This window comes from Saimiri boliviensis, chromosome 5 (genome assembly GCF_048565385.1).
Source record: "Saimiri boliviensis isolate mSaiBol1 chromosome 5, mSaiBol1.pri, whole genome shotgun sequence".
Classification (NCBI taxonomy): domain Eukaryota; kingdom Metazoa; phylum Chordata; class Mammalia; order Primates; family Cebidae; genus Saimiri; species Saimiri boliviensis.
This window is the reverse complement of record NC_133453.1, coordinates 49,624,623-49,768,801: the sequence shown is the minus strand read 5'-3', so window position 1 is coordinate 49,768,801 and position 144,179 is coordinate 49,624,623. Positions and strand designations below refer to the sequence as shown.

At 38.0% G+C, this 144,179-nt stretch overlaps 1 protein-coding gene and 1 pseudogene across 6 annotated transcripts; one reads left to right on the top strand and one right to left on the bottom strand.

The window, feature by feature from the left end:
• Nucleotides 1–45,633: 45,633 nt before the first annotated feature.
• On the bottom strand, nucleotides 45,634–45,748 carry LOC120364366 (U4 spliceosomal RNA; annotated as a pseudogene).
• Nucleotides 45,749–55,368: 9,620 nt separating this feature from the next.
• GLS (glutaminase) lies at nucleotides 55,369–138,358 on the top strand. Of its 6 annotated transcripts, XM_010351559.3 has the most exons (18): nucleotides 55,369–56,045; nucleotides 71,352–71,448; nucleotides 71,806–71,927; nucleotides 77,366–77,495; nucleotides 79,264–79,343; nucleotides 83,148–83,311; nucleotides 88,217–88,275; nucleotides 99,373–99,405; nucleotides 99,491–99,549; nucleotides 102,496–102,562; nucleotides 103,274–103,324; nucleotides 106,070–106,246; nucleotides 108,874–109,005; nucleotides 109,955–110,047; nucleotides 132,737–132,798; nucleotides 133,732–133,808; nucleotides 133,905–133,968; nucleotides 138,004–138,358. In XM_010351559.3, exons 1-18 carry the CDS (start codon nucleotides 55,660–55,662, stop codon nucleotides 138,158–138,160), a joined length of 2,010 nt encoding a protein of 669 aa, XP_010349861.2. In that variant the 5' UTR covers nucleotides 55,369–55,659; the 3' UTR covers nucleotides 138,161–138,358. The 6 variants fall into 6 exon arrangements, with proteins under 6 accessions (XP_010349861.2, XP_074255450.1, XP_039326013.1 ...); XM_074399349.1 differs by lacking the exon at nucleotides 133,905–133,968; XM_039470079.2 differs by lacking the exons at nucleotides 132,737–132,798; nucleotides 133,732–133,808; nucleotides 133,905–133,968; nucleotides 138,004–138,358 and adding an exon at nucleotides 111,128–128,030 and having other exon boundaries at nucleotides 55,370–56,045.
• Nucleotides 138,359–144,179: the final 5,821 nt, after the last annotated feature.

Genomic DNA, 144,179 nt, shown 5'->3' with positions numbered 1-144,179 from the left:
ATAGATAGTAAAAATACTATGGTGAAGCAAATGAATATATTCATCTCATGTAGTCACCTTTTTTTTAAATTTTTTGGTGGCAAGAACAGATAAGAGGCCTGGTGCGGTGGCTCAAGCCTGTAATCCCAGCACTTTGGGAGGCCGAGGCGGGTGGATCACGAGGTCGAGAGATCGAGACCATCCTGTTCAACATGGTGAAACCCCGTCTCTACTAAAAATACAAACAATTAGCTGGGCATGGTGGCGCGTGCCTGTAATCCCAGCTACTCAGGAGGCTGAGGCAGGAGAATTGCCTGAACCCAGGAGGCGGAGGTTGCGGTGAGCCGAGATCGCGCCATTGCACTCCAGCCTGGGTAACAAGAGCGAAACTCCGTCTCAAAAAAAAAAAAAAAAAGAACAGATAAGAGCTACTCATTTAGCATGAATCCCAAATACAGCACAATTGTATGACCTGTAATCCTCATGCTGTGCATTAGAGCCCTAGACTTGTTCATTCTACAGATCTGCTACTTTGTCCTCTGAGCTGCATCTCCCCACTTCCTTCTCCTGCTATTTTGTTCTCTGTCTTTGTATATTTCAACATATTTATTTTTGGATTCCACATATAAGTGAGACCATGCAATATTTTTTTTTGTGTCTGATTACTTGGGATAATATTCTCTAGGTCCATTCATATTATGGCAAATGATAAGATCTCATTCTTTATTGGGGCTAATCTATCTATCTATCTATCTATCTATCTGCCCAGTTTATCTATTTTTTCCTTTGGTTGCTTGTGCTTTGGGTGGTGTCATAATTTTTTCCCCTGAGATGGAATCTTGCTCTGTTGCCCAGGCTGAAGTACAGTGGCACAATCTCAGCTCACTGCAACCTCCACCTCCTGGGTTCATACATATGTATAAAATATATAAATACACATTCACACACACCTCAGTTGTTGTTGCTCTATCCATTCACTCATCAAGGGGCACTTACGTTGTTTCCATATCTTGACTGTTGTGAATAATGCTGCAGTGAACACGGGGAGTTGAACCCATTTATTTACACCATAGGTTGGTGAGGCCTTGGGAAACTCAAGCTATGTAGCTAAAGAAATAGACTTTTGGGGCCGGGCGCGGTGGCGCACGCCTGTAATCCCAGCACTTTGGGAGGCTGAGGCGGGTGGATCAAGGGATCGAGATCATCATGGTCAACATGGTGAAACCCCGTCTCTACTAAAAATACAAAAAATTAGCTGGGCATGGTGGCGCCTGCCTGTAATCCCAGCTACTCAGGAGGCTGAGGCAGGAGAATTGCCTGAACCCAGGAGGCCAAGGTTGTGGCGAGCCGAGATCGTGCCATTGCACTCCAGTCTGGGTAACAAGAGCGAAACTCTGTCTCAAAAAAAAAAAAAAAAAAAAAAAAAAGAAATAGACTTTTTAAAATTTACATGTTAGTCAACAAATTTAAGAATTTCCATATAACTTATAATTTATTATAAAATGTTTTTATTTATAATACCAAAAAAATCATCAAAGTTTATTAATCTTCCTGAGTTCTTCCATGTCTCCGTAACCTCCGTCTCTGCACCTGGAACACAGGCTCTCAAAGCTGGAGCGGTTCGTAGAGGGATTATGGTATTAACAATGCCAGGATCAACACAGGAGCTAACCGTTAGCCCAGTCCGATTTTATTTGCATGGCCACAGATCTCCTTCTTTTGAAATAAACAAAAAGCAAGGAAGATCCACTTTCTCCAGTTTTCTCAATTGCCTCTCCCAGGGATGTTTAAGCTTCCATCATCCAAACTATACTTGGAGCTGAGAGTTTTAGTCACTACTTCCTATAGCCTGTGCCCTTACAAACATGATGGCTTCAAGGTTTAGAGGGTAAATCTGGCTTCCTCTGCCTGTGCTTGAAAAGGGTAACTTCTGTGAACAGTGCCAGAGACAAACTAGAATCTGATCCTGAGAACAACTGCTTTCTTTTGAGTAAAGAACAGGTCAAGGAAGAGAAGGCACAGACTCTTAAAGAGGGGCCAAAAAAACAAGAAAACAAAAAGAACATGAGTTGGGCACCTGAAAATAGAAAAGAGACAAAGGGAAGGATGAACAGTAGCGGGGAACGGAAGGAGCAAAAAGGAGAAGTAAAAAAAATACTTAAACAAAAATCTAGAGACAAACAGGAAAATCTTCATGGCATACTAAGAGATCCATACTATTTCCACTTTCAAACCCAGCCTTTGGAACTTCCTCCTTGTAGCCATTATTTAAGGAGTAAGTCTTACGTGGTGGTTTTCAGTCTTCCTGAATTGTTTTTACTAGTTCTCTAAATTAGCTAAATGGCCTTAAGGAAATGCTTATAATACACTTTCGTATTATTAGAGAGGCAGGGTTATGTGCTTGGAAGAAAAGAATAAAATACTAATAAATAAAACAATTAAAATGTTATATTCTTTCTAAGAGTACATTCCTCTTAGGGTATTCTCACATACACTTGAAATGCTACCACAGTCTGCCTTTTATGTTACGTTAGTGTCTTTTTACAAAGAGCAGTCCAGTAGTCCTACAAATTGGTCCACCTTCCGGGTTTGTCTGGTTGCTTTCACCTGGTATCATTTAGCTTGTTTCCCTATTGCTTGAATCAACTAAAAATGGAAGGCATGCCTAAAACTGTGTCTTCTTTAAAAAAAAAAAAAAAACTTTTTTATTGAGATAAAATCTACATAACAAAAAAATCACTATTTTAATTGTTAAAACCACAATTCAGTGGTTTTTAGTGTTTTCACAATGCTGTGTAACCATCACCACTATCTAATTCCAGAATGCTTCCATCACTGCAAAAAGAAACCCTGGATCTCCCAATTCTTCCTTCTTTCATCCTTTGGCAACACTAATATACTTTCTGTTTGCATGGATGTACCTTGGTTTCTTTGCTTGACCCATAACTTATATGAACATTTCATATATATGAAATCATATGTGGTCTTTTGTGTCTGGCTTCTTTCACTTAGCATAGTGTTTTCAGGGTTTATTCAGTACTTTATTACTTTTTATGGTTGAATAATATTCCATTGTACCACATTGTGTTGATTCATTCATCAGTTAAATATCAGCTGCAAGGAAGACTCAGTGGAAGTTGGGTTGCTTCCACTCTTTGGTCATTATGAATAATGCTGTGAAGAATATTCCCAATTCTTGTACATTTTATTATTTGGACATAGGTTTCCACTTCTCTAGGATACATACCTGGGAGTGGAATTGCAAGGTCATATGAAAACTCTCTTTTTGAGAGTTCTGCCAAATTTTTCTCCACAGTAGCTGCACTATTTTACATTCCTACCAGCCAGGCATGAGGGTTCCAATTTCTCCACATCCTCACCCATACTTGTTATTTTTCTTTCTTAAATTATGTTTCTCTATATCCTCACTCATACTTATTTTTCTTTTTTAAAAATTATATTCATTCTAGTAAGTACAAAATGATATTTCATTGTGATTTTGATTTCCATTTCCCTAGTGATTAAAAATGTTGAACATCTTTTTATGTGCTCATTGGCCATTTGTATATCGTCTTTGGAGGAATGTCTATTCAAGCTCTTTGCTTATTTTTAAATTGAGTCACTTCTTTATGTATTCTGAATGCGAGGTCTTTATCAGATATATGATTTGCAAACGTTTCCTCTCATTCTGTAGGTTATCTTCTCACTTTATTTATAGTGACCTTTCATGAAAAAAAATTTTTTTATGAAGCCCAATTTATCTATTTTTTCCCTTGGTTGTTTGTGTTTTGGGTGGTGTCATATTTTTTTTCCCCTGAAATGGAGTCTTGCTCTGTTGCCCAGGCTGAAGTGCAGTGGCACAATCTCAGCTCACTGCAACCTCCACCTCCCGGGATCAAACAATTCTACTGCCTCAGCCTCCCAAGTAGCTGGGATTACAGGCATGAGCCACCACGCCTGGCTTTTTTTTTTTTTTTTTTTTTTTTTGTATTTTTAGTAGAGACAGGGTTTCACCATGCTGTCTCGAACTCCTGACCTTGTGATCCACACATCTCAGCCTCCCAAAGTGCAGGGATTACAAGTGTGAGCCACCGCACCTGGCCTGGTGGTGTCATATTTAAGAAACCATTGCCTAGTCCAAAGTCAGGAAGATTTACACCTATGCTCCTTCTAAGAGTTTTATAGTTTTGGCTCTTATATTTAAGTCTTTGACCTACTTTGAGTTAATGTTTGTATATGGTGTCAGGAAGAGGTTCAAGTTCATTTTCATTTTTCTGCATGTAAGTATCCATTTGTTTCAGCACTATTTGTCAAACTTTGTGTATTCTAATTAGATATTTCTGACCAGTTTACATCATAGGTGATGTTAGACACTTCACTTTGAATCCCATCAGAAGACACTACCTTGGTGAAGGACCATTAGAGATAACTTAGCTGTTTATTCAAGCTATGACCATTGGATCCCTCCATTGTTCAGTGATGTTTTCCTTTGTGACTAGAAAGTAGTCTGTGTGGTGTTAATCTGGTGCCAAAAGAATGTCAAGTTATTCATTAACTATTCTGTTAATGGCTTTAAAAAGTAATTTACTACTTGTTATCATCATCAAGTAATCATCTGGGTTTTGTTGTGTAAAATGAAGGGATTAGATAAGATTATCTCAAACTTTACTTTTAGCTTTAATATTATTTTATTAGTCTCTATGTCGGGTTTATTTGCATTGAGCTATATTTTTTTCTACAGTAACAAAATGAGACAGTTACTTCAAATGACTAAGGGAGTGGACGTTTAACTATAGGAAGAGGTGGAAATCTCCTGGTGAATGATATTTTTTTCCTTTTTTTTTTTTTTTCCTTTGAGATGTACTCTCGTACTGTCACCCAGGCTGGAGTGCAATGGCACAACCTCGACTCACTGCAACCTCTTCCTCTCGGGTTCAAGCAATTCTCCTGCCTCAGCCTCCCGAGTAGCTGGGATTACAGGCACCTGCCACAATGCCCAGCTAATTTTTATATTTTTAGTAGAGACGGGGTTTCACCGTTTTGTCCAGGCTGGTCTGGAACTTCTAACCTTGGCCTACCAGAGTGCCAGGATTATAGGCATGAGCCTTCCTTCCTCCCCTCCCCTCTCCTCCTCCCCCCTCCCCTCTCCTCCCCTCCTCTCCCCTCCCCTCCCCTCTCCTCCTCCTCTTCCTCCTCCTTCTCTTTCTTTCCTTTCTTTCTTTCTTCTCTTCCCTTTCCTCCCTTCCCCTCTTCTCCCTTCCCTTCAATTCTTCCTTTTTTCCTTCCTTCCTTCCTTCTTTCTTCCTTTTTCTTTCTTCTTTTTTTTGAGACGGAGTTCCGCCCTTGTTACCCAGGCTGGAGTGCAATGGCGCGATCTCGGCTCACCGCAACCTCCGCCTCCTGGGCTCAGGCAATTCTCCTGCCTCAGCCTCCTGAGTAGCTGGGATTACAGGCACGCGCCACCATGCCCAGCTAATTTTTTTGTATTTTTAGTAGAGACGGGGTTTCACCATGTTGACCAGGATGGTCTCGATCTCTTGACCTCGTGATCCACCCGCCTCGGCCTCCCAAAGTGCTGGGATGACAGGCTTGAGCCACCGCGCCCGGCCTCTTTCTTTCCTTCTTTCTGCTGCTCCTGTGGAGCAGAGCTAACTCACAAGCAGTGTACCCAGAGTTAGCTGAGACATGCTATTCTCTCTCCCACATTTCTTTTGTCCTTTTATTTTATTGCGGCTACTCAAGAGGCTAACGTGATAACAGCATCAGTCATAGAGTTTCTTTTCTTTTCTTTTCTTTTTTGAGACAGAGTTTTGCTCTTGTTGCCCAGGCTGGAGTGCAGTGATGCAATCTCAGCTCACTGCAACCTCCACCTCCCAGGTTTAAGTGATTCTCCTGCTTCAGCCTCCCAAGTAGCTGGGATTAAAGGAATGAGCCATCACACTTGGCTACTTTTATGTGTGTGTGTGTGTGTGTGTGTACTTTTGTATTTTTATTAGAGGTGGGATTTCTCCATGCTGGTCAAGCTGGTCTTGAACTCCAAACCTCAGGTGACCCACCCGCCTCAGCCTCCCAAAGTGCTGGGATTACAGGTATGAGCTACCGTGCCTGATGAGTTTCATATTTTAAGGTAACGACACTAAACAACTGTGATACCAAATCCAATCTCTGGAGACATGTGAATAGCTGAGATAGGTAGATAGATGATAGATAGATAGATAGATAGATAGATAGATAGATAGATAGATAGATACTGTTAGAAATTTCCTGGATCCTTGGGAATGTTTTGAGTAAAGATGACTGGAAAAGACCAAGGAGAGACAAAATAACTATTTTCAAGTATCTTGATCTCTCAGACCTGCATCTAAGAAAACAGACCTAGTCTTTGTTGAATAAAGAAATAAGATGGAGTGGAATTTAAAGGCAGGCAGATATCAGGTCAATATATGGAAGCTCTCTCCAAAATCCAGGCTTTCTGGATTAGAACAGCCTGCTGTCCTGTGAGGCAGACATCTACTACTCCTGGAAGAGTCCCAACAGAGGCTGGTGAGCCACCATTCAGGAATGCAGGGTCCAGACTTCTGCATCAGGACAGAAGTGGGGCAAAATAGCATCTTCTCCCTCTTCATTCATATTATTAAACTCTAACTCTCATTTTACCTTCTCAACATTTCACACATTTATCCACTAGCATTTTTAGCTCCGCTGCCTAGGGCTAAAATCTCCTACCAATTCTCTACATGAACTTGATGCTCAAGGCAAATTTTACTAGTTATTCCTCCTGCTTCTCCCATCATTGTAAATTATTTCTCAACACTCAGCTCAAAATCTCCTCAGCTGTGATGCCAAATCAAGGCATCCATTCCATTCTCTGGGTCTTATTTTCTCCTAACCATGGTAGCCATGACACCATGCTTTTTCTCTCTGGAAAATACACTTGACCAGCCTGAGATAAATTGTTGGTGACTGACAATGGCCTTGATTCCTAGGGTTATTCTTCCTACACTTGCATTCTGCCTGGGACTTTCAATGGCTTAGTCAAAAGGTAGAGAAAATATTAAATACTTAAAAAAAGGAAACCATTTGAAAAGGTAACCCAAGCTTTGCCTTCTTTTAAAATAGAGGTCTTGACCTTAAGAAGCTTTGAGATTCTTAAGAAATAGGTTTCATATTTCATTAAAATAAACAGAACATATAGTACTTGAGATTTTTTTTTCACTCTACTGATTTTGATAGCAGCTGTTATTTAGGGAGGAGTGTATTTGTCAAAGCAGCTAGTCATCTTTGTATTAAAAAAAAAAAAAAAAAAAAAAAAAAAAACGGAATGTAATGGGAATTTGGAAATCTGCCCAGTATGCTTTTTGAGAAATGGATAGTGATTGTTGACATTTCTTTTCGTGTGTGTGTGTGTGCCTTTTCCTCACACTCCCTCACAGGGACACACCCTGCCCATTGTCAGGGTGAATCTAGAGACAGATTGTTGCTTCATACTTTATTAGAGACGAAATGTATTGCCTCCAAACGACACTGAAAGAAAATCAAGTGGGGCAACCACAAGTTTTTAACTGCTGCTCTGATGAGCCTGCTCTTCAAGAATGTAATACTGGTTTTCAGTGGTGCCTGGAAATTTTTTCCTCTGGGTTGAGAAAGGAAAAAAAAGGAAAGAATGAGGAAGATAAACAAGGAAGGAAAAAAAATGATGGAAGGAATATTCCAACTCCTTAACTGCTAAGCAGTTCTGTATTTTGAGATACCAACATTTTGAAATGAAAGCTTCTTAGAATATTTTTTTTTTTTCAAATTTGGCCCAGGGCCTTGACTGGCAGTACTTGTGCACTTCATTACTTACATACTTTTTAAATAATTATGCACATTTTTCCATATTTTGTTTTATCCCTCTAGCTCCATGTCGGGGCATCTAAAACAACTATTTCAGGCATTTGGTTTTCTTGCCTTTAAGGAAAGGTACTTCCAATTCTGTTTTTGCTCGTGCCTACATTTCTTTGACATTGTTACAAAAGCAGACATGATAATGAGCTTTGATGTGATGAGTTGCTGAAATGACTTAGGATTCAGGATTCAGCATACTATGACCCACAAACCAAATCCAGACTGCTGTCTGCTTCTTAGTTTTATTGAAACACAGCCATGCCTATTCATTCACTTTTTGTCTATGGCTGCTTCTGTGCTATAATCACAAAGCTGATAGGGACTATATGGTATACAAAGCCTAAAACTGTGACAAAGACTGTATGGCCTGAAAAGCCCAAATTTTTACTATCTGAATATTTTCAGATTGCACAAAAATATAAACCAAATATGTCAAGTATGCACATTATTTAATTCAACTGACATCCTTTTTGCAGGAAGACTTTGTCATGAAGGAAGCAGTGTACAGATTTACATTCTGGTGCAAGCTCTTCCTTTCTCTGTAGATCAGCACTTTTAGTAGTACTGTTTTAAGTGACTCTATAAAAATTTTACTTTAAGGAAAGTACTTACTTTATAACATTTCTAGGTTGTGTGACTCATAGACATAGAGCTATCAGCTTTTGCTGTTTCATAAAGTTGCCCCCAGACTTTGTGACTCAGAACAAATTGCAGTTTGGCATTTTGGACTAGGCTCAGCTTGGTGGTTTGGCTTTGTGCAGGCTACGATGATCTTTCAGCTGGACTTGCTCATGTATCTGTGGGCAGCTGGTGCATTAGCTGGGGCTGGTTAGTCTAAGACAGTTCAACTAATACAGCTTTCTGTTTCACCTGGTCTCCCTTGATGCTCAAAATATGCTGGGCAGGAGTCTGAGACCAGAAGGAGGGAAAGCTGTGAGGTCTCTTGACGCCTGGGTTCAAAACACACAAAGTGTCACTTCCATCACATTCTTGGCCCAAGCAAGTTTTAAGAGCAGCCACCTGATATTGGGGGTGGGGAAATAGACTCCACTTCTTGATGGGCAGCCATTTCTGCAGTCAGCCACAGGAAGGGAGACTTCTCTTCAGTCTCTTCTTTTCCAAACTCTGGTCAAATTTCACTATTCCGGTGCCAATCATAATACTGCCCAACTGGCCTGATCCAATTTCAGAGTTTTAGGTAACCTTTAGGAAAGACTCTGACATCAAAAACAATACATTTGAATTATAGTGAAAGCAACAGAAATTATAGCAATTATAGTAAGAGCATTAGAAACGGAGCTGAAATCTAGGAGTCCAGGTCCCTCTGCTGCAGAATTTCGGCTTTATAGTATGTTAAATTATAGCATTGTAAATTCCGTGCTAAACATTTCAATAGTTGTATCACCTTCAGCAGTTCAGCAGTGCTTATTGATTTGTACGGACTCTAATATAGCACAAAGCTTCAATGAGATAAACATAAAATGCTAAATAATAATTAACACACCTTAGAAGGTTCTGATCATTTCCTACTCCTATCACCTGGGTGATACACTTTATTTAATGTATGTGACTACACATGTTTGGTATATTTGTTTCTGTGGTAATACATATGTGGATATGTTAGTATTCTCACAAACCGTTACTTGGGAGGTAAGAAAGAATGGATGAAGGTCAGAGACTGCATAACTTAGCAATGATCACTTTTTTCATACCTGCAAATTTCTCTTAAGTCAGTGCATTTCCTTAGAGAAATTAGCTTTTCAGGGCATATGTTGTTTCATGCCATCTTATTCTTAATGTGATCTGAAATGTTAGATGCTTTTAGTATAAAGTTTCAGAAAAAAAATAGTAGAAATACTGAGTAACACACAGATCAGTTATTAACAAAAATATGTATAGATGCATTTAGACACAAAATTATTCTTGAGTGGCCTCAATGTAAAACCCTACTTACCATATCCATGTTGAAAACTCTGATTCACATTTTACTCCATGATTCAGGCTCTGACCTTAGAACTTAGAACCTGCACACAAATCCTATCTTTCTTGCTTCCTAAAGCACTTAGGTGCTATGTAACCCAGAAGTCCTAGCCTTTCCAGCCTAGAATTAACACTTGGTTTTAGGGTTTCAACAACAGTCCAAGCCTGTGTCTTGCTGAACTTCAGGAAGTCCAATTTTTACCTGGATCTGCGTCCCAAGTATCTCAGGAAATTCCCAGGAAGGGCTCCCTTGTTTTACAAAGGCACCATGACTTGCCACCTCAGCCCACCAGCTGGTTCTGGACTGCTGCTCTGTTTTGAGGTCAAATTTCATTACTGCCAGACGCTGAAGCTGCCTTTCTTACCACTTCACCACCGTGAAGGTCAAAGGCATTCAAATCCCAACAGTGGTAGCTAAGACCAGGCTGTATTCCTTAACAAGACTTCCCTGGAGGGTTTGTAGGTAACAGAAGGGAACTTCCCTTATAGCTTAAAACTTTATGCCAGATGTAGTAGTTCTCAGAGTCCACAAGCCAAGGACCCACCACAGGAATCTCAGCTGGGTATCTCTCACTGTGGCTGCCAGCCAGCCAACATGTTACAGAGCTGTTGCACTTCTTCACTGAGCGCTTTCTTCAGCACATTGTCCTTTCCCAGAACTGAGGCCCTAATGCCCAAGGCTAAGATAGAAGAAACTACTCCTTGTCCCATTTCCAGCTCTGAGCCTACCTTTTCTAGTGATAGAATATCTGAGGGATAAGAAATAAGCTCCACCGGGCAGGGGCTTTTTGTGTTTGTCACTGACATATTCCAAGTGACTAAAATAGTACCTCGGCCTAAAGGGGCTTCAATAATAATTGAGCAATTGAATAAAATGGTTTATTTTTCTAAAACAAACCAATCAAGACTCAGTAAGTGTTTAGTTACATAATTCAGAACAATATCAGAAAAGCTTGGTCCAACATGAGAATTTGCAAACCCAATCCACTCCCTTCAGAGTCTTTTCTCCAGCAAAAGATAAATGAATACCTCCATATCCCTTCTGCCGGAGTGACTCTCCACTCCTGACCTCCTCTTTCTGAAGGCTCACCCAGGATAACACAAAAGCACCACTCAAGGAGAGTTTCAGACACAATGAAATCTAACTTCTTGTTCAGAAAAGAAACATTCTCCTAAAAGATACAATCCACAGAAATGTATCTCCATCCTCAACGGAGACAACTTTTCATAATTTTCATAGTTAACTCCTCAGTCTTAATTGTCTAAATTCCATAAGTGTCCAACACAGTGATTATTTCTCAAAATAGTGATTTTCTCCAAAACTAAACCACAAACTCTACATTTAGAGACACAAAAACACTCTTCTCACTTCAAATTGGCAGTTTTCCCTCTTCCTGGGCATCAAAGTTTCCAAAAATATCTTGGGGCCCAATTTCAGCAGAGCACCAACTTTCTAGCATATGTTGCTCAGTCACTGTCTAGATTCTAGAACATAAGCCAAACCTTTGTGATGGGTGGAAAATTCCCACTGGTCTGAATCAGCAGAGCAGAGCTTCTCTCTGGGCCTCCGCCCCCTTCTCACTCAAGGACTTTGCAATGATCTACATTTGCTCTTTCTGGGTATTCATACTGTGTGTAGACCTTTGCTGCTTAATCAGTTTTCAACCAATGGATCCACGTCAGTGAACTGACAGGTCAACCAAAGGAGGAGAGAATGTGCCCTGTTTCTTGAAAGATGATCTTTGCTTCCTGTGTACCAGTTATCTATTATTATTTACCTACACAAAGAATTATCACTGTTTTTCGTGATCCTCCAACTGTTCTGATCTGTGGCAACTATGAAAATGCACCTTTCAGATTTCTGCCTGTGGCCACCCTTGGCTGCTGTGCTCTGAAATCATCATTGTATTTGAGCCAAAGTTGTGCTTCCTACGGGATGCTTTTAGCCAATGACTGAGCAAGACAGCTATACTAACTAAGGCAGACCTTCTCCTAAGAGTCACAGAACTCCTCTGACAGGCAACTTTGACTCTAGGATTTCCCAATACTTGCCAAACTTTCTTAGAGTTAAACTGAAGTCTATGGTGATTCTCCCAACTCTATTCCTTTTCTTCATTCAACCCAGGTCAGACCTGGGTTGTGCAGTCTGATGGTTCTCCTGGCCTTCATTTTCTACTTCCTACCTACCTTAGCTTTCTCCTACAGGCATTGCCCCTAATAAACCTTTTTTCCTTCTAATTCCATCTTGAAGCCTGACTTTTGGAGGACCCAAATCAATACCGATGGTACTGATGTTAAGAAATGGGCTGAGAAGCCGGGTGCGGTGGCTCAAGCCTGTAATCCCAGCACTTTGGGAGGCCGAGGCAGGTGGATCACGAGGTCAAGAGATCGAGACCATCCTGGTCAACATAGTGAAACCCCGTCTCTACTAAAAATACAAAAAATTAGCTGGGCATGGTGGTGCGTGCCTGTAATCCCAGCTACTCAGGAGGCTGAGGCAGGACAATTGCCTGAGCCCAGGAGGCGGAGGTGGCGGTGAGCCGAGATCGCGCCATTGCACTCCAGCCTGGGTAACAAGAGCGAAACTCCGTCTCAAAAAAAAAAAAAGAAAGAAATGGGCTGAGAAAACAGGTGACCAAGTAGGAGTTTGGACTGGCCCACTTACCATCTGGAAGATGAAGGGTTGTCATCCTGGTTGGCAGGCAGGGCACAGACAGTATCTGGTACAAGTTAGTAGCAGCTCAATGGCTCAAGATGACCTGGAAAAATATCCTGGTGAAGTAAAATGCTGTAGCAAATATGATGATGCAGGCATTTAAAATGCATGGAGAGGGTGGATGGTGCCTACAGATAAACATTTTTAGGATTATTAGTCAGAAGCAGAAATAATACTGATATCTAAAGATTCAAAGCATGGTTATGGTCCCCCTAACTCCCACTAGTGTGGTGGTCTACTGGGCCAGGTAATAAATGAGTTGGCTAAAATTTCACCTACTGGATTCAGGAATCTACTCAGTGATCATTTCCCCAGTTCCTGAGAGTATCACTGGAATTGGCTTAGCATTTGGAATAACCCCCACATTAGGTCCTTGAGCTATTATAGGGGAAGGGGCTAAGTGGAAATATCTGAAACTGTTCCCAAACCCCAGCCAAGATAATAAATTAAAAAAACAGTATCGCCAGACATGGTGGCTCATGGCTGTAATCTCAGCACTTTGGGAGGCTGAGGCAGGTGGATCATGAGGTCAGGAGTTCAAGACCAGCCTGACCAAAGTGGGGAAACCCACCTCTACTAAAAATGCAAAAATTAGCTGGGCCTGGTGGCATGCCACCTGTAATCCCAGCTACTCAGGAGGCTAAGGCAGGAGAACTGCTTGAACCTAAGAGGTGGAGGTTGCAGTGAGTCAAGATTGCACCACAGCACTCCAGCCTGGGCGACAGAGTGAGACTCCGTCTCAAAAACAAAAACAAAATGAAACGAAAAACCAGTATCATATCCCATGAAATGGTAGAAATGATTGCTACAATTAAAAACCTAAATGATGTAGGGGTACTGTTTAACTCACCAATGTGGCCCCTGAAGAAACCAGATGGGTCCTGGAGAATAACTGTGTACGATTAGAGACTTAATCAAGTAGTAAACCTAATGATTATAGTTATTGTGCCAGATGTGATATTGTGTTAAGCAGATTAATAAGGTTTCAGGTACCTAGTTTTCAGCCATTGACAACATATTCTTTTCCACTCTAATTAGAAAAGAAGATCAGAAACGGTTTGAATTCAGATGAAATAGACAATAATATTGATCTCCAATTTTGTCTTGGGCTCTGGTGACACTCTTACCCTTTGCCATAATTTTGTCTGAAAAGTCTGAATCACCTATGAGTCCCTCAGAACACTGCACTGATTGAAATCATGAAATCAACACCACACATCAATGAAATCATGATGACTGGACAAGGGAGGAAGAGGTGGCCAGTATGCTGGAGGCCTTGATTAGATACGTGCTCCAAAGGGTAGAAGATGAGCCCTACAAAGACTCGGGACTTGCCCTACAGTGAAATATTTAGGAATCCACTTGCCTTTCCCTCCAAAGTAAAAGATAAGTTGCTGAATCTGTGGACAAACACATGGGAAGGGGCATGACGTGTGAAGATTTTTTGTATTGTCCATTAATGCTCAGCAAATAGCAACTACGATGAAAGAAGCACTCAGCAGGTAAGCAGACAAAATGACTCACCCAGCTGATTTTAGTCATCCCAGAACTGACACAATGGATATGTGAATGAAGCAGCCACAGTGTCAGATATGGAGGCTATATATGGGCCCAGTAGCATGGTCTACCACATAAGAGGCAGACATAGCTGCTGCTGTCTCTAAGTAGCCAGCTTGTCAGAACCAAAATCAGTGCTGAGCCCCAAATAAGATACTTCTGCCCTGTTTACTCTTTGCCTTCTGTGAAATATCTGTCACGTCCATTGTGGGATGGGAGCAGAACAGAGGTGAGCTCATGGAAAGGTACCTACTTCTCCCGTGACTCCTCTACTAGCTGTCTCAAGCTACCAGACAAATGGATGATTCAACATGCTGATGAGAAAAGAAAAATACCAAATTTTCAATGCAAGGTTATTTACTTCAAGAAAATAATGACATAAAATGTGAACATTGTCCATGAGAAAGTGAAAAAATTAGAATAGACCATACCACAGGGGAGGAAAAAAAAGCTAATAGAAAGATCAAATCAGTTTCAAAAAAAGAAAAAAAAAGCCTGAATGAGACTAGTAATACAAAAAAAAAAATGCTATATGAGGAAAGGCAATTTTCAAAAAGCAAGAAGGTATGTTTTAAATGTATCAACTAAAATTTAGACATGTCAAAAAAGAACTCAAGAAGTACACTAGAGTATCTTAAGGGACTCAAAAATGAATACTAGAAGACTGTAAAATTACTAAATGGTAGAGTCCAGTTATAATAAACACAATTTAATATCTTTTTTTTTTTTTTGAGACAGAGTTTCGCTCTTGTTACCCAGGCTGGAGTGCAATGGCACGATCTCGGCTCACCGCAACCTCCGCCTCCTGGGTTCAGGCAATTCTCCTGCCTCAGCCTCCTGAATAGCTGGGATTACAGGCACGCGCCACCATGCCCAGCTAATTTTTTTGTATTTTTAGTAGAGACGGGGTTTCACCATGTTGACCAGGATGGTCTCGATCTCTCGACCTCGTGATCCACCCACCTCGGCCTCCCAAAGTGCTGGGATTACAGGCTTGAGCCACCGCGCCCGGCCCACAATTTAATATCTTGCTTTAGGAGGATCAGGGGATTTCCAAGCCCCATTTTTTATTTGCAAAAACAAATTAGAGAAATTAGATCAAATTGTGGTCATGCTTAGGTCTTCTGCAATGAATTAGCTAACTATTTATAGAGTAACTCCTTAGAAACAGATATTTTTCCAATATTTCACCACTTTTATTAATATTAAAGCTCTCACCAAATGCTGTAGCTACTCCTTATGGTGTCTTTGTAAGAATTAGAAAAAGATGTTTCCTTGGGAATTTCAGCTTCCACTCTCCCTTGTGAAGCAGCAACCTTATTCCACTCACATATGCACTCAGCAAATAAAACTACCACCTGCATCACAAAGGAAACTGAGACCAAGAGTGGTGAACTCCTTTCCTGGTATAGCATTTTTTTTTTTTTCAACTTCTGTCTTCTCCCCCTCCGACTGACCTCTATCTTTGTGTGTTTTCTGCTGTGCAGTTATTTTCAGATATACCCCATCCTCCTGGCCTCTTCCTCCTCTCCTTCTCTATCCTCCAGGTTCCAGCTTACCCCGTTTACATGCTCACCCCTTTAGTCCTGCACTTTCTATGTTTTGTTTTCCTCAGCCTCCAAGGAGATCTAAGTTTCCTTACTTAAAAAACACACAAGATTTCTCTCTATAAACTTCTTGAAAAAGCACTGTTCCTCTTTATCCTCCCTGGCTCACTTGTCATTTACTCCTCCACTCCCTGCACTATTGTATTACATCTCACCTGTGGTTCAAAGACACAGAAAGGTCACTTCGACTCACTAAATCACAGTAATTTCTGTTTCTATCCTTCTTGACATCTCTGCATCATTTGACTCTATTGACCTTCTTTCTTTAAACTTCCACTAGCTTTTTGGAGAGTTCTACCTCTCACTTCTCCTCCTTGGCTTATTATCTTGTCTTTTATTGATCTTTTAAAGGCAGGGGGAGTGGCACAGTCTCATCTCTTTCTAAGCTTTAATGATGGCATCTGCTGTGGAATAAAAGATCCTTGAAAGCTTGCACACACTTAACATGTTGGTAGAAAAGTGTATTTTATTTTATCAGGGGAAACAATCTAAATGACGTTTTAGACTTCTTAGAGAACAAAAATACTAAATGTTTTGCTGAGCATAGCAATAAATATAATGTTTTTGGAAGTGTCTGATAAAATTCTGTACTAAAACAACTTAATAAAACAGAAATAACCATGAAAAATACTTAATGGATAAAAACTGCCCTGAAAACACTAAACATAAGATCATAGTATAAATGGCACCTGCATGTGTAGTCAGTGCATTGAACAAGCACTAACATGTGGAATGTAATCAGAAAAACAACTTTCTTTTTTTCTCTCCCATTGCTAACTTAAATTTATTCGGTGGGTCTTGCCTTCCCCTTCCTCTCTGTAGAAACTTGACTTTTGTTCTTACCCTTATATACTAAGAGTTCACTCTGTTGGTTCACTTTAAGATTCTCCCTTGCCGGGCGCGGTGGCTCAAGCCTGTAATCCCAGCACTTTGGGAGGCCGAGGCGGGTGGATCACGAGGTCAAGAGATCGAGACCATCCGGGTCAACATGGTGAAACCCGGTCTCTACTAAAAATACAAAAAAAAAATTAGCTGGGCATGGTGTCGCATGCCTGTAATCCCAGCTACTCAGGAGGCTGAGGCAGGAGAATTGCCTGAACCCAGGAGGCGGAGGTTGTGGTGAGCCGAGATCGCGCCATTGCACTCCAGCCTGGGTTCCAAGAGGGAAACTCTGTCTCAAAAAAAAAAAAAAAAAAAAAAAAAAGGGCCGGGTGCGGTGGCTCAAGCCTGTAATCCCAGCACTTTGGGAGGCCGAGGCGGGTGGATCACGAGGTCAAGAGATCGAGACCATCCTGGTCAACATGGTGAAACCCCATCTCTACTAAAAATACAAAACATTAGCTGGGCATGGTGGCGCATGCCTGTAATCCCAGCTACTCAGGAGGCTGAGGCAGGAGAATTGCCTGAGCCCAGGAGGCGGAGGTTGCGGTGAGCCGAGATCGCGCCATTGCACTCCAGCCTGGGTAACAAGAGCGAAACTCCGTCTCAAAAAAAAAAAAAAAAAAAAAAAAAAACCAAAAAACAAGATTCTCCCTTGACTTGAGATAAAAGTGGAGGTGATATTCTCTTCACAGTGAGTTCAAGATTCTGTGAAGTAGGTATCACCTTTTAAAAAAATATCACTTTTACAAATGCTCAGTGAAACCATCCTTTCATGCTGTTGATGTGAATAAAAACTCCAAGAGTATTGTAACTTTCATTCATAGCTCCTCTAAAATTCATAAATTCACAATTTTCTTGGGTACCTGATGCCTTTCACATTAGGACATCAGCCAGAACTTCCACTTGAACATTCCATTATGCCTAAATGAAGAGATTTAAACAGCGAGGCACACCAGCGATTGGCTCTAAACCATCCTTATGAAACAGGTTGGTAAATAATTTAGAGGTGAACATATGCGTGAAATCTCCAAAGTGGCATAAGACATGAAACTTCCAATTAGTAAAATGCCAAGTCAATAGGATAAACTGCAGGAAGATTGCACCAGGCTGGGTGAGTGGGCAGAAGTGGCAGATGAGTGTTCAAGGACAAGAGACTAGATGCTTTCAGGACAAATAATCCAAACGCAGTTCTCAGGGAAATGGTCTCCAGGGTTATCAATCATGATTCTCTGGAAAGATGGGCTTCAGAAAGGTACAAACTTGCATGCAAAATAAGGTTCCTATTTACAGTTCATATGTTACTGGAATTTTTTAAATTAATGCATATTTGAACTAAAGTTCTTTATCTTCCTTAAAGTCATTCTGTCTTTCAGTGAAGGACAGGGTATGTGAATTTCAAACCAAATTTCAGGACCATGTTTTATAGCAGGAATTTGCCTTTAGCCAATATTTTCATGTCTATTTATAGCTAACATAAATTTTTAAGCCTAAATTTATTATTCTTCATATAGAACTACTTAGAAGGTCTTTAGTATGAATATGCAAATATATTTTCCTTTTTGTTTCTATTAAGATGTGTGTATATCTTTATCCATGTATTTTCTCTCAGTTGTGTGTGTGTACAGTTGATAATACAAATATGTAATTACTTGAGATGTAATTAAAAGTCCTCAAAAGACTTTCTCAAGATCTTCTTTCTCCATTGAAGAGGTGAGGCATTGGATAGCTGGTACAATTTCTGCTAATAAAAATAAATGTCCTTCAGACAGGAATTAGATAAACAGCTTGTTTCTGTAAAACTTGAACTACAGCCAGTCTTGTACAAACTCATTTCATAAATATTTCTCTCTTCAAAAAAAAAATTGAGAAGATGGATGAATTCAAAATTTTCCAGGAAGGTACTAAGAATTCTGCTCATGATTATCTCGGGGGGAAGCTTCCATCTGTTCTCTCCAATAGTTTAACTTGCTCTACTTTGTTCCATATCTCTCAATCAGGACTTTGGAGTTTCTGCATAAGATCAAATATTTTTCTCATTTCCCTGTTTTATTAAAATGCCACGTTTATATGAAGGACAAGTCTCCTGCTATATTGCTTACAGTGCTATCTCAGGATAGAGAAAATATTTTGTCATAAAGAAAGATTTCCTGACATCTCTTTGGCTATATAAATATTTATATATTTTTTAAATGCTAGGATTTGTTGATTTTGAAGAGTGTCAGTCTCCATCTGATTTCTCTACTTCCTTGATAAACCTTCTTCAATCCTTACATTCATTTATATAATGATCAGACCCAAAGCTTAACCATGACTCAAATAATTTAGATATGAAGCATGACTATAAATCAATGTGAGTAATTTTCCAAATGAACAGGATTTGAAGATAGTTCAAAGAAATAAACTCCAAAAGTCTTTTGAACCATGGCAATAGCATTGGAACAAGTACATACTTTTTCTGCTGAATCCTTTGAATATATAAGCTGTAGTATTCACTTAGACAATCATGCACACTTTTCATCATCTTCTTCACGCTTGGTATTTATATGCTATACTGCATTTCTCTGAAATAAAACTTTCTCACTTTAATATTCATATTAATAACTCTCATAACAAAAGTAAGTATATTTTAACTTTCAGCAGCTTTTTCTTCATTACGTTCTCACATTTAAAAATGAAAAATAGGCTGGGCGCGGTGGCTCAAGCCTGTAATCCCAGCACTTTGGGAGGCCGAGGCGGGTGGATCACGAGGTCAAGAGATCGAGACCATCCTGGTCAACGTGGTGAAACCCCGTCTCTATTAAAAATACAAAAAATTAGCTGGGCATGGTGGCATGTGCCTGTAATGCCAGCTACTCAGGAGTCTGAGGCAGGAGAATTGCTTGAACCCAGGAGGCGGAGGTTGCGGTGAGCCGAGATCGTGCCATTGCACACTCCAGCCTGGGTAACAAGAGTGAAACTCCGACTCAAAAATAAATAAATAAATAAATAAATAAATAAATAAATAAAATAAAAACGAGAAATATGAAAGTGAACATCTAGCCGGGCGCGGTGGCTCAAGCCTGTAATCCCAGCACTTTGGGAGGCCGAGGCGGGTGGATCACGAGGTCAAGAGATCGAGACCATCCTGGTCAACATGGTGAAACCCCGTCTCTACTAAAAATACAAAAAATTAGCTGGGCATGGTGGCACGTGCCTGTAATCCCAGCTACTCAGGAGGCTGAAGCAGGAGAATTGCCTGAACCCAGGAGGCAGAGGTTGCGGTGAGCCAAGATTGTGCCATTGCACACTCCAGCCTGGGTAACAAGAGCGAAACTCCATCTCAAAAAAAAAAAAAAAAAGACTTTTTTTAGTTAGGGGACATTCTGGTATTATATTTTTTTAAAAAAAATAACCTCCTGGTCCCATTAATTCATAGCTTTAAGTTATTTGCTTGGAAACTTAGAGGCTTTTCTGCTGCTTCAGTGTTCCAATTTTTAAAAAATGCAAACGAAGTCCATATGAAGGCATTCACAACTCCCATGTGAAAGGTGGTATTTATAATAATTCCCTTCTGATGGACTCCTGTAATTTTCCATCACAATTAGTATTCAAGTTACTTTCAGGCAGACACATCTTTCATATGCTCTAAATACAGGGTTGACCTTGGGATGAGAGTGGAAGCCAGTCCAAATCATACTGTAGTCTCCCATTTTCTGCTTCAAACATTTTTATATGGAAACAACAATTTAAAAGAAATCAGGCCGGACGAGGTGGCTCAAGCCTGTAATCCCAGTACTTTGGGAGGCCGAGGCGGGTGGATCACAAGGTCGAGAGATCGAGACCAACCTGGTCAACAAGGTGAAACCCCGTCTCTACTAAAAATACAAAAAATTAGCTGGACATGGTGGTGCGTGCCTATAATCCCAGCTACTCAGGAGGCTGAGGCAGGAGAATTGCCTGAACCCAGGAGGCGGAGGTTGCGGTGAGCCGAGATCGCGCCATTGCACTCCAGCCTGGGTAACAAGAGCGAAACTCCATCTCAAAAAAAAAAAAAAAAAAAAAAAAAAAAAAAAAAGCCGGGCGCGGTGGCTCAAGCCTGTAATCCCAGCACTTTGGGAGGCCGAGGTGGGTGGTTCACGAGGTCGAGAGATCGAGACCATCTTGGTCAACATGGTGAAATCCCGTCTCTACTAAAAGTGCAAAAAATTAGCTGGGCATGGTGGCACGTGCCTGTAATCCCAGCTACTCAGGAGGCTGAGGCAGGAGAATTGCCTGACCTCAGGAGGCGGAGGTTGCGGTGAGCCGAGATCGTGCCATTGCACTCCAGCCTGGGCAACAAGAGCAAAACTCCGTCTCAAAAAAAAAAAAAAAAAAAAAAAAAGAAAAGAAAAAAGAAAAGAAATCAACCTTACAGGATAGAATGAGGAAGTCTCAAAAGAACCACACCCAGTATAGGCCAAGGGTGTGCATAGAAGACAAGCAGTCCTACCTGCCTGTCCTGATGACCAAGGGTAGCAGGTTGTACTTACTGCATATATTAATATTTCTGTAGGAATTTTCCCACAACACATATTGATGACAGTGAAGTCTTATAACCCCATGAGCCAGGTAGGATTATTATCCTCATATTTTACAGATGAGAAAAGTACATTTCAGGTCTCTTTTAGCACCAGTTGGGGAATTGGCCAACTGCCTGAATGAGTCACAGTCCAGATGCTCAGTCCTGCAGCCACAGAGCCCAAGACAATGATCCAATGTTTTTTGGCACTCCTCACTTTAACTGTGCCCAGCAAACATCCTGAATATATGATAAAATATGCTTTTTAAAAACTCCACATTGGGGCCATGTGCTGTGGCTCATGCCTGTAATCCCAGCACTTTGGGAGGCTGATGCAAGTGGACCACAAGGTCAGGAGATCAAGACCATCCTGGCCAACATGTGAAACCCCATATCTACTAAAACTAGAAAAACTAGCTGGGCATAGTGGCACGTGCCTGTAATTGCAGCTTCCTGGGAGGCTGAAACAAGAGAATAGCTTGAACCAGGGAGGTGGAGTTTGCAGTGAGCCAAGATCGTGTCACTGTACTCCAGCCTGGTGACAGAATGAGACATCATCAAAACAAAACAAAACAAAACAAGAAAAAGAAAAAACTCTCTATATTGTACTTACTATTATGCAGTATCTGTATTAGTGAATATTTCTTTTTTGGTATTGGAATATGAACTATCACTTGAAAGCCGATTTTCACTTTGGCCCTTTATGCCAATCTACAGAAGCATTGGCACCGATATTGGAAGTGGGAAACTTGCCCACCCAGCAGGACTATGCACAAATTAGTCACACATCAAAATTCTCTGTCACATCTCTTAAAATTAAAGCTAGAATTAAGGAAAACTACCACCAGGGGGCAATGAATATCTTATCACATGATCAGACTGGAAAGAAATGAGTGGCCAGCAGCCATATTTGGTCTGATTCAAATGATTTGTTGGCTTGTTCATTTTAAGTTTAAGCCAACAGCTAATAATCAGGAGTGCCCACATAACAATATGGATTTTCAGTTTTTCTTGAAAAATCAGAAGATCTAGCAATTACTGGCTCTTCATTCCTTCAAGATAACAATTAGCTATAGCTGAACCCAGCTGCCCCACTTGGATAGCCAGGCCCTTTCCAGCACTCCATGGCCATATAATCTATGCATGTTGCTTACATCCAGCCTGCTGCAGGTTACGTACCTGGCCTCTGTGGCATTTTGAGTTGATGAAGCTCTTAGCCAGTCGGGCTATGGTGAGAAGTATGGTTACAAGAAAGGCTATAATCATTGAACTTCTAGACTTCTTTAAAAATGCTAACTTGGTTATTAAAAAATGACATTGCACCATCAAGGAATACAAACATTAAACATTAAGATGAGATTAGGGTATTTTTAAATAACCAAACTTTTGATATTGACCTATATTTTCACCAATGCTTTTTTTTTTTTTTTTTTTTTTTTTGAGACGGAGTTTCACTCTTGTTACCCAGGCTGGAGTGCAATGGCGCGATCTCAGCTCACCGCAACCTCCGCCTCCTAGGCTCAGGCAATTCTCCTGCCTCAGCCTCCTGAGTAGCTGGGATTACAGGCACGCGCCACCACGCCCAGCTAGTTTTTTGTATTTTTAGTAGAGACGGGGTTTCACCATGTTGACCAGGATGGTTTCGATCTCTCGACCTCGTGATCCACCCGCCTCGGCCTCCCAAAGTGCTGGGATTACAGGCTTGAGCCACCGCGCCCGGCCTCACTAATGCTTTAATCAACTTATTCTACCTCTGTTCTTATCCTCTGACTGAAATAGAAATTTGTGTATTCATCCTGAATCCACATTCTGGAGGCATCAGGACCCTCCTAGAGATGCTATATATTTTGTTACCTCAAACTAATTAGACATCTGGTCATTGTTTTAGTTGTAGGTAAAAGCAGGAATGGCACAGTTGCCATAACAAATTTACTTAGATGCAGTTTCTCAGCTGTACCTATTTTATTCTCTCTCTAGTGTGTGGAAGAAACTGCTGGAGGAGATAAGAAAGAAAACACCTCTTCTTGCCTTCTCCTCACTCCTATAAGTTTACTCATAATAAGAAGCAAACAGAGAGCAAATGATAGTCACCAAGGTCAAGGATGGCCTTGACAGTGAGGATATTTCTTTTGCCAGCCTCCTAGACTGTCCTTACCATTCAAGGTCAAACAACTTTCTATTTTCATGGAGAAGTTACTGTTCTGTAAAGGTAGTTTGGGGTGGAAGACAGCGCCAGCTCTGAGTCAGAAAAGTTTGCTTTATTACTCTATTATTGACTGAGTTTTCTAAGACAAATAATTTACTCCATTTTCTTAACTACAAAATGGGGATAACTCTATTTACCCTTAGTACCTTCTCATGTAAAGAATTATATTACTGGCCGGGCACAGTGGCTCAAGCTTGTAATCCCAGCACTTTGGGAGGCCGAGGCGGGTGGATCACGAGGTCGAGAGATTGAGACCATCCTGGTCAACATGGTGAAACCCTGTCTCTACTAAAAATACAAAAAATTAGCTGGGCATGGTGGCACGTGCCTGTAATCCCAGCTACTCAGGAGGCTGAGGCAGGAGAATTGCCTGAACCCAGGAGGCGGAGGTTGCGGTGAGCCGAGATCGCGCCATTGCACTCCAGCCTGGGTAACAAGAGCACAACTCCGTCTCAAAAAAACAAACAAACAAACAAAAAAACACAAAAGAATTATATTACTGTAAACAAAATAATACATATAACAAAAAGTGTAGAACATTGTGTAATACAAGGTCTTATAATTTGAGAAATGCCTCTGAAGCAAACTGGCCTCAGATGGCTTCTAAATCCTGAGGATTTAATAATTGGGATGCAGATAAATAAGATCTTCATCCTCATAAGTGAAAGAATTTTAGTCTAGAGTTAATTTTCTTGTGTTAACATTATACAGAGACATAGACTCTGAAATGCGCCAGATCACAGGACTCCCTTGTCATATGGAATTTTTCATTGCTCAGTAATTGAATAAGCAAATTGAAACTTAGAAAACATTGCTTTTTGAATACAATCTTTATCAGCTCAACCATAATGAGACTAAAAACTTGGGTGTTAGAAAGTGAGAGAGAATGGTTCAGGATTATAGAAATAGCATAATCAGTCTTTCAGATTAAGAATATTTCGGCCGGGCGCGGTGGCTCAAGCTTGTAATCCCAGCACTTTGGGAGGCCGAGGCAGGTGGATCACGAGGTCGAGAGATTGAGACCATCCTGGTCAACATGGTGAAACCCCGTCTCTACTAAAAATACAAAAAATTAGCTGGGCATGGTGGCATGTGCCTGTAATCCCAGCTACTCGGGAGGCTGAGGCAGGAGAATTGCCTGAACCCAGGAGGCGGAAGTTGCGGTGAGCCGAGATCGCGCCATTGCACTCCAGCCTGGGTAACAACAGCAAAAACTCCGTCTCAAAAAAAAAAAAAAAAAAAAAAAAAAAGAATATTTCTTAAAATATCAACTAAAATAGACCCAATATAATTTTTCTTTCATTGTATTTAACATGTAATCATAAATCTAGAGATTTCAAAATAAAACCATAGCAAAACGTATTTTGTTGCATTGCTGGGAAGCACTAAACACAAGTATCTATGTGTTTAAATCTATCAGAGCAATAGCATAGAAATTATTTTGTTCCAGGGTTTTGATATCGTATTTGCCACTAATCAAATGACATAAACTTGAATGGCTTAAATAGTGAAATAATCACATGTAGTTCTAAAATGTACTCATTCATTTACATAGTTCCTCTACATGCCGGATACTGACTAGATGCTGGAAAGACCACCATGATGCCGTGATTCCTGCCATCAAGTGCCTGTCAGTCCCATCTGGCTCTAAGCAGGTCTCTCTCTAAGAAAGCAGGATGGGGTGGAGATGACAGTGTAGAAAGTGAGAAAAAGCGGGCAGGACAAGAACACTAGTGAGTCAAGAGTTTAACAAACATAAAAATAAGTAGAAATTGCAGGTCCACATTAGAGGTGAGAAAATTTCGACTAGGAGATGCCAATGGGGCTGTCACTATATAGTGAGAACATTACATAGGCACCTACTGGAGCAGACAAAATGCTGAAGCCCAGACTCAACTTTACTTCTCAAACCTCATGCCCTGGAGCAGGAGGGAGGCTTTATCTGCCTCTACAAATGGCCACCTTCTTTGCATAGGATATCTGTGTCCCTGGATCCAAAAGTACACCTTTAAAACCAGAAAAATTAAGGAAAGGGATGGTTGATAGCATTTATATTCTGCATTCAATCAAGGACCTTCTTGACAAATGTTCACATGTTCAGAATTCAAGTATATTTTCCAGACTTCCAGGTGCATATTTCGTGTTTTACAAGATATAGCAATAGGTTTCTAATATGGAGCTTAAATTCTTCATCTACTTTAAGTGTTCAATATTTGAGATGTAATATGTTAAATAAAACGCTCAGGTCTCATTGACTTTTGTATGATAACATTTTAAGAATCATCTCGGCCGGGCGCGGTGGCTCAAGCCTGTAATCCCAGCACTTTGGGAAGCCGAGGTGGGTGGATCACGAGGTCAGGAGATCGAGACCATCCTGGTCAACATGGTGAAACCCTGTCTCTACTAAAAATACAAAAAAAATTAGCTGGGCATGGTGGCACATGCCTGTAATCCCAGCTACTCAGGAGGCTGAGGCAGGAGAATTGCCTGAGCCCAGGAGGCAGAGGTTGCAGTGAGCCGAGATCGCGCCATTGCACTCCAGCCTGGGTAACAAGAGCGAAACTCTGTCTCAAAAAAAAAAAAAGAATAATCTCATTATACTGTTATCATATTATTCAAGAAAAACATCAAGTTTTAGTGTGATCCAGGGTCATTTATTATTTGAACAAGATTATTCTCATTTATTTGGTTTCAAGTCTTAAAATTTATGGTTCTACATCAAACAGAAGCTGCCTAATCTTTTCTAATACAGAGTGCTGATGTGGCGTTTAAAGTCCACTTCATTTTTACCCCAGTTAAATTTCCTGTAAAACGCCTGGAAGAATCCTTCATACTAAAAGAAAGCCACTTGTTCCTGTATATCATATGGGGCAGAGAAAAAAAAATGAAATAAAATAATTGGTGTGTTCATGTTCATAAAAACTGTACTGTGAACCTAGAACACAAAACAAACCGTTGTATGGGTGTATCTTTTATTGAACCTAGAGTTTGACAGCTTTCCAGCAAGGCAATCTAAGATACAGTATTTTTGTGATTCCGTAACTGTCAAAATTTGAGTATTCATTGTGCAAAACATTATGGAATTAAGCAGATAAAAGAAAAGATACTGTTTCTGCCTTCATAAGGATAAGGTTATTTTGGTATTGAAATATTTCTTTTCAGAAAGCTTACAGCAGTGACAAAATGGGTAGAATATGAGCAAATTTGTGTAGCTGCTTTCTCCTATTTTCGTCTGTTTTGGCACCCAGTAGTCTCTCCTGGTCTCTCAGAGTCTCTCATGACTCACTTCCAAAAGTCCTCCTCCTTTCACTTCCTTCTTTTATTATGCTGATATCAAAATTGCTTTCTTAACATCTGTTTTCTTAAAGACCAGTTGCCAAAGTGATAGCTAACTATTCTGGTAAACTAATCTATGCTAAGGTACATTCCTTAGTTTTATCCCTTTAAGTAACATATTACAGTTTAACTGTCTTTTTAGAGACAATGTCTTAATGCATAGGAGTCTAATGGTGGGGATTTCTCCATACATGATGGGTCTCTTGGTGTTCCCCAAATATATCGTCTGAAGGGCTGCCAACATTGTCTCCCTGTCCTGAGGGTGAGAAAGAAAAGAAATGGGCTAAATCTGCATTGCTTGGAGGAATCTCTAATATCATGCTTGCCAAAACCCATGAGGGGTAGGTAGATCTGTCCACACTTTGCAGGGTCTTTTGCTTCAACAAGCCCAGCCTAGTTTTTCTCATCTCCTATCAGGGAAAAAAAATACATTTCTCAAAAAAGATGTGCAAGCGACATTTTGGGCAGGACAGTTCTTTGTTTCTCATAATGGTATTATGCATGGCAGGACATTTCAGCATCCCTACTTGCAACCCACTAAATTCCAATAGCATCTCCCTTCCCTCATCGCTGCCTGTCTGGTCACTGTGACAACCAACATGACTCCCACACATTTCCAATTATGTAGAACAACCCTGGTGAGAACTATTGGACATTCCTTTTAGAGCCAGTTAGAACCTTCTCTACAGGAAGCACAATATGCTCCATCAGCCTCACCTTGAAAGGCCTTGAGTGACCTTGGACTTTCACTGACCAGGTTCAGGAATACAGTGTATGCCTGGAGAAAGGCAGACATAAACTCTCCCCCTTAGCACCCATAAACCAATTCTAGCCTACAATCTTATCCTGATTCAGAAATGCAGACTAAAAGAATGGGAAATTTTTCTGAAAGTAAAGGCTTTCTTCAGATGGCAGCTGAGTGAGAAAGTTTGGTGGTTTGACATTGATCTTCCTAATATTGTGACAGCATCCCTTAAAGAAGCTGTTCTCTCGGGATTAGCACAAATTCAGATTTTCATCTAACTAAAGCTAGCGTCATATTCTATTGCATGATCAAAGATCACTTTAAAAGAATCACACATAAGGAAAAATTGGAATGGTAGTACTACCAGTTATGTATTCAGTGCCTATTATGAGTGAGGCACAGTTGCCTGTGATCTCAGCTACTTGGGAGGCTGAGGCACATGAAACACTTGAATCCTGGAGGCAGAGGTTGCAGTGAGCCGAGATGGTGCCACTGCACTCCACCCTGGGCAACAGAGAAAGACTCTGTCTCAAACAAACAAACAGATAAATAAATAAATAAAGGAAGTAGGGTTTGAGATTTTCATAACTTTCTGCCCTCTGGTGAGAGAGAGGATCGTGTAAACACTCCATTCCATTCATTGTTAAGTAGTCTATAATAGAGGAAGTAACAAGGCAGCCACTAGTAGAACTTAAAGAGGAAGAAACAATTACCTGAATCTGGAGATCGTGTTGATCCTACGATGACAGGAAGATGACAGAATTTATATGTTGCCTTCTCTGGATTCCCAGTGGCAGACGAATCGCACAAGGTAGCCGGGCGCGGTGGCTCACGCCTGTAATCCCAGCACTTTGGGAGGCCAAGGCGGGTGGATCACGAGGTCAAGAGATCGAGACCATCCTGGTCAACATGGTGAAAGCCCGTCTCTACTAAAAATACAAAAAATTAGCTGGGCATGGTGGCACGTGCCTGTAATCCCAGCTACTCAGGAGGCTGAGGCAGGAGAATTGCCTGAACCCAGGAGACGGAGGTGGCGGTGAGCCGAGATCACGCCATTGCACTCCAGCCTGGGTAACAAGAGCGAAACTCCGTCTCAAAACAAAAACAAAAACAAAAACAAAAAACAAACAAACAAAAAAAGAAAATCACACAAGGTGAGCAAAACAATCCCATCTAGGTGTCAAACAATCTTGTCTCCTCACATGCCATGGTAACACGCTAAATTATTATTATTATTATTATTATTATTTTTTTTTTTGAGACGGAGTTTTGCTCTTGTTACCTAGGCTGGAGTGCAATGGCGCGGTCTCGGCTCACTGCAACCTCTGCTTCCTGGGTTCAGGCAATTCTCCTGCCTCAGCCTCCTGAGTAGCTGGGATTACAGGCATGCGCCACCATGCCCAGCTAATTTTTTGTATTTTTAGTAGAGACGGGGTTTCACCATGTTGACCAGGTTGGTCTCGATCTCTCGACCTTGTGATCCACCTGCCTCTGCCTCCCAAAGTGCTGGGATTACAGGTTTGAGCCACCGCACCCGGCTAAATTATTTTTTTTTTTTAAATTTCTTGCTTAGGCCGGGCGCGGTGGCTCAAGCTTGTAATCCCAGAATTTTGGGAGGCCGAGGTGGGTGGATCATGAGGTTAAGAGATCCAGACCATCCTGGTCAACATGGTGAAACCCCATCTCTACTAAAAATACAAAAATTAGCTGGGCATGGTGGCGCGTGCCTGTAATCCCAGCTACTCAGGAGGCTGAGGCAGGAGAATTGCCTGAGCCTGGGAGGCGGAGGTTGCGGTGAGCCGAGATCGCGCCATTGCACTCCAGCCTGGGTAACAAGAGCGAAACTCCGTCTCAAAAAAAAAAAAAAAAAAATCTTGCTTGACACAAATGTTAGTCCTTTTGCATTAATTACATGAATTTTTCATGAACCTGAGATTAAATGTGTCTAAGATACTGGCAAGAATGAAAACCACATGTCATCATAACAGAAAGCATGAGTTTATGATGAGTAAATCACAGTTTCAGGGGCCATAAAGAGTTTCATTCGGGGAGTAAAGTCCTTTTGTTTTCCTTTAGATAAGATATTTGTATAGAAGAATGAATGCCAACAGTGCTAGTCTATTAAATAATGCTCAAAGAACCTGATTAGCAGAAAAATAATGTGGAGAATAATTTTTAAAGCAATGTTTTAGAAAGTAAAATGTGCCGGACGTGGTGGCTTATGCCTGTAATCCCAGCAGTTTGGGAGGCCGAGGCGGGTGGATCACAAGGTCAAGAGATCGAGACCATCCTGGTCAACACGGTGAAACCCCGTCTCTACTAAAAATACAAAAAAAAATAAAATAAAATAAACTGGGCATGGTGGTGCGTGCCTGTAATCCCAGCTACTCAGGGGGCTGCTGAGGCAGGAGAATTGCCTGAACCCAGGAGGCGGAGGTTGCGGTGAGACGAGATCGTGCCATTGCACTCAAGCCTGGATAACAAGAGCAAAACTCCATCTCAAAAAAAAAAAAAAAAAAAAAGAAAGAAAGTAAAATGTACAATATTTGTAGAAGCTTTGAGTAAATGAAAGGCAGAGTCACGGCTTTTGAGAGTATCAATATGTTTTAGCAATATCAAAGGTTTATTCCTGAATTAAGAATTAAGATCTGCTTTCATTTTAAATATTGAACATTTGGCACATAATGATGCTGATTTGCTATGCTGTAGGTGGTTAAATTATTATGGTGGTAAGAAAGTCAATTATTTCTTCCCAATGATCTGTGAGTTGGTCAGATGTCAATTCAGATGAAATACTCACTCTACTGGGAGTTCCAGGAATGCAGGAGCCATATAGAAATGGTTCTCTCTAGCCCCCATTTCTGAGCATGTAGAAGGTCCTTGAAGGGGTAGATAAGTTGAAAAGCATTCACTCCTTTCTTCTAATGCAGCAACCAAAGTCCTTAATGATTCTCTCCCTGAACCATGTTTGACACAACACACTGTGATCGTTAACAATAACAACTCTCATTATTATGCATTTATTTCGTGTAAGGCACATGATGGCCATTATTTCATTTACTTATTAAAAATTAACTTCATAAATATTATTTGTAACTTCACAAGTATTAGTATCCACATTTTCAGATGAAGAAACTGAGATTAAGAGGGGTCAGTAATTTGCTACAGATGACACAGTACCAAAATACAAATCCAGGTCTCAAAGAACTGGGTCTGTTTGTTGAATGCCTATTGTGAGTGAGACACTGTGCTAGGAGGAAGGGTTAGAGACTTCCATAAGATAAGCTTCTGTCCTCTAGTGAGGGAGAGGGCTGTGCATACACTCTATTCCAATCACTATTAAATGGGCTATAGTAGAGGGAGTACCAAGGCAGCCACTAACAGAACTTAAGGAAGGAGGAACAATTACCTGAATTTGGAGATCTCGTTAATCCTATGATGATAGGAAAATGATAGAATTTATATATCATTTTTTTTTTATTCCCAGAGGCAGACAAGTTATACAAGGTGAGCAAAACCATCCCATCTGGATGTCAAACAATCATGTCCCAGGTCCTAGTTATTTTTGGTCAACTCCACACTGCTCGTGACTGTTTAGGGGGTAAGCAAGAGTATATTGAGCAGTGCTGCTGAGCCTATACATTTTTTACCATGACTGTCCCAAATACAATTCTTGTATGATAAGTGTACTTTACACAGCATTCCTGCTGATAAGCTTGGAAGCTTCTCCCTGTTATTTCTGAGAGTGACAGGAGGGGTGTGTCTTGCATGTAGAGACCAATTAAATTTTTCCTCTCTTACGTGGATTCCCTCTTGCTACTGTCTAATCCAATTGAAATGGAAGCTCCCTCAAATAACCTACTGCCACCACTGTTAAGGATAAGTCTGGCAAGCAGTTCATTCATTCATGGCAAGAATGTCCACTCCTAGGCCAGACGTGGTGGCTCAAGCCTGTAATCCGAGCACTTGGGGAGGCTGAGGTGGGTGGATCACAAGGTCAAGAGATGGAGACCATCCTGGTCAACACTGTGAAACCCCGCCTCTACTAAAAATACAAAAAATTAGCTGGGCATGGTGGTGCATGCCTGTAATCCCAGCTACTCAGGAGGCTGAGGCAGGAGAATTGCCTGAACGCAGGAGGCGGAGGTTGCGGTGAGCCGAGATCGCACCATTGCACTCCAGCCTGGGTAACAAGAGTGAAACTCTGTCTCAAAAAAAAAAAAGTCATTCTGCCTAAGTTGCCTTCCCCTTGCTGAGTTTCTGGAGGTGAGTAGAAAGCCCCTTTCTGCAGCCACCTTGGCTCCACTCCAAGACCCCACTGCTACCACTCAGTGCTCTCACTAGATTTTCCTTTTCTCTTTGCCGTCTATAAGCAAAAACTTGTCCCAACAGTAATAAAAACAACAGTTCTCTTTATGTTCTACCTCCTGTTATATACATCTAAGAAAAAAATGTTTTCTTTCTTTAATGTTAAAATACAAGCAAGCACACACACACACACACACACACACACACACACACACACACAGACACACACGGAACTTGGAGATAGTTGGTCTGGCCGAAAGCTACACAGATATTCATTTCCACTTCTAATCCAAAAAGAAGCACCATTTATATTAATAGTACTTGCCTCATATTTGTGTAAATAACAGAAACTAATCTGGTGGGTTTTTTTTTTTTTTCTAAAACAAAATAACGGTTAACACAGATAAATAGGCCAGGCATTGTGGCTCATGCCTGTAATCCAGCACCTTGGGAAGCAGAGGCAAGTGGATCACTTGAGGTCAGGAGTTCAAGAACAGCCTGGCCAACATGGTGAAACCTTGTCTCTACCAAAAATAAAATAAAATACAAATACAAAATTAGCCAGGCACTGTGGCAGGCGCCTATGATCCCAGCTTTCAGGAGGCTGAGGCATGAGAATCACTTGAACCCTGGAGGCGGAGGTCACAGTGAGCCAACTGCACTCCAGCCTGAGCAACAGAGTGATACTCCATCTCAAACAAACAAACAATACATACAAATGAATAAAGATTCACTTATAGAGGCCAAAGATAAAAAAAAAAATTCACAAGTTTTAAAGTTCAACCTCAGCCAAGATACCTTATTACATATAGGTGAAGACATCTAGTCAGAATATTAAGTTTGTTTGGTGATTAAAATCATATAGGGAGTAGCAGAGCTGGGGTTAGAATCTAGATTTTCTGATTTCCCAGTCTAAAGCTCTTTCTTGGAGGGAAAGTTGGGGAAGGAGATTGAGAGAGGTGTACTGTAGTTGGATACGTTTTCCCCTGTAGGAGAAAGAAGAATGGATTTCTCTGTCCTGCCTTGGTTAGTTTTTGGTCATTTTCTAGGTATGTGTCATTTCTGGCTCTTGCATTTTCAACACAGCCGACTCTTGCACACTGAGCTCAGTGTCTCTGTGGTTTTCTGGAACGCTCAACATGAGCCTCTTTTAAAAGGAGAGTTACACAGGCTGCCTAAACATTGCACAGACCTCCTGATTCTAAAAATATGCGGTGTGTTTGGTTAACATGGTTAAATTATTATTAAGGCTCATTTTATTTTAGCTTGAATTGTACTTGAATTCCTTTCGTTGTTTTCCTTTTCAACTTCCTATGTTCTGGTCCATCTTTCCACTGTCATGCTTTTATCTTTGAACAAACTGACTATCGTGTGCTCCCCATAGCCTAGAATTATTTACTTAAGCTTCCAAATAAATCAGTTTCTCCAGATTTTCATTAATGTTCAAACCTTTTCCCTTAGTGTAGTTGCCCAGATATACTGCCTGAGGGTCTGGATCGTGATTTCCCCAGTATTAAGTGCAGTAATAATATTCAGCTGGTTTTCTTTCTCCTGATGCAGGAAGGCACTTCTTTTCCTTATCTTCATCAGGAAGCAGAGACCTATGCCAGCTTCAGTAATGCTGTTGGCTGCTCTGAGCATTGTATGGCAAAAAAAAAAAAAAAAAAAAAAAAAAAAAAAAAAAAAAAAAGTTGGGGGTTGGTTTGTAGCAGCTGTTTTACCACATTCCTGTAAAAATTCCGGCAAGCACAGACTGCTCCTCTCAAGGCATGGATGGCCTTCTCCTGCCCCGGTAAGTATGGGGAGGAAATCTGTCCACTTAACAGCTGCGGCTGATCCCTGTTAGAACACAGGGTCCCAGACTTGAGTGTATGTAAGCACTACCTGGAGGTGCAGAATCTTGGACTGCACCCCTAGGCTCTATGATTCTGTCTGTCTAGGGTAGAGCCTAGTAATCCTTTGGGAGCATCCCAGGTAATTCTGATGCTGGCCGTCTGCAGAGGATTCTTTGAGAAATACTGATTAAACCTTTAGAATTAGGCTCATTATTCTTTAAACAATCTTTTTAACACACACACACACACACACACACAGAGTGGCTGGATGACCAGTTTTGAGGAATATTATAGAGGAGATTAATAAATAGATGAGAAAGCAGACTGGATTTCTCAAGTCCATTCCTTTCCACCTCTGCAACTCTATGATTCGGCACTTTTAAAGATTATATATAGTATATCTGAATCCATGCAATTTAGGAGAGATTTCTTGGCATTTTTCCATCTCTACTGAAGATCCTCCAAGATGAAAGTTTATGCTAAAATGTAGCAAATGTGAGTATAGTAGCTTTGGTACCTTCCTGGAGTTATTCTTCGCTAACTAAAACCTACACTCTAGTGTATGGTCCCTCCCCATTGTTACCTTCTGGGCACAGTTTGCTTGGTTTTACAAGATCAGGACTGAAGTGGGTAGTTTCTGAAAATAGAAGAGAAGGAATGTGCCCTGAGGATTGAGGTGAACCTTAGAAACGGAATGGGAAGATTTGGAACATCAGAATGGGATGGGGCTCACTATGGGTAGAGTCGGCAAATTTTATGTGAACAAGACATTTCTGTATGAAACTCTTGTACAGAGGTTAAGGGACAGAGGAGTAGTGACGAAGCCTTAAATTCTGTAAAGAAAACACATAAGGTGCCTGGAAGATGGTTCCTTAAATTCACAATATCATATATACAGGATTTCCATAAAAATTTCCAGAAAGCTGTTTTTAACGTGGACAGGAAAAACTGCCATAGAAAGTTGGAGGGGGGAATGCAAATGAACTAGGGGATACAAAAATAGATCCCTGGCACCATGACTGTCTTATTCTATTTACTGTATTCAAGAGGCAACACACACAATAGCATTCTGGAGAAAAAGACCTGATTATGTGGCAACTTCAACTATGGGAAGGATAGAAATTCTGAATAAACCTAAAGCACAACAGCCCCTGACAAAGCAAATGCCACTTCGTTCTCCTACTTCAGAAGGAGGACCACAGATCTCTCCTCCTGCCCCTCCGAAGCAGCTTCTGTTTGGCTGTCAAATAGCAAATAAATGTTTAAACACACATGGAAATTTCTCTGAGAACCTCCCTGTGAGTTATATTTCACATGCAAATAGAAGCTGTGAATTTCTGAACAAGGATATACTAAAGGAAGATGAGAGGCCCAGCTGGGGAGAGGACCCTTTAAGAAAAACCAAAGCCAAGTAGAGAGGAAGAGTCAAAGTAGACAAAAAAATTCAAGAGAAGCTCTCAATCAAGGCGATCTTATCTACCGAAGCAGAGAATGCAGAAGAGGTGGAAACTAGCACAGTTCAGGGTACCTACGAACATTCCATACATGTGGAAGACGGACTGGGATTCCTAGTAAAACTTCCTAAATAGTTGAAAGGTGATTAAAAAGTGAGCCCTGTTACGACTAAAAGACAAATGGGACTAAACTGAGGATCCAAACAGAAAAGGATCTTTTATCAGAGATCAGTGCAGAAACATGATTCAAGACAGGAAAGTAAAGCAGGCAGCTTAGCCACTGGTAAATGATCCAAAAGAATGTAAGACAGACTAGCAGTGTGATAAAAAGATATGCCTGGCAGGGACTTCTCTGCTGATAGCCCAGGAAAGTGAATGCCTTGAGGCTGTACTTGCATTTTATTTCTTCTGTTCATAGTCCTGCCATCCCTTTTTCCCTTTCTCAAGCCCCTCTTTCTATGTAAAATTTAGGTCTGCTTCCGAATGATTTGCGTATATTGAAATGCAGTGGTCAGGGTAGAAAAAAGGAAGTTAAAGAGGTAGGAAAAAGCCAGTATACAAAGGCACAGTCTTTGATGGAGGTGTTTTCTTTTTCTTTGATTCCTAAATGTTGACTTATGACAGACTCAAAATTTGTCATCAGATTTAGCTAGGATAATATTCTAAATGTTAGAAAATTCTAAATACTAAAAATCTGCAGTGGCAGATCTTTCTATATATGTATGTATATATTCAGGTAAACTTTTTTTTTTTTTTTTTTTTGAGACGGAGTTTCACTCTTGTTACCCAGGCTGGAGTGCAATGGCGCGATCTCGGCTCACCGCAACCTCCGCCTCCTGGGTTCAAGCAATTCTCCTGCCTCAGCCTCCTGAGTAACTGGGATTACAGGCAGGCGCCACCATGCCCAGCTAATTTTTTGTATTTTTAGTAGAGACGGGGTTTCACCATGTTGACCAGGATGGTCTCGATCCCTCAACCTCGTGATCCACCCACCTCGGCCTCCCAAAGTGCTGGGATTACAGGTTTGAGCCACCGCGCCCGGCCATATTCAGGTAAACTTTTATTGGTTAGTGATACGGTTTGGCTGTGTCCCCAATCCAAATCTCATTTTGAATTGTAGTTCCCATAATCCACAAGTGTTGTGGGAGAGACTCAGTGGGATGTAATCTAGTCATAGGAGTGGTTACCCTCATGTGGTTCTCATGACAGTGAGTGAGTTCTCACAAGATCTGATTTTTTTTTTTTTTTTTTTTTGAGACGGAGTTTCGCTCTTGTTACCCAGGCTGGAGTGCAATGGCGCAATCTTGGCTCACCGCAACCTCCGCCTCCTGGGTTCAAGCAATTCTCCTGCCTCAGCCTCATAAGTAGCTGGGATTACAGGCACGTGCCACCATGCCCAACTAATTTTTTTGTATTTTTAGTAGAGACGGGTTTTCACCATGTTGACCAGGATGGTCTCCATCTCTCGACCTCGTGATCCACCTGCCTCAGCCTCCCAAAGTGCTGGGATTACAGGCTTGAGCCACCGCGCACGGCTGTTGTTCTTTTTGAGATGGAGTCTCGCTGTCACCTGGGTTGGAGTGCAGTGGCATGATCTCAGCTCACTGCAGCCTCCACCTCCTGGGTTCAAGTGATTCTTCTGCCTCAGCAACACGAGTAGATGGGATTACAAGCGTATGTGACTACACCCGGCTGATTTTTTGTATTTTTTGCAGAGACAGGGTTTCACTATGTTGGTCAGGCTGGTCTCAAACTCCTGACCTGGTGATCCGCCTGCCTCAGCCTCCCAAAGTGCTGGAATTACAGGCGTGAGCCATGGCGCCTGGGAGATTTGATGGTTTTATAAGAGGCTTTTTCATCTTTTCTTGACACTTTCTCCTTGCTGCTGCCATGTGAAGAAGGACATGTTTGCTTCCCTTCCACCATAATTGTAAGTTTCCAGAGGTCTCACCAGTCATGCTGAACAGTGAGTCAATTAAATCTCTTTCCTTTATAAATTATCCAGTCTAGAGTATGTCTTTATTAGCAGGGTGAGAACAGATGAATATAGTTAGTAAACTTTGAGCTCTGAACCTGGGAGGCAGATGTTGCAGTGAGCTGAGATCACACCACTGCACTGACCCTGTCTCAAAAAAAAGAAAAAAAAAATCTAGTAATCCTTGAGCTTCAGCAACAAGCATTTCCTGCCTCCCTTCTTTGTTAGACCATGGTATTAAGAGAAGTAGCCACACGGTCCTTTCCCTTCTCAACCTTAATAGTCACTCAGGATTACTCATTTGCTTGAAAGAAAAGGAGAGGGTGCTCTGAGAGTTCTTAACATGGAAATATATCTGAGGAGGTGATATTTAAGCTGTGACTTGAAGAGTCAGTAAGATTTCACCAGTAGCAAAGAGGAAAGATGAGGGTTTTTTTTTAAAGCAGAATGAATGGCGTGTGCAAAAACAGTGACAGTTTCCAAATGACAATTTAGGAGGGCCTTAGAGGTAGCAATTTGACTCAGTGGTAGGCTAGAAGCTGTTTTTACATAGCATTCTATGTAAGATTCATAAAATATCAATTTTGCCTATCAGATAAGGGATGGGCTTGATGCATATTATGAGATAAGGAATAAAGACCCCCAAATCTCCCCTAGTGCTGCTGCCATGAAGGGGCCATGATTTAGGTCTGATATGTTTAAAGATCCAAAGAAGGCAGTTTTAGCTGGAGCACAGAATTTAGTGGTAAACTGGCTGAAGATGTAGCTAAAATTTAGGCAGAGCCAGAGAGGCATTGTAGGGAATGTTATACATTTTTAATTTTATCCCAAATGTAATGGGAAGCCATTATGGGTTTTAAGCTGGAGAGCAGCATGATCCGATTTATGTGTAAGAAGATCACTGTAGCTCCTGGATAGAAATGGATTGCAAGGGACAAGGAGCTGACATCTGCTGAGTTTCTGTGTGTGTCTATCCCTGAACAATACGCACGCATGACTTCATTTAATTCTCACAGTACTTGTGAAAAGTGTGAACCATTACCTTTACTTTGTAAGTAAGGAAACGAAGACCTTTTGAGATTACGTAACTTGCCCAGGAAAACACAAGGAAAAGCAAGAAAATGAGTGTAAAATTCCTTTTATTGCCGGGCGCGGTGGCTCAAGCCTGTAATCCCAGCACTTTGGGAGGCCGAGGTGGGTGGATCACGAGGTCGAGAGATCGAGACCATCCTGGTCAACATGGTGAAACCCCGTCTCTACTAAAAATACAAAAAAATTAGCTGGGCATGGTGGCGCGTGCCTGTAATCCCAGCTACTCAGGAGGCTGAGGCAGGAGAATCGCCTGAACCCGGGAGGCGGAGGTTGCGGTGAGCCGAGATCACGCCATTGCACTCCAGCCTGGGTAACAAGAGAGAAACTCCGTCTCAAAAAAAAAAAAAAAAAAAAAAAAAAAAAAAAATTCCTTTTATTAATGTGAAATTAATGCGTTGGGCATACTATATACCCAGTAAAATCTCAGTGATGATTTTGCTGTAAAATTCTGTAGGTAGATGATGGTCATATCCAGAATGCAGTGATCAGGGAAAGGTTAATACATGATTTTGCAACAAGGAAGTTCATTATCCTGGCTGCTCATCTGAAAGAGATACTGGAGATAGCCATGTATGATTAAAGCTATTATGGGATTTCACTCTCAACCTCTCTTATAATCGTTCAATGTGTGAAAGACCTGTTTTCACCTTTTTATCAGGTTGTTTTCTAGGAAGTGGTTGCTAGGAGTGAAAGAGTTTTATTATTTAGAGATAAGTGGAGCCTAGATATTCCATCTCCTTAAAAAAGAACATAAAAAGAGAACCTTATAGTAATTGACCTGAAAATTATGTTTGCAACACTATTTGTACAGTCCACCTGCTTTCTGTTTACTCGTGGTTATCTCCTTTCTCTAATGACTCTGAAAGCACACACTCAGGTTTGTACCAAAACACTCTCCTGGAGGCTGTTGGAGGAGTCTGACTGCCAGGGCTCTTCAGAGCCAACAGCTGTCTCTAATGACAGTGAGCACGTGCACTTGTAGTGGCTGAAGAGTCTCTTGCCATTCATGCACTGTGCAGCCAGCTAGCATTCAGGCTGGCTGAGTGCTAGCTGGCTGCACAGTGCATGAACTACTCCTGGATACAGTGGTCTTTATATTCTGATAATGTCTACCACTGGGGGAAAACCCACTGAGATTAAAGTTTTGCCAGCCAGGCTACAGAGACGCTGTTCCACACCCTGGGACAAATTCCTGCCCAGTACCTCAGGTTATCAAGATAGCGTTGGGTCCTTGGGTTGGGTATTCCCTTGCCCTTTCACATACATCCCTTAACATTATCTATGATTATTAATCTAAAAATGTGTATTCTTTATTGCTCTTGCAAAATTGCCATGTGCTAAGCTGTTTATAGCTTTTGTCTAGTCACTGCATTTGAAACATTCTTTAACCTTGTTTGGTATTTCCAGTGTGTCGCTTGCAATTCCCGTGGTATCTGTTGGGAAAAAAATGGACACAAGATTTCATCAGTAAGTGTTTAATAACCTCCAAATAAAAGCCACAACAGCATGTAGTCAGTGCTTGGAATCACAGTTGAGACCCAGGAGGCACCTTTGAGGCCATTTAGACCAAACTTACATTTTAAAAATGTGGAAATGGAGACATTGACAAGTCAGGATTTGCCCACATCAACCAGTTAGGTAATAGCCAGGCCAGAGCTAGAACTTCAGTCTCTTGACTCTCTATTCAGAAAAGTATTTTCTGAGACAGTCTTGCTCTGGTCATCCAGGCTGGAGTGCAGTGGCACAATCTTGGCTCACTGCAACCTCCACCTCATGGGTTCAATTCTCCTGCCTCAGCCTCCTGAATAGCTGGGACTGCAGGTGCATGCCACCATGCCCTGCTAATGTTTTTGTATCTTTAGTAGAGACAGGGCTACACTGTGCTAGCCAGGATGGTCTCAATCTTCTGACCTCATGATCCGCCCACCTTGGCCTCCCAAAGTGCTGGGATTACAGGCATGAGCCACCATACCTAGCCCATTCAGAAAAGTTTTAAAGAACTACATACAGTATTAAACTTTTAAATAAATAAACATAAGCTTACTCTTTGGAATTGAACTTAAAAGTTATTTATTGAATTTCTCCTTATACAAGGACTTGATTTTCTGCTTGACATTTGGACAGATCCTAGCAAGTGTACACATTTAAGGCACTTCTCGTGGCCTGCTGCACAAATTATTGAGGAAAAACTACAGTTATGAAGGAAACCACATTTTCTTCAGAATCTCCCTCTTTGCTACCATTCTCACTTCTTCCTTTGGTGTTCCTCTAAAGGTTTCTGGTATCTTTTTTTTTTTTTTTTCTTTTTTTGAGACAGAGTTTCGCTCTTGTTACCCAGGCTGGAGTGCAATGGCGCGATCTCGGCTCACCGCCACCTCCGCCTCCTGGGTTCAGGCAATTCTCCTGTCTCAGCCTCCTGAGTAGCTGGGATTACAGGCATGCACCACCATGCCCAGCTAATTTTTTGTATTTTTAGTAGAGACGGGGTTTCACCTTGTTGACCAAGATGGTCTCGATCTCTTGACCTTGTGATCCACCCACCTTGGCCTCCCAAAGTGCTGGGATTACAGGCTTGAGCCACCGCGCCCGGCGGGTTTCTGGTATCTTAAGATATGCATCCAAATCTGTTCATGGGCCCCTTGGCCTTACATGCTTATAATTTATGACAACCCTTCATGTCTAGGCTTCCCTTGCCTCATTTCCTCCTCTGCCTACGTGAATTTACCTACACTTTCTATACTATTCCCTTAGGTCTTTCTCTTGGGAGAATATTAGCACAGCTCAGGTGCTAATCAACACAAATGTCTCCTGTTTTTGTCTAGTACCAGATATCAAGTCCTCCCTATTTCAGTCACTTGCTTGGATTAAGACTTTTTTTTTTCTTGAAAACCCTGTTAAAATGCAATCAATAGGCCGGGCGCGGTGGCTCAAGCTTGTAATTCCCAGCACTTTGGGAGGCCGAGGTGGGTGGATCACGAGGTCGAGAGATCGAGACCATCCTGGTCAACATGGTGAAACCCCATCTCTACTAAAAATACAAAAAATTAGCTGGGCATGGTGGCACGTGCCTGTAATCCCAGCTACTCAGGAGGCTGAGGCAGGAGAATTGCCTGAACCCAGGAGGCGGAGGTTGCGGTGAGCCGAGATCGCACCATTGCACTCCAGCCTGGGTAACGAGAGCGAAACTCCGTCTCAAAAAAAAAAAAAAAAAAAAAAAAAAAAAAAAAAAGCCGGGCGCGGTGGCTCAAGCCTGTAATCCCAGCACTTTGGGAGGCCGAGGTGGGTGGATCACGAGGTCGAGAGATCGAGACCATCCTGGTCAACATGGTGAAACCCCGTCTCTACTAAAAATACAAAAAAACTAGCTGGGCATGGTGGCGCGTGCCTGTAATCCCAGCTACTTAGGAGGCTGAGGCAGGAGAATTGCCTGAGCCCAGGAGGCGGAGGTTGCGGTGAGCCGAGATCGCGCCATTGCACTCCAGCCTGGGTAACAAGAGCGAAACTCCGTCTCAAAAAAAAAAAAAAAAAAAAAAAAAATGCAATCAATATTAGCTGGGAGGTAAAATTCAGGAAGGAACTACTTTCTGCTGCAATTCACATCTAAACCTGCCTGACTCCAAATTGTATTTTCGTTTGTATCATGCCTCTTGCATGAGAAATATCATAGTATCTGGTACTCAATACTAAGTGTAGCCAATATTTACTGAGGCTCCAGATGCCTCTGGACACTTTTCTTTTTCCCATCTGGAACACATGAGTCAGTGACTGTGCCACTGTCAGATTAAAGAAAGGATGAGTTGTGAAGATGTCTTCTCTTTCTTGACTCAAATTACATTTCTTAACTTTGGAGTTAGTTGTGGAAATAAAAAACAGCTAGTCAGAAATGACATTCAATAGAAAAAGCATAGAATGTTTACTTGAGTTCACTGATTGTGAAATAGAAGGTACATCCAGATAAGAATGGTAAGAGGGTGATGGTAAAGGCATAAGCTGGAGTCAAGAAATGTGTGATACTTTTAAGGCAAGTCACTGAAATATTGAGCAGATATATGTTTCTGTCAATTTTTTCATCTAAAAAATGAAATTGTACCTACATGCTCAATGGCTACATGCTCAAATGGCTGTTATGAAAGTAATATGAAATGGGAGAGCACCATGAAGATAGAAGATGGAGATCTTGAAGAATCAGCAGAATTTTGAAGGGTGGAGAAAGAGGCTTAGGTCACACAAGGTGATTAAAATGACATAAGCAAAGAAGAAAGTTGGAAAGAAGGAATGTTTGATAGGTGAAGGAAAATTGATCATTCTGGCAAGAACAAAGGACAGCAAATTAAGGTTCAAAGACAAATCTATTAGGCACAAGTATAGAAGTCTACTGTAGAGCAGAAGGACAAAGCTGGTTGTCCAGTACGGATTGATCTATCTGTCTATCTATCTATCTGTCTATATTTTATGAGACTGGGTCTCACCTTGTTGCCCACATTGGAGTGCAATGAAGCAATCACAGCTCGCTACAGCCTCAAACTCCTGGGCTTAAGCTATTTTCCTGCCTCACCCTCCTAAAGTTCTAGGATGACAGGTATAAGCCACTGTGCCTGGCCAATAGGAGAGAAAGGAAGCAGTATGGAGTTATAGAGATCATTCAGAGTCCAAACTGAAGGTTAGAGGTAGACTTCTTAGTGCTTACTGTCTCCAACTCTAACTCCAACTCCATCCTTTTATTTTTAAATGATGCAAAGCTATCATACATGGCCCTACAATTGAGAAGTCATATAATGCATAAATAGGTTAAAACATAGATATCTAATTTAGTGATGTTAAAAAATGAGAAAAAGAATACAATAATTTGTACTCAGGGCAAATAAAAAGATACAGACACAGAAAGAAACTTCTAGAGTGTGACTTTGAATCAGTTAGGATGTCTTAATGGAACCTAAAACTTGAAATGATTTAAATAATAAGGTAAGTCTAATATATAACAAGGAGCCCCATAGGAGAGCAGGCATAAGAATTTATTGAGTCAGTAGTTCAAGAATGTCATGGAGTATCCAGGGTTTTTTTGTTTGTTTGTTTCTCTCCCCACTCTGTTGGCTGTGGTGTGATAGGTTTGCCTTAAGCCTGGCTCCCCTCCTAGCAGCAAGAGGGTTGAAGCAGTTTCAAGAAGAATGAGCTTTTCATAGCTGGCTAGGACTATTTATCTGGAGTAGAATCAGCTCTGGGGAATAAGTTTCAGATAATATTACATTGCTATCATCATCTGACTGTTCAGGGGAGAGTAGGAACTGTAAATGTTCTTGCAGATGTTTTGATTGGTGTAGTATTTTTTAAAAATTGAATGAGATGCTTACATTGAAAGGTCATAAAGTTTATTTTTTAAAATCACATTTCTGGGTCATCTTGAAGAATTCAAAAGTCTAGCAAACTGCCTGCATTCTCACTTAGCTAAAATTGGCTGAAATGGATTAGTTACTGCCCCTTCAGATGGTGCTTTACAATTCTAATGTGCTGGAGTCTCATAATTCCCTACTGTATTACACCTGGTCTGCTTTACTCAGGTTATCTACCTAGTCCCCCATTTGAGGAAATTACTCTAAAATAATAATTTTTGTTTGTTTCTTTTTGAGACGGAGTCTTGCTCTGTCACCCAGGCTGGAGTGCAATCGCATAATCTCTGCTCACCACAACCTCCACCTCCTAGCTTCAAGTGATTCTCTTGCCTCAGCCTCCAGAGTAGCTGGGATCACAGACATGCACCACCATGCCTGGCTAATTTTTTGTATTCTAAGTAGAGACGGAGTTTCACCATGTTGGCCAGGCTGGTCTTGAACTCCTGACCTCATGATCCACTCACCTCAGCTTCTCAAAGTGCTGGGATTACAGGTGTGAGCCACCACACTTGGCTTGAAATAATAATTTTTTTTTTTTTTTGAGATGGAGTTTCGCTTTCGTTACCCAGGCTGGAGTGCAATGGCACGATCTTGGCTCACCGCAACCTCCGCCTCCTGGGTTCAGGCAATTCTCCTGCCTCAACCTCCTGAGTAGCTGGGATTAAAGGCACGCACCACCATGCCCAGCTAATTTTTTGTATTTTTAGTAGAGACGGGGTTTCACCATGTTGACCAGGATGGTCTCGATCTCTTGAACTCGTGATCCACCCGCCTTTGCCTCCTGAAATAATTTTTTTTTTTTTTTTTTTTTTTTTTTTTTGAGACGGAGTTTCGCCCTTGTGACCCAGGCTGGAGTGCAATGGCGCGATCTCGGCTCACCGCAACCTCCGCCTCCTGGGCTCAGGCAATTCTCCTGCCTCAGCCTCCTGAGTAGCTGGGATTACAGGCACGTGCCACCATGCCCAGCTAATTTTTTGTATTTTTAGTAGAGACGGGGTTTCACCATGTTGACCAGGATGGTCTCGATCTCTCGACCTCGTGATCCACCCGCCTCGGCCTCCCAAAGTGCTGGGATTACAGGCTTGAGCCACCGCGCCCGGCTCTGAAATAATTTTTAAGAGCCTGTGTTAGCAGTTTACTGTTGCTATAACAGAATGCCACAGACAGGGTAATTAATAAAGAAAAGAGATTTATTTGGCTTATGGTTCTGGATGCTGGGAAGTCCAAAAGCATGGCACTGGCATCTGGTGGTGGTCTTCTCATGGTTGAAGGCATCACATGGAAAATGACTGCAAGACAGAGTGAACAAATGGGGGCTGAATTTATCTTTTTATCAGAAACCCACTCTTGTGATAACTAACCCATTCCTGTGATAGTGGTATTAATCCATTTATGAAGCCAGAGTACTCATGATCTAATCACCTCTTAAGGGCCCCACCTATTAATACTGTTATAGTGGCAATTAAATTTCAGCATGAATTTTGGTGGGGACACTCAAACTATAGCATTCTGCCCCTGGCCTCCCCAAAACTTTTACTCTTCTCACATAAAACATACATTCATTCCATTCCAGTAGCTCCAAAAATCTTAACTTGTTCCAGCAACAACTCAAAAGCCTAAAGTCCAGAGTCTCATCTGAATCAGATATGGATGAGACTGAAGGCATGATTGATCCTGAGGCAAATTCCCTAAACCCATGAGACTGTAAAATCAAGCAAGTCGGCTGGGCATGGTGGCTCACGCCTATAATCCCAGCACTTTGGGAGGCTGAGGCAGGTGGATCACAAGGACAAGAGATCGAGACCATCCTGGTCAACATGGTGAAACCCTGTCTCTACTAAAAATAACAAAAATTAGCTGGGCATGGTGGCGAGTGCCTGTAATCCCAGCTACTCAGGAGGTTGAGGCAGGAGAATTGCCTGAACCCAGGAGGCGGAGGTTGCGGTGAGGGGAGATCGTGCCATTGCACTCAAGCCTGGGTAACAAGAGCAAAAACTTCATCTCAAAAAAAAAAAAAAAATCAAACAAGTCGTCTACTTCCAATATATAATGGCAGGACTGGCAGAGGATAGACATTCCCATTCCAAAAGGGAAAAATAGGCAAGAAGAAAGGGGTAACTGGTCCCAAGTAAGAAAAAAGAAAAAAAAAAACCCAACAGGCTAATCAACATTAAATCTTTTTTAAAAAAATCTAATTTGTTCAATTAGCAGTAACCGTGCCTCCGATAAACCTCATTGGCTACGATACTGCCGCTGCGCAAAGATAACATTAAATCTTAAAGCTGAAGAATAATCTCCTTTGACTCCATGTCCCCCATTTTGGGCACAATGGGGTGGAACTTGGGCTCCTAAAAACCCAAGCAGCCCTCGCCCTGTGGCTCTGCTGAAGACAGTCTACCCAGAAGCTCTCACGAGTTGGGATCACATGACTGTAGCTCTCCTAGGCTGAAGTTGCATGCTGGTGGCCCTACACTTCTTGGGTTTTGGGATTAGCCCCATTCCCAGGCATTGCCCTAGTGAGGACTCTTTATGGTGGTTCTGACCCCACATTTCTGCTTGGCATTGCCCTAGCAGAGGTTCTCTGCAGTGGCTCCACCCCCGAGATTAAATCTCTGCCTGGGTACCCAAGCTGTCTGTGACATCCTTCAAAATCTAGATGGTGGAAGCCACACCAACATAGCTCTTTGCATTCTGTATACCTGCAGAATTAGCACCACATAGACACTACCAAGTTTATGGCTTGAACCATGTGAACTGGCAGGTTGAGCCACGCCTGAGCCAGCTTGAGCCACAGCTAGGATAGCTGAGGAGCACTTCATCAGAACGCAGGAAACACAGTCCCAAGGTGGTCCTGGGCAATAAGCCTGTGGTGGATACCCTGAGCCCATCCCCTGAAACCGTTCTTTCCCCTTAGAGCTCTGGGGCCTTTGATGGGAGGGGCAACCTCAGAAGACCTCTGAAATGCCTTTAGAATCTTTCATTGTCTTGATGAAAAGCATCTGGCTCTCTTTTATCTATACTAATATCTGTAGCATATGACCACTTTGTTCTCCTAAACATGACTTTTCACTCTTTATATGGCCAGGCTGAAAATTTTTGAAATCTTTCCATTTAGTCTTTCTTTTAATTTTAATGTTGACAAAAAAAGACCAAACTCTGTAAAATATTTGAAGAAGTTTATTTTGAGCCAAATATGAGGACCATGGCCCATGACACAGCCCCAGGAGGTCCTGAGAACAAATGTTCATGGTGGTTAGGTTACAGTTGATTTTACACATTTTTAGGGAGATATAAGTTACAGACAAAGACATAAATCAAACATGTAAGGTATACGTTAGTTTGTACCAGAAAGGTGGGACATCTTGAAGTGGGGGCTTCCAAGTCATAGGTGGATTCGAATATTTTCTGATTGGCAATTGGTTAAAAATGTTAAGCTTTGCCTAAAGTGAAGTCAGCAGGAATAAATTAGCAGTTTCTTGGAGTTAAGATCGGGGGTTGTGGAAGCCCAGGTTCTTGTTATGTAGAGGAAGCCCCAGGTAGCAAGCTTCAGAGAGAATAGATGATAAATGTCTCTTATGAGATCTTTAGAGGTGTCAGACTCTTAGTTAACTGGCTTCTGAATCAGGAAAGCAAAGAGGATTCTCTACAGAGTGTGAATCTTCCCTACAAGAGACAGCTTTGTAGGATCATTCCAAAATATGTCGAAGAAATATATTTTGGGTAAAATACTTTGGTTTCCTTTAGGGCCTGTTGTCTGTCATATGATGTTATATCAGAGTCAGTTTGAAGTTGGTATCTTATTGCTACAAAAAGTCTGTTTTGGCCAGGTGCGGTGGCTCAGGCCTGTAATTCCAGCACTTTGGGAGGCTGAGGTGGGTAGATCATGAGGTCAGGAGATTGAGACCAGCCTGACTAACACAATTAGCTGGGTGTGGTGGCATGCACCTGTAATCCCAGCTACTCAGGAGGCCGAGGCAGGAGAATCACTTGAACCCCGGAGGCAGTTGCAGTGAGCTGAGATCTAGCCACTGTACTCCAGCCTGGTAACAGAGCAAGACTCTGTTTCAACAAAACAAAGTAAAAAATATTTTAAATGTTTTTCTGTTAAATATGTCATTCTTTAATAAAACCTTTATTTCAAGAGTAGTAACTATTGATTGTCCTTTTGAAAAATAATTTACATGGTAGCTGTATTGCTTACTAGTTATATCACTGAGTATTGGTTAGGCTAAATTAAGTTTAAAAGGAGCCATTAAAATTTATCATAGAATTTGTAATATTTTCTACACATATAATAATTGTTAGAGGGCTATAATGGGTTTCACCATTGAAATAAAGCTTATTTGCTTTTATCACAAAATATTTCAAACATAGAAAAAAAGGGGACTATGACAAACCATATTTGCCTGTTTGCTTCAGATTTTAAAAATTATTATTTTAAGAAATTTTTTTTTTTTTTTGAGACGGAGTTTCGCTCTTGTTGCCCAGGCTGGAGTGCAATGGCAGCGATCTCGGCTCACCGCAACCTCCGCCTCCGGGGTTCAGGCAATTCTCCTGCCTCAGCCTCCTGTGTAGCTGGGATTACAGGCACGCACCACCATGCCCAGCTACTTTTTTGTATTTTTAGTAGAGACGGGGTTTCACCATGTTGACCAGGATGGTCTCGATCTCTTGACCTCGTGATCCACCCCCCTTGGCCTCCCAAAGTGCTGGGATTACAGGCTCGAGCCACCGTGCCCGGCCTATTTTAAGAAATTAATCATAACAGATACAGTTTTCACTCTGTGTGTACAACTCTTCAATCCCATTCACCATTACACATTTAGAGACAATAATCACTATATTGAAGTTGACGTATGTCATTCCTGTGCATATTTTAAACATTTAAACCAAATCTATATAAATCTATAAATAATATGTTGTTTTTGCATGTTTTAAAATAATGGTATTATAATCTATATACCTATGTGTAACTTTTACCCCTTCAACATTGTTTTTGAGACTTATTCACTTAATATAGGAAACTAGGGATCATTAGTTTTAAATAATGTGCATTAAATAATGTGTGCCATGTTATTTTAATCCATTCTCCTACTGATAAACATTTACGTTTTTTCTACAGAGTTTTTAAAATATATTGTATTATTTGTTGTACTATCTAGGGTACATGTGAATAAAGGTCTACCTCAGAACACACATTGGTGTTATCTCTATAAGAAACAGCTTGGGCCGGGCGCGGTGGCTCAAGCCTGTAATCCCAGCACTTTGGGAGGCCGAGGCGGGTGGATCACAAGGTCGAGAGATCAAGACAATCCTGGTCAACGTGGTGAAACTCCGTCTCTACTAAAAATACAAAAAATTAGCTGGGCATGGTGGCGCGTGCCTGTAGTCCCAGCTACTCAGGAGGCTGAGGCAGGAGAATTGCTTGAACCCAGGAGGCGGAGGTTGCGGTGAGACAAGATCGCGCCATTGCACTCCAGCCTGGGTAACAAGAGCAACACTCTGTCTCAAAAAAAAAAAAAAAAAAAAAAAAAAAGAAACAGCTTGGTCACAAACCAACCCTTGGATTTACAGCATTGTTTCTAATACCTTCTAAATAGATAGAGGGAACCAGATGCTTACTGTAAATGTCAGATGCCTGAAAAGTGAAGATATAGTTTGAAGGAACCCATGCTTTCCAGAGGATGAATACTGAGTCCTCTTTACCCTGGTACATCAAAATACATTATTGTAGACTCTGAATTTTATATTTAGCTCCATAAATAATGATTTCAGTGGAGTTCAGTAATGGGTTTCTGAATTGGTACTATGATTTTACCGTTGGATGAGCATAAATAGATAAAAGCCCCGGCTCATTTTTCTTTTCAGGGCTTGTAAAATGTGACAAATGTTAGATGCTGAACCACCATTAGATTTTATAGCATAAAACCAACCATAGCAGAATTGATATAGGGCTCACATTTCAAATCACGCTAATTTTCTCCACTTAACATGTCCAAATGCATACGACATATTGAACTAATTGAACTATCAATTAAATGTCTCCGGCCGGGCGCGGTGGCTCAAGCCTGTAATCCCAGCACTTTGGGAGGCCAAGGCGGGTGGATCACGAGGTCAAGAGATCGAGACCATCCTGGTCAACATGGTGAAACCCCGTCTCTACTAAAAATACAAAAAAATTAGCTGGGCATGGTGGCACGTGCCTGTAATCCCAGCTACTCAGGAGGCTGAGGCAGGAGAATTGCCTGAACCCAGGAGGCGGAGGTTGCGGTGAGATCGCGCCATTGCATTCCAGCCTGGGTAACAAGAGTGAAACTCCTCCTCAAAAAAAAAAAAAAAAAAAATGTCTCCTACCTGAACTTTGGTTTTAATTGTACCTGAAAAAGAATGCCTATTATGACAGGCAGTTCCACTCAGTGGTACTGTTTCAACTGCTCTGTAGGTTGACTATCTTTTTTTTTTTTTTCCTGTTTTTGGGGATAGTCTTGCTCTGTCCCCCAGGCTGGAGTACAATGGTGCGATCTCAGCTCACTGCAACCTCCGCCTCCCGGGTTCAAGCAATTTTCTTGCCTCAGCCTCCTGAGTAGATAGGACTACAGGCACACGCTACCATGTCCAGCTAATTTTTATGTTTTTAGTAGAGATGGGGTTTCACCATGTTGGTCAGGATGGTCTCGATCTCTTGACCTCGTGATCTGCCCGCCTCAGCCTCCCAGAGTGCTGGGATTACAGGTGTGAGCCACTGTGCCTGCCAACTGACTATCTTTTAGAGTTCTCAAATGTTCTTCTTCATAATCCAGATTGGTATCCTGGCTACCAACTCTTCTTCAAATTGGATGATCTATCAGTCAGCTTAAACTAAGTCATTCTATGGTAATAATCCTTAAGTCTAAATGACTTAAAATAAGGCTTATTTCTCTTGATATTTTTTGTCAGCCAAAGTCATTGTCAGCTTTGTTCCATAATTCTGGGACCCAGGAAAAGAAGCATCCACTCATAGACTGGACTAGAACCAATTAACTGCAGAGGTTGGGGGGAAAGAAGCATCCCTGCCATTCTTGTTGAAAAAGGAAAAGAGAGATGACAGAATCAAGTGATGACTTTTAAAGTTTATGCTTGGCAGTGGCATATCACTTCCTGTCACATATCATTGAACAAATCAAGGCCTAGACTGCCATCCAAGGTGAGGAGGTAAAGTCTGCCCAGAGGGAGGGACAAAAATACTTGGGAGTAGTAATATAATCTATCACAGGTTGTTTTCATCCTCAAGCAGGTATCCTTTTGACTACTTTTGGACTATATACAAAATCAGGGTTTCTTTTAGGTTTTGCTAATATGCAAGTAAGACTTCCTTGTCTCTGGGCTAAGGTTTGCCTGATTTATTTTTTCTATGAATCCACAGAAAAATAAGGATTAAAATCACTTTAAAAAATTAATGAGTATTTGGAGGCCCCAGAAATATAATGGTGGTGTAAATATAAACAATATTGCCTTACAAACTCAACTAATTGAAATCTTTACGATATTACTCTAAGTGGAGAAAAATAACTGATTGCTACTCAACCCCCACTCTAGCCATCAAGAAACTCTCAAAAATAACTTCATATAGTTAGTATTTTAAGACAGACCATTCAGATATGCTGCTCAAATTTGATGAGAATCTCTTGTTATTTTATATGATGTCACAATGAACAGAGGTATATTTTCATTTACATGGACAGCAAATGATGTATTTTTAGATTTAATTGCTGTATGTTTAGGTATTTGTATATGACATGTATATTCAAGGCCCACCTTTTTCCCCTTAGTGATTCTTCCTTCTCTAGAATTTTTTTTTTTTTTTAGTTGTTTGCAAATAGCTGTTACTTTGAGCACTGAGCCCAGCTTTCCTTAATCTCACTGCTTTTGTCTTTTTCTACTTTAAGATACTTTGAAAATTAGTGGTTTATTTTCTTTTTTTTTTCTTTTTTTTTTTTTTTTTCTTGAGACGGAGTTTCGCTCTTGTTACCCAGGCTGGAGTGCAATGGCGCGATCTCGGCTCACCGCAACCTCCGCCTCCTGGGTTCAGACAATTCTCCTGCCTCAGCCTCCTGAGTAGCTGGGATTACAGGCACACACCACCATGCCCAGCTAATTTTTTGTATTTTTAGTAGAGACGGGGTTTCACCGTGTTGACCAGGATGGTCTCGATCTCTTGACCTCGTGATCCACCCGCCTCGGCCTCCCAAAGTGCTGGGATTACAGGCTTGAGCCACCGCGCCCGGCGTGGTTTATTTTCTAAAAATGAAGTAAATTATCTCTACATTCCCCTTAAATGATATTTTATTATTAGATGGCTTAAAGCATGGCTTAAAGCAATACTGTTTGGCTTTTCAATAATATATGTGAAAACTGATCACATTGCATGTCAAATTTTATTCACTCATGGTTTGATAATAATACCTACAACACTTACAGGGTGCTACTGTCACAATTCTAGGTGCTTTATATGTATTGTTCATTTATTCAACACAACAACCCTACAAGTACCAATGTTATCCCTTTTTTTATTTTTTGAGATGCAGTCTTGCTCTCATCATCCAGGCTGGAGTGCAATGGCTCTATCTCAGCTCACTGCAGCCTCTGCCTCCTGGGATTCTCCTGCCTCATCCTCCTGAGTAGCTGGGATTACAAGCATGTACCACCATGCCAGGCTAATTTTTTGTATTTTTAGTAGAGATAGGTTTTTGCCTTGTGGGCCAGGCTGGTCTTGAACGCCTGACTTCAGGTGATTTGCCCGGCTTAGCCTCCCAAAGTGCTGAGACTGAGCCTGGCCATATTATCCCTTTCATAAATGAGAGATATACCATACTTGCTTTAGTACAGATCTATATTCAGTATTGGAAAAATAAACCATGTTTGGCAGGGCTTATCAGTGAAGCTAGGAAGTTGGCCAGTTAAAGCAGGAAACCAATAGAAGAAAGGGAAGTAGTAGTAGAAGCTTGTTTAGAGGTTTCCTGAACCTTACTCTATTCTCCAAACAGAATTTCAAACAAAAAAGGCTTAGGCAATTCTTTTAAGTCGTTAGTCAAAGGAGAATTACTTTCTTTTTAGCCCTAGGTCAACAAATAATTTACTAGTTTTTGTGAAGGCACGATCTGGAATTTATATATGGATTTTTTTACGATCTTGAAACATTAGCCTTTTGTAATCTTCAAAAGAACAGAGAAGCTCAGGAACATGGAAGTACAGGAACCCTTCTTCAAGTTAGAACAGAAACAAAGTGCACAAATTCCAATTATTCCTTTTGATGGTTGATTATCTCATGGGACAGCAACTCTTTGTGGAGTAGCTGCACTTAGCCAGGAGCAAGTAGAAGTCTAAAAGTAGATCTGACCACCCAACCATATGTTGGTCTGGAGAGCCTTTTTCTATTTGAAGATATTTTGGTGGACTATTTATTGTATGTATATAAATGTTTTTATATGTTTTATATGATGATTATATGAGTTTATGTGATGATATGATTCAATTTAACATCATTGAAACTCCAAAGTTGTATAATGGTTCCAAAGTTGTAGAATAAAAATATCTTTAAAGATTAAAAAATTATATAAGATGAAAAGAATCATGTGAAAGCACCGAGTCCCACTTTAATTCTATTTATGATAGTTTCAGTTTGTTGTCTATAACCTTTTCATTAGCCTTCTCAAACAAGTGGTTAAATTTCAGTGTACTCAATTCTTCCAAATGTTAGGAGGAATATCTGTCCATTCTCTCCAAAAGTAGAAAGTCTAGAAACTAAAGTAGAAACTACCAGAAAACTCTAGAAACTAGAAACTCTAGTAAATAATCTATTACTAGGTTAACATTCCATATTTGTTAACTGTACTATAAAGCTTTTAAACCTTTAAATATCTGAAATACTTTTCATAAGAAACTCAGAGAAGTTAAGGGAAAAACTGGAAGGGAAACAGTAACTGGATTGCCAGTTGCCTTGTGTTGAGAAAAAGAGGCAGCTAAAATTGATAACTAATTGTAGCTAAGACATTGGACAATATTAAAGTTTGCAAGTTATTAACAAGTCAGGGTTAGGCAGGGGTAATTTTCCAAGGGTTACCTTTCCTCCAAAATGTGATGTTTCTTTTCCTAAATATATCATTACTTTGACTCACCAATATTTTTGGACAAGTAACATTAGCAATAAAAGCCCTCTAAGCAATTTGCCATTGTCTTAACCACCTTTTTTTAAAAAATAAAAATAAAAAAGGTGACTGTATGCGTTACACATGATAGTTTTTTCTATGTTCTTCTGGTTAAAGAGCAGATAGAAAAAAAACTTAAAACACAGCAAGGCTGTAGCATGCCAAAGGTCACAGAACCTGTAGGTACAGACAGATTTCCTGATTATTAATCTACTGAAATATTTTACAGTTCATTACATTACTAAATCCAGTGATCAATTAATGACACACCTGACATACACCCTTCTAGTTTCATAAAAATCATCTCATTAGGCTGGGCGTGGTGGCTCACACCTGTAATTCCAGCAATTTGGGAGGCCCAGGGGATGCGGATCCCTCAAGCTCAGGAGATCCAGACCAGCCTGGGCAACCTGGTGAAATCCCGTCTCTACCAAAAAAAAGAAAAAATTAGCAGCAATGGCTGAGGTGGGAGGATCACAGGAGCCCCTGAGTTCGAGGCTGCAGTGAGCCCTGATCCTGTTACCGCACTCCAGCAGAATGAAGCAGACTGAGACCCCTTCTCAAAACACACACCCACACACACGACAACAATAACGCAATAACACATCAACACCCCCAAGATAACTTATTACACTCTGTGGATCTATGCTATTTAAACCTAATTGCTTCAGGTAATCGTCTACAAACTTTTTTTTTTTTTTGGTCCTGGAATGGAATGTGTATGTAGGCTAGGCTCAGGGAATAACTCAGTTTATCAGGTTCTTGGCTCTTTTTTCCACAGGTCCAAAAGGATAAATGGATAAAGTGATGCTGAAGTAACTTACAGAACCAGTATTCCAATGCTTCTATTTTAAAACAGTGAAGCAGTTTTTAAAATAGAAAAGTATCTATAATTTTGCTTTCAAGCAAACTAGCGTTAACGGAATCATTGCTATTCAAAACTATTTTTGAAGTATCGGTGTATATTTAAAATTTTTTTTTTAAAAGGAAAGCTGTCGTACTCTGGATTCCGCCACTCCCCCATCCCCCCGCCCCGCCATTCTTCGCCCTCCCCCCATCTCCTCCCTCCGATGGCTTAAGTCGCATAGCTGAAAGGATTTTGCTCATTTTTTCCAAAACACTTCGCGTCTGGGTAGTAGCCAGTCATGGAAAGTTTCAGGCAAATGCTACATTTGGGAGAGGGATGAAGCTCGTCCGGGGCTGCTCTCAGAGGAGTCGCCAGACGACCTGACCTGGGGGCCAGATGCGGAGCCGGGGCCGACCGAGCTCCGACAGCCCGGCCACACTCAGCCCGGCCAACCCTGCTGACCTCACAGCCCTCGGCTGCGGGGGCTCTCGCCCACGAGTCTCCCCAACAGCTCGAGGCCCCGGAGTTGAGGAGCCCACCGCTTCATAAATGCGAGAACCCTGAGCCCCCAGCACCCAACTAGGCTAGCCTCGGGGTTGGCGCGGCGTGAAGAAAGTGCTACTGTGGAGCCGGGCCTGGCTCATCCGCCTCACACGTCAGTTTGACTCCCCTCCCCGCCCCCCACCGGTCCCCCGCCCTCCTCTCCGCGCACCGAGAGCCGACAGAAATTTGACTGCTCCAATCGCCAATCAAAAGAGAGGTCGAGGATTTGAGCCAATCGAAGCGGCGAAGGGGGCGTGCCGCCGGCGTTCCCCGCCCCCGGGTGTGTGAGCGCCGAAGGTCTCGAGCCCTCCCCTGCGCTTTAGCCTCAGTGCGGAGCCCTGGGCGGTGCGAGGAGGATCGATCGCGAGGATCCTCGGGAGCGGCAGCAGCAGTAGCAGCAGCAGCCCAGCAGTACCTGCAGCAGCAGCAGCAGCAGCACCTGCATCCGCTGCGGGAGTGGGAGCTGGAAACACACCCACGTCGCTGCCCTTTCCTCTTCTGTCATCTCACCGCCCCGCCACAGTCCGCGTTCCCGGAGGAAAGCGGCCGCCCACGCCCGGAGCATCCTCCCCTGTCCAGGGGGCGCTGACTGACCCGGAGGCATGATGCGGCTGCGAGGCTCGGCGATGCTGCGGGACCTGCTCCTGCGGTCGCCCGCCGGCGTTTGCGGGACTCTGAGGCGGGCACAGCCCCTGGTCACCCTGTGCCGGCGTCCCCGGGGCGGGGGACGGCCGGCCGCGGGCCCGGCGGCCGCCGCACGACTCCACCCGTGGTGGGGCGGGGGCGGCTGGCCGGCGGGGCCCCTGGCGCGGGGCCTGGCCAGCTCTCCCTCGGAGATCTTGCAGGAGCTGGGCAAGGGGAGCACGCAGCCGCAGCCCGGGGTGTCGCCACCCGCTGCCCCGGCGGCGCCCGGCCCCAAGGACGGCCCCGGGGAGACTGACGCGTTTGGCAACAGCGAGAGCAAAGAGCTGGTGGCCTCAGGTGAAAAGTGAGTGTCTCCGCGAGGCGCGGGAGGCCTCGTTCCGCTCTGGGCCGGGCTCTGGGGAGTAGGGGGCCTGCGGCGGGGCGGGATGGGAGCCGAGGTTTTAGAAAAGAGAAAGAAAGAGATGCCGGGCGGCTGCGCCATGTGATTAGGCCCGGCCCCGCCCGCGCCTTCCCCGCCCGCGCCCCTCTGCCAGGCCCCCACTTCCCTTCTCCGCCCCCGGCGGGGGTTGCCCGGGTGGAGCAGTGGCGGGGCCTGAGGGGCTCGCCGGGCGTCCCCGGCGCAGGAGAGGCCGCTGCCCTGCCTGCGCCGCGTGCTCTGCGCCCTGGCTCGCGGCTGCAACGCCTGGCTGCCTGCCCCAGCCATTCGTGGGCGACGCCGCACGAACATCTCCACCGTGTGGCATTTGGGAGTCTGGCGTTCACCAGAGCCTTTACCTTCCTGACTTGTCGCCTTTCCTGGCTCGTTTCCGCTCTGCCCGCCCTCCCCGGGTCTCTGCCATCATCCTGTTGGAAGCCAGATGTGACAGAGAGATCTTTATGTTTCTGGAGTGGCCACCTCAGGCACGTGTAGAGCCATCTGGGGCGCCGGAAGCAGTGTTTCAGAAGTGAGATTAGGAGGAATAGGGTCATGTGGCCGAGAAGATGGGGCACGCAGTATATAGACCACCTGTTTGCATTGAGGATCGGCTTTGGCCTCTCATGTCTTCCGTGAGATGGAGGGATTTTTAGAAATAAAAGTTAAAGGGCCAAGATGAAATGTGACATAATACATTAGCTCAGTGAAAAATTTGAGTTAAGTAGGTTTTGTGACTTCATTGTGATAGGATGTTGACTCATCCTGGATATGTACAGCACAGTAGTTTATTCTTAAAGCAGAATTGGTTTTTCTTAAACAATATGCAAAACAGTCTCCTAAATATTTTTGTCTTCTGTAATACAAATGGACAACTTTGTTTTCCAAAGATGGGTAAAATTTACCTGTTTGCGTTCATTATACCTTACTATTTTTCGGGCTTTGTATGCTGACACTCTGTAACCTGTTCTGCTTCCCTTTTATTTCTGCTGCTATTTCCAGCTCTAGAGTTCCTTAAGTCAAACCGAAAGTGAGAACGTTCTTACAATTTCAATCTCACGCCTGCTTGATATTTTCCTGTAACTGAAGTTGAGACCTTCCAAAAACTTTACTAAAGTTCTTCTCCCAGACTGAAATAGATTATTTGAAAAAAATCACTTGATGGGCGAAATTTGTGATATTGTGTGATATTGGTCGTACCACAAAATAACGTCCTGACCATGGGCAGGTTATTTAATAACTTGGGTTAGATAGCTTAAATCCTTTCAAGTTCTAAAAAACTAAAATCTTGTTAAATATGTACTTTTCTCCTGTTTTAGGGACTAGAATGATAATTTAGTCTCATCTGGGACTCACTTTACTTTAACATTTTCTGGTGTACCAAGCAAGTGACAGGAGTTTACATACAAGTGCCCAAGTTACCGAATTACAAAATGCAGTCACTACCATTTAAAAGATAACGTTATGGGAACTGCTTTCTAGTAAAATTATGTCTTCAGGTCTGTGTTTCTGCAGTGGCTCTAGTGCCTGTCTTTTTTTCCTCTTTTGTCAGATAGGAAATTGAGCTTCTTTTGTGATTCACTTGTCCAGAAGTTTCTGGTTTCATTGCCTTCTTAGTAAGAAGTCACCTTTTAGCAATGGCCTCAAGGTTGTGAAGAAAGTTTGTTAATTTGGTTAAAGTTTCTATTTCCTGAATGATCTCTTTCCAAATGTAGCTTTTCTCCTTTGGCTCCTTCCATTTTGCCTTTTTGTGACAAACATTTCTCTTATCCTGGGAGATAAGCTCCCAGTTGATCCTGTTATCCTTTCTAATGCTTAGCCTGCAAAGCATAGGTCATCCCTCAATCAGCAGTCCACGTGGTATGCTAGCACTCACTCAGGACTGTGCTAGATTTTATGTAGTATTATTAAAATAAATAACCATGTGAAAATTAAATTGACATTTTATAAAAGGCTTAGCACAATATTTGGCGTTTATTAAATGCCACGTAACTGTTCATTAGATACATGAGAAAAAATTGCTTTTTCATTATTTTGAAGTCTGTTAAGGAGATTGGCCTTTGAATTTCAGGCTTGCACATAAAGGTTTTAAATTTTTTTTAGTTTCCACAAAAATGTTTATCTTGAGAAATTGCTATGCATCTGTCTTACATGAAACTATGTGATTTGCACTGTTTACCTTTTGCTCTGCTGATAAATAAGTTCAGAGTAAATTTAGTGCTTAACCACACCAATTTCATTAGTTCACATGGCTGGGGTATTTGCTTTTTCTTCATTCCTTGGTCCTGACTTTATATTTTATTTAATTTATATTCTGGAAAGAGGTAGCATGTAAGCAAATTACCTTACCTTTTTTCCACAAACTCCTTGAACTAATGTTACCCTAGACTATACTGTCTCCATTACACAACTTTAGTGTGGTTTAGGATACAAACATCTTAATATCATATAGAAAAATGTAATTATCTTTGCTCAGTTTTCCCTATAGTGATCTTATTTAATTTTGTTATGGTTTATTCTGTTATCTTGAAAACCAACTTTGCTTGCCTCTCTTCATTTTCAAAATTGTTCTTTCTCCTTTCCTACTTCTTTTTGGGTTTCCTCACTGGGTAAACCCTGAGGCTGAGGCCTTTGCTCCTTTCCCACTTGTCTACCTTCTCAACAGCGTATCCCTTCTTTCAGCTTTGACTTTCATCTTTGTGTAGGTAATACTTCATCTCTTAATCTAAGCTCCATTCTCACATTTGTCTCCCCATATCCGATGACTTCAAATTTAAAATTTATACCCCAATATTCATTATTTTCTCTAATTCAATCTATTTTGTATACTGTTATGAGATTAATTTTAGAGTTTTAATTTGAAAATATCACTCTCCTTCCAGAAAACCAACAGGAACTGGAATGAGCATTATATATGTGTGTGCGTGTCTGTGTGTGTGTGTGTGTGTGTGTGTGTGTGTGTGTGTATTTTTTTTTTTTTAAGATGGAGTCTTACCTTCTTGCACAGGCTGGAGTTGCCATGACACAATGTTGGCTCATTACCAACATCGATTCTCCTGCCTCAGCCTCCTGAGTAGCCAGGATTACAGGTTCACACCACCACACCCGGCTAATGTATATCCTATCTTAGTGAAGGGTCCCTTGGAAGAGTCAAAGGGATAGAGGTACAAGGGCATTATTAAGTTTTTTAATTTGGACATTTATTTTTTAATGAGAAAGGAAATGAGATAACAGAAATTGAGCTGAAAAAATACCAGCAAATGTATGTTGTTTAGAAAATAGATAATTCATGCAGGATGCAATATTGAAAGTATTCTCTCTCTTTTTTTTTTTTTTTTTTAATTGAGACGGAGTTTCCCTCTTGTTGCCCAGGCTGGAGTGCAATAGCACGATCTTGGCTCATCGCAACCTCCGCCTCCTGGGTTCAGGCAATTCTCCTGTCTCAGCCTCCTGAGTAGCTGGGATTACAGGCACGTGCCACCATGCCCAGCTAATTTTTTGTATTTTTAGTAGAGACGGGGTTTCACCATGTTGACCAGGATGGTCTCGATCTCTTGACCTTGTGATCCACCCGCCTCGGCCTCCCAAAGTGCTGGGATTACAGGCTTGAGCCACCGTGCCCGGCGAAAGTATTCTCTTAAGGCAACAATGAGGTCAGTTTCTCCTTGTCAGATTGGCAAATGTTAAATCAAGTGATTGGAAATAGGAACTCTTGCATTGTTAGTAGAAGTATAAATTAGTTCACTTACTTTCGAGGGCAGTTTGGTAGTTTCGGTTAAAAACTGCTTACTGTGAGGTAGTAGTTGGATGTTTGCACATGTACTTGAAGTCTTGGCATTCAAAAATATTTGTAATTACACAAATAAGCATAATTAAAAGTATATTTATATTTAAAAGTTCAAGAAAAAATGATTTCAGCTAGTTTTAGATAGTATGGATTTATGTTTTGATAGTTCAGCTTTATGTTTTGATAGTTCATATACTTAGTAAATGGAAAATGAAGGGCAAAGAAAATTGTCGTGGTATATACTCTGAAAACTGAGTATCAAAGTAAGATTAAATGGTTATACATTTCAGCAAACATTGAATTGGGTAGGTTGAACAATACTAGTAAGAAAGTTGAGTCAGTATTTGGCAGATATAAATATTATGTTTTAGAATTGAATGATAGAACTGCTTTTAAAATAGGTAGTACGTGTTTTTATGATCCTTCAGTATTGCATTTGTTCTTAGTTTTAAAAGTTAACATATTTACAATTCACTAAAATTGAATTCACAGTGGAAAGTATGTTTAATTTTTTTGTTTGGGCTTCTCAAGCAGCCCCTTAGTTATTTTTGATTTCTTCAGTATTTTTTTTTTTTTTTTTTGAGACGGAGTTTCGCTTTTGTTACCCAGGCTGGAGTGCAATGGCACGATCTCAGCTCGCCGCAACCTCCGCTTCCTGGGCTCAGGCAATTCTCCTGCCTCAGCCTCCTGAGTAGCTGGGATTACAGGCACGCGCCACCATGCCCAGCTAGTTTTTTTTTTTTTTGTATTTTTAGTAGAGACGGGGTTTCACCATGTTGACCAAGATGGTCTCGATCTCTCGACCTCGTGATCCACCTGCCTCGGCCTCCCAAAGTGCTGCTTGAGCCACAGTGCCCGGCCGATTTCTTCAATATTAACAGTTTTTTCCAGGTGATGATTATCAGTGAGTTTTAGATTTCTATTTTTTTAAAAGCACGTGACAAAAGTAGCAATAACTATATGTTATAACATTTTTGTGGCGTAATATTTATATTAAAATGTGCATTAATTGCTTCTCGGCCTTTTGGCTAAGATTAAGTGTAAAATGTGTATTAATTAGTCATTGACAAATTTGTCCATGATTTGTAATTAATAAACTGCATGCTGTTAATTTTATTAATATTTGGATGAAGTTCACTGAAAAGGCAAGAAAGAATTAGATTCTGAGGGCTTTAGTCTCCTTGAGTTTTAGCTGCATGTTTCCAGATCTTACTCTTTTATAGAGAAGTCTGCCTACCTCAAAGTCAGCTAATTGATAAAATGACTACCAAATAGAATTCAACCTTTTTTATGAGGCAATAGGTAGGCCAGCTAAAAGGGAGGAGGGCACTATTTTAGTCCAGAGATAAATGTCACCTTGAAAGAAATTTGCTGAAGATATTTGTGGGTTTCTTTGAATTTTAAAAAGTTACATAAAAGAAATCAGGCCAGGCGTGGTGGCTCATGCTTGTAATCCCAGCACTTTGGGAGGCTGAGGCGGGTGGATCATTTGAGGTCAGGAGCTTGAGACCAGCCTAGCCAACCTGGTGAAACCCCATTTCTACTAAAAATACAAAAATTAGCCAGTCGTGGTGGCGGGTGCCTGTAATCCCAGCTACTCGGGAGGCTGAGGCAGGAGAATTGCTTGAACACGGGAAGTGGAGGTTGCAGTGAGCCTAGATGGTGCTACTATACTCCAGCCTGGAAGACAGAGAGAGACACTTCCATAAAGGAAAGAAAGAAATCAGTAAAATGCTGTACTACTTCTTTCTTGTGATATTTGAAATGAAGAAAAATTATGACTATAGAAACTAAAAGCCTAATTATAGAATTTGTGTTAGGGAGCTGAATCATGTTAAATCCTATATAAATCAAGGTTAGATTATGTAGTTGCGTGTCTGTGCCTTTTCACCTTTAAGTCCTTTGCTAGTAAGAGAAATGCTTAAGAAAGCAAAGTGAACAGATGTATTTATAAAAATATTACTAGTTACTGATATCTCTAAGTGAGGTATATACAGCTTTCACAGAGATACGGTTAACTTCAGTTTTACCCTGTAATCTACTCAGGTGTGAAATTGCTTAGGTTATGAAACACGTTACTTATGATTGATCACTGTATTTAGTGATTTTCTGACCCCCTACAACGCAGTAGAAGCAAAATATTAAGGTACCTTGACTTCCATTTGGAAGTATCCTCTGCTTGGTATGTAACATTCATTATAAAGAAATATTTATAGTGAAAGCATTACTTTCAAAACATGGAACTGTACATGCTGCATAATGAATAAAACATTGATAACTTTCAGAATTAAGAAATATATTTTTGTCTATTAATTTCTGGTATAGGCTTCTAAAAAAGATTTTTAAAATTGTCCTCTTGAGGATATTTTGAGTGACATACACACTTCCTTTAATTTTTGATGGGATTGTAAACTTTCTGAAGAGCAATTTTTAACCTCTATGAGGAACTTCTAAATTATTCATACCTTTTTAGGAATCTAAGCTTACAAAATAAACTGAAGTGTTAGATCTATTCCCTAATATTTTTGGTACAGTGTTATGCATACTAGAGAAAAATGGAGAAAAACTCATTTTCAACATTAGTAGGATAGTTAAGTAAATTATGGTACATTCAATATGAGAGTCTCTTATTTAGTCATTTAAAATGTTTGGAGATACTTTTTGGGACATAAGAAAATGTAATGTTAGACCAAAAGTTAGAATACAGAATTTTCTATGCAGTATAATCTCAAGTGATCTTAAGCTATTTTAAAAAGCTCAGAAAAAGTAATAGAAGGAAGTAAGTCAAAATGATATTACCAGTTGTGGTTTATGAGAATGGGCATTGTTTTTCCTGCCTCCTTTTGGTACTTTTAAGATTTCCTATTTTTAGTGGGAAACTTCTAAAACAGTAAAAAACATTACACAATTTTGAAAATCAAAGGAACCACGTCTGCTAAATTTTGAACATGTAAATCTCTACTGCTTAGTCTTCTACCCTATTATCTTGATTCTGGTTGTGTAAAAATAGTAAACACCATTACGTTGAAAGAAAAGTATGAAAATAGATTATGTATGAATTTGTACAGGTCCTGTTCATTAGTATTCATATTCACTGGTACCCTCAAACATCAAACTTTAAAAATTTAAAACTATTCTTGGTAAGTATTACATATTTCTCTACCATATTAAAACATTGCAATGAAAGGAGGTTAACGTTCCTTGTTCAACTTATGTGTATTTTAAGGAAGCATTATTATATTGCACTGTAATACAGTGATGCTGTAAGACAAGTGCTGGCATGCTTGCCTTGACAGGTCCAATGGTAAATATTTTCAGCCTTTGGGGTACTCTAGTCTCTATTACATCTACTCAGTTCTGTGGTGGTAGCAAAATAACCACAAACAATAGGTAAATGGATGTGGCAGTCTTCCGATAAAACTTTATTTACAAAAAGAAGAGGCCCCTGCTATGGTTTGCCTACCTCTGCACTAAAATATATTTATTGGTAAGTTCTCTCATGCCTTGATTGGTTCTGCTTTAACCAGTACTCTTAAGGGTGAGTTTGTTCTTAGGTGAATTTTTGTATCTTTTCGTCTACATGTTCCTGTTATTCATGTCTCCCCTTTAGCAATTCTCCTTCACTCTCACCTTCTATAACCAGTTCTGCTTAGCAGCTTTCAAAAAATTGTGGTAAAACATACATAACATAAAATTTATCATTTTAACCATTTTTAAATTCCCTAGTTCAGTGACATTTAGTACTTCCCTTAGTTTTTGTGTTAAGAACCCAGATGAATTTGCTTATTTGTAAATAAAAGTACGTAAGTCCTGAGTGAATAAAATTTATGATCTCACTTGAGTGTAGAGATTTAAAGGACATCTATTTTTAGCAACTCAAAAACTGAGAATTAGGCATGGAAGTGGCTTTAAAAAACATTTAGTTCCAGCTCATTTTACATATTATATAAGCTGCCCACAGATATTAAACGACCTAAACAAGTTCAGACAGTTTCGGGGTTTGTTTTGCTTTTTCTTTTTTCATCTATTAGCAGCAAATTAATTCAATTTATAGAATTAAATATTTTTAGGTTCAGGATTATAAGAGATCTTACAAACCCTTCTCCCCAGCTGCTGCTTTCCTCTCTTATGTTATATACTTCCCATAGGTTGTTACTCATCTCTACTTGAATACTTCCTTTGCATGGGAGTTCACTCCCATTTCATTTTCATAGCTGTTTCATTTTTCTTTATATGTGACTGAAGTCTTTTATTACCTTCTACCTGTATATTTTAGTTATTCTGAACAAGTCATCTATACTGGTATCAAAGTGATTCCAGTGACAGAATTCATAGAATATCTGTATTATTCCATCTAGACTTAGGTATTAAAGGACTTGGCTGAAGAAATGGATTATTGGAAAAACTAACAGAGTTGGACATTATAAACTTGATCTCCCCAGATCCTAGTCTTCCCACCTGAGACAGCCAGACTGCCTTTTGGATTAAACTTCTGAAGTTGTACAAACACATGGACAAATTGTCATCAACTGACAGGGAAAACCTGACCATTTCTTCATATAAAGCTGGCTTTTGTGCTTTTTACTTTGGTCTGCTTTTAAATGAATTTCTTCTATAAAGTCCAGTCAAAATAACAGCCCTAATTTAATGTAATCTCATCTTTGCTTTGACAAGATGCAGTTTTGTCAAGGCAGAACAATTTAGTTTTCTTATTTGCATTTTGGTTAGAAATTTTTCAATTGGTAAGGAGCTTCATCTTTTATTATGCTTCAAAAATTACAGATATTCATCCTAAAATAGAGTGCTAACCACTGAGAGCATGAGGTAGCAAAGCAGGAAGAGTCGGGAGCGAGGAACAAAGGACTGATTCTGGTCCAGCCACTTAAGATTTATGTGACATTGGGCATGCTATTTGACTTTGATACCCTTAAAACAAAATTTTTAAAAAAAATTAAAAGTGAAATTTATTTTTTTTTAGAATTGGAATCTTGCTGTGTCACCCCGGCTGGAGTGCATTAGTACCATTATAGTTCACCGTAGCCTTGAACTCCTGGGCCCAAGCAGTCTTCTTGTCTCAGTCTCCCAAGTAGCTGGGACTGTAGGTGCATGCTGCCACACTCTTCTAAGACTCTCTTTATCTGTACATTGGGGACAATTAACTCCCTTAATTTACCTCATAGGGTTTTAATATGATAGAAAGTGAGAGTCCTTTATTTTTTATTTTTTATTTTTTATTTTTAGCAGTAAAACCTTAAAAGATGCAAGTTTTTATTTTTAAATTCTACCAGTGATCAGCCTTGGGGCAAAATCACTTGAATGATATGTAGAATTTGTCACTTTTTTAGACTTACATTCATTCTGATGAGCTATTTTATTATATGGCCAGCCACCATCAATTCAACTTTCAATTTAACAGGTTTATTAATCTGCTAATTTGCTGGTGTTGATAGACAGTTGTTACCAATCAGCTCACTATAAATTCAAAATGATACACTGATTTTAAAACAACCGTGATTATCATCTTAAGGATCATTATTCTTAAGTGAAGGCATAAGTAAAGACTAGCAAATCCTTTTGTATTCTGTTATTAGGCCTCATTTTTTTTTTTCTAATCCCACTTGAAAAAAAAGTGATAGTTTTTCATTATCTCATAGGTGTATCATACTATACTATGTGTTTTAAGAGTTAGGCAGGGTTGTGAAAAAAAAAATTTTTAAAGACTTGATCCCAGCCTTGAAACTTTATAGTTTGGGGAGGTTGGGTTATAGGAAATGCTGTTTAACAAAGTAAGACAGTACAGTTGGTTTCCATTATTTTCCTCCGTTCCCTTCATGGATTCTTGAATTTTCTTCCTTTTATTTGATAGTTTTTTATTTATAAGATTTTTGAACTGATGAAGGTGAGTTTGCATTATTGGTCCTAATTACACATTAGAAACCATCTTGGGCCGGGCGCGGTGGCTCAAGCCTGTAATCCCAGCACTTTGGGAGGCCGAGGCGGGTGGATCACAAGGTCAAGAGATCGAGACCATCTTGGTCAACATGGTGAAACCCCGTCTCTACTAAAAATACAAAAAAAAAATAGGTGGGCATGGTGGCACGTGCCTGTAATCCCAGCTACTCAGGAGGCTGAGGCAGGAGAATTGCCTGAACCCAGGAGGCGGAGGTTGCGGTGAGCCGAGATCGCGCCATTGCACTCCAGCCTGGGTAACAAGAGCGAAACTCCGTCTCAAAAAAAAAAAAAAAGAAACCATCTTGATTTCCCCTACCCATTAAGGCAAAATTAAATACTTTCTCTGTACTTGCTAATACAATAATTTTTGAAAAACATTTTTACCACAGTATTTGCCACATGGCTTTAGTCTTATTTCTCCTAGACCACAACTTTACTTTAGGGATCTTTATCTTTTTTTTTTTTTTTTTTTTTTTTTTTTGAGATGGAATTTCGCTCTTGTTACCCAGGCTGGAGTGCAATGGCGCGATCTCGGCTCACCGCAACCTCCGCCTCCTGGGTTCAGGCAATTCTCCTGCCTCAGCCTCCTGAGTAGCTGGGATTATAGGCACGTGCCACCACGCCCAGCTAATTTTTTGTATTTTTAGTAGAGACGGGGTTTTACCATGTTGACCAGGTTGGTCTCGATCTCTCGACCTTGTGATCCATCTGCCTCAGCCTCCCAAAGTGCTGGGATTACAGGCTTGAGCCACCGCGCCTGGCCAGGGATCTTTATCTCTTTTGCTTAATAAGCTGTACAAGAAAAGGACAAAACTTAGTGATGCTAGATAATGCTGAAGAGTATAAAGAATCTGCTGGGGCAAAGTCCTATGAAACAATTGAAATGATCATTGATAAGCTTAAAGGTTTAGGGAGAGGAAGGTTATAAACACAAGGCAAGATAGGTAAAAAAAATAAAATAAAATAAAGGTGAGATAGCAGTACTTATTTACAGGTCATTGAGTCTAGTCAATTACATTATAAGGAATAAGTTAGGAGTAAATAGTCTAAAGCTAATTTATAGAGAACTGCCTACCAGACTGCCTACCAGACTGAGGAGTATGAATTCCCCCTCTGGTATGGGGAAACTAATTTGGTCAGTGGGTAAGCAAAGATACTTCCTCTTTTCATGTTGCAGAAGTTGGTCCTGCATTTAAACTTAATGTATTTTTTGTAGGGTAGTTTCCTCATTTAGCAGTTGACATATCTCTCTCAACACTGGAAAGTATCTATATAATAGCTTATAGGTAGAAACAGGCACCCTAATTCACACATTCTGTGCTCTAGCTGTTCTTTGTAAACACTAAGTGAATGCTTACTTTCATCCCTTTGGTCTGTTTGTCAGAAATCCTTTTCTGTTGCCATGCTTCCAGCTCCTATCCATCTTTCAGGTTTAGCTTAAATTCCACCTCATCTAAAAAAAGCTTGACCTTATTAGACTACAGTGAAGTAGTTTTCCAAAGTCTGGATGTCATAGATCTATTCTCGTAATTCCTCATTTTATATACATATCTTCTATGTCTTCTAGACTGTAAATGATAATCTAACCTGATGTTGAATATGGCATAAATACATAGGATTTTTCTTCTTTTTCAATACAAAATTATTTTTAAGATGGTTATTTTGTGAGGCTAAAGTAGGGGAAGGAATGGGTAGAAGAAGGAACAATAAGATAGTAAAATGATCTTAAAGGCAGAATTTAGAAAGGAAATGAGAGAGAGTATCAGTTGGAGAAAGAAAAAGGTGAGAAATAAGGAATTTCTTATTCAGATTATCTTCTGTTATATCCTATTTGAATTGCTGAATATCATAGCCATTTTATGTTTTTCTCTCCAGGGACTCTAGAGGACTCACTTGGGTTATTAAAATTGTTGATGATAAAATTTGAGAGCCTACTATAATCCTATTTGTCATTAAAACTTAAGTACTTTTCTCAAGGATTTCCTAGTTACTATATAGTTACTGAAAGCTGTAGTTTTTAGCTTTTGAATTTTAATAGAAAAATACATTATTGTGACGAATTACCAAAAAGAATTAATTTAGGGAGAGAAAAAGGGGGTTAAGGCATGAAAGATCTTTAGAGTAATTTCTGCCTTGTAGAAAGTTTGAGGAGAATATTTGAGTATGTTTGTTCACCAGACTGTTGAAGCTAATTCATTCTCAGATCGAAGTCTGAGCTTTCAAATGCTGAGAAAGGTAGTAATTTGTTTTTATCAGTTCTGACAGCTTATTTTGCGAGTTTATTCATTAGGGCTGGCTTAAATTCTTTCTCCTGTAGATAAAAATTAGTTTCTTGTTTAAAAGCAAGTAAACATTTACCTTTTTTGCTAGCTATGGCAATAACGTGGCCATTTTAATTTTTTTGCACTATGTGCCATAAGCTAAAAAAGTGTATATTTTACATTATTTACATAGCTTTTAGGCAAAGCAAATACCATTTACTGGTGTGATAAATACATAGAAAGCTTATTCTGCAGTTTTTTAAAGTGACAAACTACCATTATCTGGACCAACCATTTGCTGTAAATAATTGATATGTTATTATCCACTGGTTTTTTGACAGCTGATTCAGTTTTTCTTTAAATATTAGGTGGTGAGTATTGTTAAACTGTGTTTAATGGTATTAGATCAGGATAAGACCTAGAAAACTTGTTTGTACCTTATAAAGGTAATAAGCTAGCAAGTTAGAAAGCCAGTATAATATAGTAGTAGTTTGGATTCAGAAAAACAGAGATCTAAATTTATCTTTGCCACTGTGTGACCTTGGAAAGCTTCTTAACTGCTGAACCTCTGTTTCCTAATCTGTGAAAGGGGATAGAGGTACTCATTTTTTTCAACAAATAAAAAATTTGTTGATCTTCTACTGTGTGCCAGAAATCGTAATATATTTTGGTACTATATATTATAGTACCTCTGTCATAAGATCCTTGGAGGATTGTTAGAATGCATGTGAAACACTTAGCACAGTGTGTAGAACATAAGTAAGTGATCAATATATTTTAGCTATTGTTATGAAAACATCTCAAATGCAATTTTTTTGGGGGTAGAGGGGAGACAGAGTCTTGCTCTGTCACCCAGGCTGGAGTTCAGTGGTGTGATCTTGGCTCACTGCAACCTCCACCTCCAGTGTTCAAGCCATTCTCCTACCTCAGCCTCCTGAGTAGCTGGGAGGCTGTTGAAGTAGCTGGGAGGCCCCCCACAACACCTGCCTAATTTTTGTATTTTTAGTAGAGTCAGGGTTTCACTATCTTGGCTAGGCTGGTCTCGCACTCCTGACCTCAAGTGATCTGCTTGCCTCAGCCTCCCAAAGTGCTGGGATTACAGGTGTGAGCCACCACACCAGCTTCAAATGCATTTTTAAAAGTTATGTAAGAGTAAAAATAGTTGCATGGAATAATTATACATCCAGGATATGTCATTAAATACTTTAATGATAAAGCTATGTGTTAGTTTTTAAAAAAACATTTGTGTGACATTCATTGTTTAAAAGTTTGATTAATTGGTTAATCACCAAGCATAGTGGCTCACACCTGTAATCCCAGCACTTTGGGAGACCGAGGTGGGCGAATCACTAGGTCAGAAGATGGAGACTATCCTGGCTAACATGGTGAAACCCTGTTTCTACTAAAAATATAAAAATTAGCTGGGTGTGGAGGCATGTACCTGTAGTCCTAGCTACTTGGGAGGCTGAGGCAGGAGAATCGCTTGAACCTATGTGCCTGTAGTCCTAGCTACTTGGGAAGCAGAGGTTGCAGTGAGCCAAGATCGCACCACTGTATTCCAACCTGAGTGATGGAGCTATGATTTGTAGAGTTAAATGTATACAGCCTTGCCTTGTCCCTCTGTGTGTGTTAAGAGATTGGTTCCAGGACCCCCACAGCTCAAGTCTTTTATGTAAAATGGCTTGGCATTTGCCTGTAGCCTACTTACATCCTCTCGTATGTTTTAAATCATCTCTAGATTACTTACAATACCAAATATAATGTAAATACTATGTAAATAGTTCTTACACTGTCCTTTTATTGTATGCTTATTTTTTTTCTGAAATTTTTTATCTGTTTATTTGAATCGGTGGTTGCAAAGGACTGACTACGTTAGGTAAAAACTAGATCACGGCCGGGCGCAGTGACTCAAGCCTGTAATCCCAGCACTTTGGGAGGCCGAGGCAGGTGGATCACAAGGTCAAGAGATCGAGACCATCCTGGTCAACACGATGAAACCCCCCCTCTACTAAAAATACAGAAAATTAGCTGGGCATGGTGGCGCGTGCCTGTAATCCCAGCTACTCAGGAGGCTGAGGCAGGAGAATTGACTGAACCCAGGAGGCGGAGGTTGTGGTGAGCCGAGATCGCGCCATTGCACTCCAGCCTGGGTACAAGAGTGAAACTCCGTCTCAAAAAAAAAAAAAAACCTAGATCACTTTAGAAATAATAACTACAACTACTGTCAGTTGAGTCTTACTCTCTGCCAGGCTTATTCTAAAGATATTGAATGTATTGAGTCAACTGATCCTCACAACAACCCTATGAGGGAGACACTATTATCCCTTTCTCAAATGAGGAAACTGGATCACAGAAAGGTTAATTAATTTACCCAAGGTTATACAACTATAGTATTACAGCCAGGATTCAAGAACTTGTGCACTTGCTCTTAACTACTGTCCAGTAGTTAATTGCTGTCTCTCCCAGATTTCATAATCAGGTTAACTCTTTGAATAAAAGGTAAATATAGTAATCATATTTGGGAGAAAACTCCCAAAACAACTAAACAGAATATTGAGTCTTAGCACTTTTTTAAAAATTTGAGACAGAGTCTTGCTCTGTTATCCAGGCTGGAGTGCAGTGGCACTTTCTTGGCTCACTGCAGCCTCCAACTCCCTGGTTCAAGTGATTCTTCTGCCTCAGCCTCCCCAGTAGCTGGGATTACAGGCACATGCCACCACACCCAGCTAATTTTTTTGTATTTTTAGTAGAGACGGGGTTTCACCATGTTGGCTGGTATGGTCTCGATCTCCGATCTCCTAACCTCGTGATCCGCCTGCCTCGGCCTCACAAAGTGCTGGGATTGCAGGTGTGAGCCACCGTGCCTGGTCAGAATATTAAGTCTTATTGGAACATATGTTGAGCTCTATAATTTGTATTGGGTGATTGTACTGGACTATATAGGAAGGCATCACCATAATGGATAGCTAGGTATTAGCACAGCTAGAGTTGATGATCAGGGTTTCAAAACCTAGGATTAAAAAATATCTATGTGTTAGTGATTTTTTTAAACTTGTTTTTCAGTGTGGTTTGTAGTGTTACTGATTTGATTTTGGCAAATCAGCATTTATTATGACTAGCCTTGAGTGTATAAGCTCAGCTATAGTCTGGTTCAGTGGTTATTTAATAATGGATTTAGCTAAAATCCATTAGATTGTTCATACAAGGATTAATTTTGTATTCTTTCTACCTCTTTAGTAAAATAAAACAGGGTCTGTTACCTAGCTTGGAAGATTTGCTGTTCTATACAATTGCGGAAGGACAAGAGAAAATACCTGTTCATAAATTTATTACAGTAAGTTTTTATATTTTTATATCTTAAATTAAAAAATAGTAATACTTAATAAATAAATATATATAGTATTGTTGAAATACAGTCTTAAAGGTCATCTGACATGTAGATTCTGACTGATACTATTTCTCTTATTATGTTTTCAAATTTTTATCATGCTCATTTCAAGGTAATCAATGAAAGAAAAAGAAACAATGAGAAACTTGTCCAGAAAGTGGGTAATAGTGACACTAAGATGCCATATTCATGTTCAGGTGTTGGGTAGAAGTTTTTATATACAGGAATAAAATCTTGTAGTTGGAATAAGCATATACATTATTTGCACCATATATTTACAAACTCTTATTTTTTTAAAAACAGGCACTCAAATCTACAGGATTGCGAACGTCTGATCCCAGGTTGAAAGAGTGTATGGATATGTTAAGATTAACTCTTCAAACAACATCAGATGGTGTCATGCTAGACAAAGATCTTTTTAAAAAGTAAAAGTTTCTGCCAAACCTTTAATGGTGATTTGCTATGCTATATGGTGATTCTGCTTTTTAAAAAAAAAAAAAAAATTCTATCTTTGAAGGCCACTGCTTCCTGTGTAATGGAAAAAGGAGATTTATAAACATCATTTGTTTGAAGAACTTGGTACACATTAGGTTCTATAATACATCGGGCTAAGAGTATACTTTCTTTAAATCTGTTCTAAGGAAATTTAGACACTAGTGTTTCCAGTTTACAGTCTCTGGAGATTGCATTCAGTTTGAGTAGAGTACATCTTTCGTCCTGTCATTGCTTATATTGATCCCCAATTCATCTGCATGACTTGCAGGCTTTCTCAGCATGGTCTCTAGTTCTTTTCCACAAGGTGATTTAGGTGACATCATAAAATTGAGAGGGCTTCAGACAAACCTGTGTTCCTCACATTGCATATCTGCATTGTCTGCTCCTCTCCTCTCTTCAGACGTATTAATACGTAGGCTTTTGGCTATTTTCATTTTCCTCAAAACAGTAAAGAACTAAAGGCAACTTTGGAGATTAAAGCCTTGATTTGATTGAATGAGAATTTTTACTTTGATGTTCCTTTATTTGCATATATTTATTATTTATCTTTATTAATGTGTTTCTATTAGTTTGATTACTTTTTAAATTTTTTAAAATTTTTTATTTATTTATTTATTTTAGTTTGATTACTTAAAGATTTAATGGACATGTGTGTAATGGATCCCAAAGAATCAAATAGTATTTTGAACTACTACTATTTAAGTGGAAACTAGTATAAAACTGTAAATACCGCTATAGGACATTGGCTTTTCCCAGACGTGGATCCATAAAATTTCTGCCATCTACTTTGAAAGTTTGTTATGTGTGGATGTATTTACTTTTATTTTATTTTGGGGGTTGGGTGATTTGTTCTAGATATCGTCCGGACTATTAAATCATCTGAAGGTATATGTATTTAACTGAGGTTCTCTGAAGTTTCCTGGCATGCTCTGAAGCACTGCTGACAGCTTGGGATTCTTACCTTTTCACCAGGAGATTATTAGTTCTGTTAACTTAGCTGACCTTCAAGTGTAGACTTTAGGTCCATGTTGCAATTGGTGTTAGGAATTTTAACTCTCCAGAACCTGTTTTTTTTAGGAGACAGAAAAACATCATTTCTAAATTTATTTGTGTCTTTGCAATAAGGATTATTTTTCATGTTCATGAACCATCTGCAAAATATTCTGATTAAAGTGCTTTCTACAGGCATTATTTTATTGTATCTGTGAATGAAGTTGTTAGAGTAATGGTAGGTAGATCTGTTGATAATCAGTAGGGGAACCGTTTGGGAATTTTAAGTGGAAGCATTATTTTATACACTTTAATACTTGAAAAAGTATTTGTGCTTTATAAACATGTTGCTATGTTTAAATATGAAATTTAAAACAATTTAAATCCTCTGATTATTAAGGCAGGGAACCATAAGCGTTACGTTTTCTACCTACAATTATATTAAGAGATAGTAATTACCACTGTTTTAAACACGAATCCAATTTTTAAAAAATCTATACTTGTAATACAGGCAGTTTCCAACTTGACAAATGTTTTATGGTCTATATGAGCAACCAGTAGAAAAGTACAGGTCTATAGGCATAATTATTTCTCTTTTTAGTTTTAGAATGAGGTGGTTCAAAACCTCCAACTGTTAACCTCTTAATAGTTTTCAATCACCTGGAAAGGTGATTACTTCACAGATGTTCTTTTCTCTGTTTTCAGAAGTTATCTAATTAGTGTTGCCAGAAATAAACTTCTCCCTTCCATGAGGCTGGGGAGGAAATTTTATAATGTGGGATTCATTTTTCTCCAGAGAAATAATTTATAAAGGTGTGTAGGTTTGGTTGAAGCAATGTGTTAGTATTTTACCTAAAATACATTGTAGATTAATATTTCTAGACTTTAATGATAATCTGAGAAACAACTCTTTTTTTTGAGACGGAGTTTCGCTCTTGTTACCCAGGCTGGAGTGCAATGGCACGATCTCGGCTCACCGCAACCTCCACCTCCTGGATTCAGGCAATTCTTCCTGTCTCAGCCTCCTGAGTAGCTGGGATTACAGGCATGCACCACCATGCCCAGCTAATTTTTTGTATTTTTAGTAGAAACGGGGTTTCACCTTGTTGACCAAGGTTGATCTCGATCTCTTGACCTTGTGATCCACCCGCCTCGGCCTCCCAAAGTGCTGGGATTACAGGCTTGAGCCACCGCGCCCGGCGAGAAACAACTCTTATGTGTGACTTTTGTTTAAACTTGAGAAAATATGTTCTAAGCATACTCTTTGGAGTATAACCTATTTGAAAGTTGGAGACTGCCTGTACCCAGCTTGATAGTCAATTGTTTTTAATGTTAGTAATTCTTAAAATGAATAGAAGTAAGAGTATTTGTGTTGAAAACTAATCCTTTATTTATTCATGCATTTTTAACCTTATAAGTATTAGAACTGTTTCTTTGTATGATCATAATTTTTTTGACCTTTTTGTTTTGGAAGAAAGTGGATGGTAGCCTTTCATTTGTATGTTTGATTTTCTTAAAATTTTCATATTTATTATGTTATTTTACTAATGAAAAATTATTTGTGAGAAATGTTTTATAAACTATTATGCATACTTTTTTTTTGTTTGTTTATTTGTTTTTGCGATGGAGTCTCGCCCTTTCACCCATGCTGGAGTGCAATGGTGTGATCTTGGCTCACTGCAACCTCTACCTCCTGGGTTCAAATGATTCTCCTCTCTCAGCCTCCCGAGTAGCTGGGATTACAGGTGGCCACTGCCACCTCCAGCTAATTTCTGTATTTTTTTTTTTTTTTTTTTTTTTTTGAGACAGAGTTTCGCCCTTGTTACCCAGGCTGGAGTGCAATGGCGTGATCTCGGCTCACCGCAACCTCCGCCTCCTGGGCTCAGGCAATTCTCCTGCCTCAGCCTCCTGAGTAGCTGGGATTACAGGCACGTGCCACCATGCCCAGCTAATTTTTTGCACTTTTAGTAGAGACGGGGTTTCACCATGTTGACCAGGATGGTCTCGATCTCTCGACCTTGTGATCCACCCGCCTCGGCCTCCCAAAGTGCTGGGATTACAGGCTTGAGCCACCGCACCCGGCTAATTTTTGTATTTTTAGTAGAGATGGAGTTTCACCATGTTGGCCAGGCTGGTCCTGAACTCCTGACCTCGTGATCTGCCCACCTTTGACTCCCAAAGTACTGGGATTACTGGTGTGAGCCACTGTGCCCAGCCATGCATTAGTGTTTAGTAATAAACACTTAAGGAAAGAAAATGATTATTTCCAGCTTACAGATAAGAAAACTGAACAAAGGACAGAGAAAGATATAACTTGCTGAAAAGCATAAGCACCTCCTTTTCAGAGTTCATTTTTTATATGACTTCTCATTTCCTATTAGAATCATGGCATCTATATTAAAATAACTCTTGATACTTGCAAGTTGTTTTAGAAGCTATGTGAAACATTAGAAATATTAAAACAATGGTAATATTTTGAGGTTAACATTGAAACTATCTAAAAATGATTAAGGTTTATTGAGTAAATATTTCTTAGCTCTAGGATGTCAATATTGTATAAGTTATGGAAATTGGGACTATACTTTTTTAATGTTGTAATAGGGTGATCCTTATGAGTGAAACAGTAGTCATTTCTATTAGGATTTTATTTTTAAACTACATGTTAATTTTATATTGAACAAGTGAGTATATATTTTTCTGAATTTTTGTTAATAGTTAAAATGTGAAATTTGGTTTTTAACTTTAATTTGGTTTTATGGAGAACAACTTGAATAAAAATATTGAGATTTAAAAATTTCTCATTTACCACAGACTAAACAAGCAATACTGAGAGTATCTACTTTTTTATATCTTCATTTATGATTAGTACAAGTTACTAAGACTCTTAGAGTCTCATTTTCTTACCTGTAAAGTGGGGAAATCTTTAGAGGTGATGTTTTGAGGATTAAACAAGATAGCTATTACTACTGAAACATAGTAGTGACTGGAAAAAAAATGCCAATGTGTTTTTTTTTTCTCTTCTACAAAGAAGCTGCTAATATAGTATCACATCACTAACTGGTGAGGAATCCAGGTACATCATCAGTAAATTCCTATAGTAATGGTTTGACTTTTTTTTTGAGAGGGAGTCTCACACTGTCGTCCAGTCTGGAGTACAGTGGTGCTATCTTGGCTCACTGCAACCTCTGCCTCCCAGGTTCAAGCGATTTTCCTGCCTCAGCCTCCCTAGTAGCAGAGACAAGGTTTCACCATGTTGGCCAGGCTGGTCTTGAACTCCTGACCTCAGATGATCTATCCTCCTTGGCCTCCCAAAACGCTGAGATTATAGGCATGAGCCACCACGCCCAGCCTGGTTTGACTTTAATACTTTGGCTATCAGCATTTGATTTTTTTGTCTGTTGAGGGCTTTTGAGATTTGTTGTAGTTGATATTATGGCTTAATACCTGTGTTTAGCAAGTCTTCCTTTATTAATTAAATATTCTATTACTGAGTTATAGAGGCTTAAGAAGCTCAGAATATATGACTGGTTGTAATCTTATTTGCAAAACTTTTTAAAGGCTGCATTAATATACTGATTTTCTGACTTAAATTCCTTTTAAGAAAAAGCAGAATAGTGGTTCAATTTATTAGAGAAGGTCATGCCCTCTCATCCACTTGGTTTACTATGTTTTTTAAGTACTTGTTCACAGTGAAGCCTTTTTATTCTGCATTGTATTTACATATTTTATATTAAATGGAATATTGTAACATGACGTTTTTGGTGACTAAAATTAATTATTACACTACTTCAAAAGAAATTTTATTTCAAAGTATACATTATTTTTACAAGCATTTTAGCAGACATTTCATTTAAGAGGTAAATTAATCTAACTAAACAAAGTTGATATAATTTAGGAAAACATGTTACAATGCAAAATGTATAATTTTTAAACAAAATGCTAGTAATAGCTATATAAGAACTAAGAGATGTATTTCTGAGATTACTTGATAAATAAACAAGATCTCAACCATGGGAGGCAGTTTGAATTTTTTAACCAGATGTCATCATGCTGAATGTTTATCAACTCTGAGTAAGAAACTTGTTTCAGATGGTCTTAATACTTAAACCTGGTGGAATGCTTTTCCATTTTAATTTTTGACACAATTTTAGGCACATCCAGATTATTTCTCCTACGTGTTCAACAGCTTACAATCAACTACTTGAAAGACTGCTAGAAGGAAAGAAAATAATATACAAAGTATAATTTGTGGAATTTAGTTGTATAAAATGATAAATATGTCTATTATTTAAACAGTGTCTGAATTATTGCCATTGTTACCAAGTTCTAATATTTGAAAGGTACCCAGTTTATTAATTATTTTTCTTACATTCCACAGATGTGTTCAGAGCAACATTGTTTTGTTGACACAAGCCTTTAGAAGAAAGTTTGTCATTCCTGACTTTATGTCTTTTACCTCACACATTGATGAGTTATATGAAAGTGCTAAAAAGCAGTCTGGAGGAAAGGTAATGCTTTTGATATACATATTTTCATATCCCAATCACTTAATAAATTCAGCTCATTTTGAGGTCTAGAGAGTAAATTGTGTAGTTGTGTTTTGGTAAAGAAAATACTTTAGCTTTGTTTAAGAAATTTAAGTTAAGTGAAGCCCCTGGATTTAGTGTTTTTAAAATATTTTAAATATTTAACTTTGTTATTCTGGCTAAAGAGAAATCTAAGGATAAGAATATTTTCATTTTTAGATGATGGTGTATTTAAATTTTTTTTTTTTTTTTTTTTGAGATGGAGTTTCACTCTTGTTACCCAGGCTGGAGTGCAATAGCGCGATCTCAGCTCACCGCAACCTCCCCCTCCTGGGTTCAGGCAATTCTCCTGCCTCAGCCTCCTGAGTAGCTGGGATTACAGGCATGCGCCACCATGCCCAGCTAATTTTTTGTATTTTTAGTAGAGACAGGGTTTCACCATGTTGACCAGGATGGTCTCGATCTCTTGACCTCGTGATCCCGTTGCCTCGGCCTCCCCAAGTGCTGGGATTACAGGCGTGAGCCACCGTGCCCGGCTTCATTTTCTTTTGTTTTAACTTTGCGTAGCCTTAGTATAATATGATTGGCCCTTGAACAAAGCAGGGGTTATGGCCCACACAAAAATCTGAGTATAACTTCTGACTGCCTTAAAACTTAACTACTTATAACTACTGTTATAAGCCTTACCAATAACAGAAATAGTCTATTACCTCATATTTTGTATATTTATTATATACTGTATTCTTATAATAAAGTAAGAGGATAGAAAATGGTATTGAGAAGATCATAAGGAAAATATATTTACTATTAAGTGGAAGTGGATCGCCATGAAAGCTTTCATTGTCATCATCTTCATGTTTAAACTGAAGAAGAGGAGGAGGGATTGGTCTTGTGTCTTGGGGGTGGCAGAGAAAGAAAAAATCTGCATATAAGCGTACTCTTTGAGGCTTAAATCCATGTTGTTCAAGATTCAACTGTATAACAACTTCAGTGTAAATACTTATTACTTATTTTTAGATACTTGATTCCTAATTTCTTTTCTTTTTTTTTTTTTTTTGAGACGGAGTTTCACTCTTGTTACCCAGGCTGGAGTGCAATGACACGATCTCGGCTCACCGCAACCTCCGCCTCCTGGGTTCAGGCAATTCTCCTGTCTCAGCCTCCTGAGTAGCTGGGATTACAGGCACGAGCCACCATGCCCAGCTAATTTTTTGTATTTTTAGTAGAGACGGGGTTTCACCTTGTTGACCAAGATGGTCTCGATCTCTTGACCTTGTGATCCACCCGCCTTGGCCTCCCAAAGTGCTGGGATTACAGGCTTGAGCCACCGCGCCCGGCTTGATTCCTAATTTCTTAGTGAAATCCTATAGCACCCATGACCCTGATTAAATAAATGTTTTACTTTTTTCCTGCTTAAAAAAACAAAAAAAAAATTCAAGTCCAAGTTCCTCTACTAGACTCTCCTGCTAAACATAGGAAAGAATGCATTAGAAAGAAAGAATGCACTGGAAAACAAGAAATTAATAGAGACTGAAAGAAGTCACTTCAGATCTCACCCGTAATTCTCAAGTCTGTTTTGTCTTTAGTTTTCATGAACATTGTTATAGAAGATAGACTACAAAACCACTGAGTGTTCTAAAATAACCAGTCATTAGGAGAAGGCAAAATGAGATAAGAAATTTGTTGGTGGAAGAAAATATATTATTTGCCTATATTGTATCCATTCATTTCTTTCCACTCTTTTGGATAGGTTGCAGATTATATTCCTCAACTGGCCAAATTCAGTCCTGATTTGTGGGGTGTGTCTGTTTGTACAGTAGATGGACAGAGGTAAGTTTATTTCAAATTCATGAACACCAACTCTAAGCCTTAAATTTTGTATAATGGTTAGAATGACATGGAGAAGATCATCTTTTATGATGGAAATTAGTCCTAACAGGACATAATTTCAAAAGGTAAATAAATTTAGATTTTAATATAATTTTGAAATAACTGAAAGTTACATTATATTAAGTTTTATGAGACATCTATTTTATTCACTGTTGTAGTCTTGTTTTTTGAGTATTATTCAATACCTGCAGTTAACCAATTTGTTTAGGAAAAGCAGACTTGTCAAAACATGACACTATTCTCTAACGAACTGACCACTAATAAAATTAAGTCCCGTTTCTCAGCTTAACATTGGTAACCCATCTATTGTCTTTGTTCCTCATGTTTCTGTTATAATTAGCATGAGAATTAAGATAGTGCAGCATAACATATCCCATTATTCATCGATTCATTTGCAAAGTGAAAAGTCAGTTGCAAAACATGTAGGATTTCATGAAGTCCATGAAAGCAGTATTTGGAAATTGCTTACATTGGAGGCACAGCTGCTGACAGTAGAGGAACTTGCAGAATTATAAAAAGGATAGTGATGTGAGGGCACTTTAAAGAGAATGATTTGATTTAAAAATCAAAGAATTAAGAGAGGCCCTTGGAAAATGGTAAAGTTCTAGAATATTTTTTCAAGAATGATTCTTTTCATTGTGCTGGGTATTAGGCATAAAGATTATTATCATCTTGTAACTGATTTTATCGGAAAATTATGCTTTTTTCATTCATTTCAAGACTTAGCTCAGAGATGTATTCTTTTGGTTTTTGTTTTTTTTATTAAAGTATTTCTTTTTTATTAAAATATAACTTACCTAAGATGTATAACTGTAAGTGAATACAGCTTGAAAAGTTTATATGAGAGTTGTAATTTTACCTAAATTTTGTTAAAACTACTAAAAGAATTTAACTTAGTAATTTTAGATTTTACTCTTTTTTTCTTTCTTTTATGAAAATTTGAACTTTTATGTTACCCAGGCTGGTTTTGAACTCCCGGCCTCAAGCAGTCTTCCTGCCTTGGCCTCCCAAAGTGCTGGGATTATAGGCATGAGCCACTGCCCCCAGCCAAAAATTTGTGACTCTTAAGGACCTTCATTTTAGGTGATTTTAATTAAAATTTTTTTTTTTTTTTTTTTTTTTTGAGATGGAGTTTCACTCTTGTTATCCAGGCTGGAGTGCAATGGCGCAATCTCGGCTCACCGCAACCTCCGTCTCCTGGGTTCAAGCAATTCTTCTGCCTCAGCCTCCCGAGTAGCTGAGACTACAGGCATACACCACCATGCCCAGCTAATTTTTGTATTTTTAGTAGAGATGGGGTTTCACCATGTTGACCAGGATGGTCTCGATCTCTTGACCTCGTAATCCACCCGCCTCGGCTTCCCAAAGTGCTGGGATTACAGGCTTGAGCCACCACGCCCGGCAATTTTTTTTTTTTTTTTTGAGGCAGAGTCTCGCTCTGTTGCCCAGGCTAGAGTGCAGTGGCATGATCTCAGCTCACTGCAACCTCTGCTTCCTGAGTTAAAGCTATTCTCCTGTCTCAGCCTCCCCAGTAGCTGGGACTGCAGGTGTGTGCCACCACACCCAGCTAATTTTTGTATTCTTAGTAGAGATGGGGTATCACCATGTTGGCCAGGATGGTCTTGATCTCTTGACCTTGTAATCTGCCTGCCTCAGCCTCCCTAAAGTGCTGGGATTACAGGCGTGAGCCACTGCGCTTGGTGATTTTAATTTTTTTACTAAAAAAAAAATCTCAAGTTCTTAAATAATATATAGGTTATATATATATTATTAGATATGTGTTATATATAATAATATATGTATATAATATATATAATATATATTATTATGTCTATTATATATAACCTATATATTAATGTATATTATATATATATTGTATACAATAAAAAATATATAGGTTAGCCCATTCATTTTGAAGATAAGGAATCTGAGTCCCATAGTTGACATGATACTGGCAAAGGTGAAATTAATACCTAAATCTCTTCTAGTCCATTTTTTTCTTTCATTATTGTATGCCTTTTTCTCATTTGGGCCTGTGAAATGTACTGAACAGTCACCATATGTTGAATTAAATGTGTGCTATGAAGGGACACAATGAAATGAAAAGACATGGTGACTTTATCCCATGAAGCAAATCCCAGTAGGGAATGGTATTACTGTTTTTGCATTTTATGAAAGGGTTTATTAAGTAATGGAATTCTTTGAATTTGAAGGAAATTATTATCATGCGATACTTGGGTATTATTTTTCTCTTCTTAAATATTTTCTATGTCTCTTAGTTTCTTATCTAGAGAATTCAGAAAGTTGACTTTAGAACTAAAACATAAGTATTATCCAAAGGTAATAAGACAAGGCTTTTAATCATTTTTTAGAATGATTGTCAAGTTTGAAGTTTTTTTTTGAAGTTATAATCTTATATAGTATAACTATATAGTGTAAGGTTATAGTTATACGTTATGAGAAAAGTTGATAGGAAAAATATGCTTTTGGCATTTATACATATGTATTTATATTCTATAATACACTCAGAAGTGAGGTGGGTAAGCATTCTTGTTTGACCTTTGATGTCTCTGTCACCCTCTGCTTGGGGTGGTTAATAGTGCCCAGTTTCACTATGAATGAATGCCTGTGATGTGTTGGGACATTGTTCAGGGAACTTGGGATATTCCAGTAAGTATATCAAAGATCTTTACCTTTGTGAAGCTTACATTTTAATTTGGTTGGCCAGAACTTTTTCATTCCGAAATCTTTTCTCTACTTCATGTACTTCTCAGTTTGATGGTAACATAAAGCTTTCCTTTTGTTCTTTTATTTATATCCATGGTAATGATGATTGCCTACTGGAACTTAGTGCCAGCTCTGTCAGGTTTATAAAACTGGACGTTTTTTCTTTTAATGGGGCCAGGATTGTGAGTGGATGTGGTTCATAAGAAGCAGCATTTATAGACAGGGTCTCACAGAAGAGTATTGAATCTAAACTGAGCTCTGTTTAGCTCCTTAATGGTGGTTTAGTCACAGCTTACAGCTATGAGTAAAAAAGGTGATAATTTCTGAAAGGGCTAGTTTATTTTACGTGATTAAATACAGGTGGGAGTAAGGAGGCGCATGCTCTTACATTCTTCCCCAAAGAGGAAACTTTCCACATTACATATTTATTATCTACTTTAAAACCATAGTTCTGTTACGTGAATACTTTTATGCTTTTGCTTTTTTTCTTCTTCGCAGTATTCCTCTTAAACATATGGTCATTTCTGTATCCATGGAGTCTGCACCTGTGGATTCAAGCAATCGCAGATCAAAAATATTTGAGTAAAAAAAGAGAGATTAGTTGTGTCTGTAGTGAACATGTACAGACATATTTTTTCTTGTCATTATTCCCTAAATAACACAGTACAACAACTATTTACATGGCATTGACATTGCATTTGGTATTACACATAATCTGGAGATGATTTAAAACACATGGGAAGATGTGTGTAGGTTATATGCAAATGCTATACCATTTTATATAAGGAACTTGAGTGTCTGTGGAGTTTGGTATCATAGGGACTCCTGGAGTTAACCTCTCATGGATATCAAAGAATGACTGTACTTATATTTATTCTTTAATTTTGACATAAACTTGTGGTTGAATTATGGGAAATTTTTGTAAATTGGAATTAACATGTAAAAAGAATAATTCCAACTATGCAATTACACCTTTTTCCCAGTTGATGTTATTTTAAAAAATCTCCTTTTAAATAGGCATTCTACTGGAGATACCAAAGTTCCCTTCTGTCTGCAGTCCTGTGTAAAACCTTTGAAATATGCCATTGCTGTTAATGATCTTGGAACTGAGTATGTGCATCGATATGTTGGAAAAGAGCCGAGTGGACTAAGATTCAACAAACTATTTTTGAATGAAGATGGTAAGAATTACATAAACATTGGTTGAAAAAATATCTCATTTTCCTATGTAAATCTAAATCATTTTAAGCATTTTTTGATTAAAATTAAGTGTTTATTATGTGATTTCTATGCAATCCATAGAGAGAACTTCATCACCTACTTTTAAAAATGGTTATTTTATGCATTGTATACCACTGGGAAGTGGGCTAGGGAGAATGTGAACTTTCCTGGGATTACAGGCGTGTGCCACCACATCTGGCTAATTTTGTATTTTTAGTAGAGACGGGTTTTTTCCATGTTGGTCTGGCTGGTCTCGAACTTCCAACCTCAGGTGATCCAACCGCCTCGGACTCCCATAGTGCTGGGATTGTGAACCACCGTGCCTGGCCCCTGAGGATTTTTATTTTTTAGTGAGTGTTTTTACTTTTTCTCATTATAACATTAAAAAATTTGAAAGAGCCGGGCGCGGTGGCTCAAGCCTGTAATCCCAGCACTTTGGGAGGCCAAGGCGGGTGGATCACGAGGTCGAGAGATCGAGACCATCCTGGTCAACATGGTGAAACCCCGTCTCTACTAGAAATACAAAAAATTAGCTGGGCATGGTGGCACGTGCCTGTAATCCCAGCTACTCAGGAGGCTGAGGCAGGAGAATTGCCTGAACCCAGGAGGCGGAGGTTGCGGTGAGCCGAGATCACGCCATTGCACTCCAGCCTGGGTAACAAGAGCGAAACTCCGTCTCAAAAAAATTTAAAAAAAAGGCCGGGCACGGTGGCTCAAGCCTGTAATCCCAGCACTTTGGGAGGCTGAGGCGGGTGGATCACGAGGTCGAGAGATCGAGACCATCCTGGTCAACATGGTGAAACCGCGTCTCTACTAAAAATACAAAAAACTAGCTGGGCGTGGTGGCGCATGCCTGTAATCCCAGCTACTCAGGAGGCTGAGGCAGGAGAATTGCCTGAGCCCAGGAGGCGGAGGTTGCGGTGAGCCGAGATCGCGCCATTGCACTCCAGCCTGGGTAACAAGCGCAAAACTCTGTCTCAAAAAAAAAAAAAATTAAAAAAAAAAAAAATTTGAAAGAAACGCATTGTGTTTTATGCTTGGATAGTAAGTCATTACAGGAACTCAAAAGAAAAGGGAAGGACAAAAGTAGTTAGTTTAATATGATAGAGATTTTAAGTCTAAACAGCATTTAGCTGAGTGCAAACTAGGCTAAACTGTTCCTATGGTTTGGTTTCTGTTTTTTGATCTTTTAAGCATCTGCTGTGTTTCTGATTGATGAGTTAAGATACAGAATTGAAGAGTGAAAGTGAAGGTTGTAGTAAGGGCTGTGAGAGATACACTTTTATACCTTTTTTTCTTTCTACTGTATAAAAAAATGAAATGTGCCTTATACTCATTATTGTCGTATTAGTTTGTAAGATAAAGTCATAAGACTGGTATTTTCTTATGCTTCTCATTCTATTTATTTTGAAAACAATTATATTTTCTTTCCTATTTTACCATAACCTTTTTATTCTGATGCTATATTTGCTTTTATAGATATTACCATAAATTAACAACTTCGATAATGACATCATGTGTTGAAGCACTCTATTTACTAAGCTCATTGACATCTAGATTTAATATTGAAAGAATTAATACTGTTATTCTAAAAATAATCAAATATTTTAAAAGAAAAATTTAATACTTTTCCATGGAAAGCAAAGGAGAATAGATGTGTCTAGTAAATTGACTGATTTTGAGAGAGATATTTAAAGAAAAGAAAACAAATATAGTAATTTATAGAAGATTTCAGAAACAAAAAAATGAAATGGACTTGGAGCAAATGAACTTAACAGTGTAAGTAATGAATTTTTGCCATGGACATTTACGGTTTTAGAAATCATGAATTATTGATACTGTATTCTACATAAGAAAAAACAGGAAATCAGGAGTTTAGAATTGCTTATAATAAGAATGAAATATGGAGTTTAACAAGAGGTTTTGCCTTCATATTTTAGACATTTTTCTAAGCCTGAGCCAACACCACGAGTCTTGAAAGTAATGGTAAATAAAGGCTTTACTGTATTACACCTTCCTGAGTTCTGATTAGAGTCTGAGCTCTTGAGCCCAGTTTAGTTTAGCCCCAGCAAAAACAATTTGAGTATCTTCTTCATATTTAAAATTGCAAGGGTAGATTTTTGGTGAAACCATATAATTTTTTGGTGTGTATGTATATATGTACATCTAGAATTATAAAATTTAAAAATATATCAGTGTTATGCTAGCTTTATAAGATTGTGATGATTTATTAAGACTAATATGGAAAGAGTGACTAGATAGAGAAATTGTAGTAGTTTTTAATAACAGCGGTTTAAAAATGTTTGCAGCATAGAAAGTATTGGTCCTGTGGTAGGAGGTGGCTGATATTTTTTGTCATATAAAGTGAGCAAACAAGTTACTTTATGGAGATGTCAGTTTTGCCAACTATCATCTCCCAGGGAAGTCTTCTTTTTCTACCTTGTAGTGATCAGTTTAACCAACAAATTATTTATATAGCTTTCCTTGTCTGTACTGTTAACAGCTCTGGAGGGTACATGGGCCTTGGTTCTTGGAATAACTTTTCTGACTGCAGGTTACAGAAGACAATTTAGCAAAAGTTTGACTCGGCCTTTCCTGTGAACAAAACCCTTGTAAGGTTTATATGCTAAGCAGCTTGAAAGCTTTTTTTGATATAATATGAAAGAAGGCTGTGTATTTTATTGCCTTTGGGGGAAATAAATACTTGTTAAAATTGATCAGTTTTTTGCATTATAGTTTAAAATATGTCCATAAATTTCAGATGTCACCCATGTCCATTTTGTCAGTACATGCTCTGATTTGTCATTACATGCTCTGATTTGTCATTACTTCAAATGTTAGCCTTTATTAGTATTTTGTATGTTATTTCTGCCATTCACAGATATTTTTAAATTAAAAATTCTAAACCCATCAACTCTGTCTTGTGACAACAGGAAAAAAGAAAATTTCACAGTCATAGGTCTTAGATCAAGGTTTTATACTGCAGTTAGGCTGGTGTTGTGTTACATTCTCTCTGGCGGATTTCCAGATGTTCAGATGTCTGGATTTTGAGCTAGAGGCAGAGTGAGGAATTACACTCTTCTGAAAATTGGGCTGTCATGCCGTGAAATGATTTAGTGTTCTTTAAGACATCTTGAGTATAGTTTATGTAGCATTTACAGAGTATGTATCATTTGGAAAATATTTAATACTCACATTTTTGTGATACCATTTGGAATACGTACATTAGCAGCCTTCTAGGACTGTAGATTCTAAGCCTGATGATGTCAAAACTCTGCAATGGCAGTTAATGAACATCCATACAAATATAGGTATAAAGTAATTTAGCACAATCTGATTTCTGAATTCTGCTTTCTCTCTGCATAGGCTTTTCTTTCAGGTGGATAATATTTGGAAAATTTTTAGGTTTTGGCTCCCTCTTGCCACATAGTATTCTTCTGAGACAGCAAGTGTTCTCATTTTGTGTGGTCTCAGAGAAACCAAACTTCTCTTAGTATAATTTGGAGTAGGCAAATCTTCATTGTAATAATCAGATATAAAACAAATATTTGAACTTTTAGAACTAGGCATTATGAATAACCCAAAATGTATAATTATTTATTTATTTATTTTTAATTGACAGATAATTGTGTACAACATAGTGTACAACATATGGTGTACAACAGTGATTTGAAATATATATTCATTGTGGAATGGCTAAATCAAAGTAATACATTACTTCATATTTATTTATAATGAGAAAACTTAAAGTATGCTTTCTTAACAATTTTCAAGTACATATAATACTTGTTATTAACCATATCATGTTATAAAATAGATCTCTTGAACTTATTCCTCCTATCTAACTGAAATTATGAATCCTTTGACCAACATCTGGCAATTCCTTCTTTCCCCTCCCCCATTTCTGGTAACCGCCAGGTAGATAAATTAAAAGTTTGCTTGTAAATAGATGTTTCACTCTCCCCAAGAGTTTCAAGAGTTTTGTTTTTAGTGTTTGTGTTGTGTAGTGAATGAGAATATAATCAGTTGAGTTTTGAAATTTTTTTTTTTTTTTTTTTTTTTTTTTGAGATGGAGTTTCGCTCTTGTTACCCAGGCTGGAGTGCAATGGTGCGATCTCGGCTCACCGCAACCTCCGCCTCCTGGGTTCAGGCAATTCTCCTGCCTCAGCTTCCTGAGTAGCTGGGATTACAGGCACGAGCCACCATGCCCAGCTGATTTTTTGTATTTTTAGTAGAGACGGGGTTTCACCATGTTGACCTGGATGGTCTCGATCTCTTGACCTTGTGATCCACCCGCCTCGGCCTCCCAAAGTGCTGGGATTACAGGCTTGAGCCACCGTGCCCGGCTGAAATTCTTATTTATTGTAAGAATTAAGGAGTTTGGATGAATGTAAAATTTTAAGTAACTTTAAAATTATATAAGGATACACCTTTACTGTGAGGAAATACAAAAATCCTAAAAATATCCCTTATAAAACATTAGCCAGGTGTGGTATGTGCCTGTGGTCCCAGCTTCTTGGGAGTCGGAGGCCAGAGGATTACTTGAGCTTGAGAGGTCAAGGCTGCAGTGAGCCATGATTTTGCCACAGCACTTCAGCATGGGTGACAGTGCAAAACTCTGTCTCTTTAAAAAAAAAAAAAAAAAAAAAAAAAACTCTTATAATTTTATTCTATGTAAAACACTTGTTTGTGTTTTGAAATCCTTCTGTGTAAGTGCTTGTATATAAAGATAAAAATAAAGCACTTAGAAAAAAGCAAAATTGAGTTTACGTTAGCTGTGCTTTTTTCCAAGGTTATTTTAATGTAGTAATATTAGTCAAGCGTTTAAGTATTTGAAATAATGGTATTGCTTTTATATTTTTCAGATAAACCACATAATCCTATGGTAAATGCTGGAGCAATTGTTGTGACTTCATTAATAAAGGTAAAATGTTGATGTTTCATTTTAGCCTAGTAAACTTTTTTTTTTTTAATAGCTAAGGCATAAAGATGAATCTGGGATTATTTATGTAGAATTATGAAAAATTTTCTCTTGGTGTTCAAAAATTTGTCTTATGGTGTAGAGTTAGAATCTATATTTCAAAATAAATGATGTAGTCATTTCAAGGCCAAAATTAAAAACAGATGACTCACTGTAAATTCCAACAGTTATTTACTCTTGACTTGAAGATCTGGAAAATAATTAAAGTCTGCTGAAGAAAGGCATAGAGGCTTTTCTTTTTAAAGTTTTGATATTTTCCTTTCTTTTCCTTTTGGCTCTTCTAGAATGAACAGTTATAAATAGAATTAAAGGCATTTTACTGTATATTTGTTATTGTATATGTAGGAACAAATGATCTAGAATGTGTTTAAGACAAAGTACATTTACCCTCGAATATTCTCATGTCTTTGATGCTCTGATGAGCTGTTCAATTTTTATTTGAACTTGTTTCATATGTTTTACTTAAATCATGCCATAATTAAAATAATTAAATAAGGCTCATTCCAATTATTAAGTTATATTTTCTTATGCTTTGACGTTTGCATTGTAAGGAGTTTTTTTGTTTTTTTTTTTTTAATTGTTTGTTTTGCCTTAATAATTGGAAGATCTAGTGTTTTGGCATAAGTATTTGAAAATGGTTCTCTTGTAATAGATTTTTAAATCTATCACACGATTTTAGATTTCTCAGATTTTTTAATTTCTAATTATAAATTTTATTTATTTAAATAAATTTTGTGTTTGGAAACATTTATATACTTCTTTGATAAATCTGTGCCTGTTTATTCTAAGCTAAAGTAAAGCATAACTACATGGCTTTGTAAATACATTACTGTGGATGAGGTACCCTGGTTACATGAAGGATGTTTGAGTGTAAATGATACCCATGCCCCAGTTCACAAAACTGCATCTAATTTGTATACTATAAATCCTTTCTCAACTTTCAAGGGTTTTATATCTATGAGAAAAAGATTTTTTAATTATTATTATTTTTGAGACAGAATCTCGTTCTGTCGCCCAGGCTGGAGTGCAGTGGTACAATCTCGACTCACTGCAGCCTGTACGAGTAGCCAGGTTCAAGCAGTTCTCTGTCACAGCATCTTGGGTAGCTGGGATAATAGGTACCTGCCACCACACCCAGATAATTTTTTGTATTTTTAGTAGAGATGGGGTTTCATCATCTTGGCCAGGCTGGTCTTGAACTCCTGAGCTTGTGATCTACCCGCCTCAGCCTCCCAAAGTGCTGGGATTATAGATGTGAGCCACCACTCCCAGGCGAAAAAGCTTTTTAATAGAAGGCTAGTTTCTTAAGAATCTATATGTTTACTTTGGCCCATTTAATTCTTATAACTCTAATGAAGTAGATGTTATAGCCAAGTGTTTTTAAAATGTAACTAATTGTAATAGGCTGTGGAGAAAATTGTCAGTTTGAGGTGAAAGAAACTTGAAAAATGTGATTATTTGCAAGGCATACAGTCCTGCCTTTAGATAGCTTACTTTGTAGTATGAGAAATGGGTCCTTATGATAAAATTCAGTAAATACTGTGATGAGAGAAAAGCTTCATTAATAATTGCTCAGATTTGAACAAGTAACTTAAAATTAGAAATAAGGAAAGTTACTGTAATGTATATGTTAATGCTTGATGAGACAAACACCAAAATTGTTTCTTCCCAGAAAAATATCCACATACCATAATTTTACATAAATTTCCAGACCCTTCAAGGCTGATCCATGGATCCCAGTTTAAGAATTCTTAAACTGGAGAGAGATCAACATGGTACACTAAGCATAGTTTCAAAAAAGGGCTTACATAAATAATTAACAGAAGACTTCCTTAACTGCACACAGTTAAAAATCTTTCATTAAATGATTCATGGGCTTAACAGACTACACTGAAATGCTGCATGTGGGAATTGCATGTCTGGTCATATCACACCATCATTTATTAGTTTCACTTGCCATGTTTAGTCATGAGTCATAAACTATACATTGAGCTATGTTTTAGTGAACAGAAATGAGTGAATAGAAACAGTTAAAACATAAACACAACATATGTAGAGTTCAACAGTGTAAAAATTTGAGTCATCTTGGACCTACAAATTTGATCACTGAGTTTTGTAAAAACTTAACTGGTAAACTTGGAAATGAGGCTTTAGGGTATGGTTTATATTTAAGGTCACTTTCTCCTGAGTTTTTGTTTTTTAGCATGTGTTTCACAAGTGCTTTTTATTTTTTTAATGAAGTTCGTACAAATCTTGGAGAAGAAAGCCTGTAATAACCCTATGTAAAATTGAAGGCTCCAGAATATGTAATATGTTTCTTAGGATCTTTTAAGGAAAGAATCAATTCATATGTGTGATCTCTGCAAATTGTATGATGACATAATATTTATAAATTGGTATTGGTTTGAAATTTAGGTAATAAAACCATAGCCAAAAGGGCTTAAACATTGTCAAGCTCTCTTATTTTATATAGATGGGGAAACTGAGAGCCTGGCAAAGTTATTAACAGCAGTAGAATTGGGCATTAGCGAAATCTCCTGATACTCTGCTGTTCATTACAATTCACGCTGCCATTTTAATGTAGGTGTTTGCCATTTCTCTTGATGACATCTTTAACTTTAATTGGCATAGTTATATTGCCCAAAATGCAGAAGTACTATTTTCTTAATTTGAACTGGTTCAAACGATGATAATTAATTGGTTTAAAAGTTATATCTCATTTGGTACCAAATGTCTGTAGTCATTCTTTGGACATTAGTCAGTAAAGAAACAGGCCCTTTTCCAAGGTGCTTGCATCTGAGTACCCAAAGCTACGGATATTTCACCAGGGCTAGTAGAGGTGAATTCTGTTTTTTAGCTCTTTTAATTGATGACCTTAAGGCTATTTGTGATTTTTTTTTCTTTAAAATTCAGGAATTTATCATGGTGCCATTAAAATCATTTCTTCATGTTACTCCCCTCACCCCAAAATTAAGTAGAGTCTTTAGTAAGACTCTTGATTTCATAATTTTGTAGTGTTGATATTTTTTCCTTGTAGGATTGGTGGTGATCCTCAGGAAATGGGGGAAGAGGCAGAGCAAATGTTCAAAAGGATTAGCAGATTGTGGAAAAAAGGAGGATTTGGACAGAAGGAGCCTGTTGCATAAATTCTTAACTACTAAGCTTATAGGAAAACTCCAATATTTAAAAATTTAAACAAAGCTATATAGGTAAATACCTTTTTAAAAACAAATGTCATTTTATACTTAAAATGCACATAATTTAAAAAAAACATAAGGATACTATACTTCCTCTCTTTTTCTCTGTGGTAGCTACTAACTTTACATGAATACTTTCTGTTATAATCTGTTTTATTTGGGATGGTGATAAGGTGTGATTGCTTGATTGAAAGGAAAGAATAAAAATAAATTTGAAAGGAACAGTTATTTTTATATGACATAGGAGTATACTTAATATACTTTTCTTTTCAGTGGCAAAAATTTCACCGAGTTTTAGTTTAAAAGTTAAGATCTGGTGATAACTTAAGGATTAAGGTAGGAAAATGAGGACAACATACTGCAAAATAATTGCCACATTTAATGCTTTTTCATGTCAGAAATAGAAGTTTCGCTGTCTTATGTGTTTTTATCTCTCAGTTTTGTTTTTGTTTTTTAGAGACAAAGTTTCTGTTGCCCAGTCTAAGTGAAGTGGTATAGTCAAAGCCCACTGCACCCTCAAACTCCTGTGCTCAAATGATCCTGCCACCTCAGGCTCCAGAGTAGCTGGGACCACAGGCACATGCCACCATGCAGGGCTAACTTTTTGTAAAGATAGGGTCTTGTCATGTTACCCAGGCTGGTCCCCACCTCCTGGCCTAAAGTGATCCTCCCAGTTTGGCCTCCCAAAACACTGGGTTAACAGGCATGAGCCACTCTACTTGGCATGCCTCATTCTAGTGGTAGTTTCCAGTTTTTGTCATTTAAAGAAGCTCTATTTTTTCTTTAGTCAAAAGTATTCTTGAATTGTATAAACTAGGGTTTTTTTTCCTCTTTAAACAATTTAAGCATACTCATTGAAAATCAAGACAAGCTTAGTTAATGTATATGCAGTGTTCAATTTGGTTGTGTTAGCAATAAACTGCTAGGTTTGCTTATACGGCAAGTTTTTTAAGTGGTTCGTGACTCTGAGAGTAATGAATGATGTCCTGGACTGGCAGCATTCAGAAGACAGGATTGGCCGGGCGCGGTGGCTCACGCCTATAGTCCCAGCACTTTGGGAGGCCGAGGCAGGTGAATCACGAGGTCAAGAGATTAAGACCATCTTGGTCAACAAGGTGAAACCCCGTCTCTACTAAAAATACAAAAATTAGCCGGGCGTGGTGGTGCACGCCTGTAGTCCCAGCTACTTGGGAGGCTGAGGCAGGAGAATTGCTTGAACCCAGGAGGCGGAGGTTGTGGTGAGCCGAGATTGTGCCATTGCACTCCAGCCTGGGTAACAACAGCGAAACTCCGTCTCAAAAAAAAAAAAAAAGAAGACAAGATTATGTTGGTTTATTTACTGCATGTTTATATCAGTTTATGCTTTCCTTTTTTTTTTTTTTAATGAAAGGTAGAGCATTTATTGCCAACTGAAAATTGTTATTTTCTTTTTAGGGTTAATCTGTGAAAATACTAGATCTAGAACAACATTTTTTTTTTACCCTGAGTGTCTTATTTTTTATTTACCTAATACTCTTTGGCTTTAAAGCATTTTCTATCATAAAACTAAATTAAGACTATTTCATAAAATCATTTTTAGTTACCTCTTTTTGCATTTTTCCTCTAGGGTCTTTAATTTTTTAATTGGCTTGCACTTCCATATTTTATGAATGGAATCAAGTGAGATACTTCTAAAATAACTCTGATTAATGCATTGACTTTAAGTGAGCCATTTTAGTATTAATTTTATTGGCAGATATCCTTTTTGACAGTGTTTTTCACCTGTGTTATAGAGTATAATACATAAACCAATTCATAAATAACATTGTAAAAAAATATAAAACACTGCAATATAGTTATATTAATTATTTAATAGACAATGTTAAAACTCAGTGCCTCTTTATCAAATTTTTATTCATACAGTATTCTTCAAAGAACTGTAAATTTTGTAACTTGATAGGCATAGTTGTAGAAAAATTTGTGTAATTTTCTGGTATCAGGATCTGGTTACCCTTTTCAAACAACCCATATGGGTTTGTTTTTAAAAATCATTTGGTGAGTGGATTAGAAATTTTGATTAGTATATTTCTTCTAATTTAGTTTCTTTTAAAAATGTTTCCACTGTATTTACTACAAATTATTATAACTTTTTCAAAATTAAAATAATACAATATCTAATAATGCTTGTACAGTAATCTTCAAACTGGGATAAACATATCTTTGGATTCCATACTTGGAATTCTTTCCAAGGAATAAAGGGGTGTTGATAGTTTTAAGATAAGTCAATTTCAAAATCTGTTTCTTTATGCGCCTTTTAAAGAATTAATCTGCCTTTAGTCCAGGTGTCCTCTTATTTTCCAAAAGGAAGACATAGGTCTCATGTCCTTCAAATTTTACTATGGTGCACTGCTTCAGGTTGTAAAAAACTCTTAGCCCACCAGCAAAAGAGGACATTTTGAAATATTAGAGTCAGTGAAGGATGTGAACCATTGTAATGACTGGTAATAAGTCCTGTTGTATACTACTACATAGTACTATATATCCTACGAGGTTGTTTCCAGTTCTTTGGTTTCAACAGAATCTAAAGAGGATCTAAGTAAGTTGCCAGTTAATAAGAGCACTAGCATATTTTTTGAGGATAGAATACTGTGTGACTTTCGGCATGTGATGAGCTGGAGGCATGTAAAGAACTGAGTAACATTGTTGTAACAAAACTTTTTAAATTTCAGTCTTCTTATCCATTATTAGCAAAGTTTTTCAATTCACACATCTGTAAAAATTAAAAATAGGAAGAGAATTAGTCCTGAGTTCATTCTAGCAATAGAAAATACCCACCAATAGATGAATTTCTAAAAATTGATAAAAATTTTTAAGAATTGATAAAAATCAATTTCTGTTTCAAATGGGAAAGAAAAATACTCAAAAGGAAAATCTTTCAAATTAGTATGGGAATTATTAGCAAATAAATATTTTTCTTTAATTTTTTAATTGTGAAAAAGTTCAAACATACATAAAATAGGGTGATATGGCCAGCTCTCACATATGCATGCCCAGCTTTTACTTTTGTTAACATCTGTTTCTCCACCCGATTCACCCTACTACTCCATAATGATGAAGATAATGATTTTTTAAAATCATTTTTGGTTTTACCTTTGTGTGGGGGGGTGGTTTACTCTATTTTGTATATGTATGTGTGTACTTTTCCTAAGAGCTTTGCAAATAAGCTTTTTACTGTAACTTTTTGAGAATTAATATGACATGTTAATGATTATTACATCTCATCTATCTTTGGGGTACATGAAGTCTTTCCAAGAGATACATAGGCAGATATCTTTTATTGACTTTAGTTAAATGCCATTTCCAGGATAGATAATATGAACAAACAATAATCAAATGCCTTTACATTTAAATGGGGAAGTTTTGGGGAGAAACATTTTTCAGTCAATGCAATTATTCAATACAGGCATACCTCAGAGATATTGTAGATCACCTAACTAAAGTGAAGATTGCAAAAAAGAAAGTCATACAAAATTTTTTTTAACCAATGCATACAAAAGTTGTGTTTATGCTATATTAAGTGTGCGGTATATTGCATCTAAAAAAATACAGTGTAAATACCTTAAGTAAAAAATATTTTATAGCTAAGAAATGCTAAGGATCATCCGAGCCTTCAGTGAGTTCTAATCTTTTTGCTGGTGGAAGGTCTTGTCTTGATATTGATGACTACTGACTGATCATGGTGGTGGTTGCTAAAGGTGGTGGTTGCTGAAGGTGGTGGTTGCTGAAAGTTGCTATGGCAATTTCTTAAAATAAGACAACAGTGAAGTTTGCCACATCAATTGACTCTTCCTTTATGAAAGGTTTCTCTGTAGCATGCAATGCTATTTAACAGCATTTTACTCAAAGTAGAACTTCTTTCAAAATTGGAGTAAATCCTCCCAAACCCTGCTGATGCTTTATGAACTAAGTTTATAGAATATTCTAAATCCTTTGTTGTATTTCAATGATCAGAGCATCTTTAACAGAAGTAGTTTTCATCTCAAGAAATCACTCTGTTTGTTCACCCATGAGAAGCAACTCCTCACCCGTTCAAGTTTTATCATGAGATTGCAGCAACTCAGTCATATCTTCAGGCTCTACTTTTATTTCTGATTCTCTTGATATTTCCATCACATGTGCAGTTACTTACTCCACTTGAATCCCCCTCAGTCATCCATGAGGATTGGAATCAACTTCATTTAAACTCCCATTAATGTTGATATTTCAGCCTCCTTCCATGATAATGAATGTTCGTAATGACATTTAGAATGGTGAATCTTTTCCAGGAGATTTTCAGTTTACTTTATCCAGAGCCATCAGATAAATCACTATTATTGCAGCGATAGCCTTATGAACTGTGTTTCTTAAATATTAAGATTTGAAACTTGAAATTACTCCTTGATCCATGGGCTGCAGAATGATCTTGTGTTAGCAGGCATGAAAACATTATGCTCCTTGTATGTCTCCATCAGAGGTCTTGGGTGACCAGGTGTACTGTTAGTGAACAGTAATGTTTTGAAAGAAATATTTTATTTTCTAGATGGTCATGGCAGCTCACACCTGTAATCTCAGCACTTTGGGAGGTTGAGCTAAGAGGATTGCTTGAGCCCAGGAGTTCAAGACCAGCCTGTGGAATATAGTGATACTTCCATCTGTATTTAAAAACAAAAAACAAAAAACAAAAAAAACAACTTTGAGCCATAGGTTTCAACAGTGGGCTTAAAATATTCAGTAAACAATGTGGTAAACAGATGTGGTCTCATCCAGGCTTTATTGTAAGCACAGGCAGGGTGGATTTAGCATAATTTGTAAGGACTCTAGGATTTTTGGAATGATGAATGAGCATTGGCTTCAACTTAAGGTTACCAGCTGCCTTAGCCCCTAACAAGTCAGGCTGTCCTCTGAAACCAGACATTAACTTTTCCTCTTTGACTATGGAAGTCCTAGATGTCATCTTTCAATAAAAGGCTGTTTTGTCTGCATTTAAAATCTGTTGTTAGTGTAGTCACCTTCATCACTGAAGTTAGGTAGATCCTCTGGATAACTTGCTGCACCTTCTGCATCAGCCCTTGCCATTGTTTCACCTTGTACTTTTGTGTTATAGAGATGGCTTCTTTCCTTAAACCTCGTGAATCAACCTCTGCTTGCTGCAAACCCTTTTCTGCAGCTTCCTCACCTCCCTCAGCCTTCATAGAATTGAAGCGATTTAGAGTCTTGTTCTGAATTAGGCTTTGGCTTAAGGGAATGTTGTAGCTAGTTTTACTTACTTATTTTTTATCCAGACCACACAAACTTTCTCCATATTAGCAGTTATGCTGTTTTGCTTTCTCCATCATTCATGTGTTTGCTGAAGTAGCTTTTTAAATTGCCTTCAAGAACTTCAAGAAATGCAGAGGAAACTTTGCGTTTACAACTTGGCTAACTGGTGCAAGAGTCTCAACTTTTGGTCTGTTTTGGCTTTCAGCATGTCTTTCTTACTAAGCTTAATAATAATCATTTCTAACTTTTTAAAAGTGAGAGATGTGCAACTCTTCCTTTCACTTGAACATTTAGAGGCCATTGTAGGGTTATTAATTGGCCTGTTTTCATTCAATATTGTTGTGTTTCAGGGAACAGGGAGGCTCAAGGAGAGGGAGAGAGACAGGAGTGGACAATTAGTGAAGCAGTCAGAACGTACACAACATTTATATGTTAAGTTTCCCTTCTTACATGGACATGGCTTGTGGCACCCCAAAATAAGTGTAATAGTAAGAGGAAAAATGACTGATCACAGATGCCTTATATCATCTGACATATAATAATAATTACCAAAATTTGACACACAGACACACAATTAGCACATACTGTTGGAAAAATGGTACCAGTAAACTTACTTGATGCACGGTTACCACAAACCTTCAATTTAAAAAAAAATGCAGTATCCGTGAAACACAGTAAAGTGAAGCTCAATAAAATGAGGTATGCCTGTATTTTGTTTTGCTCTATTTACATAATCTGCCTAGAGCATTTTGAGTACTTTACCCAAAATGTTATACTGTATAATGATAGACATTGGTAGATACCAGTTGTTTCTTAAAAACAATGTAAGAGCAAAATTTAATCGTGCTTTAATTTAGTAAGTCACAAAATAGACCAATGATGTGACCATAGTCTAGAGTTGAATGGTGTTTATTTTTGTGTATTAAACATGACAGCCCAATGAAGAAAACTTGTATAAGTTTTGTGGGGTACAATTTAGGTCACAGAATGAAAGTTCAGTGTAACTTGTTTATTTTACATTGATTGTTTAACCAGTAATTGTCCATATGACATCCTAATGCAAATGCTGACATCCGTTTCCAAAAGAGTTGTTTTTTTGTGTTTTTTTTTCTAAGGTTACGAAGGTTTTTGTGGTTTAAATGTTGTTACATATTTTACAGCATTAGGATCTATGGAATATTTTGACAACTGCAACAGTTCAATGAAGTTGGTAATTTCTTCTTTTAATTATTTTTCATTGAACAGCTTTGGAGTTACATTTCTACATTTTGATTTCTGGTATATTATAAGGAAAGAAAAAATTATGTCAAAGGATACTTTAGAGAAAATACGTAGATAGTGATTACAATATGGCTGTAACTAAATTATGCTTAATCTTGTTGAAGTTTTGTTAATGCCTAATTTTGATGAAATAGTATGGTGTTCCTTCCAGCTACTGATTGTATATATGTGATTGCACATCATAAGTTGATTTGTAGGTTTTCACATATTGTCAGCCACACTCTAATCCTCTTGTAAAGAATGAACCTGGCTTAATGAACCTGGCTTTATTCAATTAAATAATTCTCTGGTACAGGTTTTCCTTCCATAATAAAGTATAATGTTTTGGATTTTTTTGAGGGTAAAGTAAAAAAAAATGTTTTAAAAACTTTAGTTGTCAAATTATTTTAATTTAAGCCTCTTTTAGAAATTAGAGATGTATTGTTTCTTTTGGGTGCATATCACCAATTAATACGTTTGATTTCAGATCTACAACTTACTGCTTTGTAAACTTCGCCGAGGTAAAATGAAACCATTTGGCTACTTGAACTGATCTACGTTACATAGGTTTTTCCTATTGACATTTGCAATAGATAACATGTCAGAAATGAAATGATGAAACAATACATCTTCCAGACTCTGAATTTGCATAATACTAAATACAATAGAAGCTAATTTTTTAGAGACTGTGAAATATAATTTTTTTTAGTTCAAGTATTATTATAACAAGTGAGAGCTACTAAGAGTAGAGCTTTCTCTATGGTAGTAAAATGTAACCAGAATGTTTACATATACTGGAATTATAAACGTTAGTTTTGCAGCATAACTCATTTTTCTAACTCTAATATTAGTTTAAGGATTTAATAAAATACAAGTAGATTGTTCTTAATTGAAATCATATTTTATATATACTTAATTCTTTTCGAAGGGTGAAACTTTATTTTAAGTTTTTTAAAATATAAGATTAAATAAATAACACATTTTAGCAAATATGTGCTGTCAGGAAAGATAAGGGAATTCATTGTAACTTGTATTTAGAATTCTGTAACTTTGGGTTGGGTAGAGATATACTTAAAATAAAGCATTCCCTTTGTAATTCTGATGCATTCTCAACATATGGGTATTAAAGAACATGTAAAAAAAGTTTATGTAAATATTAAATTACTTTAGAACTATTCCCTAAATTTAAAATTACTAATGCAGTATATTAATTTTAATGGTAGCTGTTTGAAATTTTGATATTAGCTTGAAAATTAACTCTGGTGGTACCTATATTAACGTATTTATGTCTCTTATTTTTTTGCAGCAAGGAGTAAATAATGCTGAGAAATTTGACTATGTAAGTGCAACATGTCATTCAGTTTTCATGCCACATTCTCTGTATATTTGTTTGATTACTAATATTTCCTAATTTTGGTTTATAGGTCATGCAGTTTTTGAATAAGATGGCGGGTAATGAATATGTTGGATTCAGTAATGCAACGTGAGTGTTTTAAATACTGTTTTGTTATGTAAAGATACAAACACACAGTATATTTAGAATTGATCTGCTCTCCTTTTATAAGAGGGAAATGAATGATTTCTAAATTACATGACAGAAACACTTAAAAATGCTCTAAGTAGTTTGACAAATTTCTTATAGGTAATTTTACAATCAGAAGAGACCGCAGGTTTATCTCAAATTACTGGTGCTTATTCGATTTTATCTTTGCTTATAGTACCTGTCTTACCTCTCTTCTATTTCTGTTCCAGGTGAATTTGATTTTTATCCCAATTTTGTATTTTAAAATTTCCAAGTCTACAGAAAAGTTGAACGAAATAAATATCTGGAATCTTTTACTTACATTTTCTAATATTTTTGTCATACTTGCTTTTTCTCAACTTCTCTCTCTTTTTTCCTGAAACCATTTGAAATTAAGTTGTAGACATCATGATACTTCACCCTTAAATAAGAAAGCACACGTAATCTAAGAATAAGGACATTCTCCTACATAACCACAATACCATTAACACTTGTATGAATATTAACATTGATTTTAAAATATCAGGGCATTAATTAATATATGAATGTCCCCAACTGTTCTCCAAGTGTCTTTTACAACTTTAATTATTATTATTTTTTTGATTCAGGAACAAGTCAAGTTTCTCATATTGTATTTATTACAATGTCTGTTTTGTCTCTTTACTTAGAACAATTCCCCATCTCTAGATCGATCCTTGGTTTTAAAAATTTTATTAAATGGCTTTTATTTTTAAAGAGTGCAGGCTGCTTGTTTCATAGACTAGGGCTTGCTGACTTTTTTTTTTGAAGGACCAGACTGTAAATATTTTAAGCTGTGGGCCATAAAGTCTGTGTTGTAACTTCTGAGTTCTGCTGTTTAGTAGAAAGCAGCTATAGACAATATGAGACTGTGTTCTAAAAAAAAAACTGTATAAAAACAGGTAGCAGGCCATTGAATGGATGTTTCCCATTTTGCATTTGTCTGATTGCTTCCTTGTAATTAGAAACATTATTATCTTAAGCATTATTGTAACATTAATAAGCAGTTTTAGCATGTATACTATTTTATTCTTATTTTGCACTTCCTGCTTCACATTTCAGGGGTAAACATTTTCAGGTTGCCTGCCTTCCCAACATTAATTCATCAGCTTAAATGTCTTTTCCAGGAAGTATTCCATGCATCTCAGCTTGCCTCTTTCCTGTGCTCTTCTATTATCATATTTTATCAACTTACTACATGTCTCTCTTTGCTCCATAACCACCATTACACTCTGCCTTCCTTAAGACCTAGATAGAATGTTGTGTCTTTCAGTTCATTTCTATATCCCTGTTATCTGGCAGATAATAGGCACCTGAGATAATGTTGAAGAACTATGATAATTGCTGACTACTTAGTCCTTTATCTAAACTGTGTTGATGTTTTTTTAAAAAGTATGGCAAATTGATAAGAATTTGAAATGTTAAAATGTGCAATTAGAAGGCGCTGTCCATTTCAGTGATATAACTTTACCCACAGTTCCTCTAGTATCAGCAGTCCTTTTAGACTTGTAGGATAATTCTCAAATATACTGCAAGTTAAATCTGTCTAAATCAAAACACAATTCTCTTTCTTTCCAAACTGGTTTTTGCTCTAGCGATCCCTGTGTCAGCTAGTATTATCCTTTCAGGGTATGTTAGAAATTGAGGCTTTATATCAGTATTTACCCTCACTGTTTCTCCTTTTTCTCATCAGGTTGGAAAATTATCCAACTGCTTGCATGTTTGATCATACCCCTCCTTTTATTCCTATCACAGCTGCCTAAATGCAGGCTTTTTTCGCTCTCATTACAGTATTTTCTTAACAGATCAGTCATCACTTCTTTTTCCCCTTTCCCAAACTGATGTCAGAGTTATCTTTCTAAAATGTAGATATGATTAGGTAACTTGTTTGAAAGCCCTCAGGCTTTTGTTTTGTGGATGGTCAGGAGCTATTACATTATCTGGCATCTATTGGTTTTGATAATTTGGTCCCAGTCTCCTTTGTCAGTTTGATGTTTTGCCACTCTTCTCCATGTGCTTTTCCCAGTTATATCAGAATATTTGCCATTCTTCAGTGGATCACTGTCTTTATACTTTTATAACTGTTCATGCTGCGTAGAATTTGCCAGTGCCTAGGCTTCCGCCTAAAATCTGTTAGTCCATTGAGTCCTGCAAGTTCCATTTTGTATTTCCCACTCTCAGTGAAAGTTCCGTGATTATGTCAGGTTCCCTGATTATGTCCGTTAAAATGGACTCTTGCTGTACTTTCGGGTAGCTAGAGGATTCTGCAATTTTTCAGTACATTTTAATGGTAGAATATTTGAGATTTTTTTTTTTTTTTTGAGACAGAGTTTCACTCTTGTTACCCAGGCTGGAGTGCAATGGCGCGATCTCGGCTCATCGCAACCTCCGCCTCCTGGGTTCAAGCAATTCTCCTGCCTCAGCCTCCTGAGTAGCTGGGATTACAGGCACGTGCCACCATGCCCAGCTAATTTTTTGTATTTTTAGTAGAGACGGAGTTTCACCATGTTGACCAGGATGGTCTCGATCTCTTGACCTTGTGATCCACCCGCCTCGGCCTCCCAAAGTGCTGGGATTACAGGCTTGAGCTACCGCGCCCGGCGAGAATTTTAAAGTTAGCATTTTTGTTTACAAAGTATAAAGACTAGAAAGGGCCTGAGTTCATTTTAGTAATTTTACAGTCAAGAAAATGAAGATTGAAAGAATTATCACTTAAACAACTTGTCCAAAGCTACTCAAGTAGCCTATTGACAGAATTGATTGGAACTCTATAGTACTGAATCTTAGTTCATTGTTCTTTATGCTGTATATTACTATACAAATGAAATTATGAACAATCAGACTTTTACAGAAAGTACATAGAGCAAATGTTTTTTTTTCTTCTTCCAGGTTTCAGTCTGAAAGAGAAAGTGGAGATCGAAATTTTGCAATAGGATATTACTTAAAAGAAAAGAAGGTTTTTAAAATTTTTGTTTCTATTTCAAATTATTCTTTTATTTAATTGAATACATGAAGATATATGCTAAGAATTCAACAATAGCCTTTAAGCAACTACCTATTACTATTTAAGGTGCAGAAGTTTTTGCAGAGTGCTCTTCAGTCAGTGATAAATTGTTAATGTTATTATTAAGTGGATTTGTATCTGGCAGTATTTAAATATTTGACTAATTTTATTTATTAATGTAAATTTTGTTTGAGGTTTCTTCCATTTTTTTCAAAAGCATAATGTCTGGTTAGTGTTAACTACCCTTGATTTTTTTTTTTTTTAAGTGGCTGGTCCAGTAACTTGATTTATAAATCATGAATCATTTTATCATTGTCAGTTAAGCTAGTATCTAGAAACTTAAAGTTAGCATTTTTGTTTACAAAGTATAAAGACTTTGTATATTTGTATATTACTATACAAATGAAATTACTATACATGATTTATAAATCCATGAATCATTTTATCATTGTCAGTTAAACTAGTATCTAGAAACTTACATGATGCCATCTAATTTTGCTTTATTATTCTTTATTTTGTGTTTATACTCTTTTAAAAGTTACATGGTATTTTATTAATTAAAATGAAACACTTGTATATATTTGAAATTTAATTTTCCTATATTTCTCTTCTTATGTGCATTCCTGTGTGCCTGAATTTTTAATATTCTGTCTATTTTTTTAGTGTTTTCCAGAAGGCACTGACATGGTTGGTATATTAGACTTCTACTTCCAGGTAATTTAATTATATAAATTGTATGTATAAATGAATGTGTCGGCTGAGCTTGGTGGCTCATGCCCGTAATCCCAGCTCTTTAGGAGGCTGAGGTGTGTGGATCACGAGGTCAATAGATTGAGACCATCCTGGCCAACATGGTGAAACCCTGTCTTTGTAAAAATACACCACCCTGTTTTTGTAAAAATGCAAAAATAAGCTGGGTGTGGTGGCACGCACCTGTAATCCCAGCTATTCAGGAGGCTGAGGCAGGAGAATCTCCTGAACCCGGGAGGTGGAGGTTGCAGTGAGCTGAGATTGTGCTACTGCATTCTAGCCTGGCAACAGAGTGAGACTTCGCCTAAAAAAAATTAATAAAATAAATGGATGTGTCACATTATGCAAAATACAGATGTCTCAGAAATCTTGGTTTTAGGCCGTGAGGAAATACATTTTCTATTGACTTTCAAAAATGTCTTCATAAAAGGCAGTCTCATGTCTATGTTGCCTAAAAATTCATGCCTCAAAATGTAATAGGAAAATTTTTTTCTGAAAACATATTTAAGAATTGTCAAAAATAATGTACACTCCCAGAAATTGGCAATCCTGGTTAAAAACTGAGCTCAAAATTTTTCTTAGCTTTTACATTTTGTTTAGGAAAAGCTATTATTATTAATTTTTTAATCAGAGAGCTCTTATTCAGCATTTAAAAGTGTGAATGTCTCAGCTGACTTGGTATCTTTTGTAATTTCTTTGTTACTACTCTATTCTGGCTTATCTGGTCCCAGTTCATTTCTGCAGTGTTAGATGTTGGGCTTTCTTCTAAGTAGAGTAGCCCTCAATATTCAGGGGGTGAGTTTGGGCAAGAGGGAACAGGCTGCACACAATGGGCTATGCTATAGAACTCAATTTAGAATAGCCTTCCTGGAGATCTCTTCTCTCACCCACATTTTCACTTCAGTTTATCCTTACATATTTAACACAGTTGGTGCTATTGATGGGACTGTAACGTGAAGCTACATAGTAGGCTACATTATTGCCAATTTCTAGTTCACGTTACATTTCCCTCTTTACTTTTAAAGGTTCTTTAATTTTAACCTTTCAGTAATCTGAGAGAATATATAAGGGAGGTTGATAATGAGTTAGATTTTAATAGATGTCCAGGTTGCAGTTAGTCACCTGCCCAGTGTGAAAAACCATAAATTGGGAATCCAGATCATCAGTATAAAATGTAAGTTCTAGCCCAGCCACTTATTAGCTATGTGACCTAATTTTAGCTACTGATCCCTAGTTTACTTACCTGTAGCATATGCCTAACCTACCGTGCTGAATTATGTTGAAGATAACATGAGATGACATGTGAAATTCCTTTGAAACTATGTCATATCATTTAACTCCAATAGCCTTTATTTTTTCCCTGGTTTGTATGAATGTTTTCCATAAGTTTCTTTTTCTTTAGAATACATATTTAAATTTGGCTGGTATAGCTTAGATGCTGCTAATCTACTATAATGTAAAATTTCTATACTTGATGGCAAAAATCAAGAGACACCTGTAGAAGTGGTACTGACTGTTTTGAAGAAGGACTGCATCAAATTGAACCACCATTGAGGTTAGCAGCAGAGTACTCAAGTCAGTATTTTGGCAGATTAAGAGTGTGCTGCCCTATGACAAACACAGTTCCAGTTAATATTAAGTATAAATTAGAAAATGATTATTGGAATTCAGAAAGCCTTGCATGATTAAATCGACCTTATCATAAGTCTTTGCTATCTGGGGCAGTATTCTAAGTCTATTCTGTTGTTTTTGAGAAATAGGGAAGAGATTTTTTATATAAATAAGCAATCTAGTCAAGTTAAACATACAGTGTTCTAATTCACTGTAGTTTTCCTCCTTGCTATTTCCAAACCCCTTGTGCCTCTTGTAGATCTTGGAGTATGGCTGAGGAAAATTTACAAGTTGAAAACCCACTCTTCTCCTTTCCACTTGCTTTTTTGACCCCATCTCATCCTATTTGGAAAAATTTATTATTTTCATTTTATGGGAAATTTTGGTTTGGTGTGGGGAACTATTTCTGTTATTTTGACTGTATTTAAGTACACAAATTTTATTCTAAAGGGTATATTTAGCACCCATAGTAAATACCATATAAATATTAATAAATGGTCCAAAAGATAACATTTTGGTTTAGGCTTACAGAGCATCTGAGACAGATCTGCTTTATATTTTTCTTCTCCTTTGTCCTTTGCCTGTTACCATATAAATGGGGTTACTGAGCTTTGTTATGGGTGAAATGTCAGGCACTTTAGCATTTTCTTCTAAAACGGTGATTTCTCATGTAGACACTATCATAATCATCATGTATGGTGCTTTATCTTAAAAATATTTCATGGTTCTTTTTTTTCTGTTGTGTTAAAAGTAATTATGCTTGTGTATTCCACAGAAAGTATTAATATTTAAGTAAATTGAATATCACATGGAATAATAACAAATCTTAGTGTTTAGGGGCTGGCTATTCCTAGCCTAGTTTTGCCATTAAAAGACTGAATATCTTCAGCCAAATCAGGGTAAACTTTAAAAGGAGGTAGAATGTTGGTCAATTAAAATCTTTAGAATGTCATCAAGTTTATATTAAAATAATCTCTTTGGAAGAAATATTTCAGATCTATATGAAATACCAAATAAAATAGATTATCTTAGAAGTAAACAGTAGTATTAAAAATATGAACCTAAAGTTTTTAGAATTCTGCTTTTTCTTTTTGTAAGCTGTGCTCCATTGAAGTGACTTGTGAATCAGCCAGTGTGATGGCTGCAACACTGGCTAATGGTGGTTTCTGCCCAATTACTGGTGAAAGAGTACTAAGCCCTGAAGCAGTTCGAAATACGTTGAGTTTGATGCATTCCTGTGGCATGTATGACTTCTCAGGGCAGTTTGCTTTCCATGTAAGTAATTGCTTAATCTTAATTTTCTCTGGCAAGAAACTAGTGTGAACTGGTTCTTTTAAAAATGCAGTTTGAACTTTGCTTCTAAAGCTGTATATTAATTTTTGAGAGAGAGGATTGTTTTCAAGGTTAATTTGTTACAAGGTTAGTAAGGAATAAGAGCTAAAGTCTACCGAATGTTTTTAAGAACTTGGAAGTTTAATTTATAGAACCTCATCCCTTCTGCTTTTAAGGCATTCCAGTGTACAAGGTTGGTATAGTCTTTCTTTACTTTTAGTTGCTAATGTCTAGCATTATGATGAGTATGTATCTTAAGAATGCTTTAAGTTCAGAAAGATTGCAAAGATGTGATGTTTCACATCTTTGATTACAGCCATAGATGTTTTTTTCTTTCTATTTTTTGAGACGGAATCTCGCTCTGTAGCCCAGGCTGGAGTGCAGTGGTGCAATCTCAGCTCACTGCAACCTCCCCTTCTCAGGTCCTGGTTCAAGCAATTCTCCTGCCTTAGCCTCCTAAGTAACTGGAATTACAGGCACTTACCACCGTACCCAGCTAACTTTTGCATTTTTAGTAGAGGTGGGGTTTCACCATGTTGGCCAGGCTTGTCTTGAACTCCTGACCTCATGATCCTCCTACCACAGCCTCCCAAAGTGCTGGGATTACAGGCCTGAGCCACTGCACCTGGCCTAGCCATAGATGTCTTAAGGACTAAAAGTATATTAAAGTTAAAACTTAACAAAAATGCACTGCTTTAAGCTCTGTTGTGCATTTGCCACTTGTAAAGTGTATAGACTTTTCTTATTTAATTCTCCTCATGACAAGTCATAATATCCTTCTAAAAGTTTTTTTTTTTTTAATTTTGGAAATTTTCAAACATGTAAAGCGAGAGAGAAAGAGAGAGAGAGATACATTGAATGTTACCCATCACTCAGCTTCAATAACTGAAAACGTTACCAATCTTGTTTCATCTGAATGTGCATGTTTCCCCTATCCTTGTCATAGTTCAGTATGTAATTCTAAATAAGGACCCTTAACAAAACCTAATACCATCTTTATATATAAAAAAACTTAAATATTACATATCAAAACGTTAATATTATTAACATCAAGATTAAATTTAATATCATCAAAATATTTAGTCTCTTCAGATTTCCTGGATTATCTTATAAATTATTATATTATTTTATAATTTGTTTGACTTGGGATACAAATGAGCATACATTGTGATTGAGTTGTGTCTCCCCTTTTTATTTTAATCTATTTGTCTTCTTTTGACCTGTCTCTTTTTTTCCTTATTTTTGGTTGAAAAAACTGGGTCATTTAGTCTATACAGTTTTCCACAGTCTGTACGTGGCTGATTACCTTTTTTCCATTGTCTCTTGTGTTTCCTATAAATTTGAAGATCCAATTCAGGTGTTTTTTGTCTGCTTGTTTTGTTTAGTTTTATGTACTTTATTGGTATATTTCTATCCAGAGGTGCTTACTGACTGAATGTTAGCAAGCAATTAATGAACACTGCCCTAATGACATTAATTTTTTTTTTTATCATTTGTCAAGTTTTGCTAATGTAACTTGAATTTTTTGAGGAGGATTAATTTAAAGTACCATTTTAGAAAATCTTTTAAGAATATGTAACTTTTTATTTTCTATTTGTAAAGTACTTTTTAAAAATAATTAGTTATATTTAAAAACAAGATGTTTATTTTAGAACAATTAGAAAATATAATCAGGAAGAGTAAAAGCATCCATAGCCCCACAATTTAGATGTAACTGCTATGATTCCTTAGAGTATATCTTTAAACAATTTTTCTATATTCAAATCTATCTCAAACTATTTTATAACTTTTTTTTTTATTGAGATGAGTCTCACTCTGTTGCCCAGCCTGGAGTGCAGTAGTGCGATTTCGGCTCACTGCAACCTCTACCTCCTGAGTTTAGGTGATTCTCTTGTCTCAGCCTTCCAAGTAGCTGGGATTACAGGCACCTGCCGCCACACTTGGCTAATTTTTGTATTTTTTGTGGAGACGGGGTTTCACCATGTTAACCAGGGTGGTCTCAAACTCCTGACCTTGGGTGATCTGCCCACCTCAGCCTTCCAAAATGCTGGGATTACAGATGTGCACCATCAGGCCCAGCCTTATAACTTTATTTATAAATATGTTGATAAAAATGTATCTATTTTTACTGTCTACTGTAAGGACATATATTATAATTTAAAAATTTTAAACCAATTTCCCAGTTTGTTTTTTGTTTTGTTTTTGAGACAGGATCTTACTCTGTCACGCAGGCTGGAGTGTAGTGGTGCAGTCACGGTTCACTGTAGCCTTGACCTCCTGAGGTTATGTGATCCTCCCACCTCAGCCTCCAGAGTAGCTGTTGACTACTGGTGTGCACCTCCATGTCTGGTTATTTTTTGTATTTTTGAAGAGATGAGATCTCCCTGTGTTACCCGGCCTAGTCTCCAACTCCTGGAGTTGATATTGTGATCTGCCTGCCTTGGCCTCCCAAAGTGCTGAAATTACAGGAGTGAGCCATGATACTCAGCCCCAATTTCTCTCTTGTTGAACATAACATTTCTTATTTTAAAATGTTTACCTGAATAGTTATTTTACTGAATTATTTTTAGGTCGGTCTTCCTGCAAAATCCGGAGTTGCTGGGGGCATTCTTCTAGTTGTCCCCAATGTTATGGGTATGATGTGCTGGTCTCCTCCTCTGGATAAGATGGGCAACAGTGTTAAGGGAATTCACTTTTGTCACGTAAGCATATTTTCTTAATGAAAATAATGATATAAGTTGAGCCATCCACTGATTCTTTTTTTAACCCATTTTCCATAGTTCATTAACTCTTGGCCTTCTGCCTACATATAGAGTGCCAGCTACTAGGTAGCCATGGAAATATAGAGGAGCTTCAAGTTGCCTCTGTCAGACAGCTACCATTTAATTACTCCTACAGAGAATTACATTTGTTTGATGCTAATATTTTAATTTTCCTGGTTATAATTAGTATCAATTTTTAAAAGCTCAACAAAAGATGTTAAACTTAGAGAAGTAATTTAAAAGACAATGTATCTTAAGAGTTGTTTTGTTTTATTGTATCTTTAATCTGCATGGTTGAATATCCTTATCCCTTTATCCATTGACTACCTTTAAATATTTTTTTGAGGAAATAAGCACTGAACATTTTTTAAAAATTAAAAAATTTGTAAAGTGTTACTGCTCTTGATAGTTCTGTGTTTTGTTGTTACCCAGTTCCTGCTAATGTTTGAGCTTCTGGCCAGAGTTCATATTAAATACCATACTCAAAATTGTTTTATTTTCCAGTCTTTTACAAAGACTAGAGAGTATGACATTGGATTATATATAAAGTATAGTAAATTGTACCAGAGTACTTATTTATATTTTAATGTTGCTTTACACTTATTTGATAGAAGTTCATGTGGCTGTCTATAAACCTTATTTTGTAGAAGATGAAAGTTAGACAATTTGATTGTCTGAGCCCTAGGATCATGTTAGTAAATAATGTTCTTAAAGCTTGTATCCACATCTTACTCTGATTTTAGTTATCTTCTTGATGCATTATATTGCTTTATTAGCATGCAGTTATGATTTCCAAGCTGGATGATATAAGCATAGTTTGTTAAAATATGAATATATATAACCAATGAATAGCCAGTTGCTTATACCTGTTCTGTGTAACTGTTTACAGGACCTTGTTTCTCTGTGTAATTTCCATAACTATGATAATTTGAGACACTTTGCAAAAAAACTTGATCCTCGAAGAGAAGGTGGTGATCAAAGGGTAAGCAAAATTTTTATTTAGATAATTAAGTAAACTTTTTAAGAGAGAAAAAGTGAGATTTGCTTGTATAAGTGAAATCTTAGTTTGTTAGTGACTTCAGGTCTTTGCTAATCACAAATGAGTGAAATCAAATTGTTGACATTTTAATCCAGTATTTAATCACCAGTATTAAATACTTAAATATTGCTTAATAAACACTTAATAGATATAGATACTTAAATATTGCAGTTTCATTATTTAAATTGAAACTGGTTAGCCTAGTGTCAGGGTTTTCCCCGCCTGTTTTCCACTATCTTAAGCAAGATTTTTTAAATTGATTCTGCTAAAAAAAAAAAAAAAAAAAAAAAAAAGACATTGGAACATGCTATAAATCTAATTTAAAAGTTTAAAAGAAAGCATTGCTTTACTCTTAGTATTTGTCAGAGTCCTAAATTGAAGTTCGTTTTAACTTCTTGCTTACTGTGTAGATGGATATGTAAAAGGATTATCATATTAGTGAGAGACCATGTGAAGCCTCATAATAAGTTTTATAAGCCACTGAGATGAATTTTTTTTTCCAGAATGTTTTAATGCAATATGCCTAATAATCTTATGGTCCTATTTTGTTACCAGTGTATTTGGCTTCATACTATTCTACAGATATATTACTTTTTTAGAAGTATTACTGAGAGACAGGACTTAACTTTTTTGGTCTATATAGTTTTTCACTGTACCAAGGGACTTGTGTTGAGAATTTTGATTCAGTTTCTTTTCGTACCATATTGAAAATGTTTGTAGCAAAATTACCTAATTAGACTTCAAGATAATATGAAGCACTTGTAAATAGAAAATATTTTTAATACCTCTTAAATACATTTTCTGTAGTGCTAAACTAAATTAACTTCTGTTACTATGTAAGAATTATGCAAAACCAACAGAATATTGTGAGTCGACCTGAATAACATGGAATAAAATGTCAGAGGTGGTGGTTTAAAATGTTAACAGATTTTAATAATGTTCATTGAAAAATACCGTTTTATAGCTTGGACCTTTCTTCACTCAAGTGCACTAATAAATTATGTATGTTGCTTGAACAACTAGCATTCCTTTGGACCATTGGACTATGAAAGTCTCCAACAAGAACTTGCTTTAAAAGAGACAGTATGGAAAAAAGTGTCACCTGAGTCAAATGAGGACATCTCTACAACTGTAGTATATAGAATGGAAAGTCTGGGAGAGAAAAGCTAAAGAAATGGGTTCTAGTTTAAGAATGTTTCTTCATTCAATCTTTCAAACATCTTTAGCTTTTTTTTTTTTTTTTTTTTTTTTGCAAATTATAAATATTTATTTGAGGTATTTTTTGTTCTCAACCTTTGGTGCTGGAGCTATAAAGCTTTCTTTTTCCTTTTAATCTTTGTATAAAGATAATACATTAAAAAGTGAATTTATTGGTCTTTTAAAAAGTATTTACAAGTAAATAAATTTGCTTTAATTTTAAAAATACAAAAAGGAAAAATTCTCTTAGATTTTTCTTGATGTAATTAAAATTTTAACTATGTAGTCAGATAATCCCATTTTACAATAGTAACAGAAAATTGTAATTCTTAGTTCTAAAATTCACACATTAAACTCATAAGTTTTGTTGCATTTTGTTTTTTCTTTTCCATTTTTGAAACTGACGTGATGTCTGTAGTGGCAGTAGAAAGTACTTCTATGCTAAATGCAAAACTAAAAAGACAAAATAACCCCAAATTATTTAAAATAGCAGTGGATTATAAAATTAGCTTGCATTTACATTTATGCCACTTTTAGTGATAGATTGGCTTTACATTTTAAAAAATTTATTTAAAGTTTTATCAAATGCTTTAAAATATGTCTCCTACCTTGTCTATTTTGCAACTCCTTTGTTTCTGTCAGAATTGTTATATACAGGAGTGTCTTATGTTACTAAAACATTCCAGCCAAAGAATTTCAGATGTGAGATAATGATGTTTCATTGATAAAAAGCTATAATGGTTAGTTACTCAGAAGGAGAAACAGTGAGTGTCTTTAAGTGAATTGTTCACCTAAACAATTTTATTTTCATATTATCCACATAACTTTTTCTATGTTATATTTAAATATGAATGGCAAATTTTGTTTTTTAGCTTTTAAATTTTTATTATCCTAATAATTTTATAATTGCTAATATTTCTTTTGTGATAAATTATAGCATCTCATGAAGTTTGTTCTATTTGAACTCTTTAGAGTACTGGGAAATGAATTTAGTCTGCAGGTAGTAAGTATGCTACTACAGTATGTTAGATCTGAATCCTTTTGTTTGGTAATAAAAATGCAATATTGAGAATCAAAACTTGTTTTTAAGAGAACTGTAGATTTTATACAACCTGATTTCAAATAATTATTCATGGTGTTTAAAGTTGTCTCGGCAAAGTGATTGTAAAATTCTGTAGGACCTATTCACACTTCTTCCTTCTTACGTAGGGGACTACCTCTCTGGTTTTCCCCACAGTTCCCATACAGTTTCAAGTTTGTTGAAACCTGTTTTATTTTTTTCAATTCATTTTTAAACTTTTTTTGTGGGGGATTAGAAGAGAAACTTGGTGGTAGAATAGCATGACGGTGTATGTATGTGGTAACGGAAAGTCCGTAAAAGTGAATATAGTGTAGCAAAAAGGATTTCACTGGGTGTTTTAGATACTAGTGCAAATATAGAAAATCTTGATCATAATGTCTTGAATTTGGGAACTATGATATTAAGAAAAGAAGTTCCCTCCCGGAAGTGCTGGCCAAAAGCCTTTTGGGCTAACTTAAGTATTAAATTTATATATTTAAATAATTATATTATTAGTTGTAGAGAATTTTCCCGAAGGTTTTATGCTCACTTGAATGTTCTTTGAATGTTCAGATGCATATCCTAACTGGATGCTTCTCAAGGCCTTACTGCATATTTGTGTTGTATATTTGTGTTAGTTGCACCAGGGTCATTTGTAGTTTAGGCAGTCGAATGCCTTAATTGGAAAAAAGGCATTATGGTTTCCCCTATGTTCTGAACTGTTACATTTTACCATTCCGTTCAGAAGCTGGTTTTACTTTATAAAATGAAGATTTAGTTTTCATATCATGTACATATTTGTATAGATTTCAAAATTAGGTTAATTTGTGGCACTTACAATTATTGTGTTGGTAATGCTTAAATGCATACTTAAAAATGAAGTACTGTTATCTAAGCTACTGTGTCTAGAAAATGTTAAGAATGAGCATCCAGAAATTTTTATAGAAAATTACAAATGGAAGAAGAGATAAGATATTGTGAATAGGCCCTCAAACTTAAAAAAGAAAAAAACTTTGCCAGTTTTAAGGACATATTTTGATTCTTTCAGTATTCTTAACACCTTTTTAAACAAAGTTCTTAAAAGTACCCAGTATTATTGGGTTTAATGTTTTATGCCATTATTGATTCTTGATATTCAAGCATTTACAATATAGCATATTTGATTTTCTTTTTTCTTTTTATTTTTTGGCATCATTAACATTTCATTTGAAATGCGTATTATTCCTGAAGTACTTTGTTTTTAGCATAAATGTTGTGCATTTTATCTTAGTGTTTGGATTAAAACATTTGTGTTGTTTAGCTTTCTTTCATTTGCTTTGTATATTTAATAATGTACCTTTATTTTCCAGTATACCTGCATTTTGTATTGTACAATAAATTTATTTTAAGCTGATTTTATTGTTTTTTTTTGTTTTGTTTTTGTTTTATAAAAGCAACTTCTACATTTTAAGTACAAGAACAGTTGGGATTTTAACTTAGAAAAAAATTATCCTTTATGAAGATACTATTAAGGTGTTTGCTATTCTGAAGCTGCCTCAAAGTAAACTAGAAATACTCAAAAGGGCTTTATTTGATTTTTTTTTTTTTTAAATGCAGTGTAGCATTAGTGGTTTTTGTGGGAGGAGGACATTTCCTATTGGTTATAATAGAAGTATTTGAATGAAAACTTTCCCTCAATTTTTTTGGTTGTTTTTCCAACTTAAAAAACATGCAACCCTATGTGTAGGTTATTTCTACTTTCTGAGGAGGATTGTTATTCACCATGTAACTCTCATTTTTTCTGTTGTGGCCTAAAGAATAGGAAAAACATTGCTAAACCAAGGAAGAGTATAATAATATTGCTTTAGAATAAAACTTAAATCTCAGCAGAATTTATATTAAAACAGAATGACAGTGATTCACCTTAACTGCTTTCTGAGGGCATTACATTTTGAGAAGGAATTTTGTATGTTTCCACGTCATGGTCCAAATTATAGTACAAATTATTGAGACTCCCATGTATTGTAAGAGATATATAGTACTTTAAATTTTTCTGTTTAATTAAATCTGCCATTCATATTCTGGAGATTTCCTGAATATATTGTAGAAGTTTTAAAATTATTTGAAAGGAGAAATACTGTTGTTTATATTACGTTGTATTAATCTATGGGATTTTTAAATGAATTTCTTTCAGAATTAGTTAATAAGGAGTTTCAGTATAATGACATATTCAATAGATATAACAGTTTGTGATCAGTTGCTTTTAAAGATTTTTTAAAATTTTCATTTGAAGCAGAGAGGAGACTTAGGAGACTTAAAATGCCTGGTGATCTTGATCTGACAGTGTATATTTATTTAATAGGCTATATATATATGGAAAGAACTGCTGAAATATACTGATATGTCAGCCTATATCCTGATAACTTATATATAATGTGTTCCATATGAATGTTTGTGCACACATATATATATCATTTTCTTATCTATCTTAATCTACCCATTCATATTCTGAAAATGATGAGCAGTTATTTTCACATTGTGTATTATGTATAAATTATCCATTGAGCTATTCCTATTCCAAGTTTTGACACAAAAGAACTCCTGAAATTTTTGCTTCCCTAGAATTTGAAAAGAATAACATACTTCTTCAGTTTGACTTTAAAGATTTGTGGTTTCTGTTACCACTCTCATTCACCACCAGCACTGCCAGGGTAAGAGAGTGACTAACAGTATTGGGGGAACTCTAGAAAAGTGAAACCAAGAATATTAGGTTTCATGTGGCATTTGACTTTAAAGCACTTTCCAAAATTTATCATAAAGAAAGATTATATTTTTAAAATTGTATTTGACTTAAAAGAAGTAATGAACTTCTCATGTTGAGCAGTTTATGGAATAGTTTTATTTAGTTCATTGTGTACAATTGACTATTCATTTGTAAAAATTTTGGTTTATCTCCTATATGGGTTTGAAAATGCTAGAAAGCACTTTTTAAAGATATATGATCACTGTACTTAACACTTAATGTGTGATTTCTTCTCTATTCCTTCTTTACCATTTTATATTAAATATTATATTTGCATTCAGTAATAAAACCAAAACCAGATTTGGAGATGTAGCATAAATGGAAAATTCTTACCATGCATCATACACTCAGACTTTCACATAGATTTATTAAGAATGGACTTTACCTCCATCAGTCTTTTCTCTGACATGTAGTTCAAGGGCAAAATTATATATGAACGTACATTTAAGTATATCCAAATTCAACTATTTTTCTTTTTTTCAAATTGTAACTAAGTTAAAACCTTTGTTTTTTACATTGCTTAGAAATAGAAGGAATTTAATTAGAAATGGAAGGAATTTAACTGGGTTGGGGAAAGTTCTTTTATGTCACACCCCAAACTCCAGCAAGTAGTTTATTAATCTGAATACCGTAAAATGCATATGACTTTGAGAAATTTAGAAAACTACTATAAGAATGTCTGAGGTGGGGCCGGGCGTGGTGGCTCAAGCCTGTAATCCCAGCACTTTGGGGGGCCGAGGCGGGTGGATCACGAGGTCGAGAGATCGAGACCATCCTGGTCAACATGGTGAAAGCCCGTCTCTACTAAAAATACAAAAAATTAGCTGGGCATAGTGGCACGTGCCTGTAATCCGAGCTACTCAGGAAGCTGAGACAGGAGAATTGCCTGAACCCAGGAGGCGAAGGTTGCAGTGAGCCGAGATCGCGCCATTTGCACTCCAGCCTGGGTAACACCGAAACTCCGTCTCGGGAAAAAAAAAAAAAAAAAAAAAAGAATGTCTGAGGCAAAATTTATCCAACATGAAACAGAGTGGGGAAACGTGATGTTTCTTAGAGTTGTTAACTTTTTAAATAGTAATAGAAAAAGTACATTTTAAAAAAATACTATGTTAAGTAGACTGATCATAAATACTTATTATTTATTTATTTATTTTGAGACGGAGTTTCACTCTTGTTACCCAGGCTGGAGTGCAATGGCACGATCTCTGCTCACTGCAACCTTCACCTCCTGGGTTCAGGCAATTCTCCTGCCTCAGTCTCCTGAGTAGCTGGGATTACAGGCATGCGCCACCATGCCCAGCTAATTTTTTGTATTTTTAGTAGAGACGGGGTTTCACCATGTTGACCAGGATGGTTTCGATCTCTTGACCTCGTGATCCACCCGCCTCGGCCTCCCAAAGTGCTGGGATTACAGGCTTGAGCCACCGCACCCGGCCCATAAATACTTATTTAACAAAGTGATTCTGTTACTGTGGTCTTATTTTGTTTTCTATTTCTATTTTATGAATATAGGAAAGGAAGATAATTTAAGTTGACTTTGTTTACCATTTCCATTTTATAGATTGTACGTCTACTTTAGTAATTTTTGTAAATTGTAGCTAATAGATTTTAAAAAATATGCCATGTATTTAAAACCTATTTTTATAAAAACTTTTTAATGGCTTCCTGATCCATTAATCCTTAATCAAAATGAATAGGATACTAATTAGCATTTGCATTGCGTTACTTTTTTGGCAGAATCTGTGGTATTCTTTGTAAATTTCATTCAACAATAAGTTACAAAAAACTTATTGAAAAAAATCATGTATTGCTTAAAAAAAAAATGTTACGATCTTGTCCTCAAAAGACAAGTATTAGAACAGGTAAGCTGGTGCCAACTGCTTCTGTCAGTTAATTTGTAACATTGTTACTATACTTTTAACTCTAAATCCTATTTACCAATTATGAAATTTTCTTAGAAAAAATATCAACCACATCTCAATGGCAAAGAACAATTTATTTTATTTTTAAGCCATATTTCAATATGTGAGGATATGATTTTTTTATATATAGTATGATGAAAAATAATGGTATTTTTTTCATTAGGTATTTACCTTGCTGAAATACATTCAATCCTTAAAACCACAGATGATTAAAATTATCTATTGGAAGACTTAGCTTTTGAAAGAAAAAATTCTTGTCTATGGCCATACATATCACTCTGAACGTGCCGAATCTCCTCTGAAAGAAAACATTCTTACCTGAAATAGTTCTAAAATTTCTGTTGTCATACTACATTTCTGGTTATTTTTCTTTATATAATGAAAATCTCCTCTGCCCATATTTGGAATCCTGAGCTATAATTAAATTTATATTTTGTAAACAGTTGAAGGATTTCTTTTATTTTTAAAACATAGTTCAGCCTTTCTAGATTTTTGATGTACTTTTATTTACCATAATCTTAAATAATTTTTAGAATCACAGATTTGAATTTGAAAGTAATCTTAAAGGTTGTCTGGTACAGACTCACTCCATTCAGCCCCTTTTCCGGTTTCCTAGCCCTTCGCTTTCTCTATTAGCATATTTAGATTTTTTTTCTCTTTTGATGGGGTTGGTCTGTTGTGTGTTTTGTTTGGATAGACTTTCTGTCTGTGGTTATTTTTAACAAGAGAAGCATAATTGGTAGTAGTTAATGTGACTATAAGTTATTTGGCAGATGATACCATCAGCATTTATTAAAACTAATTGTATTTTTCTAGTAAGCAGTCTTATGTCCCAGTTATTTAAAAACTAGTAAAGTTAGAAGTGAATGTTTAAATTATATAGTAGTTCTAAAAATAAAACATTACCCTGCAACCTTTGAAAGAAAGTGTAGCAGAAATGTAACTCTACAAATAAATGTTACACCACTGTCTTTTTAAAATAAATTCCTTTGAGGTTAGATTAAATATATAAGTAAAAAGATTTTAAATAAATAAAAAACTATTCAATTTCCAAACAAATTGTTTCTTAAGAAAAAGTTTCTTTGCATATTTGCTTTTCCAAAACACATGCAAAATATCTAGCTACTTCCCTTGTTTATTTTAGACACTTGGATCTGTGAATGGGCCCAAACAAGGTTCCTAAGTTGTCTATTTACTCCGTCTATAGTACATATGGTCTTCAGTGTCAGTCTCCATTTCATAGTTCTGGAGTTTTAATATTTATGAAAGACTATGTATATTGAATTCTTAAAATAAGTTGATTTTTTAAAAGACTTTGTTGACTTACAAAATTTTAAAACTTAAATATTGTTGCTCTCAAAATATTATAGTATTGGTTTCTTAATTTTGAAAATTTAAATTGCCTGAGTAGCTATTTTCCTCACAGTTTCAATATAAACCCATTCAATATAAAGTCTGCTTGCTTTCATATTATGTATTCCAAAATAAAAATGATGATTAAGTATTAGTGTCAGTTATGCAAATACAACTACTCAGATTTGAACCACTTCATTGTAAAATTCAAATTTTAATCATGATAGTCTGTTGTTGAACTTTTTTTAGATCTAGATTAGAGTTATAATTTTCATTATTTTATATGTGTGTTTTGCAAATCATCACAAAGGGGCAATTTACAAATATTCTTTTGAGGGGACAGCTTAAAACTTAATCCTTAAGGCTTGACTTCTTCTATTAAATGAGATTAATGATATTAAAACCATGGTATAAATTATTAATTGAATTCCACCCAAGTTCTATTGTTTTGTTCATTCTCACAGTCATTCCAAATTAAATTCTAGTTGAAAAACTTAGGATATTATCTAAATTTCAACTATTCCATTTTTTATCCTTTCATATCATAATTTATTTTGGGCCCAAATCAGGTAATTTTAAAAGTTATATCAAAGTTACTCAGGAAATGGGTTTCCAATTCTGCATCTTTATATTGCTTGATATGTTCATTTCCAAATCTTTTGATGTTGACATTTGCCACTGTAGTTTTATTTTCTTTAAAAAGTTAAAAAGAAAATCACACATGAAATGTAAAAGTCCAAACTTTTCTTCTTCAGTATAATACAGCTTATTTTTTATTTATTATTTTACATAGATCCTTGAAGTATATGCATCTTTGATCCAGGCCTATGCACAAGATTTATAATGTAAATAAAGAATGAACCAAATAATACTGTTTAAGTATTCGAATTGAGATGAATAAATGTTGCATCTTCTGCACAATGAAACTTCATTGACATCTGATGAAATTACAGGACAAGTGATTTTGTTAACATTCCATGGTGATGAATACTATTAATCCTCTTTAATCATACCAATAAAATATTTCTGCCTTAATGTTTCTTTTTACTGGACTGTGAAGAAACAATTCAGCTGTTAAAGGATAACCAAAAAAATAACTTCCACCTATCTGAATGCCCTTATTCTGGCAAGTTAGCAGTTTTATTGTAAACGTACCCACTTCACATTTAATTAAGTTGATCTACTTTTCTTCTAGAATTGCTTTTGTAATAAGTGTAAAATTGTAACCAGATAACTCATTCCTTCTATGAAGTTGCTTTCCCATTTGTGTGATTGTAAGAAAGTGGCTGAGTCCAGGACTCTTCTGGCTTCCTGGTTTCCAGGTTTTCATCTCAATATTTTCAATCCTTGTTTTACTTAGTAAACTTTTTTTTAATACCTTCTATATAGCAGGAATTTTGTTCTCTTGTGTTATTTTCTTCTCTTCATTTCTGGTACCCAACCAATGTCGAAGATTAGATCCCACTATATAAATGAAAGTATACAACCTTTAAGATTCTTTTCTTTAGCTCTTTTTCTCTACCAAGTAAGAACCAAAAAGGGCATTTCACTAGTTTTTGTTCAAACAGCATACAAACAGAATTAGTTCAAGATATTTAGCTAGTTAAATTTGATCGAGCAGTTCAGATCTATATAAATTAACCTTAGCATTATTCCTGTGCTTTATTATTCACTGATAGGTTCTTACTCAACTAATGTTTATTTCTTGCCTAGTATGTGACAGAAACGGTGAAGTGTTCAGGATATGCAGTGGTTAATGAGACAAGTATGAACCAACTTGTGTTTGCAATTAAAAGGGGATCTAAATACTGAATAAATACTAAAAATTAAAATGGTAATAAGTGATTCGTTAATACGGATGCATGTAAATCTAATTCATTTTAAATGTTATAAAATGAGTTGCAAAATGGTATATGCCATATGCTGCCATTTTTGTACATCTATAACAGACGTTATGAGACACAAATATACAATGTAGTTACTAACAAAACTTTAAGAACATGAACACCAGTCTTTAGATAAAGCTTACTGCTGGGAGGGAAGGGAATGGTTAGCTGTATCTTTAATGTTTCATTTCTTTAAAAAATATTTAAGCAAATATAAGGATAATAAATGGTAGAAAAGTAAAGAATGCTAGGAGAGGGTACAATAAGAAGTTCTTGTTTTGTCTGGGTGGTTAAATATCGTTGATTTTCACTGGAAGGTAATACAGTATGTAAGTTTTGAAGGAGTCGGAGTATGGAATAGGGTTGATAGGCTAATCTGACTTGAAGGCCTCAGAACAGGAGTTCAGCACATTTGAGAAGGAGAAAGGTGGCAAATCCGCTGAAAGAAGAGTGAGGTGAGGTGGATGGAGACTGGCCACGGATGACTCTTACAGATGGGACCATATTAGGTAGAGTGGGCTTTCTCATATTTCAGTGTACATCAGAATTGTTAGTGTCTTAATTTTAAAATGCAGCTAACTTCCTGGGGCCCAGTCCTACAGTTCAGTTCAAAAATCCAAATTTTCAATGTACACCCCAGGTGTTCCTGCTATAGGTTGTCCTCAGGACGCAGTTTGGGAGACATTTGTGAAAGATCTTATATACCATGGTAAGAATTTTGGACTTTATTAAAAGTTCAATGTGAAACTTTGAAGGCTTTTAAAAAGGTAAGAGAATGATTTGATTTTTAAATACTGCTCTGTGGTGAATGGATTAGAGAGAGACAAAGTTGAGGTTGTGGACTCAAGTTGCATGGTGGCTTGGACTAGAAAAGTAGGTGGATAAAAGATGTGTTTAAGAGAGAAAGGATTGGTGGCACTTGGTGATAGTTTTTGGTGTGTGAAAAAGAAGGAGATATCTTATTGATTATGTGGTTTTTAGTATAAGCAACAGGGCCAAACCTGCTGCATTAACTAAGATAGAGAACACTAGAAAAGCAAACCTTGGGAGTATGGGAAGAAATTAGTTTAATTTTGGCTATTGTAACAAGGATCTGTTTGATTGTGGGTGTCAGGAGGTTTATTAACAGTGCTTTGAACATATGGGGGTCATTTTTCTAATATAACAAGAAGTCTCAGGGAAAACCAACCAGGACTAGTGCCATCAGTAAGGTAAACTTGTTACACAAGCCTTAGTGTGTTGGCCTAGAAGTCATGCCTGTCAACTTACAGTTGCAAGGTGGCTGCTCCATCTTTAGCCTCACCTGTATGTACAAAGTGGGAGAAGAAAAGAGAAAAGAATGATAATTAAATCTGAAGAAAGAAGCTTTACAGGAAACTCACCTAACACTCATTGACCAGACTAACTGCAAGGGAATCTGGGAAAGTGCTTTTAATTGGACACACTGCTACCTTTTAACAAATAGAGATTTTGTTAGTACGGAAGGAGTGGGTAGTGGATAATGGATAGCCAACTATCAGTGTGCAGAGGCTAGGTAGTGTTTGAGATATTTGTAAGTTATCTAAGTAGTGATGTTGAGTAAGCAGTCAGATTTAGGCCTAAAACTTAGGAGGGTAGTGTAAGCTGGAGCTATAATTTTGTGAGTGGTCAGTATGAAAAGTAGTATTTAAAGTTGGAGTGGTATGTGAGATTGCTTAAGGCAATAATATATAGTGATAAAGAAAGTGGATCGAAGACAGAACCCCAAGAAACCCTCATTTTAAAAGAAGGATAGAGTAGAAGAGGCTTCCACTAGGGAAAAGTGGCCAGAGAAGAGAAAATCCAGCATAGTGCAATATCAGGAGTCAAGGAAAGTATTTCAAGGAGTTTGGAGCATTGAACTGTATGAAAAGTATAGAGAATTTAGTAAGATGAGGGCTTTCCATTTACATGATGTTTTTTACTAGAAGTTTTTTTAGAACAATTGCTTTATTTTTTAATGTCTTAAAAATACCCTTTTCAGGGCCGGGCGCAGTGGCTCACGCCTGTAATCCCAGCACTTTGGGAGGCTGAGGAGGGTGGATCACAAGGTCAAGAGATCGAGACCATCCTGGTCAACATGGTGAAACCCCGTCTCTACTAAAAATACAAAAAATTAGCTGGGCATGGTGGCGTGTGCCTGTAATCCCAGCTACTCAGGAGGCTGAGGCAGGAGAATTGCCTGAACCCAGGAGGCGGAGGTTGCGGTGAGCCAAGATTGCGCCATTGCACTCCAGCCTGGGTAACAAGAGCAAAACTCTGTCTAAAAAAAAAAAAAAAAAAAAAAATACCCTTTTTTCCAGCAATTTTGTGTCTTACATGTTGGAGGAGCTTGCTATGTAACTTGAATAATAATCAAATTTAAATGGCTATGAAAGTGCTTTGAAAAGTTACAGCATTAGAGAAGCATACTGTTAATACACCTTTTCTGTGTGTACGGTCTGTAAAGCACACATGTTGAATGTGTCACAATAGAACTGTGAAGTAAACACAAGAATACAGAAAGTTAAGTAAGGCTGTCTGGAGACCAATGAAAATGAGGGATTTCTCTTCTAATATTAACACAATTAGTAAAGATTATGGTAGTATTGTGGGTTGGAACAACTAGAAAAGTGAATGTGCCTGGCTTCATTATAGTAGCAGGATTTGAGGCACACTAAGAGAAACAGGACCTTAAACTGATTTGAAACCATAATTCTTCCTATATGACTGTTAAACTTTGTTTCACAGCAGGAAGATAACCCCATCTCTTTTCAGGGACCTTGTTTGCATTTATTTATTTTTAATTCACACAAGATGGTGTCTTTGTAAGAGTATTTTGATTCCAATGACCCTGATTTTTTTTCTTTAATATGTGTAAATATTTGGTGACCAATTTCTCTTCCTGTCTTATCTTCACTTTTAGGTTCTTTGGCTACTGGGTTTTAGGTACTTGTTTTTTAAATGTGCACTCTATCATTCCAGGAATGTAGCACCTTCTCCTCTATCCTAAAACACTAATGTAATATTCTCTAGTGTTCGTGAAGTTTTACAAATACTTGCTTGTATAATAGTAGGAGAAGACCAGAAAGATAGTGAATGAGAAACTTTGATAGTTGTCTGTACAAAGCAAATATGCTTAAGGTCTGCCTTAAGGTCTGCAGTTTTGTTCTGTAGAGGAATAGCTAGCTGTCTTTGTCTTTGCTCATTGCCATTTTTCTTCTATTCTGCTTTCTTGCTTATTGATTGAGTGCTGTTTTTTTTGTTTTGTTTTGTTTTGTTTTGTTTTGTTTTCTTTGAGACGGAGTTTCGCTCTTGTTACCCAGGCTGGAGTGCAATGGTGCGATCTTGGCTCACCGCAACCTCCGCCTCCCGGGTTCAGGCAATTCTCCTGCCTCAGCCTCCTGAGTAGCTGGGATTACAGGCACGTGCCACCATGCCCAGCTAATTTTTTTGTATATTTAGTAGATATGGGGTTTCACCATGTTGACCAGGATGGTCTCGATCTCTTGACCTCATGATCCACCCGCCTTGGCCTCCCAAAGTGCTGGGATTACAGGCTTGAGCCACTGCGTCCGGCTGATTATGACTTTTTAGTTTACAAATAAATGAAATTATTTCAGATTAAACTAGTCATTGAAAAATTTTGAGGCAAGTCATGGTGGCTCACACGTGTAATCCCAGCACTTTGGGAGGCTGACTCAGGAGGATCGCTTGAGTCCAGTAGTTTGAAACCAGCCTGGGCAACATAGTGAGACTGTGTCTCTACAAAAAAATAACAAATCATATGGGTTTAGTGGCATGTGCTTGTGGTCCCGGCCATTTGGGAGGCTGAGTTGGGAGGATCACTTGAGCTTGGGAGGTAAAGGCTGCAGTGAGCCATGATTGTGCCACTGCACTCTAGCATAGGCAACAGAGTGAAAGCCTGTCTCAAAAAACAAAGAAAAGAAAAGAAAAGAAGAAAAAAAATTGAAAATTGTGTGCTTAAGGGACTTTTATTAGCAAAGTCGAGAGCAGAATGCAGTTCTTAGTTCTTGGAACTACCATTTTGAGGTAGTATTTTTAAAGTGAAATTTCTGTAAAACAAAGCTTCCCTCCTTTTCAATAAAATTTACTATTTGATTTATTATTCTCTTGAAATTACTATATGAGAACTTCCTACATTTGTGTAAGTTTGGAAATATGGGCATTAATTTATTAAATTGCAGTTCCTATAAAGTATTTTTTTCCTCAATCTGAATCATATCAGTTTTGATTAGTTTTGTCTATATGTAGTATATTAATAACTGTGTCTCAATAAATCACTGGAAAGCTTAGGAGTATGTGGCTCATACTTAAACTGTCTAATTATAAAACTACTATAAAATTTTATTTTACACATCCTTACAAAATTAAATAAGCTCAGTAGTAAAGGAAAGAGGAAATGTCTTTGACCTCAGACACATTACACAGGTTTATTTTTACCCTTGGGCAAGGTGATTAACTTACATATGATGGCAACTTAAAATTTTTATTTAGCCACAGGATAATAGGTAGTATGTTTCAATTTGACCTTAAGAAAAATATTTATAAAAGCAGGCTGAAAGCTTATTTTCACGTAAAGACTATAAACGGCCAACTTGGAGTGAAGCCTTTAAAACAAAATTGGATCTGGAATCATGATGGTTTATTTAACAGATGAAGAAAAGTATCTATTCCATGACAACAGATACTGCAGTGAGCTGGAAATGAGAGCAGCTTATGTCAAACTAGAGGTGGTAGAAACGGAAGGATATTTTTTCAGTTACCTACTTTTCTTTTTTTTCCATTAAAGCAGTTCCAAATAGGCTGAATTAGTGTTTGTATAAAGACAGAAACTAAAGATTAAAAAAAAAAAAAAAAAAGGAAATTTGGGTTTGGTAGTTGGTAATAGAGTTGGAAATTAAATAGTTGGAGTAAAGTGTAAAACCAGTGAGTCAATCTTTCTTCCTCTCTCCCTCCCTCCATCTTCTCCCTTTCTTCCTTTTTCTTCCCTCCTGCTTTGGTCCCATCCAGGCTTCCTTCCCATATTTAGTAAAGAACCTTTATAGATTAGAGCTAAACTGGTATTTAATCCTTTGGTTTCCTTCTGTGCTTTGGATAACAATCAGAGATCTATTAAGGACTCACATCTTTATGGTCTAGTTGTACAGAATCGGGAATCCAGATACCCGAGTTCTCGAGCTCCATCACTAATTCATGTTATGTTACCTTGAACCAGGGCCCTTAATCTCAGTTGTAGTAATACATAAAAATATATCAACACATTTTATAACCAGCCTGTCAGTGATTTAAAAAAGCAACTATAACTGTTTCAAATGTTGAATGTTTCAGGGTCATCCACTATATAAATACAGGGTAATGGGAGTATATAATTCTAATAATTGCTATTTACTCCTAAGTACAGAATTATCAGGGCATTTCCAAAAGTCACACAACCTTTAAACAAGCTCAAATTGAATAGGAGAATGATAGGATTAAAGACTTAGGAATGCCATGTTTTAGATATATAAAATTGATACACTCCTCACCTACTTCTAGATGTTTTGGAAAAAAGTGAGATTTGCTATGCCAAGCATGCCAGTGTTAAATGAACTCATGTGAACCGTAACATTTTTTCCCACTGTTGTCATGACTTTGTATAAATAAACTAAGATAAGATTGTCTGGTTCAAGCAGGTTCTGACAAAGAGGTTTGATAAGGAAAGTGCTGTAGTGCTGGAAAATCTACAAGATGAAGGAGAAACTGTTAAAATTTAATTTGTAAATTGGAATGGCTATCTGCCCATGTGCAGTGTCTCTTTGCTATGAGGAGGCATACATTAAACATCAGAGCCCTTCATTTAATAGCTACTGTTGCTGCTGTGTACAGTCTGTTTCCTCATATTAAGGAATTATTTATCAAAATACAGCTTCAATGCCTCTGGCATTTACTGTTAACCCATTATTTTCTGGACCTTGGCCTCCTTGACAGGTATTTTAAAATCAATGTAACTCAAGCATCCAGTAGGGGAATAGGGGAATGAGCTTTGATCAATGGTTAGCACACCTACATCCTTTGCAAGAATTGGTGTGGAGGTGGATGAGTGATCTTTTAGAGAGCCCCCCTCCTTCAGTTTGTTTGCCATGATAGGCATTCCAGAGGGTGTGTCAGCTTAGTTGGAAACACCTGTGGAACTCTTTTAACAGACCAGGAAGTAGACTGTCCCTAAATGAAATGTTCCATCTGTTGTCTCAAAAGTGTTAAACTAGTTTCATTTGCTCATTTCATAATTTAAGCAAACTTAGAAGTATAGGGGGCTGTTTATGCTGGAAAGAAGAGGTATTTGTGGTTTTGCTTTTAAATAGTGCCTGTGCATGGGCTGCCTCCTAGTGCTTTTCTGTCTTGGAGAGAATTACAGTCACTTTGTGTTCAAATACTTATCTTCTGGTTTGGACCAAATTCAGCTCCACAGCTAGCCTTTTGTTTTTATGGGAAGAATACCAGACTTCCATGTTAGGCTTTAATAATTTTTAAGGCAAGCTAATGTTTTTCCCATCTGATTAGTTACAAAGCCTTTACACATTAAAGTTTCCTGATTTTTTTCTCATGCTTGTGAATAACATTATACTCTGAATAAACCAAGTATATTCTAAATCTGCATTTTTGGGGCTTTATTAGTAAGAAATTGACTTTAAGAACTTTTGAAATATTGAATACTTGAGTAAGTTTTACACGAGATAGACTCTCTTCAAACTAGTATGGTCGAAATTGAGAATTTTAAAAGGGTATGTGTAGACTATATATCCAGTCACTGAAACAGATGAGGCTTTATTGCTTAGAAGGACTAACATATTTTTAAAAATAAGAACCATGGGTAATTAATACATTAATGGTATGTTCGGGGAATCTGGATTTTTCCTCAGTGGTGGGGGAAGTAAGACACACAAATGCTCCATGTGGTCATGTGACACAGTGCCATAGTGAGGCAAATGTAGACAGAGATTACTATTAAGAGATTGAAGCAGAGTTCACAGGAATGGGTTAAGAATAACATTTCGGCCGGGCGCGGTGGCTCAAGCCTGTAATCCCAGCACTTTGGGAGGCCGAGGCGGGTGGATCACGAGGTCGAGAGATCGAGACCATCCTGGTCAACATGGTGAAAGCCCGTCTCTACTAAAAATACAAAAAACTAGCTGGGCATGGTGGTGCATGCCTGTGCCTGTAATCCCAGCTAGTCAGGAGGCTGAGGCAGGAGAATTGCCTGAACCCAGGAGGCGGAGGTTGTGCTGAGCCGAGATCGCGCCATTGCACTCCAGCCTGGGTAACAAGAGCAAAACTCCGTCTCAAAAAAAAAAAAAAAGAATAACATTTCAGTGAGAAATGGGTGGGGAAAATGATTTCAGGAGAATAGTATGCACGGTGGCTTAGAGGGAGCAGGAGGTAAATCCAGGGTTGTGATGGGAGTGGAGGTATCTAACTGACTCTGTTCCTGGCACATGCTGTCACAGGGCACTGTGTGGGCAGCTGGCAATAAGCTACATAGATAATGAATGCTGGGCTGGGATGGCCTGGGGAAGCCATTAGTCTTTGAAGAAAGGGCAAGATTTAATTAGGAATCTGAGTGTTCTTAGAAGAGCAAAGATACCAAGACAAAAACAAGGGCAGTAAGGCAGACCAATTTTGCTCTATCGAGGTTGAGAAGAAAAGTTAAGTTAGCTGGATTGAAGAACCTTGAATACAAGGCTAAAGAACTTAAATGTTAACAGGAATGATTTTGCATTTCTTGATACTCCCCCTGGTTAAAAGCCTTTAGTGATTAGAGCAGTGTTTTGAGAATATGATTAGAAGTATGTGGAGAGGTTTTGGAGGGTGGAAGAAGGACCAGAAGCAAAGGCACCAGTAACAATTGAATAAATCTTGTAATGATTTTCAAATATGTGAAAGTTAGGGGAGATGGGCTGGGAGCAGGGGCTCACACCTGTAATCCCAACACTTTGAGAGGCCGAGGTAGGCGGATTGCTTGAGGTCAGGAGTTCCGGACCAGCCTGGACAACCTGGTGAAACACTGTCTCTACCAAAAACTACAAAAATTAGACAGGTGTGGTAGCACATGCCTGTAATCCCAGCTACTCTAGAGGCCAAGGTGGGCTTGAACCCAGGAGGTGAAGGTTGCAGTGAGCCAAGATCCTGCCACTGCACTCCAGCCTGGGAGACAGAGTGAGACCCGGTCACAAAAAAGAGGGGGGTGGGTGCAGATAGAGGAATTAATTTTACAATTTAATATCCAAAGTTAAATATTTGATGCTTTGGGGAGAATATTCACTTAGTCCATAGATATTTAATGAGCACCTATTATGTGTGATAGACACTGAGGTTACGGTGGGGAACAAAAAGACAAGTGGCCTCTGCCCACATGGAGCCTACATTTAATGAGAGAGACAAAAAAGTATATATAAAAACATATATACTTTATGATATGTTATATGTATTTATATACGACTATATATAAATGTGGTTAAGTATATAGTTTGTGTGTGTGTGTTTGTGTGTGTAGAGGAAAAGCAAGGTGAGGGACAAGGAGTGATGAAAAGAGGGGAGTATTTTAGAGCCTTGAGAGAACATTTGAGTGGAGACCTACCCAAAGGGAGGGAGAGAAGGAGCCTCCTGACTACCTGGGGAAAGAGCATCTCTAGCAGCCAGTTGTAGGCCTGAAGTGCCTTGAGACCAGCAAGACATTCTAGCTGGAGTAGAGCTGGAACGGGAAGAGTGGTAGAAATGATATGTACAATGTAACCAGGAGTAGAGCTGTTAGGGTCTCGAAAGCCTTGGCAGAGTTTGATTTTACTTTAGGTATGATGGAAAGGCACGGGAGTTCCTTGATGTTTTTAAAAGATCCCTGTGGCAGCAGAGGTGGTGGCTCAGATGAGGCGTAAGGCAGTAGTGATAGAGGTAGTGATATGATTCCAAACATATTTTGCAGGTAAAGCAAAGGGGATTTATTGATGAGCCTAGATGTGGGTTGTGAGAGAAAGAACAGAATCAGGGAATACCCCCCAGGGTCTGTATGGTGAATTTCTGTGAATTAGAAAAAGCTAACTCTGTCTCTGGTCAGAAGCACTTCTCAGTACAACTGGGTAAAGAAACTCTTCCTCCCAGCAGACGTACGTGGGTGCTAGGACACTTTGGCGGGAAGAGCATGGGTGGTAACCTGTGTTGGCTCTGTGGCCAGGCATCCCTGTGAAGGATTCAACCTGTACAAACAACTGCAGTAGCACTGGATGACCCCTGAGTTTGTGGCCTGAGTGAGTGGATGAATTGTAGCGTCACCCCCAAACTGGGGAGACTAGAAGAGTTGCTGACTGTGAGTGGTGACAGAACAAAGCAAATTCTATTTTGGGTATAAGTCTGAGATGCCTGTTAAAAGTCCTGGAAGCAATGGCAAGTAGGCAGAGAGTTCTGAACTGGAGCCAGGTGGGAAGCCGGCAGGGCTGTTGCTGTTTTTGTTTGAAATGACTATTAAGTGGAGCTGTAGGGCTGGAGCTTAGAAGCAAAGACTTAGATTAAAATTGGGGAAGTCAATCTGCCCAGAGGAATAGAAATCTTTTGAGGGACATTATATTGAAAAACAAGAAGATTGGAACTGCCTTTGGGAGTATTATTAGACAGTGGAAAGTGGGTAATGAATCTGCAAAGCAGCAAACAGGAGGAAGATGAGGTTGATGCATCAGCATGGAAGGCAAGTCGTGAGAGGGCGGAGGGTGCTGGGGAGAGCTGAAGGAACTGGGGCTTAGGAAGCTGCTGGAGCTTCGGAGAGCACTATCTAGAGGTAACAATGAGTGTGTAGGTAATTTTCAGGGAATTAAAAATATACTTTCAGGAAATATGCACTGAAGGGAGAACAGTAGGGTCAAGTGTTGGTTTTTCAAAATAGGGCGAAGTCATGTCTGTTTTAAGGTAAACTAAGGGAACCAGTGAAGAGGAAAAGTTAAAGATGCTAGCAACAAAGGGGATCAGTAAGGGAACAAGGGCAGGTGATCTGGAGAGTAAATGTTCGAAGGAATAGATAAAATATGAGTCTCAGAAATGAGGAAGCTTTTTGCTTTGAGAGATGAAAACAGCTTTTTATCTTTTCAGCAAAGTTGTAGTTAGGATCTTCTGTTTTTAGGGGCTCCACTGATATTAAAGGACCGACGAAAGTATGGCGGGAACCAAGAAGAAAAATTGTCAAACAGTAATGAGAAACCAGGTGGAAATATGGAGGATAATCTATAATAGCCAGTCAGTATTCTGTGACCCAAGAGAAAAAAGGGAATTGAGAATTCAGAGCTGACCCCATTAAAAAAGAAAGATATTAAGGGAAACAATGGGTCATAACCCAGAAGAGTGTGCATATCAAAGTCACCAGGAGACTTTAAACAAAATTTTGGCTGGGCATTATCACGCCTATAATCCCAACACTTTGGGAGGCCAAGGCAGAAGCACAGCTTAAGGCCAGAAGTTCAAGACCAGCCTGTCCAACATAGTGAGACCCCATCTCTATAAAAAAGAAACTCTATGCATTTACTTCCTTTCCCTAAAATGTATCAAATTGAGGTATAGGAGTAGGACAACAAGAAATGGGAGAGATGTTTATGTATGCTTTTAGAACATTCTGGGTGATGCTTTTTAGTTCTTTGCTCCACCCCCGTTCCCCATTGAGAAAACTGTTCTGGGCTGTAGGGATTAACTATAGGTACAAACTGGGCAAGAGTAGGAAAGGATGGCTGGGAGGGAAGCTAAAGGACTGAAGGAGTAAGGGGTTAAGGTTTTTTGATATCAACACAAATAGTAATAGTAGTATTTTGGGGGTATGCTCAGCTAGTTAGGTTCCTTTACTGTAGACCTTGACAGAGCCTTTCATATGCTAATGAATCTCCAAGAGAGGGATTTAACATTTTAAGTTCATATCCAACCACAGGACCCTTATTTTCGCGGACCATTTTGTAGATTAGTTTCTGCAGATTACACTTTGAAAATGCTGAATGAGAGAACTGCAGCAATGGTCCGTTCCAGTTAATGTGGAAAGCTCATGGGTTGTGGAAGGGGGAGGCCACGGTGGCAAGGGAAAATGTCCAGGTTAAGGTCTTGAAGCACAGTTCAGGGCTGTGGTTTTGTTGATGGAGAGCTGGATTACTTTCCATTCCTCCAGTTAAACTTCTGTTTTCTACCATTGAGTCCAGTATCAGTTGAGTCATCAATATGAATGTCAAAGTTGCAAAGTATAAGAGAAAGTGGGGAATTTATGAAGCATTTACAAATATTCTACAAAATAGTTTAATTTCTCATAGATAGGGATGGATAAAGTCTTTATGAAAGCAGAGCAAAATCCAATGGCTTTTCGGATGACTAGCCTTTTCCTCTTATCTGTAAGAAAAGGCAAGTGGATAACTGTCAAAAGTAGATACACTTTGAAATCTTGGAGCAGGTAATGGAGGTGACTTAATATTTTCGGAGTTTAGAAACCTTTTAAACAGATCAGTGTCGTAAGTTCTGTGAATAACTCAATTTGTACCACCTGGGCATTGATATAAAGGCTATCTTTCCAGTCAAGTAAAGTTTAAGATGATAATTAACACTGAATGTTCTCTCTTAAGATATGCAAATAATCCAGTGATTGGTGAGGACAGAGATTGTTGGCAGGGATTAGACATTTATACAGCATGATATAGTTTTTAATAATGTGAATTTTACCAGCATACAAACTTGCTCACAATATTGAGATATACAGAATGGGAAGGCTTCCAAACAGTTTTCAGTTGCTCCAATGATGTAAGTTTCACAAAATTCCACTTTTGTGCCAATTAATATTATTCCATTCCTGGCCGGGCGCGGTGGCTCAAGCCTGTAATCCCAGCACTTTGGGAGGCCGAGGCGGGTGGATCACGAGGTCAAGAGATCGAGACCATCCTGGTCAACATGGTGAAACCCCGTCTCTACTAAAAATACAAAAAATTAGCTGGGCATGGTGGTGCGTGCCTGTAATCCCAGCTACTCAGGAGGCTGAGGCAGGAGAATTGCTTGAACCCAGGAGGCGGAGGTTGTGGTGAGCCGAGATCGCACCATTGCACTCCAGCCTGGGTAACAAGAGTGAAACTCCGTCTCAAAAAAAAAAAAAAAAAAAAAAAAAAAAAAAATATATATATATATATATATATATATATTTTATTCCATTCCTTTCCTCGTGTATCTTTATTATTGATTTTTCCCTTGCAATCCACTGTTAAAAGAAGAAAATACCACACATATGCATTCTTTGGCTATAGAAGTGTACTTGAGGTGATTTTTTGCACATGACTCAGCTGAAGTGTTCAAAGCACATGAAAATCACTTACCAGTGACAGATGGACGTTGTATGTGTTTTGCCCTATGGATACCTAAACTTTCTTTTCTTCACAGGTAAAGTCAGTGATAAATCTTTTGTTTGCTGCATATACTGGAGATGTGTCTGCACTTCGAAGGTATGTTTACAGGATGGATTAGCATGCGCTTTACAGATATTTATGAAGTTGCTTCCAGGCCAGCAGCCATTTTAAGGTTAAAGCCTCACTTCTTCTTCCCTTTAATAAAAATGACCCCAACAGATTTTTATTAAATCAGCACTTCCAGTGCCTTAGGCCTGCTGTCCAATCTTTTCCTTTTCTGCCTCCTGAAAAAAAGACAGTATCTGTTTCAAGTAGTGACTGTTCAGCTAATCTGGCTAATTAGTATCAGTGGCTTACTGCAATTGGACGATACCTTCTCCCTGTCTACCCTCCATTCCCCATCTTTGATGTGGGTGTGTGTGCAGGGGGAAGCAACTGGGGCGTCTGGTGTCCTGCAGATCACCAGGATGAGCAAGGCCATATACTGCAGTATACTTAAGGTCCTTTGTGTAGAGCTGTGACTGATTTTCTCTTTCCTTTTCTTTTTGCTCCCATTAAGGCCTCAAACAGCTGATTTTCAAAGTGGAAAACTGTCTATTCATCCCCTCCTTGTTTTAAAGTCTGACTAATACTATACTTGTAGACTGTGAAATGTTCAAGAATGGGAGTCTTAGTAAAAACACAACTTTATTATAGTGCTTAGTTTCTTGCCATTCTTAGATATAAACCTTGGTCCAGTTGTGGCATAATTCTTGATTTTTGAACAATAATATAATAAAGCTCAATTCTGTGAGAGGTGGTTAACATTTAATCTTACCTAAAGAAAGCAAAGCTGAAGAAGAGAGGTGAAGTGGCATTTACCCAAAACACCTGTGTACTGGTCGTAAGGTCTGCAGTTCCCCTCAATGAGCCTGATGAAAGATGGGGCCTTAGATGAACTGATGCGATGAATGTTAAATTTGTTTTATAAATCCAATGTGAGTTAAATTTGTTTCATATACAATGAATAGCTGTTTTTACAATTTGCAGATTTGCGTTGTCGGCTATGGACATGGAACAGCGGGACTATGATTCCAGAACAGCACTCCATGTAGCTGCTGCAGAGGGTAACACAGAAACTACTCCTATCTATTTTCTTTCCAGATTTAATTTCTATTTTGTACTAAAATCTGCTTTTCTTTTTCTGGGGTGGGACGGTATAGGTCATGTTGAAGTTGTTAAATTTTTGCTGGAAGCCTGCAAAGTAAACCCTTTCCCCAAGGACAGGTGAGCACTTACGTTACTTTCTAAATATGTCAGTATTTTATTATGTAGGACTATAACAGTCAAGTTTTAAACCCACGAAGACATTCTTGAGCCTGCTGTAATAGCTTATAAAGTCAATACACCTTGTTACTGCTAGGTAGGTAATTCTATCTCCCATATCCTGTTTCTTATCTAAGAATTTTTAGAAATTTTCAGGTTATAGTCAATAGACTTATTTAGAAATTTTCAGGTTAGTTTGACTATCGGTCAATACACTGTATGAAGAAAACAATTTTTTTTTTGGCATTTTGGAAATGAAAATTGGAATTTTGTCCTCTTGGGGTTTTTAACTACACAGCACAGACAAGATAAACCTTTAGAGAAGCATAAATTTTAAGATGATAATTTAACACTGAATGTTCTCTCTCAAAATTTGCAAAGAAGCCAGTGATTGTTGGCAGAGATTCAACATTTATATAGCATGATTCGGTTTTTAATAATAATGTGAAATAATGTGTTGAAATTTGTGGATTTGGTTGGGATCAGTTTTAGAAGGCTTCATGGAAGTTAAATTTTAATCATTGCTTGCGGAAGAGGAGACTGAAGGCACAGAATGAGAAGAAGGGCCACTCTATCTATAGTGGGAGAAATATGCCTAGAATATATTCTGCTCTTCTCCTCTCTCTCCTGGTCTACATAGCAAACTGCTACTCATCCTTCAGCAAATGCTGCCAACAAAGTGGCCAGGGAAATAAGAACACAGCTTACACACATACATGGTACAGTAAACTATACTCGTATCCTTGGACATTATGTACTGGAGTAGAGTGGATAAATCGGTGAGTAATGAGAAGTTTAGAAGAAAGGGGAAAAACACACTTGATGGTGGTTTGTTATGTATAAGGAGTTTGGATTCATTTGAGAACCGGGAGCCGTAATCCAGTGTGGAGCAAGTTGATTACTCTTTAGCTATATTGTCTTTGTTTATTAAGCTTTTTGTTTTTTGAGACTGGGTCTTGCCTTGCCACTCAGGCTGAAGTGCAAGTGGCATGATCACAGATCACTGCAGCCTTAACTTCCCAGGTTCAAGCGATTCTCCCACCTCAACCTCTGGAGTGGCTGCAATCACAGGCATACACCACGCCTGGCTAATTTTTAATTTTTTTGTAGCGATAGAGTCTTACTATGTTGCCCAGGCTGGCCTCCAAATCCTGGTCTCAAACAGTCCTCCCACCTCAGTCTCCAAAGTGGTAGGGATTACAGGTGTGAGCCATTAAGCCTGGCCAACTCTCTTTTTTAAAATTAGGGCTTGGGTTTTTTTTTTTTTTTTTTTTTGAGACGGAGTTTCGCTCTTGTTACCCAGGCTGGAGTGCAATGGCGCGATCTCAGCTCACCGCAACCTCCATCTCCTGGGCTCAAGCAATTCTCCTGCCTCAGCCTCCTGAGTAGCTGGGACTACAGGCGTGCGCCACCACGCCCAGCTAATTTTTGTATTTTTAGTAGAGACGGGGTTTCACCATGTTGACCAGGATGGTCTCGATCTCTTGACCTCGTGATCCACCCGTCTCAGCCTCCCAAAGTGCTGGGATTACAGGCGTGAGCCACCGCGCCCGGTAGGGCTTGGGTTTTGTTGGTTAAGCTCTCAGCTTGCAAGAAAGGCAGAAAAGTTATGTCAATGTCTGACAAATGTTAGCAGTTTTGTAAGTGTGCTAACACTGATTACCTGACTTTATTTCTATAGTAAAAAAAAAAAAAAAACAAAAAACCCCATGATTAAAATGACCTTTATTGGCAGTATTCTAAAACCTCATGTAGGGTGACAGTCCTCCCTTTCTCCCAATTTTAATACCCATCCCAGCTTTCTAGAGTATGAAATTGAAGAGTGTTTTCTTTCTGCATTTACAATACCAACTAAAATACTATAACACTATGTATACATGTTGGAAATATTACTGTGCTTTGTATATGTGTTAATGTTTTTTTTGCCCTAAATTGGCCTCTAGAAATGTAGAAGCAGATGTACCGGTCTGGTAAGAAAAAGTGAGCTAAGTAACTAACTTGATAACTAGATATTCAACAAGACTTCTTCTCTATTTCATAGAATCAGTGTTGCCTTAAATTGTAAAATTGGTTTGAGCAAAATTCGTATATTCTTTTATTTTTTTTGAGGCAGTCTTGTTCTGGAGTGCAGTGGCTCGAGCTCACTCATGGTAACCTCCACCTCGTAGGTTCAAGCAATTCTTCTGCCTCAGCCACCTGAGTACTTGGACTATAGGCGTGTGCCACCACGCTATGCTAATTTTTGTATTTTTAGTAGAGAGGGGTTTCACCATGTTGGCCATTCTGGTCTTGAACTCCTGGCCTTAGGTGATCCTCCCGCCTTGGCCTCCCAAAGTGCTGGGATTCGTATATTCTTTTAAGTTTATATTTTTCATTAATTCATGGAAGAAGAGTTGTAAAAAGGGTAACACACGGTTGAAGTTCCATTTTTCTAGAAAGATGGATAATTACATACTGTAGAGGATGACTCAAAAGTCTGAAACCGCTGACTCCCTAAACTGATGAAGGCCTATTCAAAGTCACTGAATTCAGCTGTTTGAGAAACACAAAGATACATGTAAAGTTTTACTTACCTGATTTTAAAAACAAGCTACCAAAATTTACTGAACAATATTTTAAAAACGAGACTGTTTTAAAAACCTTTTGTTTCCATATTGTTAACCCATTAAGAGGGCAGAAAGTTCAGGACAGAGATGAAAGGAAAGGAGACAGAAGTGAAACTAGGAAGGTGGTGACAGTGGCACATGGATAGAGGGAGAAAGAGAGATGAGCCTCCATGGAGAATTTTGTAACAAAGTAGAGAGAGATGGGGTAGGAAGACAGGCTTCACAGTTTGTGAAGTGTAAGGGAACTACCTATCATACCCTGTCATTGACTAGGGCTATGGGTTATATAGTTCTGTCTCCTCTTGTAAAAGATTTACCCCTTCTGACAAGTGATTAACCACTTCTGGCAACTCTTCATTTCTTCTTTTTTTTTTTGAGATGGAGTTTCGCTTTTTTTTTTTTTTTTTTTTTTTTTTTTTTTTTAGAGACGGAGTTTTCGCTCTTGTTACCCAGGCTGGAGTGCAATGGCGCGATCTCGGCTCACCGCAACCTCCGCCTCCTGGGTTCAGGCAATTCTCCTGCCTCAGCCTCCTGAGTAGCTGGGATTACAGGCACGCAGCACCATGCCCAGCTATTTTTTTGTATTTTTAGTAGAGACGGGGTTTCACGATGTTGACCAGGATGGTCTTGATCCCTTGACCTCGTGATCCACCCACCTCGGCCTCCCAAAGTGCTGAGATTACAGGCGTGAGCCACCGCGCCCGGCCCAACTCTTCATTTCTTCTTATCCTCGAATCTTCATCTCCATCACTCTAAGTAGTACAGTCCCAGAAGTATTGAGAGGGGAGTTATTCTTCCGGTGGTGTAGTGGTCCAACTGAGTCCATGGCTTCCCATCCTTACCAGAGGTGATGAAAATGCCAGTTCCTCTGGGGCCAACCTTGCTCTGCCAATGTGGGTTTTAGCCCTAATAAGGTCATGGTTATTTCTAGACTTCTGAGACTTACTGTAGCTTTGAATTGACACAAACACAAATCTTCGGTCAAAGGTTAGAGTGATGGATGTTATATACCTGAATTTTCTTTGAACATTTTATTTAAAAAGAGTTATCTTCGGCTTTTCATGAAGTTAAAATTCTGGAACCCTAGAGCTATTGTATCTGTTAACACAAGGACTTTCCTTAAAAAGCTCCGTCCATAAGCACTTGAATGTGTCAACATCCTTTCACAGATCTTCTTCTCTCCTCTCCATATCCCAGCTTGTCTTGGAGCCCGCTTTTTGAATTATAAGTCCCTTTCTGCATTTTTATTATTAATTTTTATTTGTAAAATTGCTAAAATGGCTAAATTTGATTGGCTATTTAACCCGCATTTAAAATCTAGCAATGTGGGGTGGTTATTTTTGTACAAAAGTTACCTAATGACCCTGCCCATGCTGTGCTACTTGCTTAGGTGGAACAACACTCCCATGGATGAAGCACTGCACTTCGGACACCATGATGTATTTAAAATTCTCCAAGAATACCAAGTCCAGTACACACCTCAAGGAGATTCTGACAATGGGAAGGAGAATCAAACCGTCCATAAGAATCTTGATGGATTGTTGTAATGGTCTTAAATCCCAAGATCTAAATCACTTACCTATTTAATTGTGGAAAATGATTATGAAGAACATGTGTATTTCTATCTGGTAGTGATGTATATTTTACATTTGTCATTTCAGTGTTACTGGAGTTTTCTTCATTGTGCGCACAGGACAAATCTGATCTCTTTGGGAAAACAGAAATAAAACAATCTCCCTCCATAATGTGAGCAATATTACCTCGTGCATTGTATGATTTGATGTAAAAGAAATAGTTACCAATGCTAGCTTAATTGTGTGGTCTTCCATGATTTATTTGTGTTTTGTGAATTTTCAGTTTATGGTGATGATCTGCTGATATGCATTTATAAATTAAGCTCTGTTGTACAGTCGTTCAAATGGGTCAAGGTTGCCTTTAGAAGCAAACAGTGTGATTTTCAATACTTCAAATACAGATTTAGTTTGAGTGTTTGAACAACTATATGCACTTATGGTTGTGTGTTTAAAGTGTCTCTCTCTCACCCTAGCTTCACGATGTGACTCTTAAAAAACTATAATAGTTAACAACTGTTAGTAAGATACCAATTCTGATTAGACTTTATCAGGGAATCTGTTTAAGATGTTTGGTGACCAAAACATATGTGTGAATGTAGTTATAATACTTTAAAATTTTTTTCCTTTTTCTATATCCCCTTAGTCCAGCCTCTCTTCTCAGACATTTAGCTATCTGCCTCTTTCCTTTAGCTGGGAAAGTGAGTGCTGGCATACTATGCAGTTTTCATGTTTTCCATAGTACGTCAGAAAATGCCTCCTATTTCTGGCATCAGAACTTTGCCATTTGTCTACGAAAGATGAACCAGAGACAAAATTACTAAGTATAAATTAGTCAAATTTATCAGTTTAAAAAATGAAGGGATGTGCAACTGCAGATCTTTAAGATTTTTTTTTTTTTTTTAGCTTCTAGGGTAAATATAAATTCAGAAATATTCTAAGCTACCAAAGTTATTCTGATATTATGGGAACTGCTACAACTAATGTTTGTTTCCAAGCCTGTCATTAAGAGTCTGCATCAAGAGATTTGTCCTCCTTGAGGGACTACTGGATCATTCCAGATTTCTTGTGATTTTCTATTGTGTAATTCTTGGTGGGCTCTGTGGTTTAATAAGAAAAAGGGCCATTTCATTTTAAATCGTGACCTATAATTTCTTTGTCTTGGGTTGGTAATTCAGGATTCATTTGGAAAGTCAGTAAAATGGGCTTCAAAAAACTGAAAGAACAGGATTTTCTAGGAATTGCACATACATTTTATCCTGTCATACTTCAAGGAGATAAAGTGGTATGTTAGTGAGGACTTCTGATATTAAGCACACACACACATGCGCACAAATGGACTTCTTTGAAACTGTGTTTAGTGAAATGAGCAGAATTCTCAAGTACGTGGACGCTAGTCGTTATCACATACAGCAATTTCCTTTTTTTTTTTTTGCTTTCTGTGAGCACACACTGCTGCTTCCAAGCTTTACCAAGATTGATGGCACCTTACTCCAGCAGCCTCCAGGTGCTTTCATTTTACTTCCAGTCTAAGCCAGTGGCTATAGCTACTGCCCTCCCATTACCTAGATGGCACCTCCTTTGGTGAAACCACGGCCAGTGTTCCTTCGCTGCACCAGGCATGAAGCTGTTCCCATGCTTGAGCTTTCGCGGGGAGGATGGTGGGTAAGTACTTACCTACCCCATGGATCTAGCAAGCCGTGAAGACAGGTAGCATTTTTAAGATGCGGCACAGGAGCAGCATTATCCCCAAAGATATTACAGGGTAGACATGTTTTAATTGAAATCAACTGAGATAACTTTGCTCAAATAGGAGCCTGCTTTGTGTGATTAAAATGAAATATTAAGACAGTTCAATTGTTTGACTTGAAAATTATCAGTGATTTTGTGGTTTTTCTATAATAAAAGGTTCTAACCATTATTTGGGAACAAAGAGTTTTCATCTTTTTTCAGATCAAAATTGTCTGTAAAATCTTTGTTTAATTAAATGTGCCCTTATTTACTCCTGATGTTATTTATGACTATGCGCCGATTCCTGCTTGGGCTGTTTGCTGTTGGCTGGTAATAATATATTTGTTTTAAATGCTGTTGACTGTGCTATTAACTGCTGCCGTCAGTAAACTCCAAAGATCTTTTTGTTTTGGCTTTAGTAACATATGTGCTTTTTCTGTATCATAAGAGCTCTATATGGTCATGTTAATTTAAAGCTTTATATACTTCGTTGTTTTTGCTGGTCTTATCTTTGGTAATATGCTATACCCCACTGCTGCCCGACACTGCCCTTTAGCTGCAGAGCTGGATTAGCTATTGACCATTTGATGCTGTTGTCTGTCTGGCAGGGACGGAATGACCTGATGTCAGATTTAGATTCTTCCTGGGGATTACACAGCTGTGAATGTATTTGCTTCTAAAACCTCCCAAAGTGAATCTAATCTTAAACCTACAAGTTGTAAGTATTCTGAAATTGGGAAACATTTATTTTAAATGCAATCAGGTAGTGTTGCTTTTTACAGCATAATAAATATATGTATCAAAAAAAAAAAACCTGTGTGAAAAATGAACTTTCTTAAAACAAGATCCAGGAACACTATTGAGCACACAGACCGTGTCTGGTTTGGTTCCAATCCATTTCTAAAGCCTGCCGTAAAGCTAAGTACTATGCAAGGTGTCAGATGGCGTTACCACAATGATTAGGACAAGAATCCTGAATAGAGTTCATCTTTGAAGATGAGGGATGTGTAGGCATGTCTCTAGTCCCCTAGAAGCAAACACTATCCTTTTACAGTTAGAAAGTGCTCAGTAAATATCTGTTGAATGGAACCATTAAACATACCCTTGAATGCGAGGAGAGGTTTTCACAAAGCCTTGAAATTTATTTAGAGAGTTGAATCTAGTACTGCCACACTAGAATCTGAGTGTGACCAGCCAGCAAACCTCAGCTCCTAATTTACTCTGTGTGGAAACAGCATTCGCTTCCAATGCCAGAAATCCCAGGTCTTTAGAGCACTCTTTCCCTTCAGGCTGGGGGTTAGTTTATAGTTTGCCAACCACAGAGAAAGTACATGGCATCAACACCATGATTGTTACATTTTCATTTATCAAAGTTATCTGTCATAAAATAAGTTTTTGCTAGAGGAGTCACTGTATTACTGGCATTTTAGAACTGCAATGAGCCAGGTACTATGTAAGGTGTCAGGTGGGGTTACCACAGTGATTAGAAGAGACACCAGAAATTCTCTAATCTAACTCACTCACAGATGAAGCTGAGACCCAAGACTGGGCTATGATACAGAACTCAGTCCTGTGCTGTTATTCTATGTCCTTCAACACTGATTATGCCCAGTATGGATAGAATATGCATATTAGGGGGGAAGGGTGGGAAAAAAAGAATATGCATATTAGCTTATTCATATGCACTTTCTCCTATTAGCTAAGGCCTCTCTCTCTGCTGAGTTTTAGGGAGGCTGAAGTGCTACCTACAATAGTAAGTCCTGCAACACATAGTCAACTTCAGCTATACATATATACATCCATAGATAGGAGCAGGACATCAGTGCAGGCGCAACAAATGTATGAATAATCCTAAATAGTGAATAGCTATTTTTGTTCTTGATACAAGATCACTTTATTTTTATAGGACTTTTTTTAGGAGTCTGAGAAACCTTCCTAATTTTACTTGCTAATCCTCATAGTAAAAATGAGTAGATTCATAAATCATAAACCAGATGGCCCAGGGAAGCAGCCCATGAATGTGTTAGATGGCACTTATAAAAAGGCTTTTTGGGAAAGGATAATTTTATAGTTATGCAAGGAAAGGATGTGATTCACTAGATTATATGTGTTTGGGGATGGGAAAGATTAGAAAATTCAGGCAGTTTTTTAAAAAGGAGGTGCGAGATATTGTACAACAACCGGATGGAATGTGTTAAAGGTGGAGCCTGGGGGACTTTATTTCTATTCTGGAGAATGAACCAGACTCCAGGACTGTGTCGCCCCTGCTGTACCCCTCGCTTCCTCTCCAAATAGCCAATAAAAAGACGCCTATGAAGTGTGCCAGACAAGCAGCCCCAATGGCAAAAGAATATCAAGACTGTTTCAGTTACGTATAAGAAATGTGGAAGGGCTGCAAACAGACACTGATAGTAAGGTATTGAAGTGTTATAACAGCTTTGTAAAATACAGGAGAGTTCAGAGTTTCATATTAGGTATTTGACAGCTTTCTACCTCTTACATAGCTTTATGTTCTCTGTAGACTCAAGATAACACTAATAAACAAGTTTAAGACTGCTTAAATATGGCTTTGTTGTTGTTTTTTCCTTTTGACAATAAATCAAGCAAGGTGCTTAATTTCTCAGTTAGTATAGCAATTGCATAACCCAAAGTGAGTTCACAAAAACTGGGAAGCTGAGGATTATTGAGTCAGTATCATTTAAGAGCAATATAAGCTCATCCTTAAAAGCACTAAAATCAATATTATTTCTCTTCAGCTTTCCTAAAACTGGTTTAAATGTCATTTCTTTGAAATTGTATTTTTTTAAATATAACATTTACATTATCTGTAGGTTCTGGCTGTTTACATCACAAAATCTTAAGTTTTAATAAGGTGATTGTACTAGAATGTATGATCCAGTGTCTCAGAACATCTTAAGTTCCATAGAAGCAGGGATCTTAGCTTTTGTTTCCCAGTGTTTCCCTAACATCTAGAGTAACACCTGGCTCATGACAGGTGCTCTGTATAAATCTGATGAATGAATCAATGAATGAATTATAACTAACCAAAGGAAGCCATTCACATAAAGGGTCCTTACTTTGTTAATGTCCGAATTCAAAAGACAGGCAGAAGAGTTTTCAAAACACTCTCTAGCTGTTCGCTGTCCTTCCCCTGGGTTAGTCAGATGTGACAGAGAACTGCTTTGTTCAGTAAGACTTGCCTTCATATTCCACTTTAGGTTTAGGCAATAAATAGATTTTAATCATTTAATGCCATCTCAGAAAACCCTCTGTCCTTTAAAATGAGACATCTGTCCCCAGTAACACCCATAAGCTCTATGCTTATAAAACACTTTTCAAACTTACTAACACCATGCTAGAAATACTCAAACACACACAAATACCCCTTAAGTTAGGATCTACTCGACTTCTTACAATGGTTAATTATGTAAGAATACAAACACCCTATTAGCCAGGTATATTTACTTTACTCCCTGGAGAGATAGCACTCTCAGTGTTCATTATAAATAAACTTTATATTTCCTAGATGCAAATACGACAGATACGGAGATGAGAATAATCCTTCTGGTTCTGATGCCAGCATTCGTTATCAGGGAATAACACTATTCCACGATAATAGTTAAATACAACTTGCTAGACTATGTTTAGCTTGGTGATTATGCCTCTTCTCACACTTTTTTCCCCGCAGTACACAGTATATTTTACTTTGAGAAGGCCTGGCTTTCTAGCCTTTGACATCTTTGGGAAAAAAATGGCAGCTTTTTATGTGGGTGCAATAACTTCTCAGTGATAACTCATCTAATCATGGGGGTGCGGATTTTAGATGACTGCTTTGGGGACAAGACAAAGTCCCATTTCTCATGTATTTTAAAATTAAAAACTGTTAATTTGGGGTATTAGCAATACCCAGATTCATTTTAAAATAAGTGCTGAATTATTTGTATATTTGCAGACAGCTGTGGTTGCAAAGAACCAAAGGACTTCTTGTTTGCTTTTTATAGTACCTACCATAGCTCTTTCCAATAATATTAGTCCTCTGACCTCTTCCATTGACACATCTTAATCTGCCATAGCAATTTCGAGTACGAGTAGGGCACGTAAGGACAACACGTAGGAAAATAGTGTTACTGATCTTATTTTAAAATAAGGATTGATGTACATGAGAAAAGCATCAAACCAATTCACAATGTTAGTAATTTTAAACATCTTTATATTAAATACTATAAGAAGTTAGAATTTTAATACTTCTTAAAAGTAAAGTCTC

What these genes read in the sequence shown, in the direction of transcription:
- GLS (XM_010351559.3), top strand. Translation starts at nt 55,660, where the DNA reads ATGATGCGGCTGCGAGGCTCGGCGATGCTGCGGGACCTGCTCCTGCGG. An exon ending in ATTACTTAAAAGAAAAGAAG is followed by an intron (nt 102,563 to 103,273) that starts GTTTTTAAAATT and finishes CTATTTTTTTAG; the next exon opens with TGTTTTCCAGAAGGCACTGA. An exon ending in CAGGGCAGTTTGCTTTCCAT is followed by an intron (nt 106,247 to 108,873) that starts GTAAGTAATTGC and finishes AATTATTTTTAG; the next exon opens with GTCGGTCTTCCTGCAAAATC.